The sequence below is a fragment of the Zootoca vivipara genome, chromosome 6 (assembly GCF_963506605.1).
Source record: "Zootoca vivipara chromosome 6, rZooViv1.1, whole genome shotgun sequence".
NCBI lineage: Eukaryota > Metazoa > Chordata > Lepidosauria > Squamata > Lacertidae > Zootoca > Zootoca vivipara.
Genome location: NC_083281.1, coordinates 5,838,144 through 5,945,048, shown reverse-complemented (window position 1 = coordinate 5,945,048; position 106,905 = coordinate 5,838,144). Strand labels below are relative to the sequence as shown.

General features: G+C 47.7%; 3 protein-coding genes across 4 annotated transcripts; 1 reads left to right on the top strand and 2 right to left on the bottom strand.

Moving 5' to 3' along the window:
* Positions 1-19,999: 19,999 nt before the first annotated feature.
* LOC118087760 (leucine-rich repeat-containing protein 25-like) lies at positions 20,000-28,448 on the bottom strand. The gene is made up of 3 exons (XM_035120715.2): positions 28,351-28,448; positions 25,133-25,969; positions 20,000-20,288 (listed from the first exon to the last, which is right to left on the bottom strand). The coding sequence occupies exons 2-3, from the start codon at positions 25,966-25,968 to the stop codon at positions 20,144-20,146; spliced, it is 981 nt and encodes a 326-aa protein (XP_034976606.2). The 5' UTR covers position 25,969; positions 28,351-28,448; the 3' UTR covers positions 20,000-20,143.
* Positions 28,449-44,179: 15,731 nt separating this feature from the next.
* On the top strand, positions 44,180-73,401 carry SSBP4 (single stranded DNA binding protein 4). Of its 2 annotated transcripts, none has more exons than XM_060275349.1 (17): positions 44,180-44,471; positions 48,548-48,620; positions 49,068-49,129; positions 53,393-53,477; positions 55,117-55,206; positions 56,549-56,626; positions 57,966-58,025; positions 59,745-59,814; positions 61,243-61,310; positions 62,518-62,585; positions 63,659-63,704; positions 64,939-64,974; positions 65,178-65,232; positions 66,241-66,308; positions 68,387-68,465; positions 69,760-69,788; positions 70,985-73,401. In XM_060275349.1, exons 1-17 carry the CDS (start codon positions 44,416-44,418, stop codon positions 71,252-71,254), a joined length of 1,293 nt encoding a protein of 430 aa, XP_060131332.1. In that variant the 5' UTR covers positions 44,180-44,415; the 3' UTR covers positions 71,255-73,401. The 2 variants fall into 2 exon arrangements, with proteins under 2 accessions (XP_060131332.1, XP_060131331.1); XM_060275348.1 differs by having other exon boundaries at positions 65,133-65,232.
* A 1,891-nt stretch (positions 73,402-75,292) lies between these two features.
* On the bottom strand, positions 75,293-95,216 carry ISYNA1 (inositol-3-phosphate synthase 1). The gene is made up of 11 exons (XM_060275347.1): positions 95,174-95,216; positions 93,799-93,922; positions 88,994-89,155; positions 86,713-86,842; positions 85,698-85,891; positions 84,407-84,556; positions 82,513-82,728; positions 80,016-80,180; positions 79,783-79,896; positions 78,978-79,195; positions 75,293-75,674 (listed from the first exon to the last, which is right to left on the bottom strand). The coding sequence occupies exons 2-11, from the start codon at positions 93,910-93,912 to the stop codon at positions 75,464-75,466; spliced, it is 1,674 nt and encodes a 557-aa protein (XP_060131330.1). The 5' UTR covers positions 93,913-93,922; positions 95,174-95,216; the 3' UTR covers positions 75,293-75,463.
* Between the last annotated feature and the right edge of the window lie 11,689 nt (positions 95,217-106,905).

Genomic DNA, 106,905 nt, shown 5'->3' with positions numbered 1-106,905 from the left:
TATTTAGGTCATCTTTTCTTGAAATTTTGTCTTAGCCAACCAGGGACCTCTTTTTATCAAAAGCCCATCCCAATCAGGGCCTCTTTTCACAAAACCCTGTCCCAACCAAAGACCTCTTATCACTACACCAGTGTGGTGTAGTGGTTAAGAGCAGTGGGCTCTTAATCTGGTGAACCGGGTTCGCTTCCCTGCTCCTCCACATGCAGCTGCTGGGTGACCTCGGGCTAGTCACATTTCTTTGAAGTCTCTCAGCCTCACTCACCTCACAGAGAGTTTGTTGTGGGGGAGGAAGGGAAAGGAGAATGTTAGCCGCTTTGAGACTCCTTCGGGTAGTGATAAAGCGGGATATAAAATCCAAACTCCTCCTCCTCGTCCTCTTCTTCTTCTTCTTCTTCAAGAGCCCATCCCAACCAATCAGGGACCTCATTTCACTCAAGCCATCCCAACCAACCAAGGACCTCTTCTCTCAGAAGTCCGTCTCAACCAATCAGGGACCTCTTCCCCTAAAAACCCAACCAATGGGGGATCACAGTGTCAGTGAAACACCATTACAGGTTACAAGCACTTTAATGCAGCAAACAAAGAGCTTTATTTATAAGTGGGTGATATTAAATGTAGAGGATAAGTAGTAATTCTGGGGTTCTTTTAGGGCATATATGTCAAAAGCAGGGTCTTGCGGGGGGGTGTGTGTGAGAGAGAGACGAGTTTGATCATGTCCCCCGTTCTCTGAGCACCTGTCAAAAAACATCAACCTGGTTTGTGTGTGTGTGTGTGTGTGTGTGTGTGTGTGTGTGTGTGTGTGTGTGTTTAAAACCCGGTCCTCTTATTTATTGTTAACTTATTCTTGTTTGTGTCGCCAATGTTTTGTACGTGTTGTTGGTTTGTATTATTTATATAAGATTTATCTGGAGATGGGTAGGAAGCAATGAACAGAGCAATAAAAAATTCTCCAAATAGGTCTCGTCTGTGGCTGTATGTTCTTCCTTCCAAAGGTAAAGATTGGGGGCTGTGAACAGCCTCTCTGCTATCCTGTACCCAACACAGAGAACACCCACCCCACTCTGGATCCGTCCCCAAATCCATCGGAGGCTGCGGCACATTTCTAATGTTTCATCCAGCTGTTCTGAATTTCTTCTATAAAATCCTGGGGAATCTTGGAAGTATCATAGAATTTTGGTCCAACCCCCTGCAGTGTAGGAGTCTTTTTCCCCAACGTGGGACTCAAAATCACAACCCTGAGATTAAGTGGCTCACGCTGTACCGACTGAGCTGTCTCAGTCAGGAGGACTCCCCACCCCCCCTTACAACTGCCCACACCAGAACGGTTTACTTATTGTGAATCTCTCCCCACTGGAATATCTCAAAGGACTTTCGCAGTGAAAACATCCGGAATATGGAAACAGTTCGCAACGATTACAGTGGTACCTCAGTTTACGACGATGATCCGTTCCGGGGAGCCGGTCACTCCCCGAGTCCGTCGCTTGTTGAAGGCACGCTTCTGCACATGCACAAAGCGCCGATAGAGCGCTTCTGCGCACGCACGTGCTGCGCAGATCGCTTCTGCACATGCGCAAGCTGCGCAGATCGCTTCTGCGCATCCACGCGCGCGGGAAACCCGGATGTAAATACTTCCGGGTCCGCAGCAGTCACTCTCCGAGTTCGTCGTAAACGGAGGCAGTCGCAAACCGAGGTTCCACTGTAGTGTTGACGTAAAAGCAATTCCATCGAATTGGTTTTACTAAATATCTTTCAAGATAACAACGCTCACTCAGATCATAAAGAACTTATAATCCATCTGTTGTCAGCAACCAGAAACATCATAGCCAGGCACTGGAGGGACCTATCGGGAGTGGGCATGGACCAATGGTACCAAGTTGTATGGGAAACAGCCCTACTAGAAAAACTAACCAGTAAGCTGAAACTGACACGGGGACAAACAGAAGAAGACACCTTCACCCCAGTATGGTTCCCCTTCATCGCTTATACAGCCCAACAGGACAATGACAAAAACTTACCGTCAGCATACAAATCAATATGGCTAACCTAATCAAAACACCCTCTCTCCCCACTCACGCAAGAAACTAAGGATCACCACAGCCAACCATAAATGAACAACCACATTCTAAGACAAATCCTGACCTCTCTCACCAACAAAGAAACACAAACAGACAACAGAGAACCTGCACAAACGACGCTGACGCTGAACCCCTACACATATCAAGAAAAACAGAAACATCAGCAATCCACCACACCCAACTCCCCATCCCACCCACCTCTTCCCCCCCCTTCCTCATAATGTCTCAACAAGTAAAATTGCTGTGTAAAAATGATGCATGGAAAAAAATAATGAGACATTGCGCTACCTTTGTAACCCAATAAAATCTTTAATAAAAATAATTATATATATATATATATATATATATATATATATATATATATATATATATAAAAGCAATTCCATCTATATATGCATACACTTACGGGGGGGGGGGAGAAACTGGAGTTTACAGTTTGGTACACATGACCCAAAAAGCCGTCTGTGGACAAACGCCGGCTCCCTTGGCCTGAAAGCAAGATGAGCACCACAACACCATAGTCACCTTTGACTGAAGTCCAGTCAAGGGGTCCTTTACCTTTACCTACATCCTGAGTAAGACCATTGATCTATCCAGCCGGGGTTTCTGTTCCTCTGGATAGCGGAAATTCTGTTTTCCTAGACACATTTTTGTTTTGGAGGCCCTGACTTCGAACCCCGGGACATTCTGCTTGCAAAGCTTTCCCCGATCAACAGCCTGTTCCTTTAACGGTCCCTCATAATTGTAATTACCAGGTCCGGTTTGAAGAGCCTTAAACCGACTCAGCCCATTGGTCCATCTATGGATAATAATAATCTATGGAGCTAATAATAATAATAATAATTCATTGTTTATACCCCGCCCATCTGGCTGCGTTTCCCCAGCCACCCTGGGCGGCTTCCAACAGAATATCAAAAAAACAATAAAACACCAAACATTAAAAACTTCCCTAAATAGGGCTGCTTTCAGATATCTTCTAAAAGTCAGGTAGTTGTTTATTTCCTCAACATCTGATAGGAGGGCGTTCCACAGGCAGGGCGCCACCACCAAGAAGGCCCTCTGCCTGGTTCCCTGTAACCTTGCTTCTCACAGGGAGGGAACTGCCAGAAGGCCCTCGGAGCTGGACCTCAGTGTCCGGGCTGGACAATGGGGGTGGAGACGCCCCTTCAGGTATACTGGGTCGAGGCAGTGACTCTCCGGGGTTTCAACTTAGATGGAAATGCTGTGGATTAAACCTGCTGCTCGAAGCTACGAACATGAGTTTGACCAAACTGCGGGAGGAAGTGCAAGACAGGAGTGCCTGGCGTGCTATGGTCCATGGGGTCATGAAGAGTCGGACACGACTAAACGACTAAACAACAAAACCTGCTGCTGAGCTACACACCTTCCCCTGCAATATAAGGTACTAGTCCTCAAGACGCTGAATAAAGGGAGTGTATTGCCAAGGGAAATGTGCTGGCTGGGTTTCCATGCCTTGCCCTTTCTCTTCCCTCTACATCCCCTCTGCCCCTAGTTCATCCTTGCCCAAATGCTTTTCCCGGCCCCTGTGATTGAACACTGCACTGGAAATCTGGGTGCCTTTCCGCCCTGGGCCAACCTCGCTCTGCTGGCCAGCCGCAGCCTGCCCCTCACAGCCAAGCGGGAGGAATAGCAGTGTCAACATTGCAGGGGGGAGGGGTTGGTCTAGATGACCCATGGGTTCCCTTCCAGCTCTCCATTTCTATGGTTCCAAGTTCACGAGCTCATCCTCTGCAGAGGGTTCTCCGAAGCCTATGCCTCATTGGCAACCTTGGAATAAGTTCTCTGTGTATCTTCCCGGCCTTGAGGCTATCAGCGACAGGCATAAACTCTGGGCTTCCTGCCAGCCCGGCAAAGAGGTTGTAGTCTGCTGAAATGCCAGCCCAGAAGGCAAGGCAAATGGCCTCATCCTGCACCTTGCAAATGGGAGCTTCCCCCTCCGATTTCCTTTCTGGAGCTGAGTTGGCAGGCTGTTACAAGGAACCAGGGTTCGGTCAATTTCTCCTCGCTTCCCCCCCCCCCCCCGCCGCCTTTATCCCCATCTCACTTAGCAATTGCACACACACACACACAAAAATCATTTTAGTTTATCTCTTATTTGTTGCGTTTATACACCCCGCTTCTCCCCCCCCCAAAGTAGCATGAATGGCTGTACATGGTTCTTCCCCATTTAATCCGCACAACGACCCTGTGAGGTCGGCTGACGAAACAAAAAGGGAAATGAAATGAGCAGTGTCCTGTGTTGGAGATGGAGGGATGGCGTCTGCTTCCTCCTGGAGCAGCTATGGGGCGAAGCTTAATCTCGGGTTTGTGGGTTCGAGCCCCACGTTGGGCGAAAGATCCCTGCGTAGCAGGGGGTTGGACTAGAGGACCCTTGGGGGACCCTTCCAACTCTGCAATTCTATGGTTCTAAGTCTAATTCTATGGTTCTAAGTCTATTCCCCAAGGAGCTCAAGATGACATACTTAGTTCTTTCTCTCTCTCTGTTTTAATATAACATAATACAGATTAAATCGTGAAATATCCAACCCTATCCCAAAAGCCAGTTTTTAGGCAATACAAACAAATTAGCAACCAAATATCGCAAGTTCTTGGTCTTATATAAGACCTTGGCAACTCAAGTAGGAATTGCCAGTCAACGGAAAACAGCCCAAAATCCGACGCTGGGTGCTTGGTATCAGGAATATGAAGAAAATGACACATTATTTCATACACAGCAAAGGAGAGCCATCATTCTCAAGGCAACACACGCCTGGCAAATCTGGAATTGAACTGATTATCAGATAATGCTGATAGTCTTGGACTTTGTTATTTTAACCCCGGTGCAATGGGGACTCCCGCGGCGTTTTATAGTTTTGTTTTCCATCTTCTAATGTCCATCTGTTTTCGCAGCGGTTCCTTTTGCAAAATGGATTTTAAAAAAAGCAAAACACCTTTCTCAAAAATCAGAACATCTTATCCCAGACTCCTATTTGTATAAAGTCGATAGACAGTGAGCCGAAAAGTTTCACAATGCGAGGGGAGACCTCCCCTCGCTTTCATTTTTGGCCATGGATGTAATAAAAACTGCCAATCAGTTGAGAAAATGTCTGGTTTCGATGACACTTTTGACCAGACCGTGGTTTGGCTCAGCAGCACAATGACCAGAGGAGGACCGAATTATCCCCTATCTCCCCTCTCACAACAATACAAACACAACATGTAGGCTAATAGTTAGTAGAGAATATATAGCTGTCCATGGAGGCGCAGGTCAATTCTGTGTCCAGGGCAGCTGTTTATCAGCTCCATCTGGTACGCAGGCTGAGACCCTACCTGCCTGCAGACTGTCTCGCCAGAGTGGTGCATGCTCTGGTTATCTCCCGCTTGGATTACTGCAATGCGCTCTATGCGGGGCAACCTTTGAAGGTGACACGGAAGCTACAACTAATCCAGAATGCGGCAGCTTGACTGGGGACTGGGAGCGGCCGCCGAGACCACATAACACTGGTCTTGAAAGACCTACATTGGCTCCCAGTAAGTTTCCGAGCACAATTCAAAGTGTTGTTGCTGACCTTTAAAGCCCTAAACTGTCTCGGTCCAGTAGACCTGAAGGAGCGTCTCCACCCCCATCATTCAGCCCGGACACTGAGGTCCAGCACTGAGGGCCTTCTGGCGGTTCCCTCGCTGCAAGAAGCCAAGTTATAGGGAACCAGGCAGAGGGCCTTCTCGGTAGTGGCACCCGCCCTGTGGAACGCCCTCCCACCAGATGTCAAAGAGAAAAACAACTACCAGACTTTTAGAAGACATCTGAAGGCAGCCCTGTTTAGGGAAGCTTTTAATGTTTAATAGATTATTGTATTTTAATATTGTGTTGGAAGCCGCCCAGAATGGCTGGAGAAACCCAGCCAGATGGGGGGGTATAAATCTTATTATTATTATCTTATTATTATTATTATTATTATTATTATTATTATTATTATTATTATAGAATAATGATATCATTCAAATTGTAGGAATAAGCCAATCTCTGATTTCCTATCTCCCCTACTACAGCCCAATTGTTTGCCTGTTCATGCAAAAACATGGTTTGGCTAGCATTTTGTGTGTGCCAGGCTGCGGTTTGCATATAGCACCACAATGTAATTCAAACTCAACTTCTTTAAAGGAGGAAAGGTGTTGTTGTTTTTCCCCCCCAGGTGATAAAGGCATCTTTTAAGTCAGGCTTTATCAACTGGTGAAATGGAAAGTTTTAGTTGCTTAACCAGTTCCCTGGCTTCCTGCAATTGAGGAGGTTTTTGGTCTTCGAGGAACCTCTTCAAGTTGCTTGACATTGAAATATCCCTCAGGTAAATGTTCCGTCTCTGCTCTGGCTGTTGAGGTACAAGCTACCACAGTTCCCTAACATAGAGGTTCAAGCCAGTGGCAGAGCTTCTAGGGGGCGAAGTCCAGGCGGGGGCAGGGCTAGCACGCTCCCCCCCCCCCCGCACTCTTAGTATAGCATCTAGATCTAGGGAAGTAATAGTACCACTGTATTCTGCTCTGGTCAGACCTCACCTGGAGTACTGTGTCCAGTTCTGGGCACCGCAGTTCAAGAAGGATACTGACAAGCTGGAACGTGTCCAGAGGAGGGCAACCAAAATGGTCAAAGGCCTGGAAACGATGCCTTATGAGGAACGGCTTAGGGAGCTGGGTATGTTTAGCCTGGAGAAGAGAAGGTTAAGGGGTGATATGATAGCCATGCTCAAATATATGAAAGGATGTCATATGGAGGAGGGAGAAAGGTTGTTTTCTGCTGCTCCAGAGAAGCGGACACGGAGCAATGGATTCAAACTACAAGAAAGAAGATTCCACCTAAACATTAGGAAGAACTTCCTGACAGTAAGAGCTGTTCGGCAGTGGAATTTGCTGCCAAGGAGCGTGGTGGAGTCTCCTTCTTTGGAGGTCTTTAAGCAGAGGCTTAACAGGCATATGTCAAGAATGCTTTGATGGTGTTTCCTGCTTGGCAGGGGGTTGGACTGGATGGCCCTTGTGGTCTCTTCCAACTCTATGATTCTACGATTCTAAGATTCCTCTTCCTCTCCCAGTGGTTAAAGCTTGCGTCTAGAGCTTCATGCGCCGACAACTTATTCCAATTTAGCAGAACAATTTTAAGTCAGAGCGCTCTGAAGCTTCAGGTCTCATTCCTACACCGGTTCGCTGCTGTCCTTCTGAGTTCTCCTAACTCAGCAAAACCAGGAGTCTACACTTCTCATCGGGCACCCTTTCCTTTTCCACGGACCAATTTTTTCAAGAAGCCCTAGCCACCCAGCTCCTGCCTGAGCCTTTGGTCCTTGCTCTCCTCGTAACAACAAGAATGGGGCCTTTTTTGTGGTGGCGCCCCGCTTGGGGAATGCCATCCCCCAGGAAGTCTCACCTGGCCCCTTCCTTACCTACCGTATCTCTAGGCACCAGGTGAAAACATTCAACTTCAAGCAGGTCTTTGGCTACTTAGACAAAATGCGTTGAGGTGGCAGACCTAAAAGCGCCCCTTTTCCAGGGACAGTCCTGGATTTACAGAAGCCGTCCTGGTTTCTGATTTGATCCCAGAATGTTCTGCTTTTCCTTAGGATGTCCCTGTTTTCACCAGAGAAGTGTTGGAGGGGGTGGAGTCATGCAACCCCCGAGCCAAGGAGATAAGTACGTAATTAGAAGACATCTAAGCAGGAGTGTCAGCTTGGCCCTACGACCGTGGGTGCCGAGGGTTGTGGGTGCCATACACAGAAATTTGTGGGTGCCCCACCCCTCCATGGGGAATTTTGTGGGTGCTCAGGACCCAGGGCCTTAGGGAGTTGGCACCTATGATCTGAAGGCAGACCTGTACAGTGGTACCTCGGTTGTCGAACGTAATCCGTTCCGGAAGACCGTCCGACTTCCGAAACATTCGACAACCAAGGCACAAAGGGTCAAGCACAGTCAACGCAGAAAATTGAAAAGCACACAGTGGAAGCTGTTCGATTTTCGAGGCACGTTCAAAGATGGAAGCAATTACTTCTGGGTTTTCGGCGCTCAGAAACCGAAATGTTTGGCTTCTGAGATGCTCGAAAACCAAGGGAAGATTTTTTTAAATGTTTCAAATGTTTTTACTTTGTGTTTTATGTAGCAAAACTGCACTGTGGTCTTTGGACAAAAAGTGGTGTACAAATTTAATTTGCAAACAAACAAACAAACAATTCGCAAGCAAACAAACAAACAAAAAGCAGAGACATCACCTTGCCTACAAAGGTCCGTATAGTTAAAGCTATGGTTTTCCCAGTAGTGATGTATGGAAGTGAGAGCTGGACCATAAAGAAGGCTGATTGCCGAAGAATTGATGCTTTTGACTTATGGTGCTGGAGGAGACTCTTGAGAGTCCCATGGACTGCAAGAAGATCAAACCTATTCCATTCTTAAGGAAATCAGAGTGCTCACTGGAAGGACAGATCGTGAAGCTGAGGCTCCAAGACTTTGGCCACCTCATGAGAAGAGAAGACTCCCTGGAAAAGACCCTGATGTTGGGAAAGATGGAGGGCACTAGGAGAAGGGGACGACAGAGGACAAGATGGTTGGACAGTGTTCTCGAAGCTACGAACATGAGTTTGACCAAACTGCGGGAGGCAGTGCAAGACAGGAGTGCCTGGCGTGCTCTGGTCCATGGGGTCACGAAGAGTCGGACACGACTAAACGACTAAACAACAACAACGAAACAAACAAACACTGGCTCCCACGAGCAGCTCCTCTAGACCAGCATCTTGTTCTCGGAATAGCCAACCAGGTGCCCCCAAGGGCAAACTTTGGCCACCTGCCCCCATATGGACTAGGAGCTTGAGTGTGCCATCTCACTGGCAGTCACCAGGGCTCGGCGTGGGATGATCCCTGATCCCTTCCAGCTAAACATCCCGGCTGGCTGTTTTGCTGACTCAGAGACCAAGGAGCATCTTCAGAATGCCACCTATCTGAGAGGCCTTGCCCTCCTGAGCCCCAGTCAGCTTCCGGGCACAATTTTCTCACCTGCTGAGCTCAAGGGGTCAGGAAACCCGAGGTTAGGAGGAAGGAGAGCGCTTTTCAGGGAAAGCAAATGTGTTTTTGCAAGAGCGAACTTGGGGAGGGATGGAGAGGCGTGGGAACTGTTTATGATAAGGCAACTAGCAAGAGCATAGCCGGGGGGGGGGGCATGGGGGCAGCGGCCCCGCCCCTCAAGTAAATAAATAAAAATTCTTAACTAAAAGCAGAAGTAATAAGCATACCCCTCAACATTTCTCCGATGAAAACTGTAGGGCTGCCATATTTCAAAAAGTAAAAAACCAGGATGCCCCAAAAGTTTTTTTTTTTCCTTAGGAAGACCCAAAATCGTTGAGCATTTGGGAAATGGAATGAAGTCCCAGCGAAAGAGGAATGGATACAAAAACTTACGGGATATACAGAAGTGGCGGAACTTACTGGCGAAAATAAGAAATCAAGATAACAAACCTTTTTAAAAAAATAAAAGAATGGAAATGGTTTATTGAATATTTACAAACTGGAAACAGATAAGAACATTGGCAGGGTTATTGTAATAACCTGCAATTTTAGAAGAGTATATATTTAAAGTAGATGAATAAATGAGTAGATTAAGTTAATTTGGAATGCGCAGAAAATACAAAAAGCAGATTGAAGGAACCGCAGAAAGGGGGAAGGAAGTTGGGTTTTGAAATGTTAAAATGATAGTAAAATTATTGAACTGTAGAAAACTGAAAATCATAAATAAAATAATTTTAAAAGCCAACATTGTTGAGCATTTGTTTGGGGGGAACCACCAAAATTGTTGAGCTTCCTTATAGAAAACCTGAAAGTTATTGAGCTTTTTTTTTTTTTTAGACAAACCCCAAAGTTATTGAACTTTTTAGACAAAGTAATGCTCCTAAAATGCAATTTTCGGGTTTACTTCCTAAGAGCCAGAACAAACAAACAAGCAAACAACTGCTGCCAAACTTCACCCCCAGAGGTATACAGTACTTTATTGTCACTCAATATGCCAACAATATACCATGAGGTGGATTAACCAACACTTATGCCCATATGTGGCAAGTGATTGATAAATCAAACACCCAAACAACAAGGTCTGTATCTCATGTTAGAGCAGACATGTGGAACTGGATTAAAATTAAATCTCTTTAGCTGAAATTCCTGCATGGCAGGGGTTGGGCTAGATGAACTTTGGGGTCCCTTCAAACTCTGCGGTTTTTTTTTTTTTTTAATTCCTGGAAATGGCTCGCCTGGATCAACAGTTCTTCTAAGGAGAATTATTTCTGAAATCCTGGGTGGCAGGTCAACACCTCCCCCAAAATGGTCCGGCTCACGTGCTTTGAATGGCTAGATCAGCTGACCGACGGCAGGTTAGGCCACGCAAGCTCCTAGTCCATAGGGAGACCCAAACAGCCTCCTGCCTCCGTGGGGAGGGGAGGGACAAAGCAGGGGTCGAGACTTGGGTCGGAGAGTTGTGAAAAAGGAAAACACCCTGGAGATTTCTAAGAGGGGCGAGGCGGTCGTTTCGAGAGGCCTCTTCCAAGGAAGGCTTGAGCACTTTCCGAAAACAGAAGATGAAAGGTGGAGTTTCTCAGCCGTGGGAAAATACCTGCTCTCAATGGCTATTTCCTGTATGTATTTATTGCTTTTATATTCTGCCTTTCCTCGTGGAGCTCAAGGGGGTGTCCACTTTTATCCTCCCCCCATGTATCCTCACAACGACCCTGCAAGGAAGGTCAAGTGGGGAGTGAGGGACTGCCACCCAAGTTCTCCCAGTGAGCGTCATGACATCCAAACCCTGATCTCCCAGATTCTAGTCTGGCGCTCTAACCACTGCACAGCACTGCCTCTTTTTAACCACGAGGAGGCCAAATGGCAGGTTATCCTGTTGCCATTTGGGAGCGAAGTGGACTAGCTCTTCCCAGCCCCACCACCAGGATTCGCCTCTGAGCCCCCCCAAATGGCGTAGACCAATCTGGTACCTTTAAGAAAGCCCTGGCATAGAGTTTGCAGCCTCAGTGACCTGGTGCCCTCTCGATGTTGGGGACCACAACTGCCATCAGCCCCGGCCAGCATGCTCAGTGGTCAGAGCTGGTGGGCACTTAAGACCCCGCAACCTGCATCATCCTAAAAGCAGACAGTGTCAGAAGCGGGATCTCCACCGCCAACAGGCCAGCAGTGGGAAAACGGGCCTCTCCTACGAATTTTGAAACTGGATCTGTTGCAGAGAACTGGCCTCAAAGCAGGTGCTTTATCTGGCCCTTCTTCGCCAAACGATAAATCAGAATTCTAGTCCTCATGAATCCAATTTAAATCGCAACATGGGAAGAGATTGGCCTACCTAGCACTGACTGGCAGCAGCGGCTCTGACCCGGCCTGACCCAGAGATGTCACCTAGGGGTGATCTGCCTGCCTGCAAAGCAGCTGCTCTAACCATTGAGCCACACAGCCCTGCCTTTCAGTTTTCAGAGGGGGGTAAAAAAAAAAACGGACCCTCCAAACCCATCGCCCCGGTTTGTTTTTCTCCAAACCGTTAATGGGACGGCGAAGAATGGCCTCTGCGCCACCTGCAAGAAATTATAGGTTCAGCAGGGCAGAGATCGCTAGAGGGTGTTTCTGCAGAAAGAAACACCCTGCAGGCAGCCTAGATTTCTAGGAACTGAGCCTGTGATGGGAAGATAAACAGGGGCCGTGTCTAACTGCTTCTCATATTTGGGGAAGGGATGGAATGTTGCCTCCGGCAGGGCAGGTAAGAGAGAGACACCTGTTGTGTGAGCCCCGCCGCACACACCCAATTCTTCAGTTGCCATTCCGAGGAGTCTTGTTTTGACCATGTGCATTTGAGGGTGGGAGAGAGCATTTCTGCTTCGTTTTGTTATAAGGAAAATACTGCTCCCTTTCCCTTATAGAGTATCTAGGAGCCCGTATAGAGTCCTTAAGTAGGTTCTCTGTCGGTAGGAGAAAATAACAGAGGCCAACCAGAGAATATTGAGAAGCAAAGCAGCTAGTAAGCCTGATCTTTATTAAACTGTTGCAACAGGGTCCCCCGCTCATCTCACGCAGGGAGGGAAGAAAGGAGCCCAGAAACTGCCTACCCTGTAGCTCAAGACCACCCCCAAAACATCATGCATGCATCACAGAAAGAGGTGGTCCCCAGCAGAAATCTGAGTGTGTTGCTTCTCTCTTGTCTGCCAGGATACCTGATCATACCTTATCAATTGCCTTTTCTGGATAGCCTGGCCAGTCCTTGGTGATGGTCAATACTTAGTTCCTGAATCTGTTGTGCATACTGATAGTGTGCTCAGCTTAACACAGGGGTCAGCAACCTTTTTCAGCCGTGGGACGGTCCACCATCTCTCAGACCATGTGGTGGGCCGGACTATATTTTGAAAAAAAAATTTATAAATGAATTCCTATGCCCCACAAATAACCCAGAGATGCATTTTAAATAAAAGGACACATTCTATTCATGTAAAAAACATGCTGATTCCCGAACCGTCCGCGGGCTGGATTTAGAAGGCGATTGGGCCACATCCGGCCCACGGGCCTTAGGTGCCCACCCCTGGCTTAACAGATACTTACCAGGCTGTATTTGCAAAGGGAGGTGTAAGCCCCTATGGTTGAAAGACAGTTGGAAAGCTTTTCCCATTTCCTTCCTCCTTGCAGAGAAATATTTGAGGTCAATTTCAGAGAGTCAAAATGGCTTCAGGATTGTTTCCCTGTACCATTTCAGACACGTGGTTTATATACCTACTTATGTATGTGTTTGCCTTGTACATTCATGAAAATTTATTTTATATCTAAAAGACCTTGGAATTCCTATAACAGTTTGTACATTTCTTCCATCTTGGCACTTGGGGTAAGGTGGTTTTTTTTGGTACGTCTTTTCCCAAGCACTAACCAGGTCTAAATCTGCTTTGCTTCAAAACGGAGGAACGCCCTGGGGATTTCAGGGGACGCTACATAAAATAGACTATCAGAAATAAACAGATATCTGTTTAGATTTCCTATTCTCTGACTGAGAATCTTGGAAGAGGCTCCAGTGGCTGCTCGAATGAATCATAGAATCATGAAGTTGGAAGAGACCACAAGGGCCATCCAGTCCAACCCCCTGCCAAGCAGGAAACACCATCAAAGCATTCTTGACATATGGCTGTCAAGCCTCTGCTTAAAGACCTCCAAAGAAGGAGACTCCACCACACTCCTTGGCAGCAAATTCCACTGCCGAACAGCTCTTACTGTCAGGAAGTTCTTCCTAATGTTTAGGTGGAATCTTCTTTCTTGTAGTTTGAATCCTTTGCTCCGTGTCCGCTTCTCTGGAGCAGCAGAAAACAATCTTTCTCCCTCCTCTATACGACATCCTTTTATATATTTGAACATGGCTAGCATATCACCCCCTTAACCTTCTCTTCTCCAGGCTAAATATACCCAGCTCCCTAAGCCGTTCCTCATAAGGCATCGTTTCCAGGCCTTTGACCATTTTGGTTGCCCTCTTCTGGATTCGTTCCAGCTTGTCAGTATCCTTCTTGAACTGTGGTGCCCAGAACTGGACACAGTACTCCAGGTGAGGTCTGACCAGAGCAGAATACAGTGGTACTATTACTTCCCTCGATCTAGATATACAGTGGTATACAGTGATATAATGATATACAGTGGTACCTTGGTTCTCAAACTTAATCCATTCCGGAAGTCCATTCCAAAACCAAAGCGTTCCAAAACCAAGGTGCGCTTTCCCATAGAAAGTAATGTCTCTGAGTAGAACTTAATCGGCTAGTATAACCTATTATTCTTTATTATTTCCATATTCTTATAACATGTTCATGTGCTGAGGCTGTGAACTGTTGTGTCTCCCCTGCCTGGCTTGCCCCGAGTTCATGGCATAACAACAGCCCTGTAAAGTAGGCCCGTCTTATTGTCCTGATTTTGCAAACAGGGGATGCGAAGCTCAGAGGATTCGAATCGGGGCGCTTCCAGATTCCCAGCTACGCATGTCAGCTTCGGATACGCATCTGTAATGCAACAAACGAGGAAGGGAATAGGGTTTGTGTTTTGGAGGAATGCTGCTACCAGCCTCGAATTTCCAGTCGAGCCAGAATAGGTGCCAGAGCAAAAACACATTTGAAACACCTGAAGGCAGTGACCCCAGTTTCTGGGGTCAAACGGCACAGTTTACATCACAGCCGCGTGGTTCGGGAATTGCATGTCTATGAATGTGTTTGGGTGCCTCTACAAATTCAGCGTGTTGTCTTCCCTCGAGTGGTATAAACATCAGGTCAGATCCTAACACCTATTTTTGTGCACCCAGCTAAACCAGGTAAGGGGAACGCATGGGTCTCAAACCCTTGGTGGGTTAGGGACTTCACTGGATACAGAGACAGGCTCCAGTGGCTGGTCGAATGATATACAGTGGTACCTTGATTCTAAAACTTAATCCGTTCTGGAAGTCCGTCCCAAAACCAAAGTGTTCCAAAACCAAGGCGCGCTTTCCCATAGAAAGTCATGCAAAACGGATTAATCCGTTCCAGCCTTTTAAGAACAACCCCTAAAACAGCAATTGAACATGATTTTTACTATCTAACGAGACCATTGATCCATAAAATGAAAGCAATAAACCAGGCACCCCCAAACTTCGGCCCTCCAGATGTTTTGGACTACAATTCCCATCATCCCTGACCACTGGTCCTGTTAGCTAGGGATCATGGGAGTTGTAGGCCAAAACATCTGGAGGGCCGCAGTTTGGGGATGCCTGCAATAAACAATGTACTGCAGTCACACAGTCAGTCAGTTGCTGAACTGGGTCCCACACAGTCACAAAAACAAAAAAGCCGCAAAAACAAAGCTGCAAAATAAATAGCAAAAACAGACAGACCTCAGCGTAACACTCAAAACGGAAGTGTGGCACTCAAATGGGAAGCGTAACACTCAAAACAGAGCAAGTTCGGCTTCTGAAAAAAGTTGACAAACTGGAACACTTATTTCCGGGTTTGCAGTGTTTGGGTTCCAAATTGTTTGAGTATCAAGGCATTTGAGAAGCAAGGTACCACTGTATTCCCAGAGATGGAAAGAAGAAGAAGCTCCGACTAAGGAGGACTGGCAACTAAAATTGATGGAGTACGCAGAAATGGTGAAAGTTAACATGAGTTTGACCAAACTGCGGGAGGCAGTGCAAGACAGGAGTGCCTGGCGTGCTATGGTCCATGGGGTCACGAAGAGTCGGACACGACTAAACGACTAAACAACAACAACAACTGAAGAAAAAGAAATAATGAAGAAAGATTCTTCAGTATAGAATGAGGCGAAATTTGTGGGACTGTTTGAAGACTTCTTGTAAACCACTTAAATCATTAGCAGGGCTAACATGAAAACGTGCAGTGAGAATAAGTTAAAGGGAATAGAAAAAGGGAAATGGTGCTGGAGGAGACTCTTGAGAGTCCCATGGACTGCAAGAAGATCAAACCTCTCCATTCTGAAGGAAATCAGCCCTGAGTGCTCACTGGAAGGACAGATCCTGAAGCTGAGGCTCCAAGACTTTGGCCACCTCATGAGAAGAGAAGACTCCCTGGAAAAGACCCTGATGTTGGGAAAGATGGAGGGCACTAGGAGAAGGGGATGACAGAGGACGAGATGGTTGGACAGTGTTCTCGAAGCTACGAACATGAGTCTGACCAAACTGCGGGAGGCAGTGGAAGACAAGAGTGCCTGGTGTGCTCTGGTCCATGGGGTCATGAAGAGTCGGACACGACTAAATGACTAAACAACAACAACAAAAGGGACCCCTGACCATTAGGTCCAGTCGCGGACGACTCTAGGGTTGCGGCGCTCATCTCGCGTTATTGGCCAGCTTCGAGGTCATGTGACCAGCATGACTAAGCCGCTTCTGGCGAACCAGAGCAGCACACGGAAACGCCGTTTACCTTCCCGCTGGAGCAGTACCTATTTATCTACTTGCACTTGACGTGCTTTGGAACTGCTAAATGGCAGGAGCTGGGACAGAGCAATGGGAGCTCAGCTTACCCCGTCGCGGGGATTCGAACCGCCAACCTTCCGATTGGCAAGCCCTAGGCTCTGTGGTTTAACCCACAGCACCACCCATGTGGAATTGGATAGGCAGTGGTAAAAGATATAACATAAGTAACTGCAGAGAGGGAGGGAGGAAGGGAGGGGGTCAACATTAAGATTCGGTGTTTTAAATTGACTGTGTAATTTCTTTTCTTTGTTATTTGTGAAATGGGGAAACGAAAAATGAAATTTCAAAGAAACTTCTTTTTTTAAATAAAAAGAAAAAAGAAAAAGGGTCCAACGGTTAAGACCAGGCATCCCCAAACTGCGGCCCTCCAGATGTTTTGGCCTACAACTCCCATGATCCCTATCTAACAGGACCAGTGGTCAGGGATGATGGGAATTGTAGTCCAAAACATCTGGAGGGCCAAAGTTTGGGGATGCCTGGGTTACACTTTGCAAGAGCTGAGCTGCTAGGCAGGAAGCCTTTGCAAGAGGTCAGCTGTTCCAGGATTCTCTCTCTCTCTCTCTCTTTCGCAACACGAGTTATGACTCAAAGGTACGAAATACTCTCATTCTCTCTCTGCATCCTTTCTTCGTTGGCCATAAAATCGTAAGGATTCCCAGCCATGCTGGGGGATCCTGATCCTGATCCAGTATAAACTGAACAAAACCTGGGCAGGAAATGAGGTGCTTCAAACCATCAGGAGACGTAGCACATCACACGATGATCACGCTTTATTTACTGGGCTGTAGGTCTCGCCCGCCGGCTCCAGGAGTTCAAAGCAGTTCAAAGCTCAACCAACACCCTGGTTCGCCGGCTGCTCCCCTTTCTGACCTTTGGCTCAGCAGCACGAGCTGCAAAGCAGCCGGGCTGGAAGGAAGCCCCACTGTGGGGGGTGGGAGCCGAGGGTCCGAGGTTGCCACACACAAACCGATCTACAATCGCCATGCGAATAACGCGTGGAACGGGCCCAGGAACTCGCCGGAGCGCCTAAGAATCTGTTCCGTTTTGAAAAAGAGCAGGAATGCGAAGCCGCAAAAGCTGGACATTGACACCAAATGGCCTCCTTCCGCCCTCGTTCTCCACCGTGCTAAGATAGACTGCCTCTGCCCATGGAGGCTCCACTGAGGAACTGCAAGAAACGAAGAAGAGCCAAAGCGAGCCCATCTGTCCTCGCGGCGCAGGGCCTCCAAGCGTCCCGATTCTGGATTTGCAGAAACCGTCCCGCTTTCTGATGTGATCCCGGAATGTCCCCCTTTTCCTTAGGACATCTTTATTTTCCTTGGATAAATTTGGAGGGCCTGAAGTGGTGACCCGCCCCCCAAGCCAAGGAGATAAGGAACTGTACAACCCTTAGAGGACATCTGAAGGCAGCCCTGGATAGGGAAGGTTTTCAATGTTTTGTTACGTTTTTATATACTGTATGTTGGAAGCCACCTAGAGAGGATGGGGGCAACCCAGCCAGATGGGCAGGGTATTATTATTATTATTATTATTATTATTATTATTATTATTATTATTGATGTCCGCATTTTCATCGGAGAAATGTTGTTGGAGGGAATGGCAGAAGCCAGTCAGATGCCCCGAACATGAATCCCATGAGCAGGGCCTGATTAAAAACAAACACGAACCCAACTTGTAATCAGAAGCCCACTTCCTCCCATAGCTCTCTCTCCCCTCTGTGAATCTGTCCAGACTTCAGCTGGATGAGAGCGCAGCAGCCTCCTCCTCCCGCTCTTGTTCTCCACCATTCTAAGGTAGACTGCCCCTGCCCAAGGAGGCTCCATGGGGCAATCGTAAGAAACAAACCCTGGGGCAAAGGGTGGCCCATCTAGTAGTCCAGTGTCCCATTCTCACAACCACATGCCCCTCGAAGGGAAGCGCCCCCCCCCCCAAAGGAGGCCGTGAGAACCTCCTCTCACTCTGGTTCTCCACCATGCTAAGATAGACTCTCCATGGAGTCCCTATTTAGGAATCGTAAGAAACGGAGGAGAGCCCTGCAGCTGGATCAGGCCACAGAGGGCCCATCAGGTCTGGGATCTTGTCCTGGAAGTGGCCTGACTGATGTCCCCAAACTCTCCAAAAAAACTCGGAACCAGAGGCCCACTTCCTCCGACAGCGGAGGAACTGCAACGTGGCCATCGATGGCAATCTCTCTCCTCCGTGAATCTGTCCAGTCCTCAAGCAGGAGATGAGAGCGGCAGCCTCCTCCCTCCCTTGCTCTATTCTAAGGTAGGCTGCACCTATCCATGGAGGTTCCACTGAGGGGGGGCACCTTCATAGTCCTACCTGGGGATGCTGCCGAGAATTGAACCGGGGACTTTCTGTGTGTGTTTTGCATCCCCAAAGAGAGAGAAAGAGAGAGAGAGATGAGTCACAGGAAGACACTGGGCAGAACTCGGCTGAGATTTAATATGTACACAAACAGTAATTCTGAGCGCCTCTCCCTCCTGCTTTCCCAGCTACTGGGGTCCAGAAGCGTCGCTGCCTCCATTCACAGAGGCAGAGAAGAGCGATCGTCCATCAATTGGCCGGTCCTAAATTGGTGGCCCTCCTGTGGAAAGGAGTTCCACCAGTTAACTCTGTGCCGGTTCCTATCCTTCATGTCCGGTCCTGAGCCTTCCGACATCCAGCTCTGTCCGCACTCCTCTGCGTTCGCCTGGACAGCAAGCATTCCTGCCCCACCCCCCCACCCCAAAATTGGCCTAAATTTACATCCATTTGCATGAGAGACAGGTCCCATAAGTCTTTTAGGTCCCTAGTAAGAAAAACACATCATTGGGGAACAGTGGTGTGTGTGCGTGCATGCGTGCGTGCGTGCTTCTTTTGCAGAGCTCGTGAGCATCGATGCCCATACACTAGCACAAAGGCATCATGAAATGCGCAGGTGCAGAGTTGCGCTTTGTGCATCGCATGGGGTTGGGCTAGATGGCCCTTGGGGGTCCCACTCCAAGGATTCCGTGACACTTAACTTACAGAGATCTACACTTCAGAGGTTGAGATGGTCCCATTATAGCGTGGAGAGGCTGCCCCCGCGGGCCAAAGAGGGGAACTGCAAACGTAGGACACAAACCAACAGATTCGAGAAGAAATCCCGATTTAAGCATTAGAAAGCACTTGCTGGTGGTCGTGGGCTCCTGCCTTGGAGGTTTTCGGAAAAAAGAGGTTGCATGGCCAGCCGTCAGGGAGTCCTGCATTGCAGGGGGTTGGGCTAGGGGACTCTTGGGGTCCCCTTAAAATTCTGCCATTCCAAGGTTCTGTTTAAAGGTAGAAGAGAAGAGAAGAGAAGAGAAGAGAAGAGAAGAGAAGAGAAGAGAAGAGAAGAGAAGAGAGAGAAGAGAGAAGGAAGGAAGGAAGGAAGGAAGGAAGGAAGGAAGGAAGGAAGGAAGGAAGGAAGGAAGGAAGGAAGGAAGGAAGGAAGGAAAGAAAGAAAGAAAAGGAGGGAGGGAGGGAGGGAGGGAGGGAGAGGAAGGAAGGAAGGAAGGAAGGAAGGAAGGAGGGAGGGAAGGAAGGAAGGAAAGAAAAGGAGGGAGGGAGGGAAGGAGGGAAGGAAGGGAGGAAGGAAGGAAGGAAGGAGGGAGGGAGAGAGGGAGGGAGGGAAGGAAGGAAGGAAGGAAGGAAGGAAGGAAGGAAGGAAGGAAGGAAGGAAGGAAGGAAAGAAAAGGAGGGAGGGAAGGAAGGAGGGAGGGAGGGAAGGAGGGAGGGAGGGAGGGAGGGAGAAGAAAGAAAGAGGGAGGGAAGGAGGGAGGAAAGAAAGAAAGAAAGAAAGAAAGAAAGAAAGAAAGAAAGAAAGAAAGAAGAGAAAAGGAGGGAGGGAGGGAAGGAAGGAAGGAAGGAAGAAGGAAGGAAGGAAAGAAAGAAAAAGAAAAGGAAGGAAGGAAGGAAGGAAGGAAGGAAGGAAGGAAGGAAGGAAGGAAGGAAGGAAGGAAGGAAGGAAGGAAGGGACTGAGGGGGGGTGTTCTACCAGAGAAGCAGTGAATACACCAGTTGCCATAAAACCATCATATGCCTTGGGGTGGGGAGCTAGCCGGTGTGGGGTTTATGTGGGTCACTGATCTGGAACAATATAAATGTCATCCTCTGCGTTTCCCAGGGTGGGTCCCCCACTGTAGTTGTAATACAGATCCTGAGTGTTGGCATAGACAGGCTGGTCGTCATGGGGGACGTCCGGATCAGGGGCTTCGGGGCTCAATCTGTGGACAAGAAAAGGAAGAAATTGAAGGAGTGGTTTGTTTTTTGTTTCTTAAAGGTTATAACTACCACCTTGGGTTGCATAACAGATTACATTGCGATATTATGAAAGGCACAAATGAAAATGGAAAAATGGGGGGGGGGATGAAAAAATGAAAGGCACAAATACAGGATGGGAGACACCTGGCTTGAGAGCAGTACATGTGAAAAGGATCTAGGAGTCCTGGTAGACCACTAACTTGACATGAGTCAACAGTGTGATGCAGCAGCTAAAAAAGCCAATGCAATTCTATGATTCTATGATTAGCAAGGGGTGTGTGGAGTGTTAGGGGCGGGGCAGTACCTCTGATGGGGGGGCATGTCCCGCTCCTTCTGGGGTAGTTCGTCCATCTACGGTCACCACCCTGCACTTAGCTCTCAGCTGCAGTTCCTGGAAGCAGTGGCGTAGTAATGGAGGGGCAGGAGGCTGGGCGGGGCTGACCACCTCCGACGGCCGCCACCATCGAGGAGAAGCCCCGATGCAAGTGAGACTGCCTCACTCCGCAGCTTGCTCGCAGGGTTTGCCGCGTCGTATGCCTCCTGTGTGCGCATGCGTCGTGCGTCATGACTTGTGCGTTGTGCATCATAGCACATGTGTCATGACACGCGACGCATGCACGTGACGGACACCCCCCCAGCGGGGTGCCTTTGGGTTTGCCGCCCCGGGCAGCCAGGCGGCTAGCTACGCCACTGCCTGGAAGCTGTCAGCAGGCGACAGCGGCCACAATCCCGGGAAACAGCTTCGACTGGCTGGCTAAACCAGGGGAGGGCAGCCGATGGGCCTCAAACCCTCGGGGAGTTAGGGGCTTCCTCTGCAAGCGAAAACAGGCTCAGATCCCTCTCTTTTATCTGCACTGTCTCCCTTCCTGAGCCGCCTTCTTCCTTTCTTCTACTTTAAGTGTTTGTTTGTTGCTAAATGAATTGCAGGGTCGTTCGCTGCAAAGAGAGTTCAAACTTCCCCTGGCTCCCAAACTTCCCCTTGGCTCCCGAGCAGCGAAGGAGCCTTGGGAAAGACAAGGGGGTCCTGGGAAACTGAAGTTCTCCAAAGGAGTTGACAGCAATTTCGGGGACGGCGTTTCTCCAAAAATGTGGTGGTGGTGGTGGGGCATATCTGTGGCCCTACACAAATCCAGAGCAGAGTCCCTAAGGCAGTTGGATGGCGCCTTGTCTGCTTCCTTCCGGCAACTTCTGCAGCCCAGTTGGTGCCCAATGTCTTGTTCTGCTTTCCTTTGGACCCCATCTTTGAAGCTGAGAGGGGGGGTCTTGTCATCTGAGCAGCCCCGGACCTCCAGATAAAGCAAGATTCTGGTCCTTATAATTTAAGGCCAAAGCAAGATGCCAATGCTGTCTACACAGACTGGCAGAGGTTGCCCAGGGTTTAAGGAGCGTCTCCACCCCCATCGTTCTGCCCGGACACTGAGATCCAGCACCGAGGGCCTTCTGGTGGTTCCCTCCCTGCGAGAAGTGAGATTACAAGGAACCAGGCAGAGGGCCTTCTCGGTGGTGGCGCCCTCCCTGTGGAACGCCCTTCCATCAGATGTCAAAGAGAAAAACAACTACCAGACTTTTAGGAGACATCTGAAGGCAGCTTTTAATGTTTAATAGATTATTGTATTTTAATGTTCTGTTGGAAGCCGCCCAAAGTGGCTGGGGAGACCCAGCCAGATGGTTGGGGTATAAAAAAATAAATTATTATTATTATTATTATTATTATTAGGCAGAAAGTCTTTCCCCAATGGTGAGGCTGAGTCTCAGGTGCAACACGGCGGCGGCTGCAACTGAAACGTTCATGGTTTTGGTGTCACTGCTGAAATTTGAGGCAACCTGCTTGAACCAGATGCCTTCTGCATGCCAAGCAAGTACTCCTCCCCTGAGCTGCAGTCCCTCCCAGTTTCCTTGGAACAAGCGGTTGCGTTGCACCCTGCGGATTTGCACACACATCAAAAAAAGGGGGGGAACCCCACATCTTTTCCTGTCAGCTCAGAGCGAGCAAATTGCCCCATCGGAAATTAGCTAAGAGCGGGAGCTGTCTTGGGCTGGGCGTGTGACTCTGCCGCCACCTTTGGAACGGATGCGCACGAACGCTCGGCTCACAAGATCCTGTCTCAACATCCAATAGTCTCTGTGACTCAGCGACAATTGGTATTGCTAACCATGGAAGAGAAAAATTACTCTCTGTCCCCACAATGGATGCCCCTCGGCTTGCTGTGTTGGGGGCAGGTCCGGAGGGAGGGAAGGAGGGAGAGGTCGGATCCACTGCTTTTTCCAGACTGAGTTTCTTTCCCCTGGGCCACTTCTGACACCGCCAGATTATGCAACGCACGGCCTGGGATGATCTCCTAGCCCAGTGCAAAACTGACAGCTGTTCCAACATCTCTGTGGCATTCCCTCTCAATATATTCCTCTATATGCAGTTTCACTTTCTATTCATTTCTCTCATTTCCCCAATCCCCATACGCTTCTACCGCAATTTTCAAAAAATAAGAAACGAAAGATCTTCGTGAAAATTCACCAGCGTTTTGTTGCACACGAACAGTTCTGCTGGCAGGTTGGGCTACTGTACACATTTTCACAATTTCCTCTAATGGGCTGCATGATATTCTCAGGGATATATGCATTTTGCCCACTCTCATCCCAATATATGCTATTTTTTGGGGGGGGGGCCGTGCTGACCAGTTGGGGAGCTGCATCGCAAAATTCGGGTGCAAATTCTGAAAGAGGGGAATCTAAAAAGAGACCTGCTAGATCCAGCATCCTTATCCTCACAGATGCCCTAAATGAGAAGCCCCACAAGGATGTCGGAGCCACCGCCTTCTCCCACTCTTGTTCTCTGCCACTCTAAGGTAGACTGCGTCTGTCCATGGAGGCTCCACATAGGAACCATAATGAAACTAAGGAGAGCCCCGCAAGCGGCTGGATCAGACCAAAGGGGGCACATCACAGCTCAGCATCCTGTCCTCACAGTGGCCAAAAAGATGGCTCTCCCCCCCCCCCCGGCATGTTGATCTTTATTATTTTAAAAAACATACGTTTATACAACATTTATACAACGCTCTCCGTTTTTCTTTTGTAACAAAAAAGAAAATGATGGCAACTGAAGCAAAAATACCTTGTATACCTCACAGTACACATGAGAATACAATTTATGAAAAAGAAAAGAAAAGGAGAAAGAGAAAAAATTAATATATATATATTAAAAAGAAGAAAAGGTGATTGAGGTTTTAAAAAGACTTCCAAACATTCTCATTGTACGTTATCTGTTAAATACACTTTTACCGCACAGTTACCTATTTCTTCTATTTATTTTTTAATCATATTTCTATGTAAATTGTCAGTTACCATTATATACTACAAGGCTCAGTCTAGGTCTGCCAGGAGATTGCCCTCTTTTAAGACCCACATGCCACCAGCAACGGAGGAACAGGGGAGGCAGGGCATAGCCACTGCGGCTAGTCACTGTGGATAGCCTTGATCCTTCGTGCATAATAATAATAATAATAATAATAATAATAATAATAATAATAATAATTCCACAGGGCGGGTGCCACTACCGAGAAGGCCCTCTGCCTGGTTCCCTGCAACTTGGCTTCTCGCAGCGAGGGAACCGCCAGAAGGCCCTCGGCGCTGGACCTCAGTGTCCGGGCAGAACGATGGGGGGGGGAGACGCTCCTTCAGGTATACTGGTCTGATCCTTTTTAAAAGCTCTCCGAGTTGCTGGGTGACCCTTCTTCCTGTGGCAGTGAGTTCCGCAGCTCCGCGATGCGATGCACAAATAAGAACAGCTGCTCTTTTTGCTTTTTGCTTTCGGAAGACAGCTGCCTTCTGCTTTTCCGCAAAGAAGCGAGGAGCACAAACGAGATCCCTGTCGCTCATTTAAAAACCGCAGGCGAAATCTCGTTTCTCCCTCAGCTTCTTCTGCAAAAGCCAGCACCTCCACAGCCGCCGCAGCCCAAATTGCTGATAGTCAGCGTTTTAGGAGAGTTTGCATTCGGATTCTTCTCTTGGGTTGACCTCTGGGTTGGAGGGAAGTCTTCTGGAGGAAGTCTGGACATCCTGCTTCGGAGGGAGGGTTTGCTGACACCTCTCTTCCACTTTCTAAATCAGGTTCTCGCAAAACTTGCCCCCCCAGCTGTTTTCTGACTACAATTCCCATCATCCCTGACCGCTGGTCCTGCTAGCTAGGGAGGACGGGAGTTGTAGTCCCAACAAAAGCTGAAGGCTTTCTACCCAGCCAGATGGGCGGGGTATAAATAAATTATTATTATTATTATTATTATTATTATTATTATTATTATTATTATTATTATTATCTTTTTTAAAAAAACAAAAAACCTCTATAATACCCGTTACATCACAAGTGTTATTACAATCCTGCCAAAGTAATCCTGCCTAAATAAATAAATAAATAAATCCCCATTCTTCCTTAAAGTTTTCAGGAACCAGGAAGGAACCAGGAAGGTGATATGATAGCCATGTTCAAATATATTAAAGGATGTCATATAGAGGAGGGAGAAAGGTTGTTTTCTGCTGCTCCAGAGAAGCGGACATGGAGCGATGGATTCAAACTACAAGAAAGAAGATTCCACCTAAACATTAGGAAGAACTTCCTGACAGTAAGAGCTGTTCGACAGTGGAATTTGCTGCCAAGGAGTGGCTTGACAGCCATATGTCAGGAATGCTTTGATGGTGTTTCCTGCTTGGCAGGGGGTTGGACTGGATGGCCCTTGTGGTCCCTTCCAACTCTATGATTCTATAATTCTATGATTCTAAGGCCAAAATGAAATCATTTTTAAAAGAAAAAGCTTACCTGCTTGTTGACGGCTTGCTGGCCCGCCGTTTGCCTTGCCTGGCTCCGGCTCCGTGGTCGATGTTTTCGTAGTTGGCGTGGCAGCTGTGGCTTGCGTCGCCCTGCGGACCGGCGTGGCTGATGTACCGCGGCTGCCCGTGGACCCCCTCCGAGGCAGTGGAGCCCCTCTTGTCGTGGCTGATGGCAGCCGTCACCTTCCTCCGGATCAGGAAACACACCAGTCCAGCCAGGAGGACCACAACCACAATGGGCACCACGATGGCAGCATAGAGCGAACCGGGCATGCCTTGGCATTGCTGGGCGTGGAAGTCGGTCACATTTTGGGCCCGGCCTTCCAAGGTGAAGCACAGGCACTCGGTGTCGGCGGAGCAGTTTTGGCAATAAGGCAGGACGCTCCCGGCCACGGGGCACTGGCAATCCACGGCAAGTTTCTCCAGGCAGCCGTGGAACGCCCCGGCTGGCACCGAGCGGAGGGTGTTGTTCTCCAGCCACAGCTCCTTCAGCCCGGAGGCATTGGCAAAGAACTGGGGAGGCAGCTCCCGCAGGCCGATGTCCGACAGGTGGAGCTTCCTCACCTTGGCGGCACGGCTCAGGAAACTGTCCGGCAAGCTTCGGAGGTCGTTCCGGGACAAGTCCAGCTCTTCCACCTGGGGCCCCAAGGTGGTATCGTCCGGGATTTTAGGGACCCCACAGCCAGCGAGTGCCAGCTTTTCCGCAGAGTCCCGGAAGAAACGGGCCAGAGCCTCCGGGGGGTGGGTTTGGTTGTACAGAGGGCACTTGGGGTATACGGGCCGGCCAAGGAGGCAGAAGACTGCGGTCGCCAGGAGTCTCCACATCCTGCGGAGACACAAGTTGGAAAGCGGGAGGCGGCCGCGGTGAATGTGGGGAAGGAAAGGTAGGCAGGGGGGCCCATTGGCAGTGAAGACCCCTTCCCATCGGGTACGCAGGCTGAGACCCTCCCTGCTACAGACTGCCTCGCCAGAGTGGTGCATGCTCTGGTTATCTCCCGCTTGGACTACTGCAATGCGCTCTCCGTGGGGCTACCTTTGAAGGTGACCCGGAAACTACAACTAATCCAGAATGCGGCAGCTAGACTGGTGACTGGGAGCGGTGACTGGGAGACCACATAACACCGGTCCTGAAAGACCTACATTGGCTCCCAGGACGTTTTTGAGCACAATTCAAAGTGTTGGTGCTGACCTTGAAAGCCCTAAACGGCCTCAGTCCAGTAGACCTGAAGGAGCGTCTCCACCCCCATCATTCAGGCCGGACACTGAGATCCAGCACCGAGGGCCTTCTGGTGGTTCCCTCACTGCGAGAAGGAAAGCTACAGGGAACCAGGCAGAGGGACTTCTCGGTAGTGGCACCCGCCCTTTGGAACACCCTCCCATCAGATGTCAAAGACATAAATAACTACCTGACATTTAGAAGACACCTGAAGGCAGTTCAGGGAAGTTTTTAATGTGTATCATTTTAATGTATTTTAAATCTTTGTTGGAAGCTGCCCAGAGTGACTGGCGAAACCCAGTCAGATGGGCGGGGTACAAATAAATTATTATTATTATTATTATTATTATTATTATTATTATTATTATTATTATTATTATTATTCCCACCATTCCCTGATCAGGCCCAAGCGTGGAGCCAATTTGGGTCAGTTCCTGCTTCACACATCTTAGCTGAATCATGGAATTGTGGCATTGGAAGCGACCACTAGTCGTCCAACCCCCTTTTTGCCCAACGTGGGACTCGAACCCACGACCCTAAGAGTAATACTTGCACAGGACCAGGGGAACTGCAATAATGTCAGACTCCCAGAAGCCTTTTTAAAAATGTTTTTTCATTGTCCTATGTTGAAAGATTTTTTGGCAGAAGGTAACCGAAACCACCCACAGAACCATACAGAACAACCTTACATTTACAAAGCAAAATATCCACTTGAATTATGTGCCTAGCATGTGGAACCTTACAAAAAGGACAATACAAATGGACTCTCCATGTCCTTAACCCAGGCATAGGCAACCTTCGGCCCTCCAGATGCTTTGGGACTACAACTCCCATGATCCCTAGCTAACAGGGCCAGTTGTCAGGGATGATGGGAATGGTAGTCCGAAACAGCTGGAGGGCCGAAGTTTGGGGGTGCCTGCCTTAACCACGGCAAAAAGGCTGATACTGTACTGTTGAATTGGGGAAATAAAAATAATCGAAGCATTATACAAACTCGCAATATAGGAACAACATATTAACGCCAGACTTGCCATGGACAAATTCAACGATATTTGGAATCCATTCTTACAAATCCTGTAATAGGTTAACATCTGGTGAAGTGCAATTAACAGCCTTGTAAAATAATTTTTTTTTTACAATGGAAGTAAAAGTCGCGCTCTCTGTTCTGCCTTGGTCAGACGACACCTGGAATACTGTGCCGAGTTCTGGGTGCCCCATTTTAAGAAGGATACGGACAAGCAGAAAAGTGTGCAGAGGAGGGCGGCCAAGGGTCTGGAAACCAAGCCTGATGAAGAACGGTTGAAGGAGCTGGGTATGTTTCGCCCGGGAAAGAGGAGATATGAGAGCCCTTTTCAAACATCTCAAGGGCTTTTCACACGGAAGAGGGAGCAAGCTTGTTTTCTCCTGCTCTGGAGGGCAGGACTCGAACCCACAGCTTCAAGTTACAAGAGAGGCGATTCCGGCTCAACACCAGGAAGAACCTTCTGACGTGAAGAGTCATTCAGTGGTGGTGGGACGGTCTCCCTCGGGAGGTGGTGGACTCTCCTTCCTTGGAGGTTTCTAAGCAGAGGCTGGATGGCCGTCTGCCAAGAATCCTTTTAAGCTGAGATTCCTGCACTGCAGCAAACTGGAGTCCCAACCAGCTATACAATTCTATGATTCCATGGTTATTCGTGAGGACTAGGGCCTTGAGATGCCTTCACGGGAAGGATCATAGCTCATCCTTTGCACGTGGGAAGTCCTGGGTGCGAATCCTGACATTTATAGGTAGGGCTGGGGTTGCCCATCCACCTCCGCCAAGCCAGGGAACCCGGGAGAGCAGCTGCTGCCGGCCTGTGCCGACAACGCTGAGCCAAATGGTCCGACTCAATAGCTCACATGTCGACAGTTTCAGCACTGATACCCACCCCCTTGAGGGCAGAGAGGCCCTCAATACTGCGATTAGCACCCCCTCACCCACCCCACCCCACCCACCCACCCCCCATCCCTACCTGCAGAGCGGGTGCTTCTCGCAGAGATCTCGGGACGTCTGCCTTCTACCTTGGGACTCTTGACTTTGCTTGTGGGGAGGGGAAAAGGGGAAGCTCAACTTCCCTCTTTGTGGGGCAGGGGGGGGCAGGAGGCAGGAGAGGAAATAGTAGCAGAAAGGAAAGTTTGCTCCGGGGAAACCTGGCCTTGCTCAACCCGCCAAGGCGCCAAGCCAGGACCGGCAGCATTCAGATGCCCTCCAAGAATTGTGGGGTTTCGGTTTCGGGGCTCTGAGCCTGGGAAAGGGAGCTTGCCAGGGGTGAGTCAGAGTCAGGCCAGGACAGGCGGGCATCATAACAGAACCCAAAGGACCACCCCCAAGGGTGAGAGCTGGTGGTCCAAGAGGCGGAACCAGCCATATAAAGGGGTGGAGCTGAGGCGGAACCTGGTGGGTGGTGGGGCGGGGCTAGGAAGCTGGAGGGGCGGGGCCAGGGCAGAACTTGGTGGGTTGCGGGGCGGGGCCAAGGCGGGAGCTGGTGAATAAGGGGTGGAGCTAAGGTGGAACTTGGTGGGTTGAGGGCCAGGACCGTGGTGGGAGCTGGCAGCAGGAGGGGCGGGGCTAAGACAGAACCTGGTGGGTGCAGGGGCGGGGCCAGGAGGCTGGAGGGGCGGGGCCAAGCAGAGCCAGATGGGGCCAAGGTGGGAGGTGGCGGGCCAAGAGGCGGAGCCAAGAGGCAGAACCTGGTGGATAAGGGGTGGAGCTAAGGTGGAACCTGGTGGGTGGAGGGGTGTGGCCAGGAGGCTGGAGGGGCGGGGCCAAGGCAGAACTTGGTGGGTTGAGGGGCGGGGCCAAGGTGGGAGCTGGTGAATAAGGGGTGGAGCTAAGGTGCAACTTGGTGGGTTGAGGGCCAGGACCGTGGTGGGAGCTTGCAGCAGGAGGGGCGGGGCTAAGTCACAACGTGGTGGGTGCAGGGGTGGGGCCAGGAGGCTGGAGGGGAGGGGCTAAGGCCCAACATGGTGGGTGGAAGCAGCTTAGTCATGCTGGCCACATGACCCGGAAGCTGTATACCGGCTCCCTCGGCCAGTAAAGCGAGGTGAGCGCCGCAACCCCAGAGTCGTCCGCAACTGGACTTAACGGTCAAGGGTACCTTTACCTTTACCTAGGCTTGCTAAGATGTACAAGGCTGAATCGGATAAGTGCTGGAGATGCCAAGAGGCGGAGTGAACGTTCTTTCATATGTGGTGGACTTGCAAAAGGGTAAAAGAATATTGGGAAATGATCCATAATGAATTGAAAAGAATGTTTAAAAGTACTTTCGCCAAAAAACAAGAGTCCTTTCTACTGGGGATAATTCAGACTGACATTCCCAGGTGTCAAAAAAGGTTATTGATATATGGCACTACTGCGGCCCAGGTTTTGTTAGCCCAAAAATGGAAAACAAGTGAGGTCCCAATTAAAAAAGAATAGCAACTTAAGCTGATGGAATACACGCATGGACTTAAATATAGAATAAGAGAACAAGAAGAACATACGTTTAGAGAAGATTGGAAAATGTTTATTCAATATGATGGGCTTGAGGGCACCCTGAGCAAGTTTGCAGATGACACCAAATTGGGAGGGGTGGCTAATACCCCAGAGGACAGGATCACACTTCAGAATGACCTTAACAGATTAGACAACTGGGCCAAAGCAAACAAGATGAATTTTAACAAGGAGAAATATAAAGTACTACACTTGGGCAAAAAAAATGAAAGGTACAAATACAGGATGGGAGACACCTGGCTTGAGAGCAGTACATGTGAAAAGGATCTAGGAGTCTTTGTAGACCACAAACTTGACATGAGTCAATAGTGTGATGCAGCAGCTTAAAAAGCCAATGCAATTCTGGGCTGCATCAATAGGAGTATAGCATCTAGATCAAGGGAAGTAATAGTACCACTGTATTCTGCTCTGGTCAGACCTCACCTGGAGTACTGTGTCCAGTTCTGGGCACCACAGTTCAAGAAGGATACTGACAAGCTGGAACGTGTCCAGAAGAGGGCAACCAAAATGGTCAAAGGCCTGGAAACGATGCCTTATGAGGAACGGCTTAGGGAGCTGGGTATGTTTAGCCTGGAGAAGAGAAGGTTAAGGGGCGATATGATAGCCATGTTCAAATATATAAAAGGATGTCATATAGAGGAGGGAGAAAGGTTGTTTTCTGCTGTTCCAGAGAAGCAGACACGGAGCAATGGACTCAAACTACAAGAAAGAAGATTCCACCTAAACATTAGGAAGAACTTCCTGACAGCAAGAGTTGTTCGGCAGTGGAACTTGCTGCCAAGGAGTGTGGTGGAGTCTCCTCCTTTGGAGGTCTTTAAGCAGAGGCTTGACAGCCATATGTCAAGAATGCTTTGATTGTGTTTCCTGCTTGGCAGGGGGTTGGACTGGATGGCCCTTGTGGTCTCTCCCAACTCTATGATTCTATATGAGAAATAAATGTATACAACTGAAAATGCTGGCAGCATGAAGAGAAATTCAACAGTGTAAACAAGTTTTGATTGATGCAATAATGGAATAATGAATGGTATAGTTCTTGTAAAATATGCAGGGATATACAATTTGTGAAATGAACCATGGAAAGAGAAGAATAGAAGTCAATGGTATCTTGAGGATGTAAAAATGCGTATTTTAAATTGTAAAACAGAAAATTTAATAAAATATATATATACAAAAAAGAGATGGCATAAAGGACATCGGTTCCCGAGATCAGGGAACCGTTTCCTTCGTTTCGATCCAAGTGGACGCCATTTGGAACCAAAATGGCAGACTGGGTCGACCGAAACAGATTTTAACCGCTGGTTTAAAAATTGTGTGAACTTTCTTCTTCTTCGAATTCCTAAGAATCGGGGGCACTTTCTGCATTGCCGAGGACTGGACAAAATTGCCCTTGAGGTCCCTTCGAACTCTACAATTCTGTGAGAGAGTTTATGAGAAAGTGAAGGAGGCAAAAGCTGGATATTGAGGCTGCGATGTCTCCCGTAACTATTTATATTTATTTGTCATATCTGCCTGTCCTCCAGCATTTAACCATTGGAGTTACGTTCCTCTTTTGCAAACCTTCTGAGTTTTGCATTTGGTTTGACCACATTCCTCCGAGGCTGCACACAGGAAAGGTTACTTCCTTTTATGGGGACACCCCTCCCCGGTTCCCGGAAAGCCCTGGCGGGGGAAAAAAAACAGATGCATCATCTACGGATGAAGCTCACATCAGAGCCCTCAGAAACAGTCTCAGAAGCCTGGTCTCATTTTACCGCTTGCCAAAGCCATTCGCAGCTGGAAAAAGGAGACTCTAGGCTTTCAGTTTCGAGAGTTGAGTTGGACAAAGCTGCTGTTTCTGCGCTGCGTCCTTTGAACCAGTGCCAGATATACGTGTAAGCTAAACAAGCTATAGCTTAGGGCCCCACTCTCTTGGGGGCCCCAAAAAAATTTAAAGGGAAAAACAAAATGGATGTACATTTCCAAAATATAAGATAAAAAAACAAATAAAATAAAACCTACATACGGCAACAGTGTTTTGTGTTGTGTACCGTAGGCTCCTAGGATGTAAGTCATGGGCCCCGCCTGCTAGCCTGCTCCTTAAAATATCACGGTTTTGCTCCTTTCTATATATAGGGACCCAGGTGGCGCTGTGGTTAAACCACTGAGCCTAGGGCTTGCTGATCAGAAGGTCGGCGGTTCGAATCCCTGTGACGGGGTGAGCTCCCGTTGCTTGGTCCCAGCTCCTGCCAACCTAGCAGTTTGAAAGGACATCAAAATGCAAGTAGATAAATAGTAACCGCTATAGCGGGAAGGTAAGCGTGCTTTTGAACTGCTAGGTTGGCAGGAGCTGGGACAGAGCAATGGAAGCTCATCCCGTCGCGGGGATTCAATTCACCAACCTTCTGAAGGTGTGGCTTCTGATTGGTGCAGACCAGGCATCCCCAAACTGTGGCCCTCTAGATGTTTTGGCCTACAACTCCCATGATTCCTAGCTAACAGGACCAGTGGTCAGGGAAGATGGGAATTGTAGTCCAAAACATCTGGAGGGCCGAAGTTTGGGGATGCCTGGTGCAGACAATGGCTGACAGCCGTATCGGACATTCGGCTTCCGAAAATTGTTCAAAAACCAGAACACTAACTTCTGGGTTTTCAGCATTTTAGTACCAAGGCACTTGAGAACCAAGGTACCACTGTATTTTAAATTGTTGCAGCTGACCCCGGGACCTTATAGGGAAAGACATGTAATAAAGCAATTAAAAAAAAATCAAGGACAAGCAAACACTGAAATTTCTCCTAAGGAAAAGTGGAGGTTGGAAATTCTGGTTTGGGGGACACATTTAGCTCTCGTTGCAGCTAACTTCTCTTTCTTCTGTCATTGCTTTGAGCTTTGGGGGCCATTTTGCAGATTAAGGGAAGTTGGAGCTGAGCTATGCCAGGAAATTGGCAGCAAAGCAGCCTCCTCAAATGCAAAAAGGGCAGAAGCAGGAAAAGCCGGCCTTCGCAATCTTTGCAAGACCTCCAGTTGGAGGGGTCTGACGGCCCCGATTTGGCAAGGTTTATCTGCCTCATGTTCGAAAAGGTGAAAGAGAAACTTCGGTGAAACAACTCACTGAGTGGCCGCTGAGCTTTGATTTGCCAGGACTCTCCTTCCCTGGTGGTTCACGAGCTCCGTGGCAGCGACGATGCAGCAGCTCAGGTCTTGCAAAGGCAGCTGCTTTGTCCTAGCAACTCAGGTCTTGCAAAGCTTATATGTAGGGCTGCCTCTGAAGACGGTTCGGAAACCTCAGCTGGTGCAGAATTCAGCAGCCAGGTTGCTCACCGGCCGGCAAGACGGTTTGAGCATATTACACCGATCCCGGTCCGACTGCACTGGCTACCAAATAGTTTCCGGGCCCAATTCAAAGTGCTGGTTCTGACCTGTAGAGCCTTAAACGGCTCAGGACCGCAATACCTCAAGGACCGCCTCTTTCCATATGAACCTACCCGGACCCTGAGATCATCTCCGAGGCCCTCCTTTGTGTGCCTCCTCCTCAAGAGGTCCGGAGGGTGGCAACACGAGAACGGAGCCTTTTCTGTGGGGCTCCCCTTCTGCGGAATGCTCTCCCCAGGGAAGTTTGCCTGGTGCCTTCATTGTACACCTTTGGGTGCCAGGAAAAAATGTTCCTTTTTAACCAGGCCTTTGTTACACCCTATGCCCTTTTAAAATGTGTGTTTTCCTGGGGGAAGGGTATTGGGTTGTTGTTTTTCTTTTTGTTAGGTATTTTCTGGTTTTATATCTTGATTTTATTCTATGAACTGCCCTGAGACCTGGCCTGGGTATAGAGCGGTATATGAATTCAACAAATAAATAAATAAATAATGCTTGACAGTTCGGGATTGATGAAAGTTTGGAAGATAAGGGCAGCAAAAAAAAAGGCCAATACTATTCTAGGCTGTATCAACAGACGTCTAGGGAAGTCAGAGTCCTGTTGTCTTCTGCTTTGGTCAGACCACACCTCCTGGAGTCCTGTGTCCAGTTCTGGGCACCACAGTTTAAGAAGGATGTTGACAAGCTGGAACATGCATTGAGAAAGGCAACCAAAATGATCAAACAGAGCCTTATGAAGAGCGGTTGAAGGAGCTGTGTATGTCTAGCCTGGAAAAGCGGAGACTGAGAGGAGATAGGAGAGCCATCTTCCCATATCTCAAGGGCTTTCACACGGAAGAGGGAACGAGCTTGTTTTCTCCTGCTCTGGAGGGTATGACTTGAACCAGTGGCTTCTGAGTTACAAGAGACTTTGTTGTTTAGTCGTTTAGTCGTGTCCGACTCTTCGTGACCCCATGGACCATAGCACGCCAGGCACTCCTGTCTTCCACTGCCTCCCGCAGTTTGGTCAAACTCATGTTCGTAGCTTCAAGAACACTGTCCAACCATCTCATCCTCTGACGTCCCCTTCTCCTAGTGCCCTCAATCTTTCCCAACATCAGGGTCTTTTCCAAGGATTCTTCTCTTCTCATGAGGTGGCCAAAGTATTGGAGCCTCAGCTTCACGATCTGTCCTTCCAGGGAGCACTCAGTACAAGAGTCTAAACATCAGCAATAACTTTTCTGATGTTAAGAGCTGTCCGGCAGTGGAACAGTCTCCCTCGGGAAGTGGCTGGATGTTTTTAAGTAAAGGTTGGGTGGCTATCTGTCATGGATGCTTGAACTGAGATTCTTCATTGCAGGGGGTTGGGCTAGATGACCGCTGGGTGTCCTTTCCAACTCTACAATTATACGGTTCTGGTGTATGCTGTCAAATGCCAACAGTGCCCTTCAGCTCTCTATATTGGACAAACAGGCCAAACCCTACGCCGAAGGATAAATGGACATAAATCTGACATCAGGAACCACAAGACAGAGAAACCAGTAGGAGAACACTTCAATCTCCCAGGACATTCTATACAAGATCTCAAAGCAGCTGTTTTATTACAGAAAATTTTCAGGAACAGACTGGAAAGAGGAGTTGCTGAATTGCAACTCATTAGCAAGCTTTAAACCATGGAGCCACCTGGAATGAACAGAGACATGGGATTCTTATCTCATTTTACATGATCAAGCTTTCCTTAGCACCTCAGCCCTTGCTCCCCCCCCCCCCGCAAGACCAATTGCAGTCATTAACAGTCGTTAACAGTCATCTGCAGGTTTACCACTTCTATCAGCCCATCACCCATTCCCATCACCCCCACCCTCTGAATATACATACGGGTCTGGTGGCTTCTGTTTCAGTGTATCTGACGAAGTGTCCATGCACACGAAAGCTCATACCAAAATTAAAACTTAGTTGGTCTTGAAGGTGCTACTGAAGGAATTTTTTTTATTTTGGTTCTGGGATGAAAACCTTTCCCCCATCCATCGCTAGCACTGGGACGCCACCTAGTGGCCTTTGCCAAAAGTGCAAACATCAGCCAGAGTTGGGTTTGTCTCCATCCATCCAGTGCTATACTGTATGGTTTTTATTCCCAGGTATATGAGCAGAGCAGGGCTGCAGCTCAGAACACCTGCTTTGCATGCAGAAGGGTTAAATCCCTGTCATCTCTATGTAGCGCTGGGAAAGACTCTTTGCCTGAACTCCTGCACAGCTGCTTCCAGTCAGTATGGATAGAGATAGATAGATAGATAGATAGATGGATAGATAGATAGATAGAGAGAGAGAGAGATACTTTATTGTCATTGCACATAATACAATGAAATTGAATGCCATCCCATAAAAAAAACACAATAGCCACACACACACTCACACACCCATCACAACTCCCCAAGATAATATTATTTAGTTACAGCATTTAAGATGGTTATAGCTCCTGGATAGAAACTGTTTTTTAATCTCTTTTGGAGCGTGTCCAGAAGAAGGCAACCAAAATGGTCAAAGGCCTGGAAACGATGCCTTATGAGGAACGGCTTAGGGAGCTGGGTATGTTTAGCCTGGAGAAGAGAAGGTTAAGGGGTGATATGATAGCCATGTTCAAATATATAAAAGGGTGTCATATAGAGGAGGGTGAAAGGTTGTTTTCTGCTGCTCCAGAGAAGCGGACACGGAGCAATGGATTCAAACTACAAGAAAGAAGATTCCACCTCAACATTAGGAAGAACTTCCTGACAGTAAGAGCTGTTCGGCAGTGGAATTTGCTACCAAGGAGTGTTGTGGAGTCTCCTTCTTTGAAGGTCTTTAAGCAGAGGCTTGACTGCCATCTGTCAGGAATGCTTTGATGAGGAATGCTTTGATGGTGTTTTCTGCTTGGCAGGGGGTTGGACTGGATGGCCCTTGTGGTCTCTTCCACCTATATGATTCTATGATTCTATTATTCTAATCTATTCGTTCTTGATTTAATTGTTCTGTATCTCTTGCCCGAAGGCAACGGTGCAAAAAGACTATATCCAGGATGAGATGAATCCTGTAAAATATTACTTGCTTTTTTTTAAGGCAACGGGAGTTGTATAGTTCTTCCAGAGATGGGAGAGGATGGCCGATAATCTTTTGGGCTGTGGTTATGACTTTCTGGAGCACTTTCCTGTCCATGACTGTGCAGCTGGAAAACCAAGCACAGATACACTATGTAAGAATGCTCTCTATGGAGCCTCGGTAGATAGAAGGACACCAGCAGTCTCTCACTCAGCTTGTTCTTTTGTCTGAGGAAATATATTCTCTGCTGGGCCTTCTTCACCAGAGCAGTGGTATTCGCCCTCCAGGTCATACGCTGCTCGATGGTAACACCCAAGAACTTAAATGTTTAGGGAAGTTTTTAATGTTTGAGGCTGTACTGTTTTTAATATTCGGTTGGAAGCCGCCCAGAGTGGCTGGGGAAACCCAGCCAGATGGGCGGGGTATAAATAATAAATTATTATTATTATTATTATTATTATTATTATTATTATTATTATTATACAGCCACCCTCTCCACCTGGTCCCCCCCAATATACAGGGGCTGAATGCCCACCTTTTTCTTCCTGTAGTCCACCACCAGTTCCTTGGTCTTGGCAATATTAAGGACCAGATTATTATCTCCACACCAAACACAGAGCCAAGCCTGAGGTTAGGTGGACTAATAATAATAGTAATAATGATAATGCTATTACTTACACCCCGCCCATCTGACTGGGCCTCCCTAGTCACTCTGGGTGGTTTCCAACAGGATATTAAAAACACAATAAAAGATCAAACTTTAAAAACTTCCTTAAACAGGGCTGCCTTTAGATGTCTTCAGGCGCCACCACCGAGAAGGCCCTCTGCCTGGTTCCTTGCAACCTCACATCTAAAGGCAGCCCTGGACAGTGGTACCTTGGTTCTCAAACTTAATCCGCTCCAGAAGTCTGTTTCAAAACCAAAGCGTTCCCAAACCAGGGCACGTTTTCCCATAGAAAGTAATGCAAAACGGATTAAGACAGACTTTTAAAAAACAACCCCAAAAGAGCAATTTAACATGAATTTTAGTATCCATTGAGACCATTGATTCATAAAATGAAAGCAATAATCATTGTACTGCGCTATAAAAAAAAAGACAGTATTGTAGATGATAAAAATTAAAATATTTTTTTCCTTACCTGCACTGATGATAGCCATTGTTTGGATGGGGGGCTTTTATCCATTTCCACAGTCACACAATCAGTAGCTGAACGTGGTTCCACACAGTCACAAAAACAAATCAACCGAAAATGCCACAGAAATGCAAAAAAATAAATAAATACCGTAGCAAAAACAAAAGCGCCAAACTCAATCCATTCCAGAGGTCCGTTCGACTTCTGAAATGTTCTAAAACCAAGGCGCCGCTTCTGATTGGTGCAGGTGCCCCGGAAACAATAGCCGACAGCTGCATCGGACGTTCGGCTTCAAAAAATTGTTTGAAAACTGGAACACTTACTTCCGGGTTTTCGGCGTTGGAGAACCTAGGCGTTGGAGAACTAAGGTACCACTGTACAGTATTATTGTTATGGTTCCACTGTATAGGGAAGCTTTTCAATGTTTGATGTTTTTTATAAGTACTGGAAAGTGCAAGAGTAGCTGGGGCAACCCAGCCGGGTACAAATATTATGATTATGATTATGATTATTACCATATTTACTCAAACATAATGCTTACCTTTTTTTTGCCAAATCACGTCACAAAAAATAGGGCGCACATTCAATTCGATTGCAGGCTGGAAAAACAACTCTGACACAACACATACTTTTCAAGTTTCAAAGTTTTTAAAAATGAGGTGTGAGTTAGATTCGATGGCACAATAATAGATTCGTGTAAATATATTAATATTAATGGTTGTGATCCTTGGCCCTATGTCCCTGTGGGTGCCACACAGCAGCATGTTGAAATTTGTGGGAATTATAGGGACAGAACTACCTAAACTGTAATAGGTAAAGGTAAAGGGACCCCTGACCATTAGGTCCAGTCGTGACCGACTCTGGGGTTGTGCGCTCATCTCGCATTATTGGCCGAGGGAGCCGGCGCATAGCTTCCAGGTCATGTGGCCAGCATGACAAAGCCACTTCTGGCAAACCAGAGCAGCACATGGAAACGCCGTTTACCTTCCCGCTGTAGCGGTTCCTATTTATCTACTTGCATTTTGACGTGCTTTCGAATTGCTAGGTTGGCAGGAGCTGGGACCAAGCAACGGGAGCTCACCCCGTCACAGGGATTTGAACCGCCAACCTTCTGATCAGCAAGCCCTAGGCTCAGTGGTTTAACCACAGCGCCACCTGGGTGATGGCAAAACTCGGCCCTCTAGCTGTTTTGGGACTACAACTCCCATCATCCCTGACCACTGGTCCTGTTAGCTAAGGATGATGGGAGTTGTAGTCCCAAAACAGCTGGAGGCCCAAGTTTGGCCATCAGTGGTATAGAAGCTTATTTATGTATGCTACTACAGCGGCAAGAATTTTACTATGGTGCTGGAGGAGACTCTTGAGAGTCCCATGGACTGCAAGACGATCAAATCTATCCATTCTTAAGGAAATCAGCCCTGAGTGCTCACTGGAAGGACAGATCGTGAAGCTGAGGCTCCAATACTTTGGCCACCTCATGAGAAGAGAAGAATCCTTGGAAAAGTCCCTGATGTTGGGAAAGATTGAGGGCACAAGGAGAAGGGGACGACAGAGAACGAGATGGTTGGACAGTGTTCTTGAAGCTACGAACATGAGTTTGACCAAACTGCGGGAGGCAGTGCAAGACAGGAGTGCCTGGCGTGCTCTGGTCCATGCGGTCACGAAGAGTCGGACACGACTAAACGACTAAACAACAACAACAGACTGGAAAAAAGAAAAAAGTCCCCGCAAAGGGAAAAAACAGATGCAGAAACCTTATGGAATATGCAGAAATGGCGAGACTTACCAGAAGAAAAAGAAATCAAGACAACAAACTTTTTATAAAAGAATGTTTATTGAATATTTACAGACAAACTGTAAACATATAAGAATACTGGCAGGGCTAGTGTACTGCAGTTTCATAAGAGAATATATTTGAAGTAGTCAAATAAATAAGCAAATTTTGTGAATTTGGAATATGCAGAAGATATTAAAAATAAATTTAGGGAACCGCAGAAAGAGGGGGAAGGAAGTCAAGTTTTGATATGTTAAAATGATGGAACATTTGTTGTTGTTGTTGTTTAGTCGTTTAGTCGTGTCCGACTCTTCGTGACCCCATGGACCATAGCACGCCAGGCACTCCTGTCTTGCACTGCCTCCCGCAGTTTGGTCAAACTCATGTTCGTAGCTTCGAGAACACTGTCCAACCATCTTGTCCTCTGTCATCCCCTTCTCCTTGTGCCCTCCATCTTTCCCAGCATCAAGGTCTTTTCCAAGGATTCTTCTCTTCTCATGAGGTGGCCAAAGTATTGGAGCCTCAGCTTCACGATCTGTCCTTCCAGGGAGCACTCAGGGCTGATTTCCTTAAGAATGGATAGGTTTGATCTTCTAGCAGTCCATGGGACTCTCAAGAGTCTCCTCCAGCACCATAATTCAAAAGCATCAATTCTTCGGCGATCAGCCTTCTTTATGGTCCAGCTCTCACTTCCATATATCACTACTGGGAAAACCATAGCTTTAACTATACGGACCTTTGTCGGCAAGGTGATGTCTCTGCTTTTTAAGATGCTGTCTAGGTTTGTCATTGCTTTTCTCCCAAGAAGCAGGCGTCTTTTAATTTCGTGACTGCTGTCACCATCTGCAGTGATCAAGGAGCCCAAGAAAGTAAAATCTCTCACTGCCTCCATTTCTTCCCCTTCTATTTGCCAGGAGGTGATGGGACCAGTGGCCATGATCTTGGTTTTTTTGATGTTGAGCTTCAGACCATATTTTGCGCTCTCCTCTTTCACCCTCATTAAAAGGTTCTTTAATTCCTCCTCACTTTCTGCCATCAAGGTTGTGTCATCTGCATATCTGAGGTTGTTGATATTTCTTCCGGCAATCTTAATTCCGGCTTGGGATTCATCTAGTCCAGCCTTTCGCATGATGAATTCTGCATATAAGTTAAATAAGCAGGGAGACAATATACAACCTTGTCGTACTCCTTTCCCAATTTTGAACCAATCAGTTGTTCCATATCCAGTTCTAACTGTAGCTTCTTGTCCCACATAGAGATTTCTCAGGAGACAGATGAGGTGATCAGGCACTCCCATTTCTTTAAGAACTTGCCATAGTTTGCTGTGGTCGACACAGTCAAAGGCTTTTGCATAGTCAATGAAGCAGAAGTAGACGTTTTTCTGGAACTCTCTAGCTTTCTCCATAATCCAGCGCATGTTTGCTATTTGGTCTCTGGTTCCTCTGCCCTTTCGAAATCCAGCTTGCACTTCTGGGAGTTCTCGATCCACATACTGCCTAAGTCTGCCTTGTAGAATTTTAAGCATAACCTTGCTAGCGTGTGAAATGAGCGCAATTGTGCGGTAGTTGGAGCATTCTTTGGCACTGCCCTTCTTTGGAATTGGGATGTAGACTGATCTTCTCCAATCCTCTGGCCATTGCTGAGTTTTCCAAACTTGCTGGCATATTGGGTGTAGCACCTTAACAGCATCATCTTTTAAGATTTTAAATAGTTCAGCTGGAATATCATCACTTCCACTGGCCTTGTTATTAGCAGTGCTTTCTAAGGCCCATTTGACTTCACTCTCCAAGATGTCTGGCTCAAGGTCAGCAACCACACTACCTGGGGTGTACGAGACCTCCATATCTTTCTGGTATAATTCCTCTGTGTATTCTTGCCACCTCTTCTTGATGTCTTCTGCTTCTGTTAGGTCCTTACCACTTTTGTCCTTGATTATGGTAATCTTTGTACGAAATGCTCCTTTCATATCTCCAATTTTCTTGAACAGATCTCTGGTTTTCCCCATTCTATTGTTTTCCTCTATTTCTTTGCATTGCTCATTTAAGAAGACCCTCTTGTCTCTCCTTGCTGTTTTTTGGAAATCTGCATTCAGTTTCCTGTATCTTTCCCTATCTCCCTTGCATTTTGCTTGCCTCCTCTCCTCCGCTATTTGTAAGGCCTCGTTGGATAGCCATTTTGCTTTCTTGCATTTCCTTTTCCTTGGGATGGTTTTCGTTGCTGCCTCCTGTATAATGTTACGAGCCTCCATCCATAGTTCTTCAGGCACTCTGTCCACCAAATCTAAATCCTTAAACCTGTTCCTCACTTCCACTGTGTATTCATAAGGGATTTGATCCAGATTGTATCTTACTGGCCCAGTGGTTTTTCCTACTTTCTTCAGTTTAAGCTGGAATTTTGCTATAAGAAGCTGATGATCTGAGTTACAGTCAGCTCCAGGTCTTGTTTTTGCTGACTGTATAGAGCTTCTCCATCTTTGGCTGCAGAGAATATAATCAATCTGATTTCGATGCTGCCCATTTGGTGATATCCATGTGTAGAGTCTTCTCTTGTGTTGTTGGAAGAGAGTGTTTGTGATGACCAGCTTGTTCTCTTGACAGAACTCTATTAGCCTTTGCCCTGCTTCATTTTGAACTCCCAGGCCAAACTTGCCAGTTGTTCCTTTTATCTCTTGATTCCCTACTTTAGCATTCCAATCCCCTGTAATGAGAAGAACATCCTTCTTTGGTGTCATTTCTAGAAGGTGTTGTAGGTCTTCATAGAATTGGTCAATTTCACTTTCTTCAGCACCGGTAGTTGGTGCATAAACTTGGATTACTGTGATGTTAAAAGGTCTGCCTTGGATTCGTATCGAGATCATTCTGTCATTTTTGAGATTGCATCCCATTACAGCTTTTGCCACTCTTTTGTTGACTATGAGGGCCACTCCATTTCTACTACGGGATTCTTGCCCACAGTAGTAGATATGATAGTCACCCGAACTGAATTCGCCCATTCCCTTCCATTTTAGTTCACTGATGCCCAGGATGTCGATATTTATTCTTGTCATCTCATTTTTGACCACATCCAGCTTACCTCTATTCATGGTTCTTACATTCCAGGTTCCTATGCAATATTTTTCTTTACAGCATCGGACTTTCCTTTCGCTTCCAGGCATATCCGCAACTGAGCGTCCTTTCGGCTTTGGCCCAGCCGCTTCATCAGCTCTGAATCTACTTGTACTTGTCCTCCGCTCTTCCTCAGTAGCATGTTGGACGCCTTCCGACCTGAGGGGCTCATCTTCCAGCGTCATAACTTTTATATGCCTGTTGTCTTTGTCCATGGAGTTTTCTTGGCAGGGATACTGGAGTGGCTTGCCAGTTCCTTCTCCAGGTGGATCACGTTTAGTCAAAACTCTCCACTATGACCTGTCCATCTTGGGTGGCCCTGCATGGCATAGCTCATAGCTTCTCTGAGTTATTCAAGCCCCTTCGCCACGACAAAGCATTGATCCATGAAGGGGGATGGAACATTTAGTGAGATGTATAATGAGCGCCGCAACCCCAGAGTCGGTCACGACTGGACCTAATGGTCAGGGGTCCCTTTACCTTTACCTTTATAAACCTGAAAAGCATATTTATTTATTTTTTTTAAAGAAATTTGTCTCTGCCCTTCATGGGGAATTTTGTGGGTGCTTGGGCATCCAGGACCCCAGGGGAGTTGGCAGCTATGCATGTCAGGATCAGGGCCGGATTTAGGTTTCATGAGGCCCTGTCCTTTGTCAACAACAAATTGTCGCTGTTTTTTGTGTTGAATATATGCTGCATGGTAATTTATGGACCTCATAGGTATCTCAAGCCATTTGCACAAAACAAAATATGTATTTTATCAAAGTAATTGTTGAACTGGAATACAATTAAGAATAAGTACTGTATATGAATAGTGAAATAGTTATTAAGCTCTAACTTAAAATGGTTTTTTTTTATTCATAACAGACTTAATAACGCAAACCCATTGGCATTTGGCAATAACAAAAGTTCCTTTAGGATCAAAATTTACAAAGACTCATAATCTAGTCTCTAGAAACATGCAATAATAAGAGGTGTAAATATATGACGCAAACGACTAATAATTATAAATAGCTTTATTAACATGAAATTAAGTGTCATAGCCTGTACAATGCAATTGTAGTTACCGTAATACAATGCATTTTTTAAATATAATATCAATACCACCATAATATTCCACTGATGGGCGGGGCCGTGACTTACATCATAGGAGCCCACACAACACAAAACACTGTTGCTGTATTTAGGTTTCATTGTATTCGTGTTTTTTTATCTTACGTATTTTGGAAATGTACATCCAGTTGTTGTTTTCCTTTATTTTAATTTTTTTGGGGGGGTGGGGGGGTGGGGGTAAACTACAGTACAGCTTGTTTAGCTTATACATACAGGTGAAACTCGGAAAATTAGAATATCGTCGAAAAATGCCATTATTTCAGTAATGCAACTTAAAAGGTGAAACCAATATATGAGATAGATGCATGACATGCAAAGCAAGAGATGTTCTCAAGCCTTTATTTGTTGTCATTGTAAAGATTTGTCGTTAGGCGGGTCAATTATAAATGGAATGCAATTAATGAAATGTAATAGCGATGTTTATTTTTGTATTATTGTAACTACTGTATTTGTTTTATTACTGTGGAATTTCCAAAAGAAAGCATTTGTAAAGAAAAATAAAATAATAATAAGTTGCATTACTGAAACAAATGCACTTTTCGACGATATTCTAATTTTTCCGAGTTTCACCTGTAAATCCGGCACTGCATGTCAGGATAAACCCATTAGCATCCTTTACCTGGCGAGGGAAGGAAGACGCGTCTCCAAAAACGCACGCGCACCCCCCTCCTTTCCGACGGCGCCGTTGCCCTTTTAAGAGAGCAAGGCGATGCAGTCGAGGAGGGAGGGTGCTCCTTCCTCGGAAGAGCCACTGAAAAAAAAGAGGCTTTTTTTTAAGGGGGGGAGAAAGAGAGAGAAGCAAAAGCAAGGAAGAGGAGGGAGGGAGGGTCTTCTGCAGCCCGCCCGGAGGAGCCATCACCGCGGCGTCGAGCCTGGCGCGCCCGCCGCTTCCTGGAGCCGAGGAGCCTCGAGGGCGCCATGCGGCGATGCTCCCCGGGGTGGCGGCGGCCCCGATCCTGCCTCTAGCTGCAGGTGCGACCCCCCTCCCTCCAGCGGCGCCGGAGAGACCCCCCAGCCAGCCATGTACCCCAAGGGGAAAGGCTCCGGCGTACCTTCCGACGGGCAGGCGCGAGAGAAGTGAGTTGGAAACCCCCTCCCCCCCAAAAAAAACCCCGACCACCCCGACAATATCGCTTTCTTTGGAAATCTAGAGGACCCCCGCCCCCCCCAAAATCAGCTCAGTGCCTCTCAGCCTAAAAACCCTCCCCCCCTCAAAAAGAAAGCATTCCTAAAACTTCCAAGCTGGAGTTTCGCCTCCCCAAAATACCCCCCCTGCAAATCTGGGGGTCTCCCCCCCCATATCAGCTGCACTCACCTCCCCCCCACCAGAGAAACACCCACTCCTGAAACTTCCTCGCTTTTCAGACGGTGGGACCCCCTCCCAAACATCAGTTTTCCCCAATATCAATTTTCCAAGAAATCTGGGCGCCCCGTCTCCCCCCAAATCAGCCCACTTTCACTCACCCCCCTCCCCACTCCAAATGCGCTCCCGAAACTTCCCAGAGGGAGTTTTTTATCAGGCAGCGGGACCCCCTCCCCCAAAAGACAGCCCCCCCAAAAGCCACCAATTTCCTTTGGAGATTTGGGGAGCCCACTTCCCAGAATCAGCCCAGATCCTCTCTTCAAACTTCCAGTGTCGAGTTTCCCAGGCCGAGGAATCCCTCCTTCCTCTCCATGAATCAGAAGGGGGGGGATCTCAAAGCTGGGGGGGGTTGTCCTGACCTGCCTCCCCACCCCTTTAATTTCCCTAGCAATTCATGGGCTCTGTCAGAAGGAAAATTAGTTTTTGGGTGGAACTCTGGGTTTATGAGTGGTTTCGTGGACAGGGCCACAACAGAGAGGGGGACTTTGAAGTTGGGGGGCATAGAGAGGGTCTCCAAGTATTTCAGGGGGAGGTGAAAAGAAGGAGTGGGGGCAGTGTGTGTGTGTGTATCCCAAAAGATGGGTTTGCACTGAACAAGGGCTAATGGCAAGTTGACTTCAGCACCAATCTTCCTCCCCAGTTCCCCCCCGCCCCCCAAAAATTCAGCCCCAAAAGGGAAACTCTGAGCAATGGCGACGACTAAGAATCAAGCCCCCACCCACAGGCGCAGTCTACCTGCAGCTTACCAGGCACTAAGCAGTGGATTGGCCATCCCCACATATGGAGTTTAGGATCTGCATTTCGGATTCAAATGTCTCTGCGTTGCATATTTATATTGATTTTTTTTGGGGGGGGGAGGGGGTTATAGAATCATAAAATTGTAGAACTGGAAGGGACCCCTAGAGTCATCTAGCCCAACCCTCCACAACGAAGCCACTCTATAACCAGCTGAGCTACTATGCAGTTGTTGTTTATTTTGCTGTAACAATTTTAGTTTCGTTTCACTCCAGAGTTTGCCAAAATGATTTTTTTGTTTTATTTTCCGGGGGAAATGTACCGTATATTGTTTTTTGCCCTTTATCCGAGATGCCTTGCTTTGCAGAGTTAGAAAGGGACCCCAGAAGTCATCTAGTCCAGCCCCCTGCAATGCAAGAATTACAGCTCGTTCCGCCTTATGTTTTTTCTCCCACAAAGCGGCCTATAAATTTATTAAATAATACTGATCATATGTGGCATTCGCAGTCTCCGCGTGCCAGGTGAATTGCCCCCACCCAACAGAGCCTGGGGGTTGGGGGGAGTCTCAGTTAAAAACCCCAGCACAGGGAAGGGAGTTTGTGCTCTTCCCTGGACCCCCCAACTCCCTCCATCGCTGACCATTGGCCATGCTGGCTCTTTGGGAGTTTGAGGTACCCAACACCCAAAGAGGCTTCCTACCCCAGTTCCCTGGGGTGAGATCAGGCCCAGAGGGGCAGGTCCAGTCTGGTTGCCCCTGTGTCCAAACAGCTGCCCCCCCCATTGGGGAATTGACTCTCCCTACAGAGACGGACTTTGCTAATATGCTGCCCTGAGCGGGGACAAAATATGGCACCCCCCAAAAAAATATATACAGCTATATTCATACAGGTATCTAATGAGAAAAAGGGACGCGGGTGGCGCTGTGGGTTAAACCACAGAGCCTAGGGCTTGCCGATCAGAAGGTCAACGGTTCGAATCCCCGCAACGGGGTGAGCTCCTGTTGTTCAGTCCCTGCTCCTGCCAACCTAGCAGTTTGAAAGCACGTCAAAGTGCAAGTAGATAAATAGGAACCGCTCTGGCTAAGCTGCAGGTAGAGTGCGCCTGTGGGTGGGGGCGTGATTCTTAGTCATCACCATTGCTCAGTTTCCCCTTTGGGGCTGAATTTTGGGGGGGAGGGCGGGGAACTGGGGAGGAAGATTGGTGCTGTAGCCAACTTGCCATTAGACCTTGTTCAGGTAAGGTAAACGGCGTTTCTGTGCGCTGCTCTGGTTCGCCAGAAGCGGCTTTGTCATGCTGGCCACATGACCTGGAAGCTGTACGCCGGCTCCCTCGGCCAATAAAGCGAGATGAGCGCCGCAACTCCAGAGTCATCCACGACTGGACTTAATGGTCAGGGGTCCCTTTACCTTTACCTAATGAGAAGATTCATAAAGAAAGCCAACTGCACCAAAATGAATTAGAGTGGTACCTTGGTTCTCAAACGCCTTGGTTCTCAAACAACTTGGAACCCAAACAGGGCAAACCCGGATGTAAATGTTCCGGTTTGAGAACTTTTTTCGGAAGCCGAACATGCTCTGTTTGGAGTGTTACGCTTCCGTTTTGGGTGTTACGCTGAGGTCTGTCTGTTTTTGCGATTTATTTTTGTTTTGTTTTTTGCGGCTCTTTTTTGTGTTGCTTTTGTGACTGTGTGGAACCTGATTTAGCTACTGATGGATTGATAGTGTGACTGCAGTACATTGTTTATTGCTTTCATTTTATGGATCAATGGTCCCGTTCGATAGTAAAATTCATGTGAAATTGCTGTTTTAGGGGTTGTTTTTAAAAGTCTGGAACGGATTGGTCTGTTTTGCATTTCTTTCTATGGGAAAGTGCGCCTCGCATATGGAACGCTTTGGTTTTGGAACAGACTTCCGGAACGGATTAGATTTGAGAACCAAGGCGCCACAGTATTGTGAAAATAGGAAATATATGCTGCTGTTGCTGTTGTTGTTATGTTAGCATCCTGTATACCCTGTTTCTCATATTTTAAGACATACCCATAAAATAAGCCATAGCAGGATTTTTAAGCATTCAAGGAATATAAGCCATACCCCGAAAATAAGACATAGTGATAGGCGCAGCAGCAATGCCAGCCGCAGCAGGAGGAGGAGGAAAAAAATAAGACATCCCTTGAAAATAAGCCATAGTGTGTTTTTTTGAGGAAAAAATAAATATAAGACATGTCTTATAATATGAGAAACACGGTAGTAAAAGCTGTTCAGCAGTGGAACAGACTGGAGGTGATGGGGTCTCCTTCCTTGGGAGGTTTTTAAGCAGAGGTTTGAAGGCCATCTGCCTTGGATTCTTCAGCTGAAGTTCCTGCCTTGCGGGGGGTTGGACTAGATGACCGCTGGGGTACCCAAATCTATGGTTCTATTTCCTTTTTTTGTTTTGTTTTCCTTGTTATGTTCTTGTTCTTATTATACACCATGTGCTTTGTTATCTTGCATTTTCGCGCAGCGAACTACCCTGAGTTCTGCAGTTGGAAGAGAAGTAGACAAATTTAATCAATAATAATAGTGATATTTTTGTGCCCCCGTCTGCTCAGCACCTGCTTCAGGGAAAGCGCCAAAATCTGGCGCTGCTCCCGGCTTGTGATATTCCCCAGAGGAGTTTACTGCCTCTGACAGGGGAGGGTAGAACATTGCCTGAGGTCCTTTTCCCCTCTCAGGAGAGAATGCCTCTTTTTGAAATGGTATCTCTTTGCACTAACCCTGACCATTGGTCCTGCTGGCTGGCTGGCCAGCAATATTTGAAAGGGGCCGGATACGGTCCTCATCCCCACCCAAAGGATTTTCTGGGAATAGGTAGAAAGGGGGCTTTGGGGAGGGGGAGCGTAATAGAATCAGAAACCATAGAATTGTAGGGTTGGAAGGGACCCTGGCGGTCATCTAGACCAACCCCCTGAAATGACAGGGGGTCAAACCTGCAACCTCGCATTTTCTGCACCCTGCTCTCACCAAACTGAGCTACCCAGGCCTGGCAGGCCCTTGACTGATGCCTCTCACCCCTCTAGGTTGGCGTTGTACGTTTATGAATACCTTCTTCACATCGGGGCACAGAAATCGGCACAGACCTTCCTCTCGGAGGTGAGGAGAGAGGGGTCTGGAAGACGGGAGGGGGCGGAGATGTACCGATGTACCAATTTATTTTATTTTGTGGAGTGGGGGGGGGACACAAATAATGCACTGAACGCATGAGTCATTTGGCTGGCAAACGTTCTGCATGCCAAGCAGCTTCTGTTACCTGTGAAGCAATGGCACACCCTCTAAAAAATAAATTTCTAAGTCTCCTTTCCTCTTGGTCCGAGGAAAGAGCTGTTTTTTTTTAATAACGTGTGCCAAGGAGTGACATTCTGCATGCCAAGCAGGTGTTCTGACCTCCGAGGCACATCTGTGTCGTTGTCCCCCCCAATCTCAGGGCATCCTTCCCTTTGCATTCTCCCCTAGAAGCTTCCCCTGCTTGGAATACCAAACCACTTTTTCCCTCCAGCCTGTCTTAACCGGGTTGTGGGGTGGGTTTTTTTGGGGTGCCAGATCCGGTGGGAAAAAAACATTACGCTCGGAGAACCGCCCGGATTTCTGCACGCCTGGTGGTGGTGAGTACATTTTACATCCTTCTCGAAATAATAATAATATAATAATAATAATTTATTATTTATAACCCGCCCATCTGGCTGGGTTTCCCCAGCCACTCTGGGCGGCTTCCAACAGAATATTAAAATACAATAATCTATTAAACATTAAAAGCTTCCCTAACCAGGGCTGCCTTCAGATGTCTTCTAAAAGTCTGGTAGTTGTTTATTTCCTTGACATCTGGTGGGAGGGCGTTCCAGAGGGCGGGTGCCACCACCGAGAAGGCCCTCTGCCTGGTTCCCTGCAACCTCACTTCTCGCAGGGAGGGAACCGCCAGAAGGCCCTCGGTGCTGGACCTCAGTGTCTGGGTTAAACGATGGGGGTGGAGACGCTCCTTCAGGTATATTGGACCGAGACCGTTTAGGGCTTTAAAGGTCAGCACCACCACTTTGAATTGTGCTCGGAAACATCCTGGGAGCCAATGTAGGTCTTTCAAGCCTGGGGGCGGGGGGCCTGGAGCTGTCAAAGGGGTGTATGTGTGCCACCACTCTAAGGTAGACTACCCCTGTCTATGTAGGCTCCATTTCGGAATCATAAGAAACTAAGAAGGAGCCAGTGGCTGGGTCAGGCCAAAGGAGGATGCTCCCCATTTTGTACTCCACAGCATCGCTGCCCCCAACAGTGGAGGGAGAATGTCGGCTAGAAACTGCTCCATGACTTTGTCCAATCCTAGAACCCTAGATTTGTAGAGTAGGAAGGGACCCCGAGGGTCATCCAGCCCAACCCCCCCGCCGCCGCAATACAAGAATCTTTGGCCCAAGGTCGGACTCGAACCCACAACCCTGATATTTCATGTTAAAGCCGTCACTGCCTCTGTTCCACAGTTGAACTCGAACTCCTTCCTTTTGCCTTTCCTGACTCCCACTAAGTTCTTGTGTTACGGCAGAGGGAGAAGGACATTTCTTCTTCCAACCTTCTCAAAACTGGGCATAGATTTATAGGCCTCGGTCATGCCAACCATGCACGCTCCCCCCCCCCAATGCCTCCCCCCCAAAAAAAATGCCCTCCCTCGAAATCCCCAAACCTTATTGGAGGCTTACTCCCCAAATCTCATGAAATAGTGTGCAAGCTTTGCAGTAACGCAGAACTCCTCATCAGACTACAGGTTTGAAAACCCAACGTTTGTGTGAGTTTGGGATTTCCACAATATAAAACACTTCCTAGGTCCGTGATGACTTGTGCCAAAAAATGATTAGGCAGAAACCCTCGATCGTGGTACACCCAGGGTCAGGAAGCTAGGCTTCCCGTGCCGTGAGGACCTATGTTTTCAGGAAAAGAAAAGAAAAGAAAAGAGCAAGCCTGTTTAAGTTTCTAGTTCACAGTGTAGCCTCTTGAAACAATTTTATTTTTCTAAAAAAAGAAGGTTAATCAGTTTAAAACTACAAGAAAGAAGATTCCACCTAAACATTAGGAAGAACTTCCTGACAGTAAGAGCTGTTCGAAAGTGGAATTTGCTGCCAAGAAGTGTGGCGGAGTCTCCTTCTTTGGAGGTCTTTAAGCAGAGGCTTGACAGGCATATGTCAAGAATGCTTTGATGGTGTTTCCTGCTTGGCAGGGGGTTGGACTGGATGGCCCTTGTGGTCTCTTCCAACTCTATGATTCTATGATTCTATAAATAATATTTATTTATTGGATTACATTTGCCGTCCACCTTCAGGCTCCTCCACCCATTCCTCATGTTATCTTAACGACAACCCTGCGAGGTAGGTTGGGCTGAGAGTGAGTGGATGGGCACCCCAGCGTCACCCAATGGGAGCTTCGTGGCCCATTGCGACGGGATTTGAACCCTGGTCCCTTCCAGACCCTTGCCCGACGCTCTGACCCCTTCACCAACGCCAGCCTAGAAGTAATTAACTTGATGGTGCTGCTATACTAAATTTTGCATCACCCCGTCAAGGCGATGCCTGCATCACAGGGGTTGAGCTAGATGTCCCCTGGGGGACCCTTCTGTCTCTACAATTATGTGATTCTAGGCAGTTGTGAGGTCCAGCTTCCTGGTGAGCTGCAGTTTTAAGAAGTGGGGGAGCAGAATTTTTAAAAAGAGCTTGGCGTTGGAAAGTAGATTAAATAGGAACCCAGAAATTTGGGATCCCCTCCAAATTTGTGCCAAAGTTTTGTACCCGGGGGTGGGGGTGGGGTGGGCTTGCTTCGTCGTCCCCCTTACAAACCGTGTGATTGATCCATCAAACCGGGGTTTGCAGTTAACACCCAAAAACCCAACGTTGGCCAACAACGGTACGAAACGAGTTCAAAACTTTGCCACAAGTTTTTTGGGGGGAGGGAAGAGATCCCAGATTTGGGGGGTTCCTGTTTAATAAAGCTTAAGTGTAGTTCCCCCCCTCCCTTCGGCTTCTGGCTCCAGGCACAACTGGAATGCATTCAAAAGCTCCTCTCTCTCCCCTGCTTCCTCGCTCCTCCCCCCCCTAAAAAAAAACCCGGAAATATCCCCTCCCTCCCTGCCCTCTACAGAGTCTGGCTGCCTTGCTTCTCCACACATGGATATAATTTGGAACGGAGGAAAATAAACTGCCTCAATTTTTTTTGGGGGGGGGGACGGCGGCAGAGGAAAGTTGAGGGGCTGAGACCTCCAGCTGATAAATGCGCACCCTTTTTGTCTCCCTTCTCCCAGCCTCCTCACCCTCCAATTTCTCCTTCACATGGTGCCACGCTTTTTTGTTGTTGGGGGGGAGACGAATGGGGTTTGCATCTATTTGTGTGTGTGTGCGTAATCCTTCCTGGCAGCCCCCCAACACTCTAGTCAAGGGTCAAATATTTCCTTGCTTTCTCATTCTCTCCATCCATCGCTTTTCTCTGTCTCTACCCCCCCCTTTCTTTTTCTTGGTTTCTTTTTATTAGTGGCTACTTGCCACACTGGCTATGCTCCCCCTTCTTCTGCCAGAGGCAGCATGACTTCAACGAACATCAACGCCAAGCAGGGAGAGCAGCTTGCGCTGCCGAATGACAGCGTGACGACTGCCTTCCCTTTCTATTTCTATAGCAAGATGCATATAACTGTACAGTCATACCTAGGAAGCCGAACGGAATCCGTTCCAGAAGTCCGTTCGACCTCCAAAACATTCGGGAACCAAAGCGCGACTTCCGATTGGCTGCAGGAAGCTCCTGCAGCCAATCGGAAGCCCTGTCGGGACATTTGACTTCCGAAACTAGTTCGCAAACCGGAACACTCACTTCTGGGTTTGCGGCGTTCAGGAGCCAAAACGTTTGGGAACTAAGCTGTTTCGAAAACCAAGGTACGGCTGTAAACAACTAACTAACTAACTAAAACATCACTCCAAAATAAATTCTTCAATTTTGTTTGTGTCCCCCCACCCTGGATCCCCCACAAACAAGCCGGTTCCTTTTCCGTTTGTAGAATCATCCTATACCAGGCACATCCAAAATCCGTTTCGGGGGCCTAATCCGGCCCACCAGTTGGTTTAATCCGGCCCCCAGGGCAGTATATGTCCTGGGTAAAATCCTTTAAAAAGCTCAACAACTTCAATCCTAAAAAAAAGCTCAACGGCTGTGTCCGGCCCTCGCGCATGTTGATTTCATCAAATCTGGCCATCTTTGAAAAAAGTTTGCCTTATACACTTGTGTATTTGCCTTCCCTCAACCACCTCTAGATAAGATCACACTAAATCAATTGTTTCCTCCCTGCCCCAATAAAAATACAAATTCATTATCCCAGAAAGTTTGGTGGACATTGGAAAAGGGTGGGATTTTCTGTGCCCCATGGCCTCAGCCCAAGCTGGTCCTCAGGGTCCCTTTCAATTCTATGGATTGCTGAGACCGCCTGCAGGAGCGTCGTTTGGCGTTCCCCGAGTTAGCGAGGCCCATAGAGACCGAGTCGCCGTCGTCCGGCAGAACTCTCTGCCACTAGAGACGCAGCAGGGGGCTTCCTGTTTTAACATCCCGACAACGCCTGCTGAAAACTTGTCTATTCCACCAGGTCTGTGCGGGCAATTAAGAAGATGTCTTAATTAAGATTAAAATTAATTAAGATTACCTGTAATTAAGATTGGTGCCTGCGGTTTTGTTTTGTTTTAAAAAAACTTTATAAGAAATGTTTTTCTTTTAAAGTTATTTTAATTTAGAACGTATATAAAGCACTTTGGCCCTTTGCTCCCCGCACCCCAATTAGTCTTGATCTGGTCTAAGACAGAGCTACATCTCTTTGTGGCCTTGGCTGTATCTTAATTCTGCCCCCCCCCGTCACCCCACAGTGTGTTCTGGGACCTGTACTGCGCTGCGCCCGACCGGAGGGAGGCGTGCGAGCACTCGAGCGAAGCCAAGACCTTCCACGATTACGTGAGTATGCACGTTTGCCTTCTCAAAGGCATGGCACGCGAAGAAGGCGCGAGGAGGAGGGACGAGGAGGGGGGGAAGCAAGGCCAGGCACCGATTCTTCTTGCTATAACGTTCATCAGGGAGAAGTTTTTGGGAGGGGTGTGTGTGGGGAAATCCCCCAATAATAATAAACGATTTTGTCAGTTGAGGACTTCCCAGGTGTGTCTGACTACAACTCCTCATCTGGCACTCCCCAAAACATCTGGTGGGCTCCAGGTTAGCAAATACCTCGCAGCTGGTAGAGACCCAGCAGACATTTTCTGTTTTGGCATTTCAAGTGCCTCTTTTGCCCAGGCCTGTGCAGGCAATTAAGAAGAAACCCTCCCGCAATGGTTAATTGCCATCCCTTTTTAATTTTCTCACAGTTTTTAATTTTTATTTTTTTATTACCGTTTTATATATTTTTTATATGTATTTCACTGCTGTAAGCCCAAAAAAATAGGACGTGGCAATATACAAGTTGGATGATTATAAAACCACAGGATATTTTTTTTGGTGGGGGGGGGGATCTGAAAGACCATTTTAAAATCGGGGGGGGGGAATGTGTCAGCCTCGAAAACTAACAATGAGGAAAGATGCATTGGCAGGGAAAATTAAAATTGCCTGTAATTGGGGGGGGGAGCGAAGGATAGGAAGAAAAGAATTCAGCGTTCTTTGGTCGACACTCTCTGTTTTTCGAGAACGAGCTCTGGATCCTTCCTGTGTGGAACTGCAGGGCTGTGTGGCTGCTTCTGTAGGTGGCTGGCATCTCTACACCTCGCACTGAGCATCCTTCCCTGCCGGTTTCCATGGAAACCGCATCCTCTCTGGACCACCTTTCCTCCAGCACACACACACACACACACACAGAGACCCACAGCCCCCGGCTCTGCCTGCCTCCCCCCTTCTCTCTCTCTCTCTCCCTCCCTCCCTCTCCCTCTCTTTCTCTTTCTCTCTCTTTGCTGGAGGGCCAGCAAGACCTAAGCTGTTGGGTGAACGTAGAGTCGAATGGGACCCTGGCGGTCGTCTAGTCCAACCCCTGGCAGTGCAGGAAGATGCAGCTGATGGATCCAGCCCGTGGCCAGCATCCTGTTCTCACAGTGGACTGCCAGTTGCCCGTGGGAAATCAGGGAGCAGGATCCGAGTGCTACAGCAATTCTCCCTTCGTGGAGGTTCCCCACAACCGGGATTCAGAAGCGTCGCTGCCTCCAGTTCTGGAATAGGGGGCATAGCCATTCTGGCTAGCTAGCCATCCATAGCCCTCTCCCCCTTCCTTGAATTTGTGCAATCCTCGTTTGAAGCCAACCAAGTTCATGGCCATCGCTGCCTCCTGTGGCAGGGAGTTCCATAGTTTAACTCTGCGCAGCCTAAAGAAGCCCAGCTGCTCAGGAGGTGCTGAGCATTGAATTCAAGGGTGCTCTTTGAAACGGGGATTTATGGTCCATGTTGTTTTATCCGAATCTGGATTATTGGAATCATAGAATAGAATAGTAGAATCACAAGAGTTAAAAGGGACCCGGTGGGTCATCTAGTCCAACCCCCCGCAATACAGGTTCGCAGATCGTGGCACATTTTGTGACTTGTCACTCTAACCCACCCGCTTTCCTTTTTTTCTCCACAGAGCTCCACGGCTGCACCCAGTCCTGTGATGGCGAATGTGGCCCCCGGCGATGGAATGGCGCCCAGTCCAATGATGTCTGGGTTTTTCCAGGTAACGCTTGCGGGTTCTCAGGTCTGAGCCAGCAAGGCCCCTTTCTCTCTCTCTCTCTCTCTCTCTCTCCCTCTCTTTCTATTTCTCTCCTGGAATGGAACCTCCACCTGCAGGAGCAGCCTACCACCAGATCTCGGCCCGACAGGGAGAACCTGTGAATTAGATGGTGCCTTGCTTATGGAATTTCCTAGGGTGGGGAAGGTGCGGGCCATATGTAAATTACAGGTGAAACTCAGAATATTGTCAAAAAGTCCATTTATTTCGGCAACGCAACTTAAAAGGTGAAACCAAAATGTATATGAGATAGATGCATGACATGCAAAGCAAGGTATGTCAAGCCTTTATTTGTTGTAATTGTAATTATTTGTCGTTAGGCGGGTCAATTATAAATGGAATGTAATTAATGAAATGTAATAGCGATGTTTATTTTTGTATTATTGTAACTATTTGTTTTATTACTGTGGAATTTCCAAAAGAAAGCATTTGTGAAAAATAAAAAAATAATAAGTTGCATTACTGAAATAAATGCACTTTTAGACGATATTCTAATTTTCCGAGTCTCACCTGTAGATGGTGCCTTGCTTGTGGAATTTCCTGGGGTGGGGAAGGTGGGGGCCATATGTAAATTATGTGGGGAGGGGGGTGCGTCGGGTGGCGAGGTCAGGAAAGGGAACTGAAGGTGGGGAGAAGCTCTATCTTCTCTGGTGTGTGTGAACCAACAGCTCATCCCAGTGGTCACTCCGTTTTGTCCCTTCAACTCCGTTTCCTGCGACTGGGATTCAGAACCATTGAGGCTGAGTGAAGCCATCGCGGCAATGATAGCCATCGATCGCTCTCTCCTGTTCCCATTGATTTGGCCCGGCTCTCTTTTGAAGCCACCCGGTCTGGCGGCCGTCTCTGCCTCTTGTGGGAGGGAGTTCCACGGGCTAACTGCGCTGCTAACTTTCCCCCATGCCATGCATTGTTTTACAAACTTAAAACTTAAACCTTCTCTCATAGGGGACCTCCATCTCCTGCTTTTATCACTCAGACCACCCTTTTTTCAAACATTTCCCTACCCTGCAATATCATTTTTGAGCTAAGGCGACCAGAGCATGCTCAATTCCGGCAGCTTTATTTTCAGTTGCTTCCCGGACAGCTTTATTTTCAGTTGCTTCCCGGACTTTCTGATCACTGTACCCTAACCTTCCCCCCAGGTGGGGGCTCACCTTCCATTTTTGCTCATCAGCTGTGGGAAATCGGCATTTTTGGGGGGGGGGTTGTGTGAGGGTGGGAGGCTTGAGCTGTGACTTGGGCCCTCTCCCCAATAACTTTGTTTCTGTTTCCCTCCGTGCCCCACAAGGGACCTCCAGGCTCCCAGCCGCCCTCCCAGGGCTCGCCACACCACCCCAGTGCCGCGATGATGGGGTTGCAGAATCAGGTGAGACTATAGATCCATTCTGCAGCGACATTTCTGCATTCGAGCAATCCCAAGACCTGCCTTTCGAACTCTCCTAAATAAAGATTCTGGCATTTAATAGAATCATAGAGTTGGAAGAGACCACAAGGGCCATCCAGTCCAACCCCCTGCCAAGCAGGAAACACCATCAAAGCATTCCTGACAGATGGCAGTCAAGCCTCTGCTTAAAGACCTCCAAAGAAGGAGACTCCACCACACTCCTTGGCAGCAAATTCCACTGTCGAACAGCTCTTACTGTCAGGAAGTTCTTGCAGGGGGTTGGACTGGGGGACCTTCGAAGGAGCCCCTTCCCACTCAACGAGTCTGTGATTCAATGACCCTACCCCTTTTTTGGTAAAGCTGGGGGTTGACCCATAGAATCACAGAATTGCCGAAACCCCCTGGAATGCAGGAATTGCCTCCTGAAAGTTAGCGCTGTGAGTCCCTGTGTCCCGCATCTGGCCCCTTGGTTCTCAAACTTAATCCGTTCCGGAAGTCCGTTCCCAAACCAAAGCGTTCCCAAACCAAGGCGCGCTTTCCCATAGAAAGTCATGCAAAACAGATTAATCCGTTCCAGACTTGTAAAAACAACCCCTAAAACAGCAATTTGACAATTTGCCTCTATTGTTGTTCTATTAATGGTTCTCTTGGCTTCGTAGCTTTTATCCATTTCCGCAGTCACACAATCCATCAATCGGTAGCTGAGCTGGGTTCCGCACAGTCACAAAAACAAAAGCCACGTAAACAAAAATGCAAAAATAAATAGCAAAAGCAGACAGACCTCAGCGTAGCACTCCGAACGGAAGTGTTGCACTCGAAACGGCACGTTTGGCTTCTGAAAAGAATTAGCAAACCGGAACACTTACTTCCGGGTTTGCAGCGTTTGGCTTCCAAGTTGTTCGAGAACTAAGGTACCACTGTATAGAAGCAGGAGATGAGGGGAGGCCAAGTGGCAGAGAGGAGCCTGGCTGGCGAAAAGTCACAGCTGTCTCCCACACTTGCTGTGACAAACCCCCCTCCTCCTCTGTCTCCCAAGAACCAGGAGAGGCGTGAAAAGGGTGGAGGAGAGGTTGGCTGCCCGCAGGCACAGTCTCCGATTGCTTGGCAAAAACCCTGGAGAGGAGGGTGCTTGGACTGCTGTGGGGAGGTGGGGGCCTTCAATTTCGGCAACTTGTTTCCCGTGGAGGAAAAGCTGCTCTGCTCATTAGGCCTGGCCCTCCTTGACCAAGTCTGTGCAGATCGCGTTTCTTGCGAAGGGAGAGCTAACTCCAGTGTGATTTACTGCCGACTTGCTACTTGACTCTCTCTGTGTCTCCCACAGCCGTTCATGTCTCCACGCTTCCCGGCTGGACTCCGGCCTTCGCTGCGGATGCCAAGCCAGGTGAGACCACCCACTGAAGGGCACGCACCCAGTCCGTGAGGTGCCACCCCACTATTCTGGGGCGGTATCTACGAAACTTTTCCTTCGGGTAGTTGTGGAAACGATCTCCCTGGCCAATGGCTCTGTGGATTTCTTTTAACCCGGCAACCCCGAGGTTGTCTTCAACAGAGAGGCAGTGCCATTTAGTGGTTAGAGTGCCGGACTAGGACCTGGGAGAGACCAGGGTTCAAATCCCTCTCCCCAATTCGGCCAGGAGGCTGACTTGGAAACCAGTCATTGTCTCTCAGCTTAGCCTACCTCGCAAGACTGTTGTTGGAATTCAGTGAAGGGGGGAGTTCCTTGGAGGGGAAAAAAGTAAGACAGAAATCATGACCTGTTAGTCATGCCCATTGACTTTCAATATGTCTACTCTGAGTAGGACTAGTGTTGAGATACCACCGCCCTCATTTTCCAAAACAACACCCCAACAATTTGCCTGGTTGTTCCCCATCTCCAAACAAATGGAATATTTCATTTCCTAGACCTGATAGCTCCTAATTTTTAAATTTTCACATTATCCCCGCTTGCCTTTCTGATATATCTTCTTCCATATCCCCCTCCTTTTTAATTTCTTTATGTATATATCATTTGTCCTGCACGTATCTTGAACATCTGGGGGCTGTTGCCCATCTGGATTTTCGGATCTCACCCACACTAGCTTAATCTGTTTTTGTTTTAACTTTTCAAAAGTTTTACTTTATCGCTGTTAATGTTTCCTGTTGAGAATTTCATTGTCTCTCTCTTTCCTTTTTTGTAAACTGCTTTGGGGGTGTCGTTCTTGTTTTAACAACCAGGTGATATATAAATTTTATGAAACGAAATCAATCAATAAAAATAGATCTCTGTAGCAAGTGCAGGTATCCCAACATGGGGGATAGATAAGGTGATTCTTAACCCACCCATCTATCCATTCAATCTAGTTTGTAAAAAGTATATACCGTGTTGTGTGTGTGTGTGTGTGTGTGTGTGTGTGTCTACCAAAGGGGGGAAAAGCAATGAAATATTCCGATCAAAAACAAAACAAAAACCAACAACACACGGATAAAAACAAGTATTTAAAACATTTTTTTTAAAAACCCAGAAGATTGGAAAATGTTTATTGAATATGTGGGTGAAAACTCTGTGCATTTGAAAACGTTGGCAGCATTAAGATAAATTCAACAGCGTACGTTTTGATGGATGTAACAATGGGTCACCGAATCGTTTACTTTGAGCAAAACATGCAGGGGTTTATGTAAAATGAACCACGGAAAGAAAAGAAAGGAAGTCATTGATGTTTTAAGGTTGTTTAAATGAATGTAAATGTCAAACAGAAAAAATTAATAAAAATTATACACATCAAGAAGAAAGCTATATGATTAGGTTCTTACCTGCTGTGCTAGCTTTCTACTTCCATGGACTATTTTTGTGTGCAAAATTAAATATATGTGAAAATGTGAAAAAAACAAAAATATATAAAACATTTTTTAAAAAACCAAACAAAATTAAGATTAATTAAGACCCATGTCAACCTTCTACGTGGTGTTGCCTAAACAAAGATGTTTCTAACAGACGCCCAAAGCAGATGCCCAGCAACGGCCTGGGGTCAAGAGGCAGGGAGTTCCATAGTTGTGTGAGTGCTGAAGACAGGTTTATGTGCTCAGATTCATTGCTCTTGTGCTTCTCCCTGTGCCCCAATAGCCGCCGGCAGGCATGCCGGGCCACCAGCCTCCAATGTCCAGCGCGATGGACCCTGCATCATGGGTGCAAGGTGAGTTGGGAGGGAGACGAGGTTCACCTGGCAAATGGGCGTAGCGGCTGTGGAGGAAACTGGTTTTTGGCCCCGAGTCAGGCTCCGTGCAGTTGGCCTCCCCCCCCCCCCGACTTCCTGGGGGGGGTGGCGTTCCAGGGGTTTGCATGAAAAGATCCTCTGCAAAGGAAGTTTTCCTTCTGCATGCCAAGCAACAGTTGGGGTCCTCACTTCAAAACAGACCCAATTTATTATTATTTAAATGGAGGCTCAAGAAGTTCAGTTAAAAGAGGTGTGGGGAAAGGAGACAACAGGGCGGATAGATAGTCAAACTTGGGGGGGGGGAATGTGGAAGAATTGTACGTTGAAAATGTTGTCTATAAGAATAAAAGAAAATTGTTAAAAATTAGTTTGGGACCCAGGTGGCGCTGTGGGCTACTGAGCCTAGGGCTTGCTGATCAGAAAGTCGGCGGTTCGAATCCCTGTGACGGGGTGAGCTCCCGTTGCTTGGTCCCAGCTCCTGCCAACCTAGCAGCTCGAAAGCACATCAAAATGCAAGTAGATAAATAGGAACCGCTACAGCGGGAAGGTAAACGGCGTTTCCATGTGCTGCTCTGGTTTGCCAGAAGCGGCTTTGTCATGCTTGCCACATGACCTGGAAGCTATACGCCGGCTCCCTCGGCCAATAATGCGAGATGAGCGCGCAACCCCAGAGTCGGTCACGACTGGACCTAATGGTCAGGGGTCCCTTTACCTTTACCTAGATTAAATCAAATAAACAAGGAATGTTCGGTGTTATGTTGGAGGGGATGCCAGGAAACGGAATTATGTTCACATGTGGTGTGGATGCAAATATGTACAATTTTCCCGGCAAAGGAGATAACAGAAATCACCGGGTTAAAGCTGACTGAAAGTCCAGAGGTAGCCTCATTATCGATTTACGGTAGGCTTCGCAGTCTAGGAAGGACTTGCTCGCAAATTTATTGACGGCTGCACGAATTATGGTAGCTAGGAAGTGGAAGGGGCAAGCAGAATATAAAATGGAAGAATGGTATCAAGAGGTGTGGGATATAGCTAGTAATGATAAATTTACATGTGCTGTTAAGGTAAGATGGAGAATATGCAGGAGAAATGATTTTGAGGAGATGTGGAAGCTGTTTGTAGAATTTGTACCGTTAAAACTGAAAGGGGTCAAGCTATCACAAGAGGTGCTGAAATTTTGGGAGGTTGTATAGTTACAATGGAATGGTCTCAGGGGTGTGGGGCGCACATTTTTATTCTTGTTTATCTATGATTATTAATTTGTCAAAATATAATAATAATAATAATAATGAAAACCAATACCAAAAAAAACAGACCAAGCTTACGGATCTCATGAGGTTAGCAAGCAGGTTCTGTGTCGCTGCCTTCAGCGTGTTCTTGTTCTTTCTCTTCTCTCCTCCTCACCAGGGCACCCCTCCATGGGTCCAATGCAGCGCATGAGCCCCCCACGTGGCCTGACGGGGATGGCCCCACAGGTGAGCACCCCCAAACTAACGCCCGGGGTCACAAAATGCCCAGAAGGCGCATTGAGGTTCCTGGGTCTCTTCGAAGATCCTCTTCGGGGACCCCGCAAGGGAAGGAGGCTCAGAGCCTGGGGATTGGTGGTGGGAAGACGAGTGGTTAGAGCAGGCACCCCCAAACTTCGGCCCTCCAGATGTTTTGGACTACAATTCCCATCTTCCCTGACCACTGGTCCTGTTAGCTAGGGATCATGGAAGTTGTAGGCCAAAACATCTGGAGGGCCACAGTTTGGGGATGCCTGGGTTAGAGGGAGAAGACTGGGAAGAGGAGGTGTCGGAAGCTGGAGAGGCAACGGGCCTTAGTGAGCAGGGAGAGTCTGTGGCAAAGTCCAGAATCTGAGGCAGAGGCTGAAGCAGGAGAGGAGGGAGGCCAAGAGAACAGAGATGAAGAGTCCCGGGTGTCTTCCTCTCCAGCTGCAACCAGCTGCCCTCCCTTCTGGTCTCCCAGAACCAGGAGAGGCGTGAAAAGGGCGGAGGAGAGGTTGGCTCCATGTAGGCACAGTCTCAGATTGCTTGGGGAAAGACCCAGGAGAGGAGGAGATTTAGGCAGTTGTCATGGACTGGTTGGATGCAGAAGAGGAAACCGGCTGGGGAACCCCCAAGGGGAAGGCGGCTCAGAGCCTGGGGTGGGGTGGTGGGACAGTGATGAGCGGTCAGAGGGAGAAGAGGGAGCAGACTGGGAGGAGGAGTCCTGGGTGTCTCTCCCTCCTGCTGCAACTAGCTGCCCGCCCTCCTGGTCTCCCAGAACCAGGAGGGGCATAAAAAGGGCGGGGAAGAGGTTGGCCGCATGCAGGCGCAGTCTCAGATTGCTGCATGCGACCTCAGAAACTAGTGGTATTTTGATAGGTCTCCTTTCTTCCTTAAACACTCATTATATCCTCTTGGTTTTGCAGTCAATTTCAGCATAGTGCCATTAGTTTCGTAAGCCATCCCTCCTTGTTAACCTTTCCGCTTCTGTTCATGTAAAGTTCTGACTGCTGTCGTCCCGTACATAAACAAACTTGGCTTTTCCGGAACCTCTATCCAAATTATTCCTAGTAAAAAGGCTTCAGGTATTGGGGGTGGGGATTGCCAATTTAAACATCCTTTTCCATTCATTATATATCATTTCCCGAAAGCCCTTTGCCTTGTCACAGGAACGCACCTCTTTTCTTACCCCCAGAGTTACGGTGCCGTGATGAGACCCCCACCTGGATCCTTTGCAGGTCCTGGCATGACGGCAATGAGCACGTGAGGAACCTCTGGGTTGCTTTAATTTTTGGGGAGGGGGTAGACAGCTGCCAACCGGAAACCAGAAGCTCCTGCAGCCAATCAGAAGCCCCGGCGGACGTTCGGGTTCCAAAGAACGTTCGCAAACCGGAACACTCACTTCCGGGTTTGCGGTGTTCGGGAGCCGAAATATCCGAATTCCAAGGCGTTCAGGACCCAGGGCACGACTGTATAACAAATTAATGCTTGGGCCGGCATTGTGAGTATAGGAGTATAGCATCTAAATCTAGGGAAGTAATAGTACCACTGTATTCTGCTCTGGTCAGACCTCACCTGGAGTACTGTGTCCAGTTCTGGGCACCACAGTTCAAGAAGGATACTGACAAGCTTGAACGTGTCCAGAAGAGGGCAACCAAAATGGTCAAAGGCCTGGAAACGATGCCTTATGAGGAACGGCTTAGGGAGCTGGGTATGTTTAGCCTGGAGAAGAGAAGGTTAAGGGGTGATATGATAGCCATGTTCAAATATATTAAAAGGATGTCATAGAGAGGAGGGTGAAATGTTGTTTTCTGCTGCTCCAGAGAAGTGGACACGGAGCAATGGATTCAAACTGCAAGAAAGAAGATTCCACCTAAACATTAGGAAGAACTTCCTGACAGTAAGAGCTGTTCGGCAGTGGAATTTGCTACCAAGGAGTGTGGTGGAGTCTCCTTCTTTGGAGGTCTTTAAGCAGAGGCTTGGCAGCCATATGTCAAGAATGCTTTGATGGTGTTTCCTGCTTGGCAGGGGGTTGGACTGGATGGCCCTTGTGGTCTCTTCCAACTCTATGATTCTATGTGACAGTCGCTCCAAGCAGCCTCTCATATTTGATCGGATTCATTCTATTCCCGTGCCGCTTTTCGTTCAGACAGACCCCAAAGCTGCTCGCAGGCGACAATAGAACATCACAAATGCAGCCTAAATGCAGGGTCAAACGCTCTGAACAAGCTGAGAAACAATCAAAAGTCCCAAAGGGTTTCCAAAAAAAGACTAAAATGATCAATACAATATGTCAGTGTATATAGTCTCTCACTTTTCTTTTTTCTTTTTTGCAGAGGTCCTGGAGTGCGAAGCCCCTGGCCAAATATGAATGCAAACTCGGTAACTTTAAAAAAAAACACAACAACCCACCCCTGACATAAAATTCTGAACTACAGGATTCATCGCCACCACTGAACCCCACTTCCTAGCACCTCACCGATGTGATTTTTCTTTACACAGAAAGGCTTGTTTACATGTTACACTGAACCCTCGTGTGTGCTCTCTCTCTCTCGCTACCTGCATATTATGGATGTTTGCGCGAAAACTTATCCTACGCAGATGCACAAATATAGGGTGGGGGGCTCCTGGCTTGACCACAGTGTGTTTGAAAAGGATCCCGGGGTCTTGGGTAGACCACAAGCTGAACTTGAGCCCACAGTGTGATGCAGCAGCAAAAAAATGCTACTGCTATTCTAGGCTACGTCAATGGAAGTCTAATAATCATTCACAAACTGATATTGAAAATGTGGAGAACCTAAGTCTGAGAGAAACTGAGAGAGAGAAAGGAAAAATGACAGATCCATCCGCCAACAAAAGCCTACTCTCTAGTTCAAGGGAAGGAACAGTTCCACTTTATTCTGCCTGAATACTGTGTCCCATTTCTGGGCACCACAATTTAAGAAGGATGTTGACAAGTTGGAGGGTGTGCAGAGGAGGGCGACCGAGATGATCCAGGGTCTGGAAACCAAGCCGTATGAGGGGCGGTTGAAAGAGTTAGGTATGTTGAGCCTGGGGAAGAGGAGACTGAGAGGAGATAGGGGAACCACCTTCAAATATAATAATAATAATAATGAATATATTATTATTATTTAATGTTTGATGGATTTCTGTATTTTAATGTTTTGTTGGAAGCCGCCCAGAGGGTAGGAGAAGTGGTAGATTCCAGTATACCTGAAGGAGCGTCTCCACCCCCATCATCCAGCCCGGACACGGAGGTCCAGCTCCGAGGGCCTTCTGTCGGTTCCCTCACTACGAGAAGCCAGGTTGCAGGGAACCAGGCAGAGGGCCTTCTCGGTGGTGGCGCCCGCCCTGTGGAACTCCCTCCCACCAGATGTCAAAGAGAAAAACATCTACCAGACTTTTAGAAGACATCTGAAGGCAGCCCTGTTTAGGGAAGCTTTTAATGTTTAATAATAGATTATTGCATTTTAATGTTGTGTTGGAAGCCGCCTAGAGTGGCTGAGGAAACTCAGCCACATGGACAGGGTATATTATTATTATTATCATTATTATTAGCATTATTATTATTATGCTTGAACTCCTCTTACATCAGTCTCTGTCTGGTTTCTTCCAGATCCCGTATTCCTCCTCGTCTCCAGGCAGCTACGGGGTGAGTTTCCCATGGGGTGACGTGAGAATCGGGGGATGCTGAGCCCCCCCCCCCGTGCAAGGGGTGTTCACATTTCAGTGCAGGGCGAGTCTGTGTGGGGAGGCCGGCTGGTGGAGGGATCCCATGAACACACTTCTGGGTTTTTATTTATCTTCTAGACCCAGCCGAACGCCGCCGTCCTGTCTCTCTCTGCTTCCCCACAGGGCCCCCCTGGAGGTGGAGGCCCCCCTGGCACCCCCCTCCTGCCCAGCCCTGGAGGTGAGTGCTTTTTACGCAATCCAGAAGGCAAGTACTCGGTTGCCATTTCATTTACTTCCTCGTCAGTACAGCCGTACCTCGGAAGTCGAACGGAATCCGTTCCGGAAGTCTGTTCGACTTCCAAAATGTTCGGAAGCCAAGGCGCGGCTTCCGATTGGCTGCGGGAAGCTCCTGCAGCCAATCGGAAGCCCCGTCGGACGTTCAAGTTCCAAATAGCATTTGCAAACCGGAACACTCACTTCCGGGTTTGCGGCGTTCGGGAGCCAAAACGTTTGAGTGCCAAGGCGTTCGGCTTCCAAGGTACGGACGGCTGCATATGTTTTTCCCTGCGATGTGAGCTTTGCAAGAGCTAAGCTGTTTCTTGGGACTTTATCAATGGGTTCCAAATACCTGCGTCTAAAAGCAATCCGTTCATATTTGCAAGAGTTGTCGTGTCTTCGATCCATTGATCAAAGGCGGACCTGGAATTATTATTCTTTATATTATTATTCATCATCTTTCCAATGAAGCTATATTTCTTTTTCGTCAACATTGACCTGCTTTCAGACCTCATATAGTTGGCATATGGTTTAAAATAATACTAGATTTTAATTCCTTAGCTGGGGGGTGGGGACACAGTCCTTGGAGCGACTTGCGGTCGAGTTTATTTTTCTTTTATTTTTTTAATAAACTTTATTAAACAAGAAAATATTTTAAAATACGCACAAAACAAACATGCAGTACAAACATTTTATAAGAAAAAAGAACTTAATTACATACAGAATAAAAAATAGTAAAAGAAAAGAAACTTCCGACTAAACCCATTTTGCATTCAATTTTTTTTACACAGTTTCTTATTAATATCTTAGTCTGAACTTTTTTTTAACACTTCCTTATATCACAAGACTCATTCGATATCTGCCAGGAAACATTTATTATCACAGTACCCTTTGAGACTTGCGGTCGAGTTTAAGACACTTCCGCCCAAGCTCAACGGGGCCGTCTCCTCTTCCTCCCATCTCTCCCCAGACTCCACCAACTCCAGCGAAAGCATGTACCTGATGAATCCCATCGGACCCCCCGGAAGTCGGCTCAGCGTAAGTACCTATCGAACACAACTTCAGTATGGCTTGGGCCCAGGCTGTCCCCATATAAAAACCTTCCTGGGTGCTGAGATCCCTTGGGCTGGGCAAGTCGGTGGTGCCACGAGGCAGGGCCTTTTCCGCAGCTGCTCCCAGGTTGCGCGATTCCCTCCCAAGACTGGCAAGGGTGGCTTCTTCTTCTTCTTCTTCTTCTTCTTCTTCTTCTTCTTCTTCTTCTTCTTCTTCTTCTTCTTCTTCTTCTTCTTCTTCTTCTTCTATCCCTTGTAGAATAATAGCCGAGTGAGATTGTCTTCCATAAACACGGTTTTAACAATGAGTCCGTACGTGACTGTGGAGGCCAATTCTGGATCCCCACGTCCTTCCACAGTGGGGACATAGGTTTCTGGGCAGGAGTTGGATCCTGGTGAGGGTGTGCCAAGCATGCCTTCCTCCTAGCACGTTTCTCCCTTGCGTCCTGAGTTCAAGTGTCTTCAAAGCCCACAGCACCTTTGGTAAAGGCTGTTCTCCAACTGGAGCGCTCGCAGGCCAGTGTTTCCCAATTGTTGGTATTTATACTACTGTATGTCCAAACCAGGAAATTCTGGCTTTGATATTGGAATTCCAAACCATTACATCAAACTAGCATCAAATTCTGGGCATGATCATTGCATCCATTTTGGCCTGAAGAAACAGCACACTAAGGAAGCCTTAGATGTAACTGACTTGAAGTCAGACTTGTCTCACAATAAGGCAGGTCAGGTCAATTAGTAGGGTAAGATCAGGTCCACAGGACTTTGGACAAGTCCCGTGAAAGGCAGGTGGTGGTCATACTTAATTATGCAAACGACTAAACCTGGAAATACTATACACTTTTAAAGATTTGCCTGAGAGAGTCTTTAAACCTCCTTTGTTGACCACCAGCATTACACATTCCATTTTTAAGTTCGGAATAGAGGAGTTGCTATCCTCTGGCCGGCAGGCTAAGGCTTCTGCAGGCCTTTGGAAACTGTTAGCAGGCTTGCAAAGATGTATAAGACTGAATCAGATAAGTGCTGGGGATGCAAAGATGTAGAGGGAATGTTCTTTCATATGTGGTGGACTTGTAAAAGGGTAAAAGAGTACTGGGAAATGATCCATAATGAATTGGAAACAAAATGTTTAAAAGTACTTTTCCAAAAAAACAACAACCAGAGTCCTTTCTGTTGAGGATACCTCAGACCGAAATTCCCAGGTGTCAAAAAAAAAGGGTTATTTATGTGTGCAACAACTGCAGCCTGAGTTTTGTTAGCCCCAAAATGGAAAATGAGCAAGGTCCCAACTAAAAAAGAATGGCAACTTAAGCTGATGGAATACGTGCAGCTTGCGGATCTAACTTATAGAATAAGAGAACAAGAAGAACGTACGTTTAGAGAAGATTGGAAAGCATTTATTGAATACATGGGGGGAAATTGTGTACATTTGAAAACGTTGGCAGCGTAAAAATAAATTCGACAGTGTAAATAAGTCTTGATGGATGTAGCAATGGAGAACTGAAAGGTTTAGTTTTTGTAAAATATGCAGGGATTTATGATATGCAAAATGAACTGTGGAGAGAGAAGGGAAGTCTTAAGGATATTTAAATGAGTATTCTAAATTGTAAAAGAGAAAACTTAATAAAATTGTATAAAAAAGAAAAGAAAAAAGAAACTGTTAGTTGTGGTTCCTGCATTGCACTGGGTTGGGCTTGATGACCCTTGGGGGTCTTTTCCAACCCTTCAATTTTGTGATGCTAAAAAAACCGAGGCACAGATGAAAACCAGATTTTAATTGCTGGTTCTCAATGCGTCCCGATGTATTCCAACAATTGCTTTTGAGTATTCTCGATTGGACCAATTTGCAGAGAGCCGTGGAACATGTGGGGTCGGAAAGGGAACCCCAGTGGTCATCCAGTCCAGCCCCGGACTGGATCGCAGCTAAATTTTAGGAGGAGATGTTTAAGGGGGAGACCAAGCCTCTCCTCCCTTGCCACTAACTCTTTCTCTATTCCCCCACCCAACTTCTCCCACCCCACACACCCTGTCCCCCTGCCTGCCTGCCCCCTCCCCCATTTTTAGTTCTCCATGGGGCTGAGCCCCGAAGGCGCAATGCCCGGAATGAACGCGATGGAGCCGCAACACATGAACGGAACCTTAGGTGGGTTTAAGAACCGCCTGTCCTGCTCGCGGATTCTTCATGCTGTAGCGTTTGTTTTAATATTCCGAGAAAGGCAAAGAAAAAACCCACCCACCCCCCAAAAAACCCCCAGTCCTCTAAATTAGAGTCTCCTATTATAGCTGTTAAGCTTTGACAATTCAACATAGTCCCTAGGTTCCTTTGTCTCTCGACACTCAGTACAAAATCCGAATAGTTTCCCATCTCTCCAGTTACGATTCCATCCTAGGAGGCAGAGATTGGGGGGGGGGGGTCCTTGCCTTTGGGGCTCCCCTTTGGCCACTGTGAGAATAGGGTGCTGGTGGCCCGTTGGCCTACTCCATCAAATCTCTTCTCACGGTTCTTAGGACCTTTGAAATGTCACAAGTCATTTTGGACTCACAGCCGTCCATAGAGGCGCAGGTCAACTCTGTGTCCAGGGCAGCTGTCTCCCGGCTTCATCTGGTACACAGGATGAGACCATCCCTGCCCGCAGATTGTCTCACCAGAGTGGTGCATGCTCTGGTTATCTCCTGCTTGGACTACTACCATCTGCTCTACGTGGGGCTACCTTTGAAGGTGACCCGGAAACTACAACTAATCCAGACTGGGGACTGGGAGCGGCCACCAAGTCCATATAACGCCGGTCCTAAAAGACCTACATTGGCTCCCAGTATGTTTCTGAGGACAATGCAAAGTGTTGGTGCTGACCTTTAAAAGCCCTAAAACAGGCAGCCCCAAACTTTGGCCCTCCGGATGTTTTGGACTACAATTCCCATCTTCCCCGACCACTGGTCCTGTTAGCTAGGGATCATGGGAGTTGTAGGCCAAAACATCTGGAGGGCCGCAGTTTGGGGATGCCTGCCCTAAACGGCCTCGTCCCAGTATACCTGAAGGAGTGTCTCCACCCCCATCGTCCAGCCCAGACACTGAGGTCCAGCTCCGTGGGTCTTCTGGCGATTCCCTCCCTGTGAGAAGCGAGGTTACAGGAAACCAAGCAGAGGGTCTTCTCGGTGGTGGCACCCGCCCATTGGAACGCCCTCCTTTCAGATGTCAAGGATATAAAGAACTACTTGACTTTTAGAAGACATCTGAAGGCAGCCCTGTTTAGGGAAGTTTTTAGAGGTTTAACGTTTTTTTAATATTTTGTTTGGAGCCATCCAGAGTGGCTGGGGAAACCCAGCCAGATGGGCGGGGATATAAATTATTATTATTATTATTAACCTCCAAGCCGCTTCCAACAGGGTCTGGAACGAGGTCAAGTGTTTCATTCCAACTGCCTCTGTTTCCTCCGCAGGTCCTGGTGAAATGGAACCCATGTCCAAGGTGAGATTTTGCACAGTGCTGCTCTGGGGGGAGGGGAGGGCAGTCAGGCCAAGTGGTTAGGGTCTGTTTAATTGTAGGGGGACACTGTCGGGGAATCGTCTCAGCCGGGGGCAGGGAAGGGCGCTCCAAGGGCGATTCTGCTCTGCATGTAGAACGTCCCCCAGGGCACCTCTTTATTTAAATCAGTCCTAAGGACCAGAAACTTGCTTTATTTTTAAGGGCAAGGCCATAGCTCAGTAGTTTGGGGGGGGGTGTCCCCATGTCTGAATTCCTGGAGAGCCGCTGCTGCCAGCCAGTGTCGACCATATTGAGTGTGGTGTACCATTGGCGAGGCTCGAAACGAGTCCGCTTTCTCCGTGCCAGATCCTGTGCTCTGTTCCAGAATCTGCTTGCTGCATCAGGCAGCATTTTGTATTTTTCATAATTCACATTATTTTACTTCCTCCTGCTTTCACCCAATTCCCCGTCCTCCGTCTGGTCAGGAGAAGAGGAAGGGAGTCCTGAGCTGTCCACCACCAAACTTTTCAGAGTCTGACTTGCCTCGCCCTTTTAAGCCTCGCCCTTTTAAGCAGTTCATAATGGCTAAGGAAATATGGGGTGTTAAGGGAAGCTGCGGCTTGTCCACTGATAAACCTCCGCTGGCTTGTGGGATAAGGAAAGGCTCAAGGGTCTAAACCACTGAGCCTCTTGAGCTTGCCGTTGGGAAGGTCGGCAGTTCGAATCCCTGCGACGGGGTGAGCTCCCGTTGCTTGGTCTCAAGCTCCTGCCAACCTAGCAGTTCGAAAGCATGTCAAAGTGCAAGTAGATAAATAGGTACCGCTACAGCGGGAAGGTAAACGGTGTTTCCGTGTGCTGCTCTGGTTTGCCTGAAGCGGCTTAGTCATGCTGGCCACATGACCCGGAAAAACTGTCAATTCACCCCCAGAGGCACACTCCATTGTCTCTCCAGACAGGTCGATGCTAGCATCATAAGGGCTGGAAACTTGAATTTTCAAAACAACAAATGGTTGAGGTTTCCCCTGGGAGCTGGATTCTGAGGAGTGAAGTAGCTCTGTCAGTCGAGCACGAGACCCTTGATCTCAGGGCCGTGGGTTCGAGCATTGCAGGGCGCTTGTGGCCCCTTCTAACTCTACGATTTTACGATGAACAGAATTAACTCTCTCTCCGTCCCCCTTTTCTCGTTCCCGCTCCCCAAGGCTTCTCCCAGCAGCCTGGCGCCTTTGAGCAATCCTTCTGGCACCCCGCGGAACGACGGCGAGATGGGCGCCGGCTTCCTCAACCAGTTCCACAGCGAGAGCGTGAGGTCCTGCGTGGAGCGGCGCCCGCGACGGGGGCGAGGTTCCCGGGGGTCCCGGGGTCCGCGTGGGGGACGGGGCGCCCCATGGCCAGGCAGGACCGGTCCGGCCACGCCCAACGCCGACGATACCATCTCGTACTGGAAACAGGGGCAGCTGTCAGAGTTGTGACCCCGGGGGGCCGCTGCCCCCCCATGTCTCTTGCTATGGACCGATGCCACTGGTCCCCAAACACTCCAGTGACATTTCCCTAGGTCTGTCTCCCTAGCAACCACCCCCTTTGATACGACCTGGACTGACCGCTGCGGAGACACGACGGGGGGAGTCCTTAGGGGAAAAAATTAATTGAATAATCTGTTCCCCAGCCCAGCTGGCTATCCCAACTTGAACTGATGATCCGAACACATTTACAGATCGACTTTGGTCACCCCGATCTCTCAGACGCTCGCGAATCTCCAAGGGGGGCTTACGATGGGGCAGGCTGGACCGTTTTGTGCTCCCCACCTCCCAACACTTTCGGACTTCACAGCCCCTCGAAGACACCAGGAGCAATGGCAGCTGGGGTACTTTGGAGGTGCTGGGCAAAATCCCCCTCCCCCAACAATGCTGCAGAGAGGGGCGGCATAGGATTCTGTATTGGGGAATTGAGTTGGGGGCACAGTTTGTAAATTGGGCGGAAGAGGGGCAGCACTGGGGGGGGGGGCTTGAGGGAACCCCACTTTTGCACCTTCCTTGAGTGTTTTCTCCTTGCTGGAAATGCATCCTCGAACTCGGACCCCCTCCCCGGTGGAAGATAAGAGAGTTTCGTGCATATAGAAACTGGCTTGCTGTACATAGGCGAAATTTGCATCCGTGGCCCTGCCCACTTTTGCCTCCAGTCCCGGGGGGGGGAGTAGCCTCTGGTCAAGAAACCCATGCCAAACCCCAATTTAGACGAGCTAATACAGTGGTACCTCTACTTACGAATTTAATGCGTTCCGAACACACATTTGTAAGTCGAAAAAATTTGTAAGTCGAATCCCATAGGAATGCATTGGGAGAAAAAATTCGTAAGTAGAAAAAATCCTATCTGAACTGCATCCAAGATGGCGGACGGAGCTCCATTTGTAAGTAGAAAAATTCGTAAGTAGAGTCATTCGTAAGTAGAGGTACCATTGTACTGGTTCAAAACAGGCCTTGCGCCTTTTAAATGTCCCCCCCCCCCAAGATTGATTCGTTGGTGTAGTGGGGGGAATCCCCACCTTTCCCCCTTCCCTCTCGTCTCAACCCCACCCCCCAAAAAAAGAATCTTGGATTATTATTTTTTTAAGCTGGCTGGAAATTCCTGTAGCGGCCAACAGGGCGGCGGTCTTTTGCAGGGTTCCCCCGCCGCCCGCATCTCAATTTATTAAAACTCCCACCCACTTCTGTCAGCTGGAGCAGTGATCTTCAACCTCGATTCCTCCACTCTGCAAATATGTCATTGGACTACAAATCCCATCAGTGCCAGTTGGCTCAGTCAATGGCCAGGAATGATGGGAGTTGTGGTCCAGATGGATCTGGGGACACCCCTCCTTCAAAAGCTTGAAGAATGCTGGTCTAGAGGAGTGGTAGTTGTGGGCCTTTAAGGGGGGGTGTCAACAGAAACTTGCTCCACCCACATTTAGCCATTGGCTCCGCCCCAGCACTGGCATGAGGGCTCTCAGAGGCTGGAAAAATCATTCCCTTCCCCTCCTATATAAATTCCCGGTGGCATTATTATTATTATTATTAAATGCACGTTCCCTGCCACTAAATTGCTCCTAAACTTTTGATAAAGATTTCATGGTCCCTTCCAGCTCGACGATTCTATATGCAAAGGGGGGAAACCTTCCGTTTAAACTTTCTAAGACATTCTGGTTTTGCTACAGACCTCGTGCAATTTGTAAAAAGAATTGAATTAAGAATGGGGCGGGGAACAAGACAGCAAGATTCATCCGAGCCGGTTGACGTTCCCTTATTATTATTAATAATATTATTATTGCAAAAGGGGGAGATCTTTGGGATGGGGTAGAAATTCCTTGCCTCGCCCACTCCCCCCCCCCAAAAAAGCCAGAGCTAGGCTGAGTATCTTTTGTCGTCATTGTGTGTAAATAGAACTCCTGGCTTTTTGGAAAGCCGCTGCAATTTTTAAAGAAGTCGGCGACAAGGAGAGAAAAAATAGAAAACCTTGCATCAATAAATGTTAAGTTGGATTTTTTAAAGAACGGGGGGGAAATTGTGTGTGTTCTTTTTGCAAACAAGCGCAGTCTTTTTCTAGTGATGCTAAGACACACTCCCCTTTCCCCCAGGCCCTGGTTAGAGGAACTTCTAGCAGCTCAGAATCCAGAATTGTAGAGTTGGGAGGGAACACTAAAAAGCCACCTAGTCCACCCCCCTGCAATGCAGGATTGATGTTCCATTTAGGTACATTTTTGGGGGGTCCCACTGTGGATTCCCGTCCCCCAACAGTACACCTCAAGATTCCCCACACCCAATATCCCTGGGTGCTCACGCGCAAAACAGCCCCCGCAATCCTGGCCCTATCAGACAAGAGAGGGCTACTTGCCCCTTTACATTTAGCTTTGTAGCAGCCTGCTAGTTCAAGTGCAGCTTTTTTTTGTCACCTGCCACAAACACGCCACCTGGGTCGCTGTGGGTTAAACACGCGACCCACGTGGCGCTGTGGGTTAAACCACAGAGTCTAGGGCTTGCTGATCAGAAGGTCGGCGGTTCCCAGCTCCTGCCCACCTAGCAGTTCGAAAGCACATCAAAGTGCAAGTAGATAAATAGGGACCGCTCCAGCGGGAAGGTAAATGGCGTTTCCATGCGCTGCTCTGGTTCGCCAGAAGCAGCTTTGTCATGCTGGCCACATGACCCGGAAGCTGTCTGCAGACAAACGCTGGCTCCCTCGGCCTATAGAGCGAGATGAGCGCCGCAACCCCAGAGTCGGACACGACTGGACCTGATGGTCAGGGGCCCCTTTACCTTTTTTACAAACACGCCAGGGGAAAAAGCTTCCCCTGACAGATTCTCTGCCTGCGATATGAGACCCACATGGCTGTGGCCTTAGCAATGATGGTTACAGGGGAGGAGAGACCTACAAGAAGCTACCTTTTGCATATACCGAGTCCGTATAGTTCAGTCTTTATTTGCGAGGGCAGCCGCATATTCCTGCATTGCAGAGGGTTGGATGATCCTCAGGGTCCCAACTCTGCAATTCCATGGCGACTGCCAGCAAGCTAGGGCCTTGCGCAGGCAGGTCACGTGATGCACCTCTCAGCTGTCACCCCTGCCGTAAAGGCACGCCAAGGTGCTAGTCCTCATGATCCTGCGTAAAATGCAGATTTAAACTCCGGAAGCTGCCTTGCTCTCAGTCCACCTGCGCTGACAGGCAGCAGCCCTTCTCTCGGGCTCTCAGACAGGTGCCGTTCCCCTACCCAAAGGTGCCAATGGGGACTGAACCCGAGACATCCTGTAAGCCAGGGGTGGCTAACTCCCAAGAGACTGCGATCTACTCGCAGAGTTAAAAATTGGCAGTGATCTACCCCCTTTTTTGGTTCAGGTCAAGGTTGTTGAGCTTTTTTTAGGAGCTTTTTAAGTAGCTGTTTTTTGGGGGTTCAGGTCGAAGTTGTTGAGCTTCTTTTAGGGAGGAGAAAAGCCCCGTTTTTAGGGGTTCAGGTCAAAGTTGTTGAGCTTCTTTTAGGGAGGAGGAAAGCCACATCTTTGGGGGATGCAGGGTGAAAATGTTGAGCTTTTTTAGGGGAGCAAAGGTGCTGAGCTTTGGGGGGAGCCAGTGATCTACCAGTGATCTACCACAGACGTCCAGTGATCTACCGGTAGATCACGATCTACCTGTTGGACGTGCCTGCTGTAAGCCAAGCAGCTGCTCTAACTACTGAGCTTTAGAACTTCAGCCTCGGCCACTGAACTATTGCCCTCTGCTTAAAAGATAAGCTAAGGCTCCAGTCCTCATGAATGCAAACAGAGGGCTCATACATTCTGCACCATTCACACTGTCTTGCAACCTCACACAGGGATGGACCCTGCAACCTTCTGCATGCCAAGCAGGGCTTCTGACCCAGGAACTGAGCAATGTCTACCCCCCTTTATTCATTTCAAACAGCCAACTTGGAAAGGGGTGTGTGTGTTTGGTGAATTAAAGAGGGTGTCCCAAGTTTCCAGCAAACCCTTAACACACAAACTACCGGAACGACTTAGCTAAGCGTTTATTGTTTCGAACTAAAAAACAAACATCCTGAAACAGCCGCAGCTTCTGAATTAAGTTTCAATGGAAAGCAAAGGATCGTTCCCACCCACCCCCCACCCCGCCCGCAAAACAAACCACGCCGTGTGGCACGACCAACGATTTGGTGTGCCAGCCTAGTTTTGCAAACCGAGGAGGTGGCTGCTAGGAGGCTGGTGCCCGTTGCTCTCTGCCGACCGCACAAATCCGTTCAGGTGGGTGGCAGCCTTCTTGGGGGCGCACTGCCAAGCCGCCGGTGTTGGGGGGGCCTGCTTGACGCAGGACCACGTCCTCTGGGTCTTGTGCTCCAACTGCATGTGGTTCTGTGGGGGGAGGCCCACGCAGGCTCTGCAGGGTGAGAAAAACCTGAGTTATGCACTCGAAGAGAATTTTCTGTGCAAGGAGAGAGAAATAAAAGGTGTATCCCCTAAAGCTGAACTCATTTACAGTGGTACTTTGGTTCTCAAACTTAATCCGTTCAGGAAGTCCATTCCAAAACCAAAGCGTTCCAAAACCAAGGCGTGCTTTCCCATAGAAAGCAATGCAAAACGGATTAGAATCATGGAATCATAGAGTTGGAAATGACCACAAGGGCCATCCAGTCCAACCCCCTGCCAAGCAGGAAACGCCATCAAAGCATTCTTGACATATGCCTGTCAAGCCTCCGCTTAAAGGCCTCCAAAGAAGGAGACTCCACACTCCTTGGCAGCAAATTCCACTGTCGAACAGCTCTTACTGTCAGGAAGTTCTTAATGTTTAGGTGAAATCTTCTTTCGTGTAGCTTGAATCCATTGCTCAGTGTCCGTTTCTCTGGAGCAGCAGAAAACAACCTTTCACCCTCCTCTATATGACATCCTTTTATGTATTTAAACATGGCTATCATATCACCCCTTAACCTTCTCTTCTCCAGGCTAAACATACCCAGCTCCCTAAGCCGTTCCTCATAAGGCATCGTTTCCAGGCCTTTGACCATTTTGGTTGCCCTCCTCTGGACACGTTCCAGCTTGTCAGTATTCTTCTTGAACTGTGGTGCCCAGAACTGGACACAGTACTCCAGGTGAGGTCTGACCAGAGCAGAATACAGTGGTACTATTACTTCCCTAGATCTAGATGCTATACTCCTATTGATGAAGCCCAGATTTGCATTGGCTTTTTTAGCTGCTGCATCACACTGCTGACTCATGTCAAGTTTGTGGTCTACCAAGACTCCTAGATCCTTTTCACATGTACAGTGGTACCTCTACTTACGAATGTTTCTACTTACGAACGGAGCTCCGTCCGCCATTTTGGATGCTGTTTAGATAGGATTTTTTCCTACTTACGAATTTTTAGATAGGGTTGCTTTGACTTACGAATTTTTTCTCCCAATGCATTCCTATGGGATTCAACTTGCAAATTTTTTCGACTTACGAATGTCTGTTCGGAACGCATTAAATTCATAAGTAGAGGTACCACTGTACTGCTCTCAAGCCAGGTGTCACCCATCCTGTATTTGTGCCTTTCATTTTTTTTGCCCAAGTGTAGTACTTTACATTTCTCCTTTTTAAAATTCATCTTGTTTGCTTTGGCTCAGTTGTCTAATCTGATCAGGTCATTTTGAAGTGTGATCCTGTCCTCTGGGGTATTAGCCACCCCTCCCAATCCAATCCAACAGATTAACCCGTTCCAGACCCCTGAAACAGCAATTTAACATGATTTTTACTCTCTAACAGGAACATTAATCCATAAAATGAAAGCAATAAACAATGTACTGTACTGCAGTCACACAATCAAATCGTACAGTAGCTGGACTGGGTTCCACAGTGTCACAAAAAGAGAGCCACAAAAGCAAAAAGACAAAATAAATAGCAAAGATATACAGGCCTCAGCGTAACACTCAAATCGGAAGCGTAACATTCAAAACAAAAGTGGAACACTCAAAATGGAGCATGTTTGGTGTCCGAAAAGAGTTCGCAAATTGGATCAGGGTTTGCAGTGTTGAGAACCAAGGTACCACTGTATTCCTAAAAACAAGGTGAGTTTTCTAGTCCTCGTGGTTGATTCGGATATGGAACATAGGGTGCTGCCTTTATAGTGAGCTGACCCCAAGTACTGCCAGCACGGACTGGCAGCAGTGGCTCTCCAGGGAGCCTGGGACCTTCTAGACGCAAAGCAGACGCCCTTGTCGGTGCGCTATAATCCTTTCAAATAAGCTAAGATTCCAGCCCTGGTTCTGAATGAAGCACTTGTTTAAATTGGACACTGCAGACCAGTGAGCCATACAGTTCAGCATTGCCTGACCCTGACTGGCAGCAGCTCCCTAGTGTCAGGCTCAAACCCTATTTTGCTGTGGTTGTCATCCGTCTGTCTCGAAAGAGGGAGGGAGAGTTGTAGAGACCCCACCCCACCCCACGGGGAGAAAAACACAGGGTTACCATGGAGACCCCAATCAATGAGGGTTTCGCTAGGGCCAGGGTTGCCATGGTTACTGGTGCAACTCATCCCTTAAGGGGGGGGTTAAAAGATACAGGGGGGAGGTTTCCATGGTTACCAGAGCATCGCCAAAATGGGAAGCCCTTTTCAGGGAAGCTTTTTTTAATGGTTGACGTTCTGTTGTGTTTTCAGTATTTTGTCGGCAGCTGCCCAGAGTGGCTTGGGGGAACCCTGTCAAATGGGTGGCATATAAAATATAATATTTGGGAGGTTTATTTATTCGTTTTAAAGGTCCAGATTTGGAGCTGGTTTGCGCCTGGAAAAACCTGAAGTCTGGATCAGCCTCAGACACACCTAATGGGTTTTTGGGGGGCTAAGCCCCCAGAATATTTGTTTGGAAGGAGGGAAAAGGAATGATGAGGCCTTTGTGATACTGAAACCGGGCCTCTGGTCTATCTATAAAAGGTCAGTATGGGCTATTCTGTCAGCGCAGCCTCACTGATGTGGACTCTTAGGCCTGGGTGGCCCTGTATATGTGTTTTTCAAGCTTTAGTAAGAATAATAAATATATATATATACAGTAATACCTCGGGTAACCCGAATAGTTCGTAAACCGAACGCGATGGGCGCCGCCATTTTGCGCATGCGCAAAGCGCGCTTTGCGCAGATCGCGCAATCGCGCGCACGCCGCTTCTGCGCACGCGCGCGCGGCGAAAACACTTCCGGGTTTGCGCAGTTCGTAACCCGAACTGTTCGCAAACCGAGGTGGTCGTAACCCGAGGTACGACTGTATGGCTTCACAGTGGAGGACTCGAAGGAGGGGTCAGTAACAATATGTTTAATGCTAGAAAAGGATTTTAAAATGGCAAACTGCATGTGTGTGCTTTTTTGGGAGGGGTCAAACACAGACCACGGTCCATATACTGGTCCCCAGTATATATGTGTGTGTGTGTGTGTTTATGTGCACAAAGGCACACACTTCCATTGGCAGCTACACAAACCGCAGCATGACGACAGGCTTACATTTATATGTATATAGTAAGATAGCCAACTCGCTATGGTTACTTAAAGCCACGTCCCAATACGTCAGACCAAACCGCTTCCCTCTCAGAGCAGACCCCCTGAAAATGAACGGATCCACGTTAGTTGCACCTGCTCAGTTCAGTGGGTCTCCTCAGGAGGAGGACCAAGTTCGGCTACGACCCAGTTTCCAAAAGGCGGGTGGGCGTCTGCGATTACCTGAACAGGTTCTCGATGGCGGCCCTCTGGCGAAAGAAAGCGTTGACCACCGGCGCTCCTTCGGGCACGAGGGGAGCCTTGCAGAGGAAACTCAGGAGAGACAACACACTGTGAAGTGGCTTAGGCTCCAAGTCGCCGTCAACGGTCACTCGGATCCGTTCGCAGAGCTCAGCCAGGATCACCAAATCCAGGATTATAGGGCTGGCCAGTAAGGAATCCTACAGAGACGGGAGCAGCTGGAAATATTTGCTTTGTTGTTCCAAACCGTCCCCTTCGGACGTGACGATTCGCACCTGTATCCCCAGCTTGGAAATAGCCGTTCATTTTCTCTCTCTCCCCCCATATTTTATTATTTTGACACAATAATAATCATAAATAAATAAGAATAAAAATGTGCACACACACACACACACACGACCATTCCATTGTAACTACCCGACCTCCCAAAACTTCAACACCTCTTGCGATGGTTCGACCCCTTTCCGTTTTAACAGTACAAATTCTACAAACACCTTCCACATCTCAAAATCATTTCTCCTGCATATTCCCCGCATTACCTTAACGGCATGTGTTAATTTATTACTAGCTATATGTCCCACACCTCTTTGTACCATTCCTCCATTTTATATTCTGCTTGCCCCTTCAAGCTTCCTAGCTATCGTAATTCGTGCAGCTTTCAAGAAAATTTGTGAGCAAGTCCTTCCTCGCCTGCGAACCTTAGCTGCTCATTTTCTAGCTCTCTATCTCCAAACGGGGACAACCCTCCCCACTTCCTCATCCGCTCCCGGCGCAATTCCTCACGCACCTCGCAGACGTTGTGAATGACTATGGTGCTGGTGCCGCCCAAGGCAATCTCGGAGGTGTATTCGTCCAGGGCCCGCTTGCTATCGCCAACATAGGGGACATATTTGATCACCACCTGTCCGGGGAGAGGAGGGAGAATGGCGCCGGTGAGAAAACAGGGGAAACAATCCTTTGCCCTAGCCTGGTGCAGGAAGGCACATGGCAAATGTCACCCGCCCTCCGCCCCCTACTCACGCAATGGTCTGGGCGCTCCCCGGGCCCGTAGAGGATGGGGTTCGACTGTACCATGTCGTCCACGACGTTGCTCTTTGAGATCTCCTTGGAGCGAAACTGGGCAGGCGCCGAGAGGTTCTTCCCATCGTTGTTGCCAAGGTGGTTGTAGCTGACGATGGAGACGGGCTGGAACCGGCGGAAGGAGCGGCAATGAGAGGCTTGGCATGGGTCCCAAACGGGGTACCCGTGCCCCTGAAGGACCAGGTGCGCAGCCTGGAGGTCATTTTGGACTCACCGCTGTCCATGGAGGCGCAGGTCAATTTAGCTGTCCACCAGCTCCATCCGAGATCCTCCCTGCCTTGCGCATGGTCTCGCCACAGCGGTCCATTCTCTGGTTATCTCCTGCTTGGACCATTGCCACGCGTTGCACGTGGGGCTCACTTTGAAGGTGACTCGGAAACGGCAACTAATCCAGACTGGGGACCGGGACCATATAGCATCAGTCCGAAAGTATCTTCACTGGATCCCAGTATGTTTCCGAGCACAATTCAAAGTGTTGGGGCTCACCTTTAAAGCCCTCAACGGCCTCGGGTCCAGTAAACCTGAAGGAGCGTCTCCACCCCCATTGTCCAGCCTGGACACTGAGGTCCAGCTCCGAGGGCCTTCTGGCGGTTCCCTCCCTGCGAGAAGTGAGGTTACACGGAACCAGGCAGAGGGCCTTCTCGGTGGTGGCGGAGCGCCCTCCCATCAGATGTCAAGGAAATAAAGAACTACCTGACTTTTAGAAGACCTCTGAAGGCAGGGAAGTTTTTAATGCTTGATGTTTTATTGTGTTTTTAATATTTTGCTGGCATCCGCGCAGAGTGGTTAGGGCAGTCCGATGGGTGGCATTTAAACGATAAAATTATTACTAGTCTTTAAAATCACACAAAGCTGCTAGACCTCAAGGAACAGGTCAAGTAAACAGCAAAGCGGAGCAGCAGCAAAGTACACAGCAAACACCTGCCTTTTATTGGTTCGAGAGGCGGCTATGCACTCCAGTTTAGAACCAGCTGAGCCGGTTTGGCTGTCCCAGGGGTCAAGCAAGGGTTCAGCAGAGACTCCTGTGGACAGATCTCCCTCCCTACTGCTCTAGTTTCTGTACAGTGGTAACTCGGTTTATGAACACAATTGGTTCCGGAAGTCTGTTCATAAACTGAAGCATTCATAAACTGAAGCGAACTTTCCCATTGAAAGTAATGGAAAGTGGATTAATCCGTTCCAGACGGGTCCGCGGAGTACTCAACCTGAAGCGTACTTAACCCGAAGCATGGGTGTAATTGGTTCCGGAAGTCTGTTCATAAACTGAAGCGAACTTTCCCATTGAAAGTAATGGAAAGTGAATTAATCCATTCCAGATGGGTCTGCGGCGTTCGTAAAGCGAAAATTTGTAAACCGAGGTGTTCATAAACCGAGGTTCCACTGTATCAAGATTCAATTCTGGGCAGATACACTGGGCTAAATATATTGGTCATAATATACAATTAGAAGATTGGGAAAAATTATGGAAAGAGGTAATAAATTTCACTGCCTGCAGTGCTTTAAAGGAAAATGGTGTACAGATGGTATATAACACCAGTGAAATTAGCTAAAATGTACAAAACAAATAACAAATGCTGGAAATGTAAGGGGGGGAAAGGTACTTTCTGTCATATGTGGTGGGAATGTAAGAAAGCAAAGGACTTCTGGGAAATTATTTATAATGAGATTTTTAAAATGTTGAAATATACATTTGCAAAAAACCCACAAAAAAACCCAGAAGCCCTTTTGCTTGGTACCTCTACTTACGAATTTAATGCGTTCCGAACGCACATTTGTAAGTAGAAAAAAATTGTAAGTCAAATCCCATAAGAATGCATTGGGAGAAAAAATTCGTAAGTAGAAAAAAATCCTATCTAAACCGCATCCAAGATGGCGGACGGAGCTCCATTCGTAAGTAGAAACATTCGTAAGTAGAGTTATTCGCAAGTAGAGGTACCACTGTATAGTAGCTAGAGAGATTTACAAGCATGATTAAAAAAATGTTTTTATATGCGACAACTGCAGCAAGAATGCTATTAGCCCAGCGATGGAAGCAAGAAGAATTACGAACAAAAGAAGAAGGGCATATGAAACAGATGGACTATGCCGAGTTGGCGAAACTAACTGGGAAAATTCGGAACCAGCAGGACCAGACTTTCCTGAAAGATTGGAAGAATTTTATGACATATTTGTAGGGAGAGCTATATGAATTATTGCGAAAAAGGACTAAGGAGGGGTTTATTCAGGATTTGGATTTTATAGCAATAACTATTAAAATAAAATGCAAAATCAGAAAGAAAGTTAGAAAACCATTAGTCGAGGTTGACAAAAGTTCTAGGTTGTGATAGCCAAGGGTTTGTTATTTTGGGCAACTTTCTGGGGGTGCTGTGCCAGCGATAGGAGGGAGAAAGGGGTGGTTTCGAGGTTTCCTCAAGACCCTTTGGGTTAAGCGGCTCACCTTAATCCCAGAGCTGATGAGGAAATCCACCAAGACCGACTTGATCTTTGTCTGGCCAGACTTGAAGTCGTCGCCGGCGATGAACACACCGCGTTGCACCGCCAGTTGGACAACCCCCGGCAGGAAGGTGTTCTGGGGGGAGCCGTTGATATAACTGCAGCCCTCCAAGATGCTGGCGATGGCAAAGAGGCTGGAGGGGGAGATATCCAGGCCACACTGGACCCCCAAGAAAGCAAGAGAAAAGGGGTGGTTTGATGGGCAGCAAGGCAGAAGATGTCTTGGGGGGGCACCTCTCCCACCCAGGCACCCCTCAACCACAAAAACTCACTGGGGGGTCCTCTAGATCCCAACTCTCAGTGGCCAGCAAGATCCCTCACTCTCAATCTCAGGGTTGTGGGTTCGAGTCCCACGTTGGGCAAAAAAACCTCCTGTATTGCAGGGGGTTGGGATAGATGACTCTCGGGGTCCCGTCCAACTGCGATTCAGAGGAGGCCTTCCCTCCCAAGAGCAAGGAATGCCTGTTCTCAGATCACACAGGAGGAAACCCTGTCGTCGTTGTTGGCACCTGTCTGTCTCAAGAGGCAATGGAGTGCGCCTCAAAGGGGTGAAGTAAAAATGCTGTGTTAGTAGCACCCAAGCGACCTCCCCGAGGCACAAGCCTGGGCTGTGTGTCTGGAGGTCCTGGGCTGCCCAGACGACAGGACCCCCCCTCTCGGCCTCAAAGATGGGGCCCAAAGGGAAACAGAGCAAGACGTCGGGCACCAGCTGGACTGCAGGAGTTGCCAGAAGGAGGGGTACGAGGCACCATGCAACCACTCCAGATCTGTGCAGGATTTGCTCCTGAGCCTTTTCTTCTCCCAAAGATGTCCCAGCGGAGGTTTAGGGCTAGAGTCTTCCTTCTCCTAGATGGGCTCCCTTCCCAGGTGGACGACCCCTAACTGCCCCTCACTTCCCCCTACAGCAGGCATATCCAAAGTCTGTTGGGGGGGGGCCTAATCTGGCACGTCGGTCGATTTAATCCGGCCCCCTTGGCAGTATAGGTCCTGGGGCAAAATCCTTTTTTAAAAAAACCCAAAAAGCAAAACTCAACAACTTTGGTCGGCCCTCACGCATGTTCACTTCATCAAATCTGGCCCTCCTTGGAAAAAGTTTGGGCACCCCTGCTCTACAGAAACTGCTGTCTTGACCGTTGGACCCCCCTCTTGCTCTCGTCCGCCGGAGCCTGTCTTTGCTTGCAGAGGAAGCCCCTAACTCCCTGAGGGTTTGAGTCCCATCGGCTCCTCTCCCCTGGTTTAGCCGGCCAGTCGAAGCCGTTTCCCGGGATTATGACCGCTGTCGCCTGCTGACAGCTTTTGGGAGCCCAGTGCAGGGCGGGGACCAAATTACCCCATAAGGAGCGGGACGTGCCCAACAGAGGAACTACCCCTTCCTTAAAACCCCCTACATCCCAGGAAAGCCTGTGGCCCTGCAGGGATACTGCTGGGACTCCCAGCAGCCAGCACCTTCCATGCTCTGGCATTTGAGGTATGGCAGTATCTAGGGCAGACATCCCCAAACGTCGGCCCTCCAGATGTTTTGGACTACAATTCCCATCATCCCTGACCACTGGTCCTGTTAGCTAGGGAGGTGATGATGGCATCCACCACGGAAGCCTGGGTCCTGCAAGACCTGGAGGGCCACAGACCACATTCCCGCAACCACATTCTGGAGAAACGGCGTCCAAAAAATTGCTGCCAACTCCTTTGCAGAACTGCCGTTTCCCAGGGGGAAGTTTGAACTCGCTTCACAGCAATTCATTTAAAAACCAACCAACCAACCATTAAAGTAGAAGGCTCAGGAAAAGAGGCAGTGCAGATAAAAGAGGAGGGCGAAGGGAGGTATTTGGGCAACTTGCCTCAACGGCTTGGAGTAAGTTGTCGGCTGTGTCGTTCACACCGGGCTGGGCGTCGGAAAAGCACTCTGTGTTTGCCGTCCAGAGCACAATCACTTTGTCTACCCCGCTGGAATTCTTGAAGTCCCGGATATCTTGTCGGATCTGGGCCATCTAAGTAAAGGGAGGGGAGGGAGGGATTGACCAGGTATGCTACAATGTCAGTTCCCAACCCAAAATAACAAACGAGCCCCTGGGATCCAGCTAAGTCCATCTAGCTTAGTACTGTCTACACTGACTGGCAGCAGCAACTTGCCGGGATTTCAGGCAAGGGGATGGATCCAGCAGTGCTTCTCAACCTGCAGAGATCACATGCAAAGTAGGTGATCCATTACTCCCCTATGGGACCATTCCTTTTTTTTTTTAAGGAATTTAAGCATTTAAGGTCCCCATCCCTAATTTGCAGGTTGCCATCTGATTAGATTTCTGATTTGATTTTAGGATGTATTTTAATTGATTGCTTGATTTTATGGTAATGTGTTATATATTTGATGTTAGCAACTCTGAGCCCAGTTTTGGCCAGGGAGGGCAGGGTATAAATAAATTATTAATTATTAATTATTATTATTATTATTATTAAAAACAAAACCTATGATCACAGTTCTTATGGTTCTCGCAGTTTTGAATAAAAGGGGTCGTTTTAAGTAGGAATATAGGGGAAAATGCCTCCTACAGACCACTAGTCCACATAGGCTAGTATTGTCTACACTGACCGACAGCAGCTACCTAGGGTTTCTGACAAGGGATTTTTCCCCAGGAGCATTCTGGGATGTTGAACAGTTGAGCTGCGGTTCTTCCCTTAGAAACTAAGACAAGGCAAAGTCTTCAAGCTTCTGAATAAACAACTGGTTTAAAATCGGAACAGAGAATGTTGCTTTAGGCCAGGCATCCCCAAACTTTGGCCCTCCAGATGTTTTGGACTACAGTTCCCATCTTCCCCGACCACTGGTCCTGTTAGCTAGGGATCATGGGAGTTGTAGGCCAAAACATCTGGAGGGCCGCAGTTTGGGGAGGCCTGCTTTAGGCCAAGTCAAACCCCCTGGGCCATCTAACCCAGTTTGGGAAACACGGACTGCCAGCGTTTCTCTCTCAGGCCTACCAGGAGACACTGCCTGGAATCAAACATTGTAATAAACCCGAGCTTTGCAGAGTTCTATCCTGCGCACAGAACTGCCCAGGAGGTCTGGATGCAGCCCAACACAAGGGGCAAGGCCAGCAGCTGAGAGCCCCGGCCCCGCTGGTCCCAAGCGCCCACCTGCTGCGCTGTAGTTCCCGTCAGGACGTTGTCCGCTCTCTCCTCCTGGTTGTCCGCGATGAACTTGGGGATGTAGATGGAGGCCCTTGGCTTCATGCCCTCCATGTAGGGACGCAGCTGCTCCTGCAGTGCCCAGTCAAGAACTTGCGCCCGGTGCATGGCGTCGGCCAGGTTCAGGGAAGAGATGTCCCAGCCTGGCGGGAGGGAAAAGGGCAATACTGTGAATATACTGGACCCCGTTACATTTGGTTTTTTAAAAAGGGCTATCCAAGGCAGGGGGGAGGGGTCAGCAAACTTTTTCAGCAGGGGGCCGGTCCACTGTCCCTCAGACCTTGTGGAGGGCCACACTTTTTTTTGAGGGGGGGGGATGAACAAATTTCTATGCCCCACAAATAACCCAGAGATGCATTTTAAATAAAAGCACACATTCTACTCATGTAAAAACACGGCCATCTGCGAGCCGGATTGAGAAGGCGATTTCTTAAGAGATTTCTTTTTATTTCATTTTCATTTTATTTTTTATTTGTACTTTTCAGATTTTACAATCATGTTGACATTTCCAAACCTGACTTCCTTCCCCCTCTTTCTGCGGTTCCTTAAATTTGTTTTTGATACCTTCTGCATATCCAAATGAACTTAACTTACTCGTTCATTTATCTTTGCATTATTGTCTTAGGGTAATTTAAATGTTATTACACCAGCAATATCGCCTTGAATTATGCTTTGTTGCTTGTCTCTGGCATTTTGTATTGTTTTTATTTTGCTATGGCTGTATGCTAACGCAAAAAAGGTTTGACAATTTATCTTCTTTAAATGTCTACTCTTACGTATCTGCAGGTTATTACCCTGCCAGTGTTTTTATCTGCTTGCAATTTATCTGAAAATAACTTTTTGGCAATTTCTGCCCGGACGTAGTTTCCATTGGCCAAATCCCGGCTACTTCCAGGGAGATTCCGGGCATATGACAGCCCTACTCCGCCCCCCCCAAACCTCCTTTATCCAACCCAGCACCTACCATCAAAGACGATATCATTGGGGTGAACCATTGGAAGAATATCCCGGAAAGGGATGTAGACGTCGCCAGCCGGACCGGTGCCCAGACACACGGTGGACGCTTGCAAGAGAGATCCGTAATAATTGGCATGCTAAGAAAAAGAAAGGCAGGGACTTATTAGAAACATCAAGGTCTCGGGCTCACAGCTTCGGCCCGCAACCTTTCAGATTCAGGGAGGGTACCCAGCAAAGGTTTGCTCCGGTTTCAAAGGATGTTCGGTTGCTGGCGAAACATCTGGCGGAAGGGCAGCTCATCACAACTATTAAGCAAGCTTCCATGTTTAGAGGCAGTCTATCCCAGAGACCAAAAAAGAGATAGGTGGGGGTGGTCTACCCTAAGGTTACCAGACATCCCCGTTTTACAGGGACAGACCCCAGATTTACAAATCAGTTCCCTGACAAAATCCATTCGATTTAGTAGGAAGTTGAAAAGTGCCCCCGGATTTGTTGAAAAAAAAAATCCGGTAACCTTAGAGACTCTATCCTTCTCACGACCCACTCGTGGTCTTCCCAGAGGTTATCATGATCAGGTGTGGGGGAACTTTGGCCCTCCAGATGTTGCTGAACTACAACTCCCATCATCCCTGGCTGATGGGATTTGTAGTTCAGCAACACCTGGATAGTCAAAGGTTCCCCAACCTGTTTAAACCTTAGTAAAGAATGGATGCTTTTGAATTCTGGTGCTGGAGGAGACTCTTGAGAGTCCCATGGACTGCAAGAAGATCAAACCTCTCCATTCTGAAGGATATCAGCCCTTAGTGCTCACTGGAAGGACAGATCCTGAAGCCGAGGCTCCAATACTTTGGCCACGTCATGAGAAGAGAAGACTCCCTGGAAAAGACCCTGATGTTAGGAAAGATGGAGGGCACAAGGAGAAGGGGACGACAGAGGACGAGATGGTTGGACAGTGTTCTCGAAGCTACAAACATGTGTTTGACCAAACTGCGGGAGGCAGTGGAAGACAGGAGTGCCTGGCGTGCTCTGGTCCATGGGGTCACGAAGAGTCGGACACGACTAAACAACAACAACAAAAAGCCCCACTTGTTCATATGCTATATTTGTGGTCAAGGGCAGTTATCAACACTTTCATTTGTATAGTAAGTTCTCAGAATGTATTTTGTATAGCCAACTAGATCTGTATTTGATTGCATTTGATTCCTTTGCTGTGGCTGAGGCAAATAAAAATAAAGGCAAATAAAATTTTGATTTGATTTTGTTGAATATCATTTCAGGTTTTTGCTTTGCATTTCCTTTGTTTTTAGTATGGTTTTGTTTTGTTCTGTTTTGCTTTTTTGTTAATTGAATTTTTGTATTTGCTTGTGAAATTGAAATAAAGTTATTGTTAATAATAATAATAAAAGATTTTATCTATCTACAAAGGGTTCCCCAGGTCTAGGTTAGACAGACCAATTCAACTCAGTTGAAATGCACTTTTTTGGGTCGACATTTTGGGTAGCCTAACATTGTCCTAACATGGAGCTGCTGCTGTTGTTTTTAAAAAATTAAGAATGATTTACTTCAGACTGAAAACAGCAACAGATCAGAAATCAAGAGACTGAACCTTGCTTTTTATTAGAAGCGGGTGGGGAAAATGGATCGGACTGAAATCAATATTTTCACCCCCAGATCAGAGATTGAATGTTTTTTATTAGTAGTTGTTGTTGTTGTTGTTTAGTCGTTTAGTCGTGTCCGACTCTTTGTGACCCCATGGACCATAGCATGCCAGGCACTCCTGTCTTCCACTGCCTCCCGCAGTTTGGTCAAACTCATGTTGGTAGCTTCGAGAACACTGTCCAACCATCTCGTAGTATTTATTAGTAGCAAGGAATTATCAGATTTCAGTCAACATTTTCACCCCAAAATCAATCTGGCCCTTTTGATGGAAGGCACATGATAAACCATATAAAGAGACATTATTAAGAGGGGGGAATATGTTTGAATCTCAGTTCAAACAAATTCCCCAGAGTGAATCACTACAGTATTGACAAGTGATGAGTAAACAAGACAAATGAAAGGAACAAAAAAAAAGGAAAAAGAGCACTGAAGGAAACAACAAATCAGCAGAAATAAAAATCATGGACACACACACCCCACAAATAAAAAAAGATAAAACACACTTGGTGCTACCAAAATGCTAGTCGGACTTGGCCTGGCACAAAACTTTCCTTGCTCCCGTTTTTAGCCCTTGTGCCAAGGAACTCGCTCCCACATAAAGCCCGATAGCGGCACCCAATTTCACTCGCCTTCCGTCCCGTCTTCGTCATCCAGGAGAGGCCCAGCCGATTGGCTAAGACGGCGGCTGTCACCGTGGAGCCGTTGTTCCCGCCCCAGCCGACGAGCATCACGCCCAGCTTGGGGACATGCCTCTCTGTGCGGAAAATGACATTGGTGGAAGATGGCTTCACCTGTAGGAGTGACAATTCAGAAGAATGTAAGGACAGATCCTGAAGCTGAGGCTCCAAGACTTTGGCCACCTCATGAGAAGAGAAGACTCCCTGGAAAAGACTCTGATTTTGGGGGAAATGGAGGGCACAAGGAGAAGGGGACAACAGAGGACGAGATGGTTGGAGAGTGTCAGGGCCGTCTTAAGCATATCCGGTGCTGTGGTGCAAAGATCCCTCCGGCGCCTAATGAATCTGCCGACTCCTCTCTTAAATTCATCTAGGTTGGTGGCCATCACTGCCTCCAGTGGGAGGGAGTTCCAAAGTTCGACCACAAACCACGTGAAGAAATGAAGCAGCGCAAGACTGAACGGGCCATTCCACATCAGTTCAAAGAGTATGAAGCTTCGCCACTGGCCCCACCTGCTAGCCTGCTCCCTAAAATACCACTGCTTTGCTCATTTCTATATATAGGGTGCCTACATTCTACCATTTATAATTATTAGTAGCTTGCATCATATATTTACACCTGTTATTATTTCATGTTATAGCAAGTTTCTAGAGACTAGATCATTAGTTTTTGTAAATTGTGTTTCTAAAGGAACTTTTGTTATTGCCAAATGCCAATGGGTTTGCATTATTAAGTTTGTTATGAATAAAAAAAATCATTTTAAGTTAGAGCATAATAATTATTTCACTATTCATATACAGTACTTCTTCTTAATTGTATTTCAGTTCAACAATTACTTCGATAAAATGCATATTTTGTGATGTGCAAATGGCTTTAGATACCTATTAGGTCCATCAATGACCATATAGCATATATTCAACACAAAAAACAGTGACCATTTGTTGTTGACAAAGGACAGCTGGACATAGAAAGGGCCCCATTACCTTCAGTAGCTTAGGGCCTCATCAAACCTAAATCCGGCCCTGAATTAAACACAATAATAATTAGGGTTGTGTTGCAACAACCAGTGAGGAAATATGTCCATATTTCAGCTAGACCTCCCATTTTCTCTCGTGCCCATGTGCAAAAGATTTGGAGTGCCGCCCAATATATTCTTTCAGAGTAGCTGAGGCTGCGTTTTTTCACTAAACGCAACACAACTTCCACACTTCCCCCATCGACACTGAAGCGTTCAGCGTTCCCGAATTCCTGACTTTGGACAGAAGGAGCTCCCTCGTGGCGTTCTTTGCCAGAGAGACCCCAGAGGTCCATGGCGGTAAACTTGCCTCCTTTCGCTCCGATTGGCTCCGGTCCCCACAAAAGGCGAGGACAAAAAAGCTCCCCCTTTGTGCCAATTGGACCACTCTAGGATGCTGGAGTCAGGGACCCCTGCTGCAAAAGTCTTTGACACACTCTCTCTCTCTCACACACACACACACACGACCCTGAACTGCTACTTTTCTGCTTGCGGGGATCCCAACAGAAGCACCCCCACCCAGCAACATTATGAGACTGGGAGTCAGAGGTTAGTAGTGGGTCGAAGGGCTCACTCAGGACAGACCAGGAGCACTCCACTTCACTTCAGTTCCGTCCACACAAGCCCTCATCCCTGCTTTGTCATCCTCTATGGGCAGAGTTAAGGTGATGCTATGAGCAGTCAAGCCAATGAGCTCGATTCATTCCTGCTTGTCCTATTGCCACCCTGTCGAGGCTCCCCCCACAACCGCTTCATGCTGAAAATCGCCTTCCTAAGAGCACTCAAACAATTACCTGCATTGCAGGTATGACCCCCGGGGCCCATTCCAGCTCTTACCATTCTAGGATTCCTGCTGGGGTATTTTCCCTGAACACCTTTGCTTTCATTTTCAAAACGAAAGAGTCCAGATCAGAGGGGCCCCTGCATTGGGAGCAAGAACCCTCTGAAATTGCAGACACCCCCCACCCCAAAGGGTACCGCAGAAAGGTTCCCACGGAACTTTGTTCCCACTCTCGGAACTAATCTCAGAGCTGGAGGCCAATGCGAGGGTCTCCTTCCCAGCCAAACTGACCTCTCTTCCCACCCTGCCAGCTACCCCACATTCCCTCAAAGAAACTGGCCTGCAGACATTCCAAGGGATTCCTTTTGCCAGCAGCTGGAAGGCTTGCGAAGGCCCTGTGCTGTTGCAACGACTCCCAAGCGCCACAAACTGTATGTAGTGTAGAATCACAGAAGTGTAGAGTTGGAGGGGAGTCCCGTGGGTCATTTAGTCCAACCCCCCCCCCCAAGAAGTGCAGCTAAACTGCAGCAGAGTTGCTTCAAATTCCTATAATACCGTAGTTCAGCCCATCGTTCTGCCAAGACACCGAGGTCCAGCTCCGAAGGGCTTCTGGCGGTTCCCTCCCTGTGAGAAGCGAAGTTACAGGGAACCAGGCAGAGGGCCTTCTCTGTGGTGGCGCCAGCCCTGTGGAACTCCCTCCCACCAGATGTCTTTTCTTTTGTGTGTGTGTAATATTTTTATTTGTTTTTACCGATACAAATTTACAGAAAAACATTTTGTCTACTCATCTCGCGAGGTTCTCTGATTCTCGTGACTTCCCCCCAACCCCTGCATGGGTCCTTATAACAATATTCAAAACTGCGTATCATTCTATTCTCCACAATTTTCATTTTTCCAAGTTGTCCACAGTTTCCGTCACATTACAAGCGTGCCTTAAAGTCCAGCTAAAGTTTTAATTTGCTTACAATGATCTTTTAAAGAAATTGTAAATTGCCCCCATTCTTTTTTAAAGCCCTTGTCTTCCTAATTCCTGAATGTCCCGGCTAGTTTTGACATATCGGTGTAGTCCAGCAGCAGATTCGATTGTCATCTTTCCCTAGTCGGAATTATTTCTTCTTTCCACCCACCAGATGTCAAGGAGATAAAGAACTACACAGCTTTTAGAAGACATCTGAAGGCAGCCCTGTATCGGAAAGCTTTTAAATGTTTGATTTTTTACATGTGCTGGAAGTCACTCAGAGCAGTTGGGGCAACCCAGTAAGATAGGCAGGGTATAATAAAAAGGTAAAGGTAAAGGGACCCCTGACCATTAGGTCCAGTCACGGACGACTCTGGGGTTGCGGCACTCATCTCGCTTTGCTGGCCGAGGGAGCCGGCGTACAGCTTCTGGGTCATGTGGCCAGCATGACTAAGCTGCTTCTGGCAAACCAGAGCAGCGCATTGACTACAGCACCAATCTTCCTCCCCAGTTCCCCGCCCGCCCCCCCCCCCAAATTCAGCCCCAAAGGGGAAACTGAGCAATGGTGATGACTAAGAATCACGCCCCCACCCACAGGCGCACTCTACCTGCAGCTTATCTACTTGCACTTTGACGTGCTTTCAAACTGCTAGGTTGGCAGGAGCAGGGACCAAGCAACAGGACCTCCCCCCCAACCCCGTCGCGGGGATTCCAACCACTGACCTTCTGATCGGCAAGCCCTAGGCTCTGTGGTTTAACCCACAGCGCCACCTGCGTCCCTTTTTCTCATTAGATACCTGTATGAATATAGCTGTATATATTTTTTTGGGGGGTGCCATATTTTGTCCCCGCTCAGGGCAGCATATTAGCAAAGTCCGTCTCTGTAGGGAGAGTCAATTCCCCAATGGGGGGCAGCTGTTCGGACACAGGGGCAACCAGACTGAACCTGCCCCTCTGGGTCTGATCTTACCCCAGGGATGTGGGGTAGGAAGCCTCTCTGGGTGTTGGGTACCTCAAACTCCCAAAGAGCCAGCATGGCCAATGGTCAGCGATGGAGGGAGTTGGGGGTCCAGGGAAGAGCACAAACTCCCTTCCCTGTGTTGGAGGTTTTAACTGTTAGGCAGGCAGGAAAAAGGACCGAGCAACGGGAGCTCACCCCGTCATGGGGATTCAAACCACCGACCTTCTGATCAGCAAGCCCTAGGCTCTGTGGTTTAACCCACAGCGCCACCCGCGTCCCAATAATCATAATCATAATAGCTGTTTTTGGTATACAGTGGTAGGTTAGTTTTCGAACGCCTGTGTAGTTGAACGTTTCGGAACTCAAACGCTGAAAACCCAGAAGTTAAGTGGCTCGGTTTTCAAAAGTGCCAGTTCTGAGTTTCCTGTACTGAAGCTTCCGCTTTTCGAACATTTCAGAACTCAAACGCACTTCCGGATTGGATTATGCCCGGAAACTGAGGTGCCACTGTTATCTTTTATTCTTAGGACTGCAGATCAGCCTCAGACCTCTGTGCGCAGGAGGTTTCAAGCTGTCATTCCTTGTATCGCCACCAGGCAGGACTGGAAATCTCTCCTGCGTATGAAAACCTGGAGACTGGCTGCTGCCAGTCAGGTAGGTAGCTGTGTTGGTCTGAGTCAAAACAAAATAAAAAAAATTCCTTCAGTAGCACCTTAAAGGCCAACTAAGTTTTTATTTTGGTATGAGCTTTCGTGTGCATGCACACTTCTTCAGATACACTGGAACTGGCTACTTCTGTTTCAGTGTATCTGATGAAGTGTGCATGCACACGAAAGCTCATACCAAAATAAAAACTTAGTTGGTCTTTAAGGTGCTACTGAAGGAATTTTTTTTATGCTGCCAGTCAGTGCAGGAGATACTGAGCCAGATAGGTCGAATTGGTGTGGACCAGTTTAAAGCACTTCTGATGCCCCCCCCTCTACTCCTTCATTCAACTCACCCATCTTGAGGTCCCCCCCCACTCTCCATTTTATACCCTACCTTGGTCACCCCGTTCTCCTGGCAGACTTGAGCTGTGGGGTAGCTGTATCTGGCCTCAATGAAGTCTGGGGTGTACGTGACGTCCGGGCTCTCCACCACAAACGGGGATGTCATGATGCTTGTTCTGGGTGGAGGGGGAGAAAGAGAGCGGAATTAAATAGCTAGCAGGCAGCTGCTTCAATCTCCCTAAGGGACACTTCGCTATTCCTCCTGCAGTGAGGGATGCGCCTCTCTGTGCGAGTTCCGGTTCCTGCTGGCTGGCTGGCTGGAGGAATGCAGGAACGAAAAGGGCAGAGGCGTCTCTGCAGAGTCTCTGTGCCGGAAAGAGGGCGTGAACGGACGCAGTGTGATGCGCCAATCCCAGCAATTAGAAGCCTTAACGGAGACTCATACAGAGGCATGGCAGGAAGAAAGGGGATTGTTGTTATGGCACGGCTGCATTAAGGCAGGAAAAATAAATCTTGGGGAAACATGGGAAGGTAAACGGAGAGGAAAGGGGGCTGGGGCGGACAGAGAAACGACGAAAAACCCAGGTGTCCGGGGAAACATCCCTGTGCTCCTCCTCCCCCCCAACTCCAGTGTGGGTCATTGGCCCGCCCACCCACCCTAAATGGTTTTAACCAATTTAAACATAATTGGCAAAGCTGCACTGTCCATTTATTAACTAATTGACAAAGCTGGGGGGACGGGACCCAGGTGTCCGACCTCCCCCCCCCCTTCGAAGAGGTCTTTGAAACCTGGAGGCACGCCCCCTCAACCTCCGCTTCTCTCCCCGGGGGACGCAGCGGCTCCCTTCCCAAAGCTGGAGGGGAAAGGGACCCAGGCGTCCTGGAGGAACAGAGGTGGGGAGAGGGAGGGAGATAAAAAGGACCCAGGCGTCCTAGAAGAAGGGAAGGAGGAAGGGGGGGGACTCAGGCGTCCTGGAGTTAGAGAGATGGAGTGGGCGGGGAGGAAGAGGAAGAGGACCCAGGCGTCCTGGAGGAACAGAGGTGGGGAGAAAGAAAGAAAGAAAGAAAGAAAGAAAGAAAGAAAGAAAGAAAGAAAGAAAGAAAGAAAGAAAGAAAGAAAGAAAGAAAGAAAGAAAGAAAGAAAGAAAGAAAGAAAGAAAGAAAGAGGAGAGAGAGAGAGAAAGGGGGAGAGAGAGAGAGAGAGAGAGAGAAGAGGACCCAGGCGTCCTGGAAAAGGTAAAGCGTACGTCTTGGAGAAGCCAAAGGGGTCCCCGGCGTCCAACCCCCTCTCTTCCAAGCCCAAACCGTCCCCCCACCACCACCCGGGCCATCTTCGAAGGGAGGGGGGCTCCAGAAAGGACAAAAGGCTGCAGTGATGGGGTGACGCAGTAAAAATCCCAGATCCCCAGCCCCGCGCCAGGACGCACCTGACTGAAGCTGCTCCACTCTGCGCAATGCGCTCAGCCTCCTGCCGGCGGAGACTTAATTCTTTTCCGGGACCCGCCTCTCCCTCTCCCCCCGCCCACTCGCGGCTCCGCCCCCTCTGGAAAAATTTTCCATTCACTCCCTACCGAATACCCCCCCCTCACCTCCGCCAGGCACGTGCTCCGGAGGGGGCCCCCCCTCCCATTGCCGTTGGCAGATTTCCTCCCTGTACCAGGAGCATTTTCATGAATGAGATTGCACACACACCCCCACCCGAAACCGCTCAGGAGGGGGGAAATTTGCTTGCATCATCTAACCGCCATCCTCCCTCTAAGGGAGGGAGCGTCTCAAGATATAGAATTGTAGAGTTGGGAGGGAACCACAAGGGACATCCAGTCTGACCCCCAGCAAGGCAGGAATTGTTGCCTCGTTGCAGCTGCCGCCATCGTCTCTGACCATTGGCCCTGCTGGCTGCTGGGACCTGGCAGTCCCGTGATGCGATTCCTGCACTGCAGACGGTTGGGCTAAATGACCCTTTCATTTTAAAGTTATTTATTTATTTGGTGTTTTTTTCAAATTGCAGTTTTACAATCACATATCCGACATACAACATGAAGACGGAAGATTCCATAGAATCTCCTGGACTTCCCTCCTTCCCTTTGTGGGTCCTATTGTCAATCATTTCCTCCTGCATCTTTTATAACACAATCCAAATCTTTCGCATCTCCATTATATCCAAAATTCACCATTAAATTGCCCTACTAACAATTGTTTACAATGGTTTTTAAGATCGGTTATAAAATTTATTTATCAAAGTTTTGGTCTTCCTGATTTCTGATTTTTCCGGTCATTTTTGCTATTTCGGCATAATCCATCCATTTCATCTGCCATTCTTCTCTGCTCGGGACTTTATCTTCTTTCCATCTCTGGGCCAATAACATCTGCACAGCTGTGGTCACATACATAAATAGTCTTTTCTGCTCCCTTGGGATTTCGATAGCTAGAATTCCTAAAAGGAAGTCTCCAGGCTTTTTAGAAAAAGTTATTTTAAACATCCCCCCCAATTCATTATATATCATTTCCCAAAATCCTTTCACTACCTTACATGTCTACCACATATGATGAAAGGTGCCTTCTTTTTCCTTACATTTCCAACATACATTTGACCCTGTTTTATACATTTTTACTAATTTCCTGGAAGTTAAGTACCCTTTGATGATGACCCTTTGAGTCCCTCCCAACTCATCGATTCTGCAAGCATCTGGAGAGCCACAGCTGTCTCCCCCCCACACACACCACAGCAGCAAATTTAACATAAAGGGAGGGGGACTTCTATAGTAGATAGTTTGGTTCACTCACAGTGTGTTTCAGTGGCAGGACACCTGGTTGGCATGCAGAATCCATGGCAGCTGCCTGTTTTCCAATTGAAAACTGCCCCTCATTCGGAACCACAAGGACCCTGCTTCGTTTTTTAAGGAAAGGGTCTGGGCTCGGCAGCAGGACACCTGCTCTGCATGCAGAAGGTCTCCCAGGTTCAATCCCCAACGGCATCCCCAGGCAGGGCTGGGAGAGACCCCACGAGTCCTAAACCCTGGAGAGCTGCTGCCAGTCAGAGTTGACAGCACTGAGCTTTGTGGACCAGTGATTTGGCAGAATATCCAGCACCTTTATTTGCGCATTGCGGAGGGGTGGGGTGGGTTGGACTAGATGTCCCTTGGGGGGGGTCCCTTCCGACTCTATGATTCTCTGGCAAGGGCTATTGCGGCGTTATTTTGTAGCTGCTTAGCTGGTGTGATAAAAAGTATTCCCTAGGTTTCTGTGTGTTTTCTTTTTTTCTCTCGTGGGCCAAACCAGCTGCCTTTGCGTTATATATGTTTGTGTTTTTTTTGTGTGTTCTCTGCCCCACTGAGTTTACAATCGATATCACTGCAACTGCAGCTAAGCAGACTACCTCAAGGAGAGAAAGGCAATCTATTGGCTGGCAAGATCAGGACCCTCAGAAAAGCACCTCACTGAAGCTCAGTTAGAGCTCTGGGCCAAGGTTTTGCAATTTCAATTCCCGTATGGGACGACAGTATATTCCTGCATTGCAGTGTGTTTGGACAAGAGGTTTAGGGAAGTTTTTAGTGTTTAATGTTTTATCGTGTTTTTAATATTCCATTGTTAAAAGCAGAAGCTTTCTGGAAAATGATACACAATGGGGGGGGAGCTTAAACTGACAAGCTCCGTCCCCCCCAAAAAACTGAGGCCTTCCTTAGGGATAATGGGATTAGTGACACCCCCCCCCCAAAAAAAAGATGATTTACTTATTTATGCATGCAACAACAACAGTGAGAATTTTTTATGTGCAGAACTGAAACGGAAGAAGAAGGAATTTTAAAGAATGGATTTTAAAGTGAATGGACTTTGCAGAGCTGGAGGAACTAACAGCAGAAGTAAAAAACCAACATGACGGTCGACGATTCACGGAAGAACAGAAGCCCTTTTTGGAATACCTGGAGGGAGAAAAACCACAGTCGGATGCAATCGAGAGCAGGATTTGAAATATTGATGAGATACGAAAGAGAGGAATGTTTCTTTGGTGAAATGTTTAATAGAATGCAGTATGTAAACGGGATTTAGAACAGCTGAGAGGGCAAAGCGGGAAGTTTAAAGGGAAATGTGTAACGCATTTGGGGATCTGGAATTTATAGGTAAGGTTTTAAAATTCGAATTAAATTTGGCAATCAAGAGCCCTCCCTTCCTGAGCTGGTAATCAGAAGCATTGCCTGTCTCCAGTTACGAAGGGAAAGAGTAATTACCCTGGCTAGGAGCCAGCAATAGCTTTTTCCTCCACAAATTCATCCCGTCCTCTTTCAAAAGCTATCTATAACAACAATAATGAAAAGGTGGTTTTTTGGTTGGGTTGCTCCTGGCGCTCTGGGTGGCTTTCAACAGAGATAAGAAGGCCATAGTAGAACATCAAAAACTTCCCTATACAGGGCTGCCTTCAGGTGTCTTCTAAAAGTTGTGTATAGTTATTTATCACCTTGCCATATCCCACATGAATTTGTTGGGCATCATAGAGTTGTAGAGCTGCGAGGGATCCAAAGGGTCATCCTTCTAGTCCAACCCCTTGCAATGCAGGAATATTTTGCCCTGCGTGGATCTTGAACCCACAACCCTGAGATTAAGAATCTCACGCTCTACGGATTGTGCTACACTATCCTGACTCGTCATGCGCTATCAAGTTCTGGTGTTATGACGGAGAAAACCTTCCTCTATCTCTATCCTCTATTCGTGCCTCACATTATGTTATAAACCAGGGGTCACCAACCTTTTTCAGCTGTGGGCCGGTCCACCGTCCCTCAGACCATGTGGTGGGCCAGACTACTGTATATTTTTGGGGGGCGGTGGGGAGTTGAATGAATTCCTATGTCCCACAAATAACCCAGAGATGCATTTTAAATAAATGGACACATTCTACTCATGTAAAAACACCAGGCAGGCCCCACAAATAACCCAGAGATGCATTTTAAATAAATGGACACATTCTACTCATGTAAAAACACCAGGCAGGCCCACAAATAACCCAGAGATGCATTTTAAATAAAAGGACACATTCTACTCATGTAAAAACACCAGGCAGGCCCCACAAATAACCCAGAGATGCATTTTAAATAAACGGACACCTTCGACTCATGTAAAAACACCAGGCAGGCCCCACAAATAACCCAGAGATGCATTTTAAATAAATGGACACATTCTACTCATGTAAAAACACCATTCAGGCCCACAAATAACCCAGAGATGCATTTTAAATAAAAGGACACATTCTACTCATGTAAAAACACCAGGCAGGCCCCACAAATAACCCAGAGATGCATTTTAAATAAACGGACACATTCTACTCATGTAAAAACACCAGGCAGGCCCCACAAATAACCCAGAGATGCATTTTAAATAAAAGGACACATTCTACTCATGTAAAAACACCAGGCAGGCCCACAAATAACCCAGAGATGCATTTTAAATAAACGGACACATTCTACTCATGTAAAAACATGCTGATTCCAAGACCGGATTGAGAAGGCGATTGGGCCGCATCCGGCCCCTAGGCCTTAGGTTGACTACCCCTGTTATAAACTTTTGTCCTGTTGCCTCTTCCTCGACTTTTATCGAAACTAAATACCGGTAGTCCCAAATACAGTCTTGCCTCTGGAGGGAGTTGCTCCACCCCTTCAATCATTTTTGGGCAACCAAACATGCGTAATTTTAATAATTTTTATTGCGCTAGCCAAAGGCTATGGCAGCTTCGGAAGAAGGTGTGGGGAACAGCAGTCACTACATGTGCCACAGAACCATGGTCAAATCCACCCAAATTTCTTATTGCACAACCAAAGGTGTGGCTCCCAGTAGGATCACGAGCCTTCCTGGATTGCACCCAGGGGAGGAACTATGTATTTTGCATGAGAGGAACACGGAAAAGGTGCCTTTTAAATTAGGAATGCCTCCAAAAGTGTTTTAGAGTATGCCTCAAAGTGCCCCCAGGATACTTATAGCAAGTTGAGGCCAGACCTAAAGAACTGAACAGAATTAGCATCTCCAGGCAATTTGCAAAATTGCAATTTGCAGGTCCTGAAACTCTGGAACTTCCTGCCACTTGACATCAGAAGGGCACTTCTGCTGTACACTTTCGGGCATCTGCTAAAAATGTTGTTGTTCAGGCAAAGCTTTTCCAGACCTTGCGTTTTAATCTGGTTTTTGGCTTAGTGCTTCCCCCCCCCCCCAAAAAAAATTGTGGGTCCTTTAAAAATCATTTTCAACAGTGTGTTTCTTTAACTGATAATGCTATTGGAGTTTTCCAAATTTGTGGTTGAGCATCACTCATAAGCCACCTTGGTTATCATTTACATCCTTGGTGGGACTATAAACATAATAGAAAATAAATAGTTGTTGTTTTTAAACTGTTCTTTTACCGACAGTTTTGTCGCTTCGTTATGATCTTTTTCCATAAACCACTTTGAGGCTTGCGTAATTACAATCAAGCGGCACAATACAAATCTTGCGAAATAAATAACATTGCATGAACAAATACCTTATCAATGCAAATCCCTGCTAGTCTTCTGCGGAAAGACGTCCTTATAAGCAATGCATTTTTGAAAAGGAGTTTAAAAGGGGGTGGGGGAGAGAAGAAGGAACCCAACGCCCTTTTATTTCCTTTTGCTGCAATTTCTACCCCGCCTTTCCTTGGAGGAGCACAAGGAGGTACATGTTGTTCTCTTCCCATTTAATCCCCATTTAATCCCATTTAATCCCATTTAATCCCCATTTGATCCCATTTAAGTGACTGCCCCAAGGTCTCCCAGTGATGTAATATGGAGGATGGAGTGATGTCATATGGAGGAGGGAGAAAGATTGTTTTCTGCTGCTCCAGAGAAGCGGACACGGAGCAATGGATTCAAACTTCAAGAAAGAAGATTCCACCTAAACATTAGGAAGAACTTCCTGACAGTAAGAGCTGTTCGGCAGTGGAATTTGCTGCCAAGGAGTGTGGTGGAGTCTCCTTCTTTGGAGGTCTTTAAGCAGAGGCTTGACAGGCATATGTCAAGAATGCTTTGATGGTGTTTCCTGCTTGGCAGGGGGTTGGACTGGATGGCCCTTGTGGTCTCTTCCAACTCTATGATTCTATGATTCTATGAGTATTGAGGGTGTACGATTTCTCTCACCCATCCATCACGCCGGGGCCGGATTTAGGTTTGATGAGGCCCTAAGCCGCTGAAGGTAATGGGGCCCTTTCTATGTCCAGATGTCCTTTGTCAACAACAAATTGCTGCTGTTTTTTTGTGTTGAATATATGCTATATGGTCATTTATGGACCTAATAGGGATCTCAAGCCATTTGTGCATGTTGCCATGCAACCAGTCCATGCAGAATGGAGGCACCCTATATATAGAAAGGAGCAAACCAGTGATATTTTAAGGAGCAGGCGAGCAGGTGGGGCCATGACTCACATCACAGGAGCTTACACAACACAAAACACTGTTGCTGGATGTAGGTTTTTTTTTAATGTTATATTTTGGAAAGGTATGCCCAGGTTTGTTTTTTCCCTTTATATTTTTTTTGGGGGGGGGGCCAAGAGAGTGGGGCCCAAAGCTATAGTTTGTTCAGCTTATACGTAAATCCGGCACTGGGCCCAAGGTCTCCCAGTGAGTAACAAGGGTGGACGGTTTCTCTCATCCATCCATCCATTCATCCATCCATCTCCCCCCCCCCCTTCCCTTTCGACATCCTGGCTTGTCCTTGAGAAATGTAGCTTTTCCTTATCAGTGACCCTCTCCTCTCCCCCTATAATCTTCCCACGTAATTCTCACCAGCGATGGCACATTTTCCTCTCCTCCCCCCCCAAGCTGTGCTCCACCAGGCCTCCTGCAATGGCACGGTTGTTTAATATTAGGACAGGATGATCCCTTTTCTCTGCTCTGGAATCTCCTGAGCTCAGCAGGTTTTGGGGAAACAAAAGTAGCCTTTCTTTTGTCCTCTCAGGCTTGGCGATGCCAAGTGGGTACATTTCCACTGGCTCGCGCTCACACCCACCCCCACGGCAGCCTTGAGGGCTGAGTGTTTGGAACCATGCCACCCAGAGAGGTGGCATTGCCCCCCCCACTGCGGTCAGATCTTTCTGGAAGAGGTGCCAGAATTGGGGCATCAAGCCAGCAGCTCGCCTCACCCAACGCCCAATTCCTTTTGGGTCTAGTTCTCCTCCTGTTCCGGGGGATAGGACTCGAACCCGTGGCTTCAGGCTTTGAGAAAGGAGATTCCAGCTAAATTATCAGGAAGAGCTTTCTGACACAGAGTAAGAGCTGTTTGACCATGGCGAGGAAGGTGGTGGAGAGGTTTGGTGGCCATATGCCTGAGCTGAGATTCCTGCATTGCAGGGGGGTTGGACTAGATGGCCGCTGGGGTACCCTTCCACGACTTCACCAATGATGAAAGGTTGCAGCATTTTCAGCTTGGAGGAAAGGCACAGAAGAGGCCCTCAGGGTGGAATTTTGTAAAATTGGGCATGGCATGGGAGAAAGTGGAGGGGAAAATGATCCTTCTCCCTCTCTCCTAACGCGACAAGTCCTGGACACCCCATGAAGCTCATCGTTTTAAGATTATTATTTTTTAAAAAAATATTTATTTGGTTGGTTTTTTTTTCAAATTAGAGTTTTACAACCACATATCGAGCATGCAACATAAAGATGTAGATTCCACAGAATCTCCTGGACTTCCCTCCTTCCCTTTGTGGGTCCTATTGCCAATCATTTCCTCCTGCATCTTTTATAATAATCCAAATCTTTCACCTCTCCATTATACCCAAAATTCACCATTAAACTACAAGTGTTCCATTGTTTGAAGATTCAGGACAGATAAAAGGATTGTGGACTTTTTGAGTTGGAAGGGGCAACAAGGGGCCATTGGGTGTAGGAATCTTTGGCCCAACATGGGGCTCGAAACCAAAACCCTGAGATTAATAAGAGCCCCATGCTCTACTGCCCTTAAACTACTGATAAGCATTAAACGTAAGCATTCATAAAACTACGGAACTCCCTTCCGCAGGAGGCGATGGTGGCCCTCAAACCTGGACGGCTTTAAAAGAGGATTAACAAATGAATGGCGAAAAGGGCTATCAATGGCAACTTAGCCACAGCCTCACTCTGCTCTGCCTCCAAAGTTGGAAGGCAGAAATGCTTCTGAATCTCTGAATCGCAGTTGCTGGAAACCACTGGAGAGCTGGAGAGTTGCTCTTGTGTTCGAATCCCGCTTGCAGGTTTTCCATTGGCCCCTGTGAAAACAGGATGCTGGACTAGAGGGGGGCCACTGGCCTGATCAAACAGGCCCTTCTAAGGTTGGGATTTCTAATCTCGACAGCCCCGAGAAATGCGGCGAGGAAATCCATCGCTGTGCATATGTAGCACATGTTCCACCTCTGCAAAGGATCCTGGGAAATGTAGTTTGTTGAGGGTGCTGGCAATTGCAGCACCCAGCTTTCTTTGTGTGGGGGATGTGCACAAGGTAATAATAATAATAATAATAATAATAATAATAATAATAATAATAATAATAATAATATCCATCTCCGAGGTCCATGTTCTTCTCTGTGGTCTCACATTTCCTTTCTGTTTTGTTATGGAAAGCACGATTCTGGAAAATAGATGGCCCTTTATCACTAGGTTTTTCTGTGCAATTTTTTAAATTATTATTATATTGCGCTAATGGATTTGATTAGCAACTGCCTAGTTTTCTTTTCTTTTTCTTTTAGGAAAGGGCTTTTAATAGTGCTGTGAAGTTTATATTCTCTGCAGTAATAATCTGTAGATTTGGGGGTGGTTTTTATTTATTTATTCTAGTAGCGTTTCCATTATTTGTTAGTGACTATATTTTTGGCTTTTTTCTACTTGATTTGTAATTTTATCCGAGACCTATTATGGGGAGGGGGAAAGGTGAGATGCAAAGGAATATGATAAAGAATAATCATCGGGGTCTCGTTTCGTTTTTCCAAACCTCTCGTTGCCCAGATAATGAGAGTCGCAAGAGCTGCTGCGTGCCAGTAGTTTTCCACTGGGAAAAATGAAGCTCATCTTTTGCGCTCTGGCAGAGAAGCAGGAGCCTCTGGGAATAAAAGGAGGGACTCCTCCTTTTGGCTGATTCATTGGAGGGTGTCGGAAGAAAGAGACAGACCAATCCAACTTCCTCATTTTGGGCCATTCCCAGAATAACTCCTGCAGCAAAAGAGCCGCTAGCTGCGTTGCTCAGATGCCAAACAGGCCTCTTTAAAAATAATAAAAAAATTAAACCGCCTTTGCTTTAGCATTCTGCACATGGAGAGTTCCAGCATGTTGAAATATTCAGGGGGCTGCACCGGTCTCCACCCCCCCCCAAAGAGCAAGGATCCAGGGGCAGCGCAGAGCAGGGACACCCAATGCTATGTGGAAATTTCCATCTTTGCCACCATCAGGCCTGGCCGGGAGAGGAGACAGGAGCAGACCCTCCGTTTCTCCAACTGTAAATTCAGTTCTGTTTTCAAGGGAATTTTTAAAAAGGCTGCACAAAATGTCACCGGCGTTTTCCCCCTGAAGTTTTCTAACATTGCATACGTTCGCAAAGCAATTTCCCCAAATGTTACTTTAACAAATATTTGCATCATCATCATCATCGTTGTTGTTGTTGTTGTCATCACCACCCCCAAGTCACCGATTCTACAAGGTGCGACCGGAAAGCTCAGTGAACGGTCACAGAATTCGGACGGCGAGAAAACATACAATCGCCATCGGAAACCCACGAAATGCTCACAATTGTGTACAGCAGGGGTGGCCAACTCCCAAGAGACTGCGATCTACTCACAGAGTTACAAACTGGCAGTGATCTACCCCCCCCCTTTTGGGGTTCAGGTCAAGGTTGTTGAGCTTTTTAGGGAGGAGGAAAGCCACATTTTGGAGGGTGCAGGGCAAAAGTGTTGAGCTTTTCTTTAGGGGAGCCAAAGTTGTTGAGCTTCTTTGGGGGGAGCCAGTGATCTACCACAGATGTCCAGTGATCTACCGGTAGATCACGATCTACCTGTTGGACGTGCCTGGTGTACAGAGATGAAGCCGTAACTCGAAAGACAGTGTATAAGTGGTTTAAGCGTTTCCGGGAAGGGTGGCAAACCATCGAAGATGACCCTCCGTCTGGCAGACTGCTGGCGAGCAGAACGGCGGCAAATGTCGACAGAGTTAGTGAGTTATTGAAGCGGGATCAGTGTTTGTCCTTCCGAATGATGGCAGAAGAATTGCATATTCTACGCGAAATCGTTTCTGAGGTTACTGAGTTGTCCCACCCTCCATATACTCCTGATCTGGCCCCACTAGATTTCTTTCTTTTTCCAAAACTGAAATCTGGACTGAAAGGGCACAGATTTTTCCGACATTTCACACACCCAACATTTCACACATCCAACAAGGGAACTGAAAACAGTACGAGAAGAGGACTTCTCCAGGAGTTTCCAACAATTCTACAAAGTTGCCAACAGTGCGTTGTATCAGAGGGGGCCTACTTTGAAGGCCTGTAAGGTTGTATGTTCTCGCTGTCCAATTTCTGTGACCATTCACCAAACTTTCCGGTCACACCTTAAATATTTGATGCAATTATTTTGGTTTTAAGAGTTTGTGCAGATGGCTTTCAGAGTATGTCTGACTGATTCAGCTGCCCTTAAAAATACTTCGTTTCTGCCTTTTAATCAAACCGAACCAACCTTCTATGGTTGCAGCCAATGACTGGCATGAACAAAGCAAAACAGGAAGCACAAGGAACACATTACCCAGCTCTTTAATGCAGGATAGTTTTATTATACAGGTAGTTTTATTATTAATTACCTGCCCTTCCCTTTTAAGATTCTAGGGCCGTTCCTTGGTGCAATTAAAACAGGATATTGAAACCGTTCAAATGCACATTTACCCTTAGTATATATGTTTTTTAAATGCATTACCGTACTTTGTCTGGAGAACAGCCTTGCAAAACTCCCGAGAGGTGTGAATTTCTGTCTGGCTGCTGTTTCAAGTTCCTGAATGGTTTCGGAGAGGGCGAATCACATCGGTTAAGCCTTTAAACACAGCAGCGGGTCGTATTGAAATCTCTTCCCTATCCCTACGGAGGACTCGATCCTGCAGAAACTTCCTTGATAGCTTCTAGGTCAGGCATCCCCAAACTGCGGCCCTCCAGATGTTTTGGCCTACAACTCCCATGATCCCTAGCTAACAGGACCAGTGGTCAGGGATGATGGGAATTGTAGTCCAAAACATCTGAAGGGCCGAAGTTTGGGGATGCCTGTTCTAGGTTGTATAACTCAGGAGAACACACGCCGAGGGTCTTTGGATTTCAGTTCTGTCCATCTTAACAATCTTTTAAGCATGGAAGGAGCGCCGCAAACAGAGAACTGGGAAAGAGAGCAACTTTTCCTTCTTGTGGTTTCCAGCAACTGGTATTCAGAAATTTTGCCACCTCAAATGTTGAAAGCAGAGGATATCCATCATGGCTACTGGCCATCAATAGCTCCCCCTCTCCTCCATGATAATAATAATAATAATTAAATTTATTATTTATACCCCGCCCATCTGGTTGGGTTTCCCCAGCCACTCTGGGCAGCTAACAACAGAAATATTAAAATACAATAAATTATTAAACATTAAAAGCTTTCCCAGGAGCTCAGAGAACGGGACTTACCAGAGGAAAAGGAGCAAGATTTGAAAAAAGAGGACTTGGTTAAAGAAGGAACACAAGAATTACAGGAAAAGGTTTCAACCGAAAAAAAGGCACAAGACGACGAGTGGCTGTATGAACTGAGCGATGGGAAAAAGGAAAATTTAAAGAACAAAGATGGATCACAGGAGTCAATAATGCAAGAGCTACAGGAGAGACAGAACACCCATGAGAAAAATGGTCAGCAAAGAAGAAAAGAAGACTGGGGAGGGGGAGACAGAGGGGGTTGGTTTTTGAAACAGGTTAGGAAGGGGGTGGGTTGAAGGAAGACTGAATATCAATTATTGAGGACAGATAAAAAGGATTGACAACTGGACTGACGACTTTGGAACTTACTGGACTGGAAGGGAAAGGCCGTGATCGGGGCGGGGAGGGGGAAAATCATGATTTTTAATCTGTACAAATAAGAATAATAAAGAGGAGCTTTGGAGGATAAAAAATAGGCAGGTCAAAAATAAAAGTAATGAGCAGATTT

What these genes read in the sequence shown, in the direction of transcription:
- SSBP4 (XM_060275348.1), top strand. Translation starts at nt 44,416, where the DNA reads ATGTACCCCAAGGGGAAAGGCTCCGGCGTACCTTCCGACGGGCAGGCG. An exon ending in CGCTGCGGATGCCAAGCCAG is followed by an intron (nt 58,026 to 59,744) that starts GTGAGACCACCC and finishes GTGCCCCAATAG; the next exon opens with CCGCCGGCAGGCATGCCGGG. An exon ending in CAAATATGAATGCAAACTCG is followed by an intron (nt 63,705 to 64,938) that starts GTAACTTTAAAA and finishes GGTTTCTTCCAG; the next exon opens with ATCCCGTATTCCTCCTCGTC.
- ISYNA1 (XM_060275347.1), bottom strand. Translation starts at nt 93,912, where the DNA reads ATGACATCCCCGTTTGTGGTGGAGAGCCCGGACGTCACGTACACCCCA. An exon ending in CGGGAACTACAGCGCAGCAG is followed by an intron (nt 84,557 to 85,697) that starts GTGGGCGCTTGG and finishes CCCTTTACTTAG; the next exon opens with ATGGCCCAGATCCGACAAGA. An exon ending in TCATCAGCTCTGGGATTAAG is followed by an intron (nt 80,181 to 82,512) that starts GTGAGCCGCTTA and finishes CGCCGGTTCCAG; the next exon opens with CCCGTCTCCATCGTCAGCTA.
- LOC118087760 (XM_035120715.2), bottom strand. Translation starts at nt 25,968, where the DNA reads ATGTGGAGACTCCTGGCGACCGCAGTCTTCTGCCTCCTTGGCCGGCCC. An exon ending in AGCAAGCCGTCAACAAGCAG is followed by an intron (nt 20,289 to 25,132) that starts GTAAGCTTTTTC and finishes TCTTGTCCACAG; the next exon opens with ATTGAGCCCCGAAGCCCCTG.